Genomic DNA, 136,366 nt, shown 5'->3' on the forward strand with positions numbered 1-136,366 from the left:
TGTCTCTCTCTCTGGGCCAGAGACTTTTGCAGCCAGCACTGAGTGACCTTGCTGTTGACCTTCCTGGCGTTCCTGAGTCTTTAATTTCCAAAATGTAAGAAGGGCTTCCTCTCAGGGAGGGGTGACACATAGAGAATAGGAAGGAGACTCCCCTGCCCCCTTGGGAAAGAGCTTGCCTCCAGGTCAGGAAGGCTCACAGGGATTTCTCATGAGTAGCTGAGCCTTCTCCATCTCTGCTTAAAGCTTGGTGGGGAGGAGGAGAAACCTCTTGGGTTTATTCTTGCATTTCCTCTGCTCTTTCTGCTTTTTCCTAGCTGCTGAGTTTGTATTGTTTGACTGCTGTGCTGCAAGCTTACTTTCTTTACTTGCAAGTAAACACCTCTGTCATTGGACAGGAGCCACAATGAACAGCATCATGATATTTAAAAATTTATTTCCAGTTCATTTCCTAGTGTTCCATAGGATGGAATCTGCCATTTTTGTAGCTGCTGCCCAATGAGTCAAGATCTTAACTGGGTTATTTGGAACATCTATGTGCAACTGCAATTTTGGAGTGGTCTTAAATGTGAATCACTTGACTCTTGTTTACACACTGAATTGCATTTGCCATTTTACCTCCCATTCACTCAGTTTGGAGAGGTTCTTCTGGAGCTCTTCACAATCGCTTCTTAACTCTGAAAGTACCATCAGCAAACTCACTGCTCCCCGCTAACTCTAGGCCATTTATGAACACGTCAGCAAGTTCAGGTCCCAACGCCAATCCTAGGGGACCCCACTTTCTACATCCCTCCAAATATTCCTGCTCTCTGCTTCCTGTTTCTTTACCAGTTCCTGATCTGCACGAGGACCTCTTCTCTTCTTCTCACAGCTCCACTTATTCCAATGATTTTGGCTGAAAATCTTTGGCTCCTCCCTCCACCTCCACCTGAGCGTTTGTCTCGGGGTCTTACCTGGGCGCATGCACCGGCGTTCACAGGCGCTGCGACTGTGGAAGTTGTTGGCATTCCCTAAGCAGCCCCCATAAACAAAAACCAGGCACCTCCCGACCCTCGGGTTGTAGTACCAGCGAATGAACAGGGCCAGACAGTTGCCTCTCTGAGGAGGAAGTCTGCAGATATCTGCGGGATGAGAAGAGATGCAACAGAATTGAAAACAATGTACAGAATTTAGAGCCCAGAACTTCTGATGTTGGAGGAGCAACGCTAGCAATAGACTTGCAAAGTCCTCTGAAGGCAGCCCCAGAAGCACAGCTTGCTTTCTCCTGCTGCAGAGGGGAGGACCTGAATCCATGGATTCAGAAGACAAGAAAGGAGGGTCTGGCTAAACGTTAGGGAAAAAGTTCTGACAGTAATAACTGTTGAGCGGTGGACTGGACTTTCTAAGAAGGCTTTTTGGGGGGAGGTTTTCAAAAAGGGGTTGGATGGTCACTGGTCAGGAATTATTTAGCTGTGATTCCTGCGCTGCAGGGAGATGGACTGGAAGCATAGCTGCCAACATTTCTCTTTTTTAAAGGGAAATTCCCTTATTCTGAATAGGATTCCTCGCAAGAAAAGGGAAAAGTTGACAGCTGTGACTGGAAGCCCCTTGGGATTCCTTCCAACTCTACAATTCTATGATTCTCAGATTGGGCTGAAAGTATTTCTCCTGTCTTACCACAAAAGCCCAGCAGGTAGCACCACCCTATCTGCCATTCAAAACAGGCTTTGGTGGCATTTTGTCCCAGTGAGGATCAAGCCCCCAGATGAAGCTGCAGGGAGACACAGGCATGAGGTTCTTGGAGGAAGGTCAGAAGCACAGGAGTGTGGGTACTTTAAGTTGCGCTTTAAAGAGTTGCGCAGCCTGTGTCGCCCACTGAAGCCCCCTTTTGTCCTTCAGGGTTGGAGGTGCAGGATCAGGCCCTGCCTCCCTTTTCACTTGGCCACCTCAACAGACTCAAATGCCACCAGAATTGTAGTTGGTTTGCTGTCACCAGAGACTTCTGGATATTTCACAATGCAACAACATGTCTCAATGAAATATTGGACAATTAGCTGCCTGACACCCTAGAAAGGCACTGGCCACTCAGGGTGGTGTAGAAAGGAGATTCTGACGAAACATCAGGAAGAACTTGCTGAGAGTAAGAGCTGTTTGACAGTGGTATGGTCTCCCTTGGGAGGAGGTTATTAAGCAGAGGTTGGATGGCCATCTGTCATGGCTGTTTTAGCTGAGATTCCTGCATTGCAGGGGGTGGACTAGAGGTCCCTTGAGGTCCCTTCCAACTCTACAATTTTATGATTCCATGGACTGACAGGCAGAGCAGCTTCCTGTGCTCCTAAGGCCAGTGAACACCCAGAGTTATTTGTGTGGCTCATTTTTGACCAGGCAAAATTTGAAGCCCACCACCTTTGAGGTTGTCAGTCCCGCTGTCAAACATCTCTTACTCTCAGAAAGTTCTTCTTAATGTTTAGGAATCTCCTTTCTTGTCACCATTGGTTCGGATCCTGCCCTCTGAAGCCTGCTCCATCTTCCATCTGGCATCCCTTCAGATATTTGAAGGTTGCTCTGGGATCACCTGTCAGTCTCCTCTTCTCCAGGCTAATCATACCCAGCTCCCTCAACTTGGTTTGCAGACCCTTTATCATCTCAGTTGCACATGTTCCAGCTTGTCCACTTCCTTCTTAAATTGTGGCACCCAGAACTGGGCACAGTGCTGTAGGTGGGGGTCCAACCAAGGCAGAAAAGGGTGGTACTTTTCCTTCCCTTCATCTGGACACCAGACCTCTGGTGATGCAGACTAGCATAACATTAACCTTTCTTTTTCCCCCTGCTGCAAAAGGGGAAGGAAGGCTGGTGGCCACAATCCAAGGAAAGCTGTGCCAGATGACCAAATAGGCAGAGTAGGCACTGACCTATGAGCCCCATGCCTTTTAGGGGCACTGCAACAAAGGATAAAAATGGACTTATTAACATAGCTGGTTGGTAAAATCAAAAACGTGTCGGGAGAAAAGGCCAGGCTAATGATGAGGAGAGAGAAGGCAGTTTAACAGGGTCACCCCTGAGCATTGGGGGACACTTGGAAGGGCCGGTTTAAAGAGAAGAGAGCGCTGAAGGGAAAGGGGAGGCGCCACTCACCCACAATGAGCTTGGCAGGTGCAAGAGGGAGCTGGTGCAAGAGCAGAAGGGTCCCCGCCAGGAGGAAGAGGCTGGAAGGATGGTGCATGGTGAATCCAGGAGTGAGTTCTCTCCACGGCTCAGGCAGAAGCACCTTATTATACTCTGACCTCACCAGGACGGCAGGTGGCTTCATGCAGGAAGCCCAGCCCAGCCCTGAACAATGGAGCTTCAGGGAGGGGATCGGGAGAGAGGCTGAAATGTTCCAGAGAGGGAGAAGGGCAGGGCAGGGATTTGGCAGCAGCTGCTGCCCAGGGAAAAGTTTGGTCTGATGGGGATGGAGGAGGCTGTTTGGCAGATTTATGGTGTCCTCAGTTCCCAGGCAGGGGCACAGCCAGGAACTGGCAAAAGGCTCTGTGGAATGACTTCTTTCTCCACGAAGCCTTGGGGTGGCTGCGTAGTGGAAATCCAGTTCTGGGGCATCTCTAAAGTGGGATTGGCTGGCATATCATAGGGTTGGAAGGGATCTCGAGGGTCATCTAGTCCAACCCCCTGCAATGCAGGAATCTCAGCTAAAGCATCCATGACAGATGGTCACCCAATCTCTGCTTAAAAACCTCCAGTGAAGGAGAATCAACCAATGGGCTCAATATTTCTCAAGAGTTGCCTGGACCTCTTGTCCTTGATCACATACTGGGAGAGCCTCATGTTGTTGGTCTCAAAGGGCCCTGCGCTTTCCATGATGAGGATGTCACAAGCTCATTTTAGCTGGAGCAAGCCAGAAAAGACCCCCTCAGAGGGCAGAGTTCTGTGACCTCTGTCACTAGAGAGATCCACACTTATCTTTATTTATCTGGTGTCTGGTACATAGAAGTCCTCTTCCTCTGGAGATTTTCAAAGCAGAGGTTGGATGGTCACCTGTCAGGGATTCTTCAGCCGTGATTCCTAATTAGAGTACCCTTGGGGTCCCTTTGAACTCTACAATTCTATAATTCTAATTTCTCTGCTCGGTATCTATACACATCTATGCATGTCTAAATGTGTATGCATGTTTATGGCAAAAATAAGGAAATGAAACTGTGATATTTCAGCAGGTTGAATTTTGTGTCCATTTCAAATAGCAGGTTTTAGGGAGCCTGTGATGACTGACTCTAAAAGTGGCTTAGTGGAGAGGTTCCAGAGCAGAATTCTGCATGAGCTGGATTAAAAAAGTGAGCCGAAAATGGCCATTAAAATAATCCACCCAGAATCCACAGGCCTGCAGCATTTCTGCTCCAAGTGTAGATATCTAGGGCCTGAGGTGTCCCCCATTGTTCTAGAACTTGCATTGTTTTATGGATAAAATCACAAAGGCACTAGGATGTTACGTGCAACTGATAGGGATCTTATCATGCAGATGGAACACTTTGTCTCCATGATGCAGAGCTGGCAGTCAGAAGTGTGCATGTCCATTGTGGCACGTTTGAACTGTGATGCAGTGCAGAAGAAATATTGCATGCAATCTCCAAGGGCACTAAAGATGAGATGCATGAGCACGGGTGGAATATGTCTGTGCCGTAATACTCTGGAGCCATTTGTCAAGCACTTCCTGAGGGTGACAGCGGAGGCATTCATCTCACTTTGAATTGGCTTCCTGGCATTATCGTACTTCATCCCTGATTGGCTATGAACATGCAATGTTTGGTGCCATCTTAGACCAAATCAGATGTGCATTGAAAGAAAAATGAAACCTTGATGCAATGAACTGTATGCTTCTGTTCCAAGGGGCCAGTGTTGTTGTTGTTTTGTGTGTGTGTGTGTGTGTGTGTGTGAGAGAGAGAGAGAGAGAGAGAGAGAGAGAGAGAGAGAATGAAATGGATCAGGAGAAAGTTCATAATCTTTTCCAAAAGTTGTTTTGGGGTGGTGATTGTTTGAGACGCAATATTTCACAAGGAAATATTTCAGTACATTCTGCAGGATACTTGTGAAGTAGAGATTATTCTCAGGATCATAGAAGCAGCAGAAAACTAGCTGGCTCCATTAACTCTCCTATATTCTGTTGTAAATCCTATAATCATAGCTGAGAACAATACCCTTTGCTGGGCTTGCCTCGCCATCAGTTCTGTGTGGTTTTTCCCACCTGCATCTGCACAAAGAACTCTGGGACTAGTAGTTCTTGAACTAGCAGATTACACAGAAAAAGCACACGTACAAAGACCTCTCTGATTCTCAAATGCCAAGTCCTAGTTTGATGGCTCAAGCACATTCTCTCTCTGTTCTAGAGAAGCACCAGGACAACCTGGTTGACGTTTGCTCTGATTCACAGCTAAAGAGCAAGTTCTCCCTGGGGAAAAGCAGAAGGACAAGTTAAGTCTGCAAGAGTCCAATGTGCTTCATGAAGAAGGACTTCATTTCATCTGTCCTAAGTCTTCCAGCATTCAGCTTCATGGGATGTCCAGGAATTCTCGTTGTTTCCCCCTGGGGGCAATGGGATTGCCTAGCAGGGAGATACAATGACTTTGGGTGCATACTCTCCTTTGGTATAAAAGGCTCCTTGTTTTGTAACCTTGTGTTCCCTAACCATTATTTTTATGGCAAATATGGTTTTAGTTGCTACTTTCCATGCACTCACATAACTGTGGTTTATCCATTTTGCTTTGAAAATAGCAATAATAACAATAATAATAAGTTATATTTATACCCCGCCCATCTGCCTGGGTTTCCCCAGCCACTCTGGATGGCTTCCAACAAAGTATTAAAATACAGTGGTCTGTTAAACATTAAAAGCTTCCCTAAACAGGGCTGCCTTCAGATGTCTTCTAAAAGTCTGGTAGTTGTTCTTCTCTTTGACATCTGGTGGGAGGGCATTCCACAGGGCGGGTGCCACCACCGAGAAGGCCCTCTGCCTGGTTCCCTGTAACTTGGCTTCTCACAGCGAGGGAACCGCCAGAAGGTCGTCGGTGCTGGACCTCAGTGTCCGGGTAGATATCATGTCTGTATTTGTATAACAGTGATCTCCTCTAATCGTATGCGGACTATGTCATTAGATCCTGTTTAATGACGCTGCATTTTGCACAATTTTGCATAAGTTTTAAAATAATAGTAATAATAAAGTATTTTTCTGCCAATCAGATTTCCTCTGAGCATTGCAAAAAATTACCACATGGGTACAAAGTTAGATCAGAGAAATTCTTTTAGCTACTAAGAACAACTTTGAGCATGCACACATATTTTAGGCTAAATAAAGAGGAATCAAGGAGGAATGCATTTAGCAAACCCTGGAGGTCATAAACCTCCGGGTTTTGCTAAATGCATAAACAGACAGTAAACAGGAAAGGAAGGACGGCAAGGAAAGATAGTATTTACTATCTTCTTGTGAACTCTCTTCCTGGCCCTTAAGATCTACCTAGAAATGGAAACAAGAGGAGCTCTCTACGATAGAAGATTGGAGAGCCAAAATGATGGACTATGCGGAATTGGACAGAATGACAAGAAGGATTCGGAATCGACGAGATCAAAGATTTGCAGAAGATTGGGAGAAGTTTATTCAATATTTGCAAAAACTAAGTGATAACCAGATTACGTTTGTAAGTTTTAAGGAAGCTCTGTGATGTGAAAATCTAATAATAAGTATAAACAATGAAATTGAAGCTACCAGAATAAATAACAATAAGTAGGATTGTGTTAAAAGTTATAACATGAAGGAAGTTCAGACAAACTGAGGGAAGTCAAAAAAATGGAATTAAGAGGTAATTAAGAAGTTTGAATGTACAACTTTGTTTTCTTTTTTTGTATTTGTAAACCAATAAAAATATAATTTTTTAAAAAAAGAATGGAGACGGAACCACCATCTCTTCCTCCTCCTTCACCACACAGTGCATGGTTCCCAGGTCTGGGGCAATTAGCAAAATAAGACTCTTAGCGAAGCCTCTGATTTTTTTGGTCACCTAGCATAAATCAAAAGATCATGCCATTTGATTTTATTGGATTGAGGGTGTTGCTGTCTTGGGTTCAGTGACTGCATTTCTCCCAAGAGGGTCATGTTCAATATTACGCATGCCTTTTCTTACAAAAAAAACATGCTTTTCCTGAATAAACTCCATAGAAATAATAAAAAAAAGATCTACCTAAAGATTAACAAAAGCTACATCAAAGCTACCTCCTTATCTTATGTACTGAGGATGCCTGGTGAAGCAACTGGTCTGTGTTTTAGAATGCTTATATGTGCCTGTCAGGCAGAGAAAATGGGCAGTAGAGAAAATGGGCAGAGATGCAGAGGCTTGTGGGATTTGATCAGAAATTATTGTCAATGACTCAAGCCCAGTCAAGCAATGCTTTCATCACTGACACAACGGCTTGCTGCATTTTTCATAATTCCTCATAGCAATCCCATGTGACCCCCACACTTGACAAATATCCTCTTCCCTTCCTGGCCCACATCTCACCAGCCCAGCAGCTCAGGGACTTTGAGAAATGCTTTCCCCACATTGAGGCAGTAGCGGATGTGAGGATTCCCCTTGACACCTGATGGCATGCAACATGAGAACCAGACTCAGCAGATGCAAGAAAGCCCAGGTTTTATTTGGGGATAGATAATTCCAGCAGCCTCCCCAATGATAGAAGCAGGGGGCATGGCAACACATTGGCATCTGTTTCTGGGGTTGGGATCTTCTCAAACGATGCATTTATGCTGAGTGACTCACTTCCCCTTAGTTTCCATTCCTGTGCGAAGAAAAGAGAAAGAGTTATGGGGCAATATATCAGCAAATTTTGAACGTACCAATATCAATATCAGAATTGCAGATGGCAATAAAGAAGATGGGCAAGACATTGGGGCCAGATGGACTTACCACAATTTATTACAATAAATTTCAGGATGCACTTACAGAACCACTTAAGAATACTATGAACAATATTTTGGTGACTGGGGTGGTTCCAGCCTCTTGGAAGGACGTTTTATTACTTTGATTCCTAAACAAGCCTGTGACTTAACAAAGACAAAAAATTACAGACCTATTCCATTATTGAACTGTGACTATAAACTATTTGCTACAATTTTGGCTAATAGACTTAGGATTTTGAATGAGCCAGTCCACAGAGGCTAGGGCAGTTTTATACCAGGACAACAAATGAAAGGCAATATAAGAAATGTACGGTAATTAATCTAACTGAGTATCTAGAAGTAAGAAATGAAAAACAGGCTGCTTTAGTCTTTCTAGATGCGGAGAAAGCTTTTGATAATATCTCTTGGTCATTTATGATTAAGTTTTTTTAGAGAAAATGGAGACAAAACTCTACAAAGTTCTCATACATAGATTTATTGAAGAGAATCGAGGCACATGTAGAAATCTTCCTCACATTCCAATAGGATGAAGTTCTCTATGGAGTTATGTAAGAATGAATGAGTTCCCTCTTCTTTCTAGGTATGCAGGCACTAGACTGAAGCAAAGGAGAAAGGGAAGCTTCTTCCCTCTCTGAGAGGCAGAGCCAATAGAAACTAGAATATTGCTGTGCCTACATTTCCCAACTGCCTTGAGGTCTAAAAAGGGGGAAAGGCACTCTCTTCTCTTAAGGGGCAGCATTGTTATTCCTTCTACCTAATACTAATACATGGATTTGCTATCACTAAATAACTGAACTCTCAGTCTCCTCTTTCCCAGGCTAAACATTCCCAACTCCCCCAACTGTTTCTCATGAGGATTGATTTGCAGACCCTCGATCATCTTAGCCGCCTTCCTCTGCACATCTTCCAGCTTGTGTATATCCTTCTGAAACTGAGGTGCCCAGAACTCAACACACAACTCCAGATGAGCCTAGAGCAATACTATGACTTCCCTTGATCTGGACACTAGACTTCTGGTGAGGCAGCCTAGGATTGCATGAGCTTTCTTTGCTGTTGCATCACTCATTTGACTCATGCTAAGCTTGTGGTCTACTAGGGCCCCCGTTTCCTTTTCACATGTACTGCTTTCAAGCCAGATGACCCCCATCCTATGTGCTTCAAGCTTGGCTCCTCTTGAAGCTCCTCAGACCACCTCCTCCATTGGTGATAAGGGGGAGATCCACCATCCTTAAGTTTGCCCATGCGCAGGACAGGATGGTGCCAGCAGCCCAGCTGAGATAGACGCCTGTGGAGCCCCACAGTCTGCCCCCTGCCCACCACACATACACACACACACAGAGAGAGAAAGAGAGAATGAATCTTACCTAAGTTCCCACAGACCATCATGCACTCCAGTTTGGTGCGAAACTGAAAGCGCTCCCCCCCGCAGTGCTCATAGGGGAATATCTCACACTTCCCAGCAGTTGAGTTGTAGTAGTAAACTTGTGGGTGTCCCTCACATAGTTCACCCTTCATTGGTACCTTGCAAATCTCTGAGGCCACAGAAGGGGGAGACAGAGGAAGCAGAGAGGTCTTTCTTGTTAAGTATATTGGTATAATTGACACAGAAATGGAAAATATATATGCCATAATGAAGTTTTAAAATGGAAAATGGCTAAATGTGTATTGCTAACACTGGGTTTTCCCCACAGCATTGTTTTCTAAAGGACTAATTAACAGATTGTCATTCTCTGGTAGCTAACATGTGAGGGTTGTAAACTTAGAGATATTGGGGTGTAAAATCTCCCTCTTTTTGAAGGGAGTTGCCTTTGAGTCTTTGTTGCTCAAACTCAGTGAAGTAAAGAAGTAAATGAAGCTCTCCTGAAGGGAAAGCTGTTATGTACTGAGTTGAATAGGATCCAAAATGCAGCAGTCTGATTGGTCCTAGTAAAAGCCTTACTTTGGAATTACCCAGAGGTCCGGCGGTCCGCCAACCCCGTGGCCAGAGGGGAAAAACAATTCCAGAGACTTCTTGGTCAGAGAAAAGAGATTTATTGAGATCTGCGCAGAGGCAGCCAGTGGAGTCCTCTCCAAAGACTGGCTACGCCCAATTTTACATTTGCAAACTTTCTTATACCTTGAAAACACCCTTCCCTCCCCCAAGCTTCCCCAAAACCTTCTCCAATCAGCTGGCAAGTTTTAGCTTACTCCCTAATATGGCATATGGCTAGCTAAGCGCCCCTCCTTCCCTTGTTCGTGTGTTCTTCTCTTGCGTTACTGCATCAGAGAGCATGTGCAGAAAGCAACTGCAGTTTCTGCTTAGCTGAGAGAAAAAAGAGGAAGTGGGCTTTCCTGCTAGCCAGCAGAAAGAGGAAGCTGGCCTTTCTGCAAAGCCGCTGCTCGCTGTCTGCTAGCCGGCAGAAAGAGGAAGTGGGCCTCTTCCCAATTCAGCAAAGCAGGATAGTATGCAATTTTAACAGAGCAATTTATCAGAGCAGAGCAATTTACTTTAGAAAACAATTTATCAGAGCAATTTACTTAAATATAAAATACAGGGAATACCTTCCCTGTCCCTTCATTCCCTCCTCTTCTTTTGGGACAACCTATCTCCTAGGTTCGTCCTGGTCTCTCGGGTTTATAATCCTGGGGAAGAGCAATAAGGGCCATGATTCTTTTTGCATCACACCTTGTAAGCATTGCACGAAGCAGGGTATACAGAGGCAAAGAAGCAGAAGGATTAACAGCGGCCCTGCTAATAATACCACAATATGCCTGAGCCAACTGCCATGAGGCAGCCAAGAATATAACCAACCCCATAGATCACCTCCTGTAGTTTTCAGCGGGTTCCTGGCTATCATTGTTTCCATGTGATCAACGGTGGCTGAAATGCTGACATTATTATCTGGGACATATCTATTTTATTGCTGAAGGGCCCACTGATACTCGTGCTCTATCAGCTGCCTTGCTTCTTGGGAGGTTGTGTCCCACCTCTCTGAGGAGGAGCCTATTATCTTAACCAATTTTCCCACCTGTCCTTGTGGATGCTTAATACTCTCATGATTTCTTCCCAACATACTGTATCCGAAAGGGGCTTCTCCCTCTACATATATTAACATATACCCACAGGAATATATATATCCACCCTTGCAGAGGCCTGACATACGGAGTGACTATATTAAAGAGTTCTGGCCCCAATATCAAAAGTCCTGGCGGTGCCTCAGACTTTGCTGGGGAAAAAAAGTCTCTACGTTGGGGACGCTGCCCGCGGGCGTCCCTCCCATCCACTTGTCCAGTCGTCTGGCGGTCTTCTGGAGATGGTTAGCTTCAGAGGATCATCAGGATTTGGTGTAACTGTCCAATCTAAAATAGCCTTCTTCACTTAAGTGTGGTGGACCCAAGGGGTGAGGTCAGCAACTTTAACAGCAGTGGGCCTGGGTCCACCTGTTAGAAAAAGAGAAAATCTCGGGAGAATGACTGCACATAATTATCAAACTGCACATTTTGACTAGCATGGGGGGTTATTGCAAAACTGAGTGGACAAAGGCTGGTCCATTGTCAGATCCTATTGACCTAGGTAGCCCATAGCGGGGAATGATCTCCCTAAGCAGGCACCTGGTTACTTCAAATGCCTTTTCAGTTCTGGTAGGCCAGGCTTCAACCCATCCTGTATACGTGCAGATCGCCACGAACAGGTAGCGGTATGGTCCACAGCGGGGCAATTCAGTGAAACCCACAACAAGGTCTTCCATGGGTGCAGTTCCCCTATGCTGAATCCCCGGGGGAGCTAAGGGTCCGGTTCTGGGATTATTCTTGTGACACAGCAGGCATGTCCTGGAGATCTGGGCTGCCAGTTGATAAAGGTGGGCTATGTAGAAGCACTGCTTCAGCTGTCTGGTTGTGGCATCTGGTCCCATGTGGGTGGACTCATGGTATCTCTGAGTAATCTGCCGAGAAAGGGACTCTGGAATCCATATTCTGTCATCATGAATAAGGTACCATCCTTCTTTGGACATGGTCAGCCCCTGGGCATCTGCAGTGTCCCTCTCCTTTTGGTGTATATTGGCTTATCAGCGGTGTTCAAGATCCTTCCAGGGACCAGTGCTCCAATAACTGACGCGGGAGCTGGTTCCCGGGCTGCTTCCTTGGCCACTCTGTCTGCTAGTCGGTTTCCTCTGGCCACTTCTCCTAGTCCAGTTTTGTGTCCATAACAATGGATAACTGCCACTGCCTTGGGCTCCCATACAGCATCCAGAAGGTTCAATAAGGCTTGTGGGTGGGCCACCTGGTTTCCTCTGGAGGTAAGCAAACCTCTTTCCTTCCATAAGGCTCCATGGGCATGTAAAGTCAGAAAGGCATACTTAGAGTATAAATGTTTATCTTCTGTCCCTTTGCTAGGGTCAGGGCTCTGGTGAGCGCTGTTATTTATGCCAGCCGGGCCGACGTTCCAGGCGGGAGTGGCTGCACTTCGATCACTTGGTCTTCCAAGGCTACCACTGCATAGCCTGCCTTCCGCTGTCCAGCCTTAACAAAGCTGCTTCCATCCACAAACCACGAAGGCCAGTGGGGGTTTGCTTCATCTTTGAGGTCAGGCCTGCTAAAATATTCTTCATCCATTACTTCAATGCAATCGTGCATCTGCTCCTCACCTTCTCCTACTGTCAACAGGGTAGCTGGGTTGAGGGCGGTGGTGACCTGAAACTTCAAACGCGGATGCAGCAGTAACATCTGGCACTTTCTCATCTTCGCTTGGGAGAGAAAATAGGTACCCTTCATGTCAAGCAGAGCTGGGGCTGCATGCGGGGTCACACAAATGGTGTCTTGGCCAAAAGTAAATTTGTCTGCTTTGTTCAGTAGGGTGGCTACTGCCACAACTGCTCTCATGCACGGCGGTAAGCCTTGTTCTGTAGGCGTCTGGCGCTCAGATAGGTATGCCACTGGCTGTTGCCAGCTTCCCAATTTTTGGCACAAAACCCCTTTCGCTGTCCCTTGGTCCTCATCCACGAATAGAGTAAAGGGTTTCTCAGGGTTTGGGATGCCAAGCGCTGGGGCTTGCTGTAGTGCCCTCTTCAAATCCACGAAGGCTTGCTGTTGTTCTGTGCCTCAAACAAAGGGGTCTCTCTCAGTTCCTCTGGTTGACTCATGTAGAGGCTTGGCAATGATGCTGTATCCTACAAAATCCTGCAGACCCCAGAAAGCCACGGAGTTCTTTGGTTCTGGTATCAGGATAATAGCCTGCTTCCTTTCTTCACTGGTAACAAAAGGGTGTTCCACTGTGATTGGCATTGCCTCAAGATCCTATGTTGGAGCAGTCGCTCTAGATGCACCTACACTCCTTCAGCCGCCCTTCGTGGGATGGGATACTTATTTACTGCAACAGGATTGACAAATGGCTTGGGCTTCACGATTATTGGTGGGATATTCTTTGCCATTCCTGGGGGGTTCACTTGTTCCAGAATACTGGCGGGGATGGGTCCCTCCTCTTCTTTTACCATCATGAGGCGCCAGTACTCCCTCAGGGGTGCCTCCACAACCAGTTCCCCAAGTGACATAGTGGACAATGTGGCTTCTCCCGATGGCTTAAAAGTAATTTGGGCTTGCAACTTTACCAACAAATCTCTTCCTAATAATAGAATAGGGCATTCTCTCTTCCAGTGCCCTTCCTGTCGGCAGATGGCGCACTGATTCCGTCCGAGACGGCTTCGCCCTCCTCCCCGGGCACTTCCTCTTTCCTGAGGGGTGGGTGTGGTAGCCTGTAATGCCATCAACTTCCTTGTTTGATACTTCTCCTTTTTTCTCTGGGCCTCCTCATCTCTCTGGTTGTAAGTGGTTTGAGCTATTTCCAACATCTATTCCAGCCCATGGCCGATGAACCCCTCATGCTTCTGGATTTTTTCTTTTTTTTGGCGAATGTCGGACGCTGCCTGAGCTACAAAGGCAGCCTTTATAATGGGGCGTTGGCAATATCATCTGGGTTCTCCTCAAAGGTAGGGTTCTAATTTCTCCAATTGCACACATCAGCACTTGAAAAAGGCACATGTTGGACTGTATAAGTGCATGGTGGTGCTTCCCCACCCTGTCTTGGGGGGCCTGGTGGGTCATACACTCTGCGTAGAGGCATCATTGCAGTCCCACCCTTTTTCTGTGCCTTATGGGACTTATGGAGGGACACCCTGGTTGCTGCTTCTATCCATTCCTTCTGCCATTTCTTCCCTTGTGTTGGGGAACATCCTGCTGATACTGTGTCCACCTTTTTTTCCTTTTTTTGCTAACTCAATTAGTCCCTTCATAAACTCCTCATCATCCTCTTCCTCTTCGCTCTCTAATTCATCAACCTTGGAGGGTTCAGGCTGAGGGCCGGCTCCTCCCTGGTCCTGGGGCCCTGGGCCTCGGGGATTCGCTAGAGGGGCAGTTGGTGGAGCATAGGGTGGCGGCGGTTTAATGACTTCCCCCTCTTCTCCTTCCTCTCCTTCCGGCTCTGATATCACCGGAGGCTTTTCTGACTTCCCTGCCGGTCAGACTGCACAAATTGTATTTTGTGGGGCGTCGCCTCGGCAGGCTTTCAGCCACGGTGGATTATTTTCTACATTGATTTTCCAGGTAGAAATATAAGGGATCTGGTCTGGGTGGACGTTCAAGATATTTTGATATAGTGGGTTGATTAGTTGCAAATTAAATCTGCCCTCCGAGGGCTAATTAGTTCCTTGGGTGGGCCAATCAACCTCACATCCTCTCTCTTCTCAATTTGAACCCAATCATCATGCTTCGTAGCTGCTTTCCAGTTGGTTAAAAAGCATTTCAGAGGACTACGTTAGCTTGCCCCAGACCCCATTTTTTTTTTTCCAGACCCCATTTTTTTTTTTTCCAGATACTCCGCTCCTAACCGGGCTTAAGATCCTTTCACACACCAACCACTACAGACTGTGACTTGGCGAACTCGCGTTGCTAAGAAATGCACAGCCCTGCAATCGCTCGGCCAAGGGGACGCTAAGCCCCGGCCCACACTTGACAATTCAGCCACTGGAGTATCTGACATGCAACATACAAAACACCCAACATGCAACACACAAAACACACCAAAATAATTTTCCCTCTGTTTCCCCTTTCCCCAACCTTACTGGCAGCACTCTACTGCCACCTCTGTTTCCCCTTTTCCCTTTTCCCGTCTGGCGGGGCGGCACCTTATTGCCACGGCCAGTTCCTTTGTTCCTTTTCTGGCGGCACTCTACTGCTCACAGCCAGACCCTTTATCCCTTTTCTGGCGGCACTCTACTGCTCACAGCCAGACCCTTTATCCCTTTTCTGGCGGCACTCTACTGCTCACAGCCAGACCCTTTCCTGGCGGCACTCTACTGCTCACGGCCAGGGGAAGCTGATCAGGCTTCCTACCACGCCCTTTCCCTTGGGCTTACCTGTTCCGCTGCGGACCCCTCCTTCGGCCGTCCTCTTTTCTCTCCCGACTGGGTGTCTCGGCTCAGGCACAGCGTGGCGATCTCCCCCTACAAACTGGCAGGGTGCGCGCTGGAGATTGCGAGCGCTGGTCCCGGTTGCTCACCCGGTCGAGTCTGGCCCCTCGGTCCACCTTTCGTGGGGTGGGGACCTCTTCCCGGCCAATGCACCAAATAAAAGCCTTACTTTGGAATTACCCAGAGGTCCGGCGGTCCGCCAACCCCGTGGCCAGAGGGGAAAAACAATTCCAGAGACTTCTTGGTCAGAGAAAAGAGATTTATTGAGATCTGCACAGAGGCAGCCAGTGGAGTCCTCTCCAAAGACTGGCTACGCCCAATTTTACATTTGCAAACTTTCTTATACCTTGAAAACACCCTTCCCTCCCCCAAGCTTCCCCAAAACCTTCTCCAATCAGCTGGCAAGTTTTAGCTTACTCCCTAATATGGCATATGGCTAGCTAAGCGCCCCTCCTTCCCTTGTTCGTGTGTTCTTCTCTTGCGTTACTGCATCAGAGAGCATGTGCAGAAAGCAACTGCAGTTTCTGCTTAGCTGAGAGAAAAAAGAGGAAGTGGGCTTCCCTGCTAGCCAGCAGAAAGAGGAAGCTGGCCTTTCTGCAAAGCCGCTGCTCGCTGTCTGCTAGCCGGCAGAAAGAGGAAGTGGGCCTCTTCCCAATTCAGCAAAGCAGGATAGTATGCAATTTTAACAGAGCAATTTATCAGAGCAGAGCAATTTACTTTAGAAAACAATTTATCAGAGCAATTTACTTAAATATAAAATACAGGGAATACCTTCCCTGTCCCTTCACTAGAACAATAGGATCCAGAATGCAGCAGTCTGATTGGTCCTAGAACAATAGGATCCAGAATGCAGCAGTCTGATTGGTCCAAAACAACAGGATCCAGAATGCAGCAGTCTGATTGGTCCAAAACAATAGGATCCAGAATGCAGCAGTCTGATTGGTCCTAGAACAATAGGATTCAGAATGCAGCAGTATGACTGGTCTGCAGGAGCCACCCAATCCAACTCCAGGTGGAAGTGAATCCGCAACCTGATTGGCCTGCAGGAGAATCCCGGCATTAGCCAATCACGTGGGGCCCATTGTGTAAATTATGTATATAAAGCAGATATTTTGGGGGAACTTTCATTCCTCGCTACTATGAGCTGAATAAAGAGCATGAAATCCACACTTGACTCCGAGTAGATTTCAGTGGCGCTCTTGCACTGCTTGTCCTCTGCTACCTGCTGCCTCACCTCTGCTGAGTCTCTGGCGCCGCAGTGGGGTCTCCACTACAGGGTCTCTGTTTCCAGGGTGTGTCTGCAGCCTTGGTGGGCTTGGTGGAGGCCTTGTGGTGGAGGCCTTGGCCTGGTTGCTGTGGTGAGGGTAGGGTGGGAGAGCACCACCTCCACGGGGCCATGGGCACCCATGCTCCACCGCCCCACCCCCACCGCTGCTGCAGCCGCAGCACCATGTATGCCTCTTTGAGCTCCTTTGAGCAAAAGGTGGGATATAAACACAAGAAATGAAGCCAAGAAAATGAATGTCTGATGGGTACCTGGGCGGATTTTCCCGCAAGTTGCCTCACATGCCTCCTTTGTCTTGAAGTTGTTGCTGTTGCCCCCACATTCACCAAAGGTGAACTGGATGCACTTCTCCTGAGACGCGTCATAGTAGTAACGGGGATAGGATCCATTGCATCGTCCAACATCAAGCGGCAAGTAGCAGTTGTTGTTGCGAACTGTTAGAGGCAGAACGGATGGAGGTCCATTAGGAGATGTTCTCAGTCTCCAAGGCACTTAGGTTCACATTGCGGCTGCTGCCTCCACCACTTGCCCAGAGACAAGAGGTGGGGGGGGGGAGGGCTCAAAGGGGTCAGGGGCTTTGCCAGTACCTGAATCTATGCAGCCCAGGCCGCAGCCTGTGAAGCAGCACTTCTGGGAGAGGCGACAGTCTCGGTCATCTTGGCAGGTGTCCTTGCAGGGGGCAGAGGTGCGCTCCACTTTCCTTAGGGGGCACACGCCAGGGTGCTCTAGAAAAAAGATGGAGAGGGAGAGATTGGGGGTTGGACTACATGATCCTTTGGACACTCTTCCAATTTGGCAATTATAGGATTTTGGGAGGTCTTTCCCTTCTGCCCTGCACTGCAGAGGCAACTGTCCAGCTTTTCCTTTGCCCAGGAAAGCCAATGGGTGGACCTGCTAAGTCCCTCCATAATGGGCTCTGCTCCCTCAGCCCTCTCGGGGCAAGGCCCTCTGACTTCCCCTGCTCACCCCTCAGCTCCATAAGGACACAAGAAGAACCTGCTGCATCAAGCCAATGGCCCATCTGGTCCAGCATGCTGTTCTCATAGTGCCCCATTGGGAAACCCAGAAACAGGACCCAAGCACATGAGCCCTCTCCTCTTCTACAGTTTCCAGCAACTGGGATTCAGAAGCATTGTTTTCTCCAGCTGTGGAGGCAGAGCAGAGCCATCCTGGCTAGGAGCCCTCCATAGCCCTCTCCTCCTGCACGAATTTGTCTTTTAAACCTTCTAGGTTGCTGGACATCATCACCTCCGGTGGGAGGGAGTTCCATAATTTAACTATGTGCCGTGTGAAGAAGTTCTTTCTCCCAATGCTCTCCTGTGTTCATCGCTTCATATGCAAGGTCCACCATCTCTGAATAGAGTTTGGATTTGATATCCCGCTTTATCACTACCCGAAGGAGTCTCAAAGCGGCTCACAATCTTCTTTCCCTTCCTCCCCCACAATAAACACTCTGTGAGGTGAGTGGGGCTGAGTGACTTCAGAGAAGTGTGACTGGCCCAAGGTCACCCAGCAGCTGCATGTGGAGGAGCAGAGACGCGAACCCGGTTCACCAGATTACGAATCTACTGCTCTTAACCACTACACCACACTGGCTCCGTAGAGAGGCTCCAGACACATGGATAGGCAGGAATCAGAAGTGAGAACAGCCCTGGAATTGTGGAATAGCAGGACTCACTCCTGGAACATGTGAGGAAATCATTGAGAGGGGGCAAACATCTGAGCATGTGCAGAGTTCATTTCCCCTCCTATGCTCCTGCCACTGGCAGCCACCACCACACAGCTTGGCATTAGTTGGCTCTATCACCTCTACCTTGGCAGAATTTAACATTGGTTCTCCCCCCCACCCCCACACATGGGCACTGAGCTCACCTCCTATCAGGTCCCCAGACCTCACCCCATCCAAGAGATACCTTCTTCAGCCACCTGGCAAGTTCGCCCACATCCATTGCTGCAGCACTTTTTGAATGGCAAGAGCTGTCCAAATATGAAGCCACAGTCTTCGTCGTTGTTGCAAGTTGCCGAGCAGTTCGTAGCCTGGCCTGGCTGGGGGCTCAGCCTGGGGCAGTAGCCGGGGAGGTCTGGGGATGAAAGGAGAACATAAGAACCCAAGGCCAGAGGCCCACCTAGTCCAGCATCCTGTTCTCACAGTGGCCAACCAGACAGAGATGCAGCATGGGGAATCAGGCACCCCCCCAGCAGGCATGGAGCCCTGGCAGCTGAGGCATGGTGGCAGGTGGGGTGGTCTAGTGGGCAGGTGGATGGGAGCAGTGGAGCCTCTTGGAGGTGGGCTCTGTTCAACCTCAGTGTGGGCTCCCTGTGAGCCCCCACGCCAGCTGCCCAGCTCTCCCCATTGCTGCCTTTGACAGTGGGGGCAGAGAAGAGCCATTCTAGCTGACTGCTAGCCTCCACCAGACGTCCCCGTTACCTGGGGACAGTCCCCGGATTTACAAATCAGTACCCTGACCAAATCCATCTGTTTAGTAGGAAGTAGAAAAGTGTCCCCAGATTCATTGAAAAAAAATCTGGTAACCTTCCTCCACCATGAATTCATCCAATCTTCTTTCAAAGTGGGGAAAATAAAAGGTAGTAATAAAAGGGGTAATAAAAGGTAGGCCCCCAGAGTGAATTTTCTGGTTTTCAGCAACTTTTATTCAGAAGCATTTCTAGGGCAGTGAGCCAACATTGAGTGCATTTGCAGCATTTTCTGATATTAAGCATATTTTATTTAGCTTAAATCTTGTCTACCACCAACAACTATCTGACAGTGCAAATTAAGTAAGAAGATGAACAAATAATTTAATTTGGAAATCATGGAATTGAATGTTTTCTTCAGTCTTACACAACTGAGTTAGTTCAGCTTTGAATTTATGCCTGGTTTTGGTTCTTTGTCAATCTTTGTGAGCTGTGAATGAAGGGCGGTATAGACATTTAATAAACAAATAAGCAAACAAGCCTCTTTTCACTTTTTAAAAACACCAGCCAACAACTCACAGTAATAATTGCAGGAAAAGGAGCCAGTTCCTCTTTTCCTGAAATGAATGGGGTCCCCCTGACCTGACCTGCTTGCACACCTGAGAGCAGGTGAGTCTCTGGACTGAGGATGTGCACAGCCTGCCTCCCACCTGTTGCTTGGACCCTGCTGGCAGTGCACTAGGTGGAGGTCAGTTGCCATGTCTGGGCAAAGCCACACCATGGCGGGTGGGGTGCTGCACTGCAATGCCTCTTGCCTGACTCTGAACTGTTGTCACACACCAGCACTACAGAGATCCAGGCAGGATACGCACCAAACCCCCTGGTGTGTATGGATGGGTGGTCAACAGCACCTTTGGGGCAGAAGGGGAGGCAGATGGGAGCTTCCTGGCTTCATTCTCTTCCAGAATCTCACCAGCCCCAGGAAAGGAGCTGCTGCCCCTCTGCTTACCATCCACAGGGCGCTGGCACTCTTGCCCACAGCTGGTCTTGCAGCAGAGCTCACTCCCTGGGCAGCTGTTGTCCGTGGAGCAGAAATTGCCATCCTTAATGCAATTGTCTAGGTAGAAAGAAGGGCAAGTGCGAGATCTGGCTGTAATGGGGAGAGAGAGAGAAATGGATTACTAAACCCCTCATTACTGCTGAAAAGAGAAAGCATTTCAACCTGTCTCCATCTGGGAAACCGAAAGCTTCTGCAGCTTAAATTGAGAACATGGCAACAGCCTGCAGGATCAGACCATTGGCCCCTTTAGCCCAGTATCCTCTTAGTATCTTCATTTTTTTCTGGGGAAATGCTTGCTTCTAGGTACACAGTGTGTCCTTAAGTCTCTCCGGCAGCTTACCTGAAAGTGGGTCTGGGCTGCAGAGGCAAGTTTTCCTCCTGCCCTGCCACAGAAGCCCAGCAGGTAGTACCAAATCCGCACCCCTCCCTCAAGTCTGCTGCTCCAAAGGTGATCTGCTCTTGGCTACAACTGGGAGGGGGTGTCAGAAAAGGGCTGGCATTTCAGAGGCAATGCATTAATAGCCGTCCCCACCTCCTCTTGATGTGGATTGGGAACCCCTTGTCCCCTTATCATTAATTACTTGCTCTTCAGCAGGGTAGGTAACAACATCAAAGCACAACATTAGAAACAGTTTGAAACAACTTACAGCCACAAAAATAAGGAGACTCTTAGTAGAGCTGCTTTGGTTGCATAGGGTATCTCTTGACTGAGGGAGGAGAAAGCGCAGATCACGGGTGTTTGAAACAACTGCAATGATGTGAGTTTGTGACAGAGGAGAGATTTTTACCCTGGGATTCATAAGAACATCAGAAGAGCCTGACTGCTGGATGAGGCCAATGACCCATCTGTTCCAGCATCCTGTTCTTACGTTGGCCAAAGAGATGCCTGTGGGAACTGGGACTCCCATGTTCAAAGAGAGTCTGCTTTTGGGTGTTGGGGATGGAAACACAGAAGCCCTGCAGGGAAGCAGATGGGCAAATTAGAAAATGGTCTCTTAGTGGGTCAGACTTGTACTATCTACACTGGCTGGCAATGGCTCTACAGGTTTTCAGAAATGATCCCTCCAGCCCTTCCTTGAGCTTCAGGGGACCATCCACATGCAAAGAAAGACCTACAGCTTTCCTACTAAAAATAATATGATCATCCAGTTCTCATAGAGCTGAATTAAACAGAAACATAGGGGTTGGTTGGTTGGCATCCATAGTCTTGAGAATTTGCAGGATGTATCCAAGCATGTACCTGAGCTTGAGGTTTGCACACTTAAACTGGATTAATTGGCTCTTAGTACAATGACTCCACTATAAAGTAGAATCTGGTTGTTGTTTTTTGCCGTTTGAAAGGTAACAGGGAAATGCACTGAGAAGTGTGGGGTTGGGGACTGAAAATGGCAATATGTGCAAACACCCCACAAGCAGATCAAGATGACAACAGGACAAGGGTTCATTGACTTGTAACTGCCTTGCAAACAAGGGGTTGGAGGAGATGACCCTTGGGGTCCCTTCCAACTCCACAATCCTGTGATTCTATGAATTCACAATGAATGCTCAGTACAGGCCACATACCCTCTAACCTCTGCTTAGGCTTTCTGCAAGTAATCAGGATGAAAGCTCAATAAAGTCATCAGAAGGCGTCTCCATCTCATATTCTGCAAACTGACTGGCAGAGGCTCTTCAGAAACTTTCTCTCCCAGCCTGACTTGGAAATGCCAGTGGGGGTTAACTGGGCACCTTCTGCATGAAATTCATGTGCTGTTCCCCTGAGCTTCCCCAACTTCCTGTAGCATATGGTTGCCTGCACTTTTCTGAACAACAAAAAAATGATATCCAGAGAAATGTTTTCACGCATGGATCTGGCAGGGGAGAGGAGAAGCAATTTCTTACCTAGACGTTGCTCATCAGAGGCGGATGTTGGCTCAGTCCAGAGGGCGAGGAGCCCCACAAGGAGTACGAGGGCACCAGACTTCATGGTGGGTCAGGCTAAGTGGGGTGTCCCCTGCCCAGCCAGCCTGCTCCCTTATATTGCCAAGAATTGCAGAGTCACAGCCAGCCCAGGAAGATGGCGAAAGTGCTGGGCAGGACAGAGGGGAGCCTCTCCCCACACCCTGCGGCCCACAAGGTTTTGTAACAAACCATCCCAACAGCTGCAAAGATGTAGATAACATTTCCACAGAAGATGGGTTGCTTGAAATGACACCGCCCTCCCCAAGGAAGAAGGGGCTTCTTGGCTTAGACTGGGCAAAGTAGGGTGCCCTTCCATTGGGTTCCCAGCTGTACTATCAGCAGAGAGAAAGGGGTGGTGGAGCCCGTGGGTGGAGCCAGAATTTATGTTAGGTGTGGGCAGGATCTCAGTTAGTTATTTGTATTGATTTTTCTTTAATGGGGGGGGCAACTGTCTCCTTGCCTACACTCCAGAGCAGGAGAAAACAAGTTTGTCCCTTCTTTCATGTGACAGCCCTTGAGGTATTTGAAGATGGCTATCATATCTTCTCTCAGTCTCCTCTTTTCCAGGCTAAACATATCCTGCTCCTTCAACCATTCCTCATAAGGCTTATTTTCTAGACCCTTTATAATCTTGTCACCCTCCTCTGAGAACTTTCCAGCTTGTCAACATCCTTCTTAAATTGTGGTGTCCAGAATTGGACACAGAACTCCAGGTGTGGTCTGACCAAGGCAGAACAGAGTGGGACTATGATTTCCCTTGATCTGGACACTAGAAGTCTGTTGATGCAGCCTAGAGTAGCGTTAGTTTTTTGCTAACAGCTACCTCATTCAACCCACATTTTTCCAGTTTCCTTGTGAGAATATCATGGGGGACTCTGTCAAAAGCCTTACTGAAAACAAGATACACTATGTCCACAGAATTCCCCAGATCCTCCAAGTTTGTAACTCCATCAAAAAAAGAAATGAGATTCATCTGGCATGACTTATTTTTGTGAAACCCATGCTGCAACTTAGCAATCACAGCATCCTTTTTTAAGTGCTCACAGAATAACTGTGAATTATCTGTTTTAGGACCTTTCCAGGCATTGATGTCAAGCTCACCAGTTGGCAGTTACCTAACTATTCCTTTCCCCCCTATTTGAAGATGGGGACAACATTTGCCTGCCTCCAGTCTGCAGAAACCTCACCTGTTCTCCAAGAATTTTCAAAGATAATTGACAAAGGCTCTGTGATTACATCCTCAATCTTCTTTAGTACCCTTGGATGCAACTCATCAGGCCCTGGAGATTTGAATTCATTTAAAGCAACTAGGTGTTCCCTTACCACCTCTTTTCCTGTCTTGGACTGCAGCTCCCTCCCTCCTTAAATTATTTATTCTGTTATCACCAGGTTGAACATCACCTTCTTTTTAGGTAAAAACAGAGGCAAAGTAGGGGTTGAGCAGTTCCACCTTTTCTCTGTCACCAAATCACATTTCTCCATCTCCTGCAAGCAGAGGAGCTACCACTTGCTCTTCCTCTTCCTTCAGACTTGACCAAGGCTTCCTGTTTCCAATTGGACCAGGAATGGAGGTCTCCCTCAACACTGCAGAGGGAGACAGACAGAGATAAACAAAGAATGATGAGGGAAACTCATTCTTTGAATTCCTTTCTGGGAGGGAGGGGAATGGGCTCTCACCTACAGATTGCCCTGCAGTCTGGCACTCGCTTCCCTACGGAATGAGAGGGCAGGCAAAGGCACTGAGTGCATGCTAATTGGGCTTTAATTGGGGTAAAGTACAGGCATGCTAGAGGTGATGAGAAGACGCACTGTGGAACATCTCTGCTTCCAGGATTTAAAGGTTGGGCTTGAGATATGGTTTCATTTGGTGCCAGAGACAGTGTGGGGAGGGGAGCCTATGGTTATTTTTTCAAAGTTTTTCTTCTACATTTCTGATTTGGCAACTCTTCTTGGAATGAAAGGTTAAAACATAATATAAAAAGTGAGGGTGGGAGAAACTGGATTAATATTATGAAATTTAACACCAAACTGGAACTGTGTATGTGAAAGGAATGGAATGGAGAGAGAGAGAGAAGGAGAGGGAAGTTTCACCCTTTGAAAGGACCATGTTGGAATATAGAACCAAACCACCCCCACTCTCCGTTATTTTCAAAGGAATGTGAAAGAGACTGAGACAATCTGGAATGTAATCTATCTGGAAAGATAGCTGACTATATTTTTTCAGGTGAAAGGAGGAAAGGAGGCTGCCAGCTGCAAGGTCAGAGGTTTTCCTATTAATCATTGGCAGTTTGGAATCAGACTGCTCTTCCCAGGTTGGGGGAAAATGGTGAGTTTATTTGTTGGAACAGAGGGATCTCTAACAAGCTCTTGAATCACAGGATGAAGCAACGCAGAGGCTTCTGGGAAACTGTGAGACAACTGCTTCCCCCGAGTCATGATGGGAAAGAATGAAGGACAAACATCATGTAGCACCCTGCTTGTGGTTAACGCTTAGCTGGAATGAAATATTCAACGCAGCAATAGAGAAATTAAAATAATAATTTATTTGTCAGACAAATAAATGTGAGGCACAGTGGTATATGGTTACCAAGCTCTGGCCTGGCCTCCTGCCATTATGGCCAGCACTTATATTCCCTCAGCCCAGCCCCCTTGCTCCTCCTTTGGCTGCCTCTGTCCAATCAGCCTGGTTGAAATTCCTATTGGCTGTTTGCTAGAACCAATCATAAAAGATACACCCATTTCCTATTACCTTTTATGGGAGACAAAGAGCTATATTTCCTTCTATTTATAATTGGCAAACAAGTAGCCATTAACCTCTACAAGGCACCTTAATTACCAGATAACCTTTTGCCCTAGACTAGGCGCCTTAACTAACATTTCACCTTTTGCCCTATTGCCCTATTCACTCCAAAACAGATGGTGGCTAATTTTATCTGAACAGATCTTTTTGTTCACCTTCTCACACACACCATCTATGAAAGAGCTCCTTCTTTGGAGGTCATTAAGCAGAGGCTTGACAACCATATGTCAGGAGTGCTCTGATGGTGTTTTCCTGCTTGGCAGGGGTCTGGACTCAATGGCCCTCGTGGTCTATTCCAACTCCATGATTCTATGATTCTATGAAATAAGAATCTAACATTCATTACTTTCTAGATGCTTACTGCATTCAGGCAACAGAATATCATATTATACATAACATAAATAACCTTTTAAGAGGAAAAGAAATCTTTGCAGAGTAAAAGGATCTCAATTTAAGAGGAACAAGGAACAGCTTAAAAAACGGCTCTTTGCTCCCCCCTCTTGCCAACCAGATGCTTTGACCTTTTTGACCTTTAGGCAAATGACTCTTTGTATGATGAGAGGCCAAATGGCAAAACCTTTTACTATTTACTAATTCTTAATTTAGCCGCTTTATTACAGCTTAATTATATTCTGTAATATGTAGGGTCAGTGACCTTTTGCTCTCAGCTTTTTTTTTTATGACCGCAATAAACCAAAGGGGCCTCTGACAAAGACCTTGCCTGCTGGTTTCCTGCCTCGAAAGAAACATTTGTGAATTTAAGCTCATTTTTAGAATACAGGAATCTGATCAAAATATAAGCCTTGATTAAAATGCAGGCTATGATCAGATGCCTCAATCATACTGTATATGGTTGGGAAATATCATGGGGGGGGGAATTACCACACGCAGGAAAGGACAAGGATTACAGACTGAGTACCTCACTTGAAACTTTATGTTGCTTAACATATTAACATGAATTGAAACCATAAGATTGTAGCTGTTATACAAGGGATTGCTATTTTGAATGAATGTAATTGAAATTATTAGGATTTTGGAACTCAGAAAAAAACCACCAAAAAACCCAAAGGGGAACCCATCAAAACTAGCATGTGAGGAGGCCAGTTTAACTAAATTGTGTGTGTGTGTGTGTGTGTGTGTGTGTGTGGTTTTAATAATTGTATTAACTGGATAAAATTGGCAGTTATAATGAGGCTGCTATTGGAACAATTCTGGAAAATCAATAAAAAATATTCAGACTGGTGGCAGCTGCAAGCATTCTTGAATGATGCTGAATATTTAGACCCATTCCAACCTGGGTTCAGGCCTGATGGATGACCTCTGCAGAGAGCAGGACAGGGGGAATCATAAAAAGTAGGGTTGGAAAGGACCTGAGGGTCATCTATTCCAACCCCCTGTAGTGCAGAAATGCTACCTTGCTCCTGCTTCTAGATCTCTCTTTGGCTTTTGTTTCCATTGACCACGTGAAACAGTTTTGTTTCCATTGACCACCTGCAACAGTTCTAGGGGTCTTAATAGGTCACAAGCTTAACATGAGTTAACACTGTGATGCAGGAAGAGGAAAAGGCTAATGCTATTCTAAGCTGCATCAACAGAAGTGCACTGTCCAAAGAGTTTTGGGAAATGCTTCTTTGTTGCACAAGATAAGAATGGGAAAGCGCCAGGAGGGCTCTAACTACAGAGCTTCCTGGCACACCTGAGCACAGGTAGAGCCAGCTGATAAGAGCTGCCACGTCCTCTGTTTGAGCCAGACTTGCTGCCTCCATCCTTGAGGTGCCATGAATCAACCTTAGGGACCATTCTTCCCTGGGTAAGGCTGGAGGCTGAGGAAGGCGTGAAGGTGTGATCCTGGCTGGGGATCTGGATGGGAGGGGCTCTTGCAGGCTCACAGGTGTATCATAAGGAAACCAGGGGGAGCAGAGGAGGAACTGCTCTCCAGACAGCTCTCTAGGTGGAGAGTGTCGTAGGACCCCCCTCCAATCATTCAGTTTGTACGAACTCCACACACACACACACAAGACATACGCTATGCTTCTGTTATAAAATTATAAAAAATCAACCATACATCGGATCTGCACTGTTCCACTTTTATTTTACTCCATGAAGGAAGGACTACAAAATAGGGAAGGTTTAATACAGGCCAGCCATAATCCCTTGAGCATACCAGCACATACACAGGAGCCCTGCCCAGTTGCTATGCCAACCCTGATGGTCCTAGACAGAAGACAATCAAGATCACAAAGAACTTGCATATGGGAGTGGATTCAGCATGGACTGGAACAAAGGACAATGATAAGATCTTCCCTCAGGGGGCAGGAAACTGCGACTACCTTTTGTCACCTGGAAAGTACTCATGTGGAGGGGGAAAGGGGGAACCAGCCAGGTGACAGGATACTCAGGTTACCACCACAACTCCTCCCTCAACCCCTCCTTTTTGTGATGTATCAATGATGTAGTTGTGATGTAGTTTTAGGGGTGTAGTTTGGGGGATTAGTAACTAATAAAAGTTGGGGTCTTCTTTTGTTCTGGACTTCCATCTTGCTTCATCTTGTTGTGGGTGGGAGTCCTTTGACAACAGTTTCCAATAAAGGCCAAGCCTACTGGCTGCTGTTTTGCTCCAAATTATCCTGGTTGGTGTCTTTGTTTTTTGTCCAAGGGAGCCCTCGGATTTCTCCGTTAACAAGAGTACTAGAAAGCAGAGTTCATTGACACCTGTGCTTTTTAACTTTTTCACAAACAATCCAAAGATGAGATGAGCAGTGAGGTGGCCAAGATTGCTGAGGATACTAAATAGTTCAGGTTGCTTTAGCTGCTTTGTGATCGTTTGTTGCAAAACCTTCTTAGAAAGAAAAGAATGTCCACTCTGTCCCACTTACTGTCCTGACCTCTGTCCCTTCTTCCTTCACCACCTTCTTTGGGAATCCCCTATTGAACCTGTTTTCTGAGATATAAGTGAGTCGTGGGCTGGGCAGTAGACTTAGCTTGTCCACCATGGGGTGGGGTGGCCTCCTCCTCCTTGTGGGGCTCCCTCCTCTCTGGGCCACCTGCCTCCAGCCACCCTCTAGGTAAGCACGTTCTCCTCCTCCTCCCAGTGCCACAGAACCCTTTCCCTTTCACAGAAAGATTGTTGACCCACCTATGCATGCCTCCCCTTTTGGAAAACTGCCCATTTATTTAGCTTCCAAAATTTAACCAGTTCAAGATCCACAAGAGGACCTCTACTCTTACTCATTGACTGCTCAACCAAAGGTCTACAGTTGTGTGATTCTATTATGGTAGATGAGGGCCCTGACTTGGCATGTGTTACGAAGACCTGGGTAGATGAGCTGGGAAGGGGATTGCTCTCACTCAGTTCTGTCCACCTGGGTATCCAGGAAGCACCAACCTAGGCTGGAGCACTTAAGAAGGAGAGAGTTGGGTGTATTGGTCCTCAGATTTACCATCTTGCTCTCCAGGAAGCCTTTCCAAGTTGGGATGATCTTTGAGGGCCTGACCCAGTGTTTGGCCAAAGAGACTGATGAGGGCTGGCGTTGACCAACCTGGAAAAGGCAGCCTGGCACATGGTGCTGATTGTGCAGGACTTCAATGTTCCTTTAGTGGAGGACACTCTGTGAAGTCCAGCTCCACACGGGGCTGTTTCCAGATGTCACAGACCCAAAACACAAAGTGGGGCATCTGATTTGTTTTTCACATGAGAGTGTGGAAAAGGTGGTCTGAAAACTGGGGTTCATGTGTCATACTAGCCCCATTGTTGTGGTCTGATCATTTCCTGATGAAGTTTGGTCTCACGGTCATGATCCCCCCCTGAAGGGGTGGGAGACCCATTCAGTGTTCCAGAGACTTATGAAATCTGATGGATTCTTGGATTCTCTGGGGAAGGTTCTAGTGGTGAGAGCTGGTAATCCTGTGAAGGCCCAGCCTGTGTGGTGGAGATGCAGTGAGCCATCAGTCCTGAGCGCCCTCTCCTATGCTTTTAATGTATTTTAAATCTTTTGTTGGAAGCTGCCCAGAGTGGCTGGGGAAACAGAGCCAGATGGGCGGGGTATAAATAAATTATTATTATTATTATTATTATTATTATTATTATTATTATTATTCTGTGGTAGAAGTCTGGTAGGGGTGAAGTAAAATGCTGGACGATTCAGGGCATGGAAAAGAAAGGAATTCTTCATGCAGCACAGAGTAAAACACTGGAACTCCCTCCCACAGGAAACAGTGCTTCCACCAACCTGGGTGGCTTTAAAAAAGAGGATTGGACAAATTCAGGGGAGGAGAGGAGGGGAGGTCTGTTGATGGGTTCTGGCCAGGATGGCTCTGCTCAGCCGCCACAGCTGGAGGCAGAATACCAGTTGCTGGAAACTGCAGGAGAGGAGAGGGCTCTTGCGCCTGGGTCCTGTGCTCATGAGCTTCCCATTGGAGCACCTAGTTGGCCATTAGGAGAACAGTATGCTGCATTAGAGGGACACGGGTGGCGCTGTGGGTTAAACCACAGAGACTAGGACTTGCTGATCAGAAGGTCGGCGGTTCAAATCCCCGTGATGGAGTGAGCTCCCGTTGCTCGGTCCCTGCTCCTGCCAACCTAGCAGTTCGAAAGCACAAAGTGCAAGTAGATAAATAGGTACCCCTTTGGTGGGAAGGTAAACAGCTTTTCCGTTCACTGCTCTGGTTCGCCAGAAGCGGCTTAGTCATGCTAGCCACATGACCCGGAAACCGTACACCGGCTCCCTCGGCCAGTAAAGCGAGATGAGCGCCGCAACCCCAGATTCGGCCACGACTGGACCTAATGGTCAGGGGTCCCTTTACCCTTTACCTTATGCTGCATTAGATGCACCATTGGCCTGATCCAGCAGACTCTTCTTATGTTCTTAGGGGTGTGAGCCTTGTCAGCTCCAGCCACAGTTTAGCTCTGTTCCCACCTCACCTGGAACCTCTTCTTCTCATGAAATCAGCCTAGGTGGGCAATGAAAACCACTTTGGAGAGGGCAATACACCTGCCTCCTGCAGCCAAGGGGCCCTTTTCCCTTTGGCATGACTGATGCCCTCTTTCTGAATGCCCCAACCACAAGCCCACCCAGACTCAAGGTCTCCCTTGGTGCTTGGAAGCACCTGGAGGCAGCTCCTCATTTCTGCTATCTTTTGTATTTTAATAACAGAAGGGCCACGCCCAGGACTCAGCAGAGTCATCATTGCCTGCCTACGAATGGGGTGCTGGCTTGGAAAGGTTCCTCTCCAGTCACTCAGATACTCCAGCCTTTCCCAACCAATCCATTCCTTTCTGCTTTCTGTTCATTCTGGGTGGAGCTGAAAGATTCCCAAATGTGCAGTCAGTTCCTTCTGCATGGAATATAAAGCCTTCTGGGCGCAGGCAGGGGACTCAGACCTGCTTCGCCATGAAGTCCATCGGCCTCTGCCTGGTTGCGCTCCTTGCCCTCTGGGGTGAGCTGGGACCTGTGTCTGGTCAGATGCCTCTAGGTGAGTGTCTCCTTGGACTCCCTTGTCCCAGTCTCCATCTTTCTAAGCCCCCATGGGAAACACTCTCTAAGGCAGCCTCCCTCTGAATTGGCCGCAATTCCCACGAGCCTCTGCATCTTCTGGCTGTGCTGGCTTGGGGCTGATGGGAGGTGGAGTCTGGTGGACACCAAGTTGAGAAACCCCTCATGGGTAGCTGAAAGAGTCCTGATTTCCAGCATCCACCAACTGAGCTGGCGTTGTGTCCTCCTTTCACGACGTCCTCATGAGGGATCCTTCGGCCAGGTTTCTCCCACTCCTTTCTAGCAGGTCAGATAACAGCTTCTGTTTCTCCCTCTCCTGGGAGGAAACATCGCTCACTCCCTGCTCTTGGGTGAAGGAGTCCTGGCAGGCAGGCGTAGGATCTGGCCCTGGGACGTCATGGTTGAAGTTTGGATCTGCTTGCTAGAGAGAGGCGTCCCCACCAACCACCCAGCCTCCCTCTGCTCCTGTGAGACACATGGTGGGAAGCTGAGAGAAGGAGGGAAGACCCCACATGGTATGTTCATGTCCCTGTGGGAAGCAGAGATCACTGTCTGCTTCCTGGGACAGGTGGACACCTACGTATATTGGCAGTTACCTGGCTTGGGTTGTCCCTTTTTATTGATGCTGTTGCATTTTGATCTGTTTCTTTGTATCTGAATCTGTACTGTTTGTTTGTTTGGTTGGTTGGTTGGTTGGTTGATTGATTGATAAAACATTTCACAGTGGTTTACATGAATATAAAGACATAAAACCAGGCAATATAATAATTAAAAGTTGAAAAGTTGAAAGCAAAAAAACAAATTTGAAACAAACACCAGCAGACCATTGTGGGGGAAAAAATTCTCAATTGACTGTACAGGCCTGGAAGAATAGAAAAGTTTTCAGCAGGTGTTTAGATGTTGGCACAGAAGGCTCCTGCTGTGTCTCCAGTGGCAGGGAGTTCCACAGGAGTGGGCCAGTGACAACTTGGTTGTTGTCAAAGAAGCCTCAGCAACCCAAGAAATGACCAAAGATGCTCCTGCAGATGATCTCAGTGATCGAGCTGGAATATCAGGGTTCAGGTGATCCCTGAGGAATCCTGGACCCAAGTTGTTCAGGGCTTTGCCAGTAATACCAGGAGCTTGAACCTGGTTCCACAGCAGACAGCACCTTCATGGCTCAGCTTCCAGAGCTGGTTGAAGAAGCAACTCTTTTACCTGGCTTTTTGACACTTGAGATGTGTCTTTTTAGGACCCACCTTGTTTTTATGATTGCAAGTTGTTTTAGACTGTTTATAAGACTGTGCTTTAATTTTTCAACCTGTAATTAATCAAGAGGTCATTAACAAACAATAACTATAATTATACCTCTTCTGTGATGGCAAAGTCCGGCTCCTCTGAGATCGAACAAATTACGTTAGAGCTGCAAGGGTGGAAATGTTAGCTCTGTGCAAAGAACTGGAGAGAGCAAGTTTGAGGGTGTGTAGGATCCTCGGCTTGTCATTTCTAGCCGTCCTCCTCACTCAGGCACCTCTGTGGAAAGGTTGCCACAACCTTCCAGCCGTTGGGACCGTTTGTTACCAAACCTGTTGGGGGAGAAAGAGTTTCCTCTCTGTCCTGCCCAGCACTTTCACCATCCTCCTGAGCTTGCTGTGATTCTGCAATCCTGGGCAATATAAGGGAGCAGACCAGGTTGGGCAGTGGACTCTCTACTTAGCCTCACCCACCATGAAGTCTGGTGCTCTTGTGCTCCTTGTGGGGCTCTTCGCCCTCTGGGCTGAGCTGACACCCGCCTCTGCTCAGAGGCTTCCAGGTAAGGGATCCTGTCTCCTCTCTCCTTACAGGCACATGTGTCAAAAGCATTTCTCTAGCAATCATTTGTTGTTGACAGAAGTGCAGTCATGAAAATTCCTTCAGGAAGCTGGGGAAGCTCAGGGGAACAGCACTTGAGTTGTGTGCAGAAGGTGTGTGGTTTCATTCCCCACTGGGAATGCTGAAATTCAGTGAGAGGGGGGCATTCTGCCACTCTGCTGTGGCACTGGACACCCTCCACCAGCCAAGGTGCCACTGGATTCCCCCTCTTGCCAAGGTGTTCCTTATATAATTTGCTCCCCTTCCCAGCAATGAGACTTTGCCAGGGCTTCTATGAATCAATGGGTTGAGTGTGTGTGTGTGTGTGTGTGTGTGTGTGTGTGCCAGACTGGGTCTTTGACCCGGGTGACAGAAAGCCTAGCTTTGGCCCTTTCTTGTGGAGTGTTCCTTCAGCCTCCTCTCCTCTCCCCCCTCATTGGGAGTCCTCCAGACAGCCGCTGCCACTGCCCCGGTCTCTGAGCTGCCCCTCCTGCCCCAGAGAGAGGTGCCTCCCCACACTGCCCCACAACGGCCTCGGAAGAGGATACACCCAGCCTTAGTGGCCCAAGGGAGACTGGTCGAAGGTGAATGTGAGTCTAGCACCTTACCTTGGCAGGCAGCAGCAACAGCAGCAGTGGGCACTCATCTCCCAGGCAGGTCTTGACCACAGCAAGCACAAGAAAGACCAAAGCAGTGACGGCCAGTCGGCCGGCCAGCCTGCCACCCGTCTGTCCATTCCCAACAGCAAGGGCTGGTGGACTGCCTGGCTGGGCTCCCTCACCCACCTGCTTACTCTGAGGCCGCCTCAGTTCCTGGCAACCAGCATCCCCCGGCCAGCCCCAGACGCACCCTTTGCCTGTGGAGCTTATAGCCAGGGCTGCTGCAATAAACAGCTGTGCAAGCCTTTGGGAGGCAGAGACACAAGAGAGAGGGAAGGAAAGAGAGACAGAGGCCAGTGTTGCCCATCATTCAGCCACAACACACTGGCTGAAAACCACTGCCCTAAGCCAATGATTCAGCTCTCCTGTTCAGATTTTCAAAGAAAAGGGAATCTGATTCTCCTTACTTTTGTGGTTGTAAGTTGCTTCAAACTGCTTTCAATCTTTTGTTTTAAGGTTGTAATGTTCCCTGGGGCCTTAGGGTGAAGAGAAGCTGACTAATGATAAGGGGACAAGGAGTTCCCAATCCACATTAAGATGAGGCGAGGATGTTCAGAAATACATTGCCTCTGAAATGCCAGCCCTTTTCTGACTCCCAGCTGTGGCCAAGAGCAGCACCCCTTGGGAGCAGCAGACTTGAGGGGTGCAGATTTGGTGCCACCTGCTGGGCTTCTGTGGCAGGGCAGGAGGAAAACTTGCCTTTGCAGCCCAGACCCACTTTCAGGTAAGCTGCAGGAGAGACTTAAGGACCCACTGTGTACCTAGAAGCAAGCCCCGCCCATCTCCCGGGAAATGATGAAGATATGAACAGGATGCTGGCATAGAGAAGACAATAGCCTGATCCTGCAAGCTGTTCTTACATTCTTTCTTTAAGCGGCAGAAGCTTTCGATTTTCACAGTGGAGCGGAGTTGAAATGCCTTCATTTCCAGCACTGATGAAGGGCTTAGTAATCCATCTCTCTCTCTTTCCCTCTTTCTCTCTTTCTCCATTACAGAGAAGCCTGGCACCTGTCCTACTCTGATCCAAAACAATGACACCCAGTGCGGCCAGTTCTGCTCCTGGGACAACAGCTGCCCAGGGAGCGAGCGCTGCTGCCAGACTGGCTGTGGGCAACAGTGCATGCTCCCACTTGAGGGTAAGCAGCAGCCCCTCTTTTTGGGGGGAGAAATGAAGTCGGGAACCTCCCATCTGCCGCACCTTCTGACCCAGATATGCTCTCAACCACCCATCCATACACACAAGGGGGTTTGGTCCATATCCTGGCTGGATCCATGTAGGCTTTAATGCTGTAGTTCATAGTCAGGCAATAGGCATTGCAGTTCAGCATCCCACCCGCCATGGTGTGGCTTGCCCAGACATGGCAGCTGACCTCCACCTGGCGCACTGCCAGCAGGGTCCAAGCAACAGGTGGGAGGCAGGCTGTGCACAGCCTCAGTCCAGAGACCCACCTGCTCCCAGGTGTGCAAGCAGGTCAGGTCAGGGGGACCCCATTCATTTCAGGGGAAGAGGAACTGGCTCCTTTCCCTGCAAGTATTAATGTGGGTTTCTGGTGTGTGTTTTTTAAAAATGAAAACAGACCTATTCATTTATTAAATGTCTATACCGCCCTTCATCTGAAGATCACAGTGCAGTTCATAAGGACTGACAAAGAACCAAAAACATGCATAAATTCAAAGCTGAACTACCTCAGTTGTGTAAGATTGAAGTAAACACTTAATTCCATGATTTGCAAATTAAATAATTAGTTTGTCTTCTTACTTAATTTGTGCAGCCACATAGTTGTCGGTCCTAGACAAGATTTCAGCTGAAGAAAATATGCCTAATATCAGAAAATGTTGGGAATGCACTCAGTGTTGGCTTACAACCCCATACATGCTTCTGAATACCAGTCATGGCAAACACAGGAGGGGAGAAAGTGTTCTTCATCTGCCTGGCCACTGTGAGAACAGGATGCTGGACCAGGTGGGCCACTGGCCTGATCCAGTAGATGTTCTTCTTAGGTTCTTAGGTTCTCCTTTCATCCCCAGTCTACCCTGGATACTGCCCCAGGCTGAGCCCCCAGCCAGGCCAGGCTGCGAACTGCTCTGCGACTTGCAACAATGACCAGGACTGTGGCTCAGTCTACTTGCCACGCAAGAAGTGCTGCAGCAATGGGTGCGGGAAGACTTGCCAAGCGGCTGAAGAAGGTATCTCTTGGATGCGGGAGATATGGGGACCTGGTGGGGAGGGCAGTTGTGTGTACATGTGCATGGCTGGCAGAGGTTTCTGCCAAGGAAGAGGTGCTGGGGCTCACTCAAAGAGTCTCCTCTCCCTAATGCCAAGCTGTGTGGTGGCGGCGGCTGCCAGTGGTAGGAGCATAGGAGGGGAAATGAACTCTGTACATGCTCAGGAGTTTATTTCCTCTTGATGATATCCTCACACGTTCCAGAGTGAGTCCTGGCATTCAAAACAAAATTCCATCTCACTACTGACTGCTGTCTCCTCCTCTCCATCTCCTTTTTCCAGAGCACCCTGGCGTGTGCCCCAGAAGGGAACTGGTGTACACCTTTGTCCCTTGCAATGACACCTGCACAGACGACCGAGACTGCCCCCTCACCCAGAAGTGCTGCTTCACTATGTGCAGCCGGGGCTGCCTGGACTCAGGTACTGGCAAAACCCCTGGCCCCTTCCCCGCTCCCACCTCTCTTCTCTGGGCACCTAAGTGCCCTGGAGACTGAGAACATCCCCTCATGGACCTCCATCCATTCTGCCTCCAACAGTTCGCAGTGACAGATGCCAGCTGCCACCCAAAACTGGACGATGTTTAGCAGCCTTACGCCGTTACTACTACAACCCATCGGAGAAGAAGTGCGTCCTGTTCACCTATGGTGGCTGTGAGGGTAACAGCAACAACTTCGAGACAAAAGAGGCATGTGAGGCAGCCTGCGGGAAAATCAGCCCAGGTACCAAGTTTGGGACCCACCAGAAATTCATATTCATGGCTTCATTGATTGTGTTTATATACCCCCTTGTCCTCCAAGGAGCTGAACTTCCCCTTCCTCATTTAATCTCCACAATAACCCCGTGAGGTAGGCTAAGCTCAGAGGAAGCCACTGCCCCAAGGTGAGCTTCATGGCTGAGTGGGGATTTGAACCCGCATCTCTCTCAGGTCCTAGTTCAACACTCTGACCCCCAGGCAAGGCAGTAGAGCCCCTCTGGGAAGGCTGGCAACCCCATCCAAGAAGCTGGCCAGAAGGGGTCCAGAGTTCTGGGAAGATTGGGTACACTGCTCTGTTCTTGACTTTATGTTTCATATAACTGAGGGGATGGAGCGGTTGGGATTTCTTAGCTGTGCTCTGCCTTCATGGACAGAGGCTGGATATGGGTGTTGGAAGCCACAGGAAGAGAGAGGGCTGCTCTTGGGCTCGGATCCTGCTTGCTGATTTCCCAAAAGCATCTGGCTGGGCCTATGAGAACCGGATGCTGGACCAGATGGGCCATTGGCCTGATCCAGGAGCCTCACCTTATGTTCTTCTTAATATTATCACTTTGTGCCATAATCTTTGTAGGGACATTTGTGATTGGAGCAATTTTAAATTTCAAGATAAGAGATGGGATCTGAAATAGGACACTAAAACTTTGGATTCAAAAGCCAACGGGGGGAGCCTTGTAAGAATGAAGGTGGCCCTAGAAATTCTGACACCCCAATTTCAAAGTCCTTCTCTGGGAGGTGGAAATGACAGTTTGGCAGCTGCGGTGTATTTGACACGTTGCCATCAGGATTCATTAAAAGAGGACGACACTCCTTGCAAATCCCCAGAATAAGGAGGAGTCATGTATTAGCTCCATGTTCGGTGATAAGCAACCTTTGCCATAGGGTGACTCCTAGTCTGTGCCCAAAATCATATCTTTTTGCAGATCTTGGAAGGAGGGTTTGGGGTTGGAGCATTTGGCAAAGGGTTGAGAGGAGAGAGGGCTGCAAATGTTTGAGCCAGCAGCCACAAGCAGGTCCCCAGATTAAGTCCCTGAGCTGGGCTGGCCCAAAGAGCCCAGGTGCAATTCCTCTCTGCCTGGAAGGAGAAGAGTCTGTGATTCCTTCCCTCTGGTGGGGGGGGGGGGCTCTTATGGAGGAATGCATGCAGGGAACATGAAGTTGGAATTAAAAACTCTTGACACCTTCCTGCCCTAAGAAAACCTCTCTGCTTCCTCTTTCTCCCCCTTCTGTGGCCTCAGAGGTCTGCAAGCTGCCAAAGGACCCTGGCCCATGTGAGGGTTATTCACAATTTTACTACTACAACTCAGCCACCAGGAAGTGCGAGATATTTGCCTATGGGCTCTGCGGGGGGAATGGCAATCGGTTTCCCACCAAACTGGAGTGCATGATGGTCTGTGGGCAAACAGGTAAGATTCTTGTCTCCATGTGTGTCTGCGCTTCTTTCTCTCTCTATCTGTCTCTAAATATTTCTAAGTGTGCATGTGGAGGGCAGGGGGCAGACTGTGGAGGTCCACAGGGTTCTCTCTTGGCTGCCCTGCTGGTCTCATCCTGCCCTACCCATGTGTGATTGTACCAATGGCTTCAAGTTACAAGAAAGGAGATTCCGACTTCTGGCAGTGAGAGCTTTTTGACAGCGGAACGGTCTCCCTTGGGAGGTGGTGGAATCTCCTTCTTTAGAGGTTTATAAGCAGAGTTGGGCTGGCTGTCCATCAGGAATGTGATTCCTGCATTGCTGGGGTTGGGCTAGAGGACACTTGTGGGTCCCTTTCATCTCTACAATTGTATGATTCTGTCGGTGCTGCTGCCTGCCCTAAGGGCAAGGTGTTCAATGACTTGGCTGCCTCCCTTTGCCCCTGTGACTCTTTCTCTTTTCCACCCCCAGAAAACTCCACTACGGAGGACTGAGTCCCTCAACCTGATCACCTTGTCTGAGAAGACCCCAACCCCTGAGCAGACATCAGTGTGTTGCCATGCCCCCCTCCTTCCATCTCTGGGGAGGCTGCTGTGGGATCATCTATCCCCAAATAAAACCTGAGATTTCTGGCGTGTGCTGAGTCTGGTTCTTGCATCGCATGACATCAGGTGTCAAGAGGAGCCCCACATCCGCTGCTGCCCCAGTGGGGGGAGAGCATCTCTCAAAGCCCCTCAGCTGCTGGGCTGGTGAGATTTGGGCCTGGGGCCTGGAAGGGAAGAGGATAATCAGTGTTTCTCAAACCTTTTTGGGTCACTGCCCCCTTGGTTCCATAAACTCATCCCCAGTTCCCCCTTAGAGTATTCAGAGCAGGCTCGAGTTGGATCATCAGAGAAAAGGCTTCGGCCAAGATATTGAAAGAAAACAGCAGCCAGGAGGCCTGATCTTTATTGTTCAACCAAAACCTCAAACTACAATGTAAAGGAAGCAGAGAGAAACCCCCCAAAATGGGTGCTCCCGCTTTAAAAGGTTTCTCAAAGTTACCCACAACACCTTGTTGGAAACATCACACATATGTCATAAACATGTCATGACACAGGAGTGACGTCCGTGCAGAAACCTGATGCCCTGTCACTCAAAATATCCTGCATTCTTGTTCCGAAGTAAAACAAAAGGAAGTGTAAATACCAGTCTGAAGCTGGTTTCGGTTGCTTGTTCACACTTTTCACTGACACCTGCAGTACCTGCGTAGCCTGTTAGGGTTAGCTATGGTGCTTCTGATTGGGCGAGTAACCAGGTGGCTGAGCAAATAACGGCTCCTGATTGGTCAGCTATTTTATGAACGGGGAAAAGAATGGGAAGACAAAAGATAATAACGAAAGGAAGGGATAGTGGCAATTTTCAGGTTGCACAAGTAATTGTGCCTTTGTTCAAACTATATAGGTTAATTAAATCAGCCAAACGGATGAACCTGATCCAAGGATGCCAGCTTTTCAAGGTTTGATAGTCATTTGCACCTCCAGCGTCCCCTGCCACCCCCAGCTAATTCCCCACGAGGGGGCGCTGCCATGCATTAATAATAATAATAGTAATAATAATTTATACCCTGCCCATCTGGCTGGGTTTCCCCAGCCGCTCTTGGCAACTCCAACAGAATATTCAAAACACAATAAAACATCAAACATTAAAAACTACCCTAAACAGGGCTGCCTTCAGATGTCTTTAGATAGTTGTTTATTTCCTTGACATCTGAGGGGAGGGCGTTCCACAGGGTGGGTGCCACCACCGAGAAGGCCCTCTGCCTGGTTCCCTGTAACCTCACTTCTCACAGTGAGGGAACTGCCAGAAGGCCCTCAGAGCTGGACCTCAGTGTCCGGGCAGAACGATGGAGGTGGATACGCTCCTTCAGGTATGCTTTGGGAACCACTGCTGTTGAAAGAGCTATTGGCCACTTTTCTTATCCCCAAAGGAGCTCACCATGAAAGAGTTAAAATGCATGAATGACAAATATAGAAAGACTTGGAGCAGCCTTGGCTCTCCCATTGGCTTCTGCAAGACCACCAAGCCCAGGAAGGTGACCTTGGCCTCACAGCAGCCGCTTAAGGACTTTGGCAGCAGTTCCTGCACCATACCTTCATTATTTCTCCAGCCCTTGTGCTCCCCTCCTCCTGCATTCTTGCAGAAATTGTAAAATCAGTTCCATATTTGGAGCACACACAACACACTCCCCATCCAGCATCATATTGCTATTCAAGTATCCACCACCAGGGGGGAACCTGCTATAGCAACCCCAAGAACGTGCCCCCCCCCCCAAGAGACATACAAATAATGTGAAAGCTCAGTATATAAGGCTTAGAATAGATGCAAGGAAATTGCCTTTTGCTGCTTCAGAAAATAGAACCGGATTCCAACTAAACATTGGAAAAACTTTCTACTGGTAAGAGCTGCATGAATTTTCTCCAGATTCATTTCATTCACTCTCTCTCTCTCTCTCTCTCTCTCACACACACACGCACACACACACACACACTGGGACCTTAGAGTTAAGAGAATGTAATTAATAAACATGTATGAGAATGTAATTGATAAAGGAAAGTCTGACTCCCCTGCGATCAAATAAATCATGTTAAAGATGGACATAGGAGCCAAATATTTGAATGACCCCTTCCAGCAGTCGATGGGTATTGGCATACAGATGGTGTGAATGCACAGTGCCATGTGGTGGATTTTGCAGGGCGGAGCTCATTCCACTTGGCAGCCCTGCAGATGCCAGGGTGGAAAGGCTGCCTCTGGGCGAAGCACTGGAGAGGGCCAGGTCGGGGGTGGGCAGGATCCTTGGCTCCCTTGGCCCCCTCCTTTGGAATGGAGGAGCATCTTCCACTGGCAAGAACAACATGCCCTGGTCCAGCCAGGTCTGAGTCTCACAGACCCCAGAGAAGGAGACCCAGAAAAGGGCTTTGTGGAGGAAGGAGGGTCTCTCCAACCAGAGCACAACCATCCCTTTCTCTCTGCTGATGGTACAGCTGGGAACCTCAGGGAAAGACATCCTGGCTTGCAGAATCTAAGCCAAGAAGCCCCTTCTTCCTTGGGGAGGGGGTGGCATTTCAAGCAAGCAACTTCAATTTCCCCTGGTCCAGCCAGTTCAGAGGGACACAGGCTGAGCACTTCAGTGAGTGAGGAAGACACCAAAAAGGGGCTTTGGAGAGGAAGGAGGGTCTCTGCCACCAGAGCTCCACCATGGATGTAGCCATGGGAGGGCAGGGGGGGAATTGCCCCCCAAGAAATAAAAATCAATAAAATAACTGAGGTTCTGCCCACACCTAAGATAAATCCTGGCTCCACCCATGGGCTCCACCATCCCTTTCTCTCTGCTGATGGTACAGCTGGGAACCCAATGGAAGGGCACCCTACTTTGCCCAATCTAAGCCAAGAAGCCCCTTCTTCCTTGGGGAGGGCGGTGTCATTTCAAGCAACCCATCTTCTGTGGAGATGTTATCTACATCTTTGCAGCTGTTGGGATGGCTTGTTACAAAACTTTGTGGGCCACAGGCTGTGGGGAGAGGCTCCCCTCTGTCCTGCCCAGCACTTTCGCCATCTTCCTGAGCCTGCTGTGATTCAGCAAACCTGGACAATGCAAGACAGCAGGCAGGCTGGACAGGGGACTCACCGCTTAGCCTGACCCACCATGAAGTCTGGTGCCCTTGTGCTCCTTGTGGGGCCCCTCGCCCTCTGGGCTGAGCTGACACCCGCCTCTGGTCGGAATCATAAGACAAGGAAGATCTGTCCTGATTTGACTGTGGAGTGTTTGCACATACTCCCATTTTCCTTCACCCATCACACACTAATCAATGCCTTTCCCTGTTAGTTCACAAACTGCAAAAATCTGATTCTATTTTAAAGTGGAGTCCTTGTGCTAAGGTCACAGAGCCAATTAATCCAGTTTAAGCATGCAAACCTAAAGTTCAGGTATGTGGTTGTGCCCTTGGGACTGACCCAGAAACTCCAGCGGGTGCAGAATTCCATGGCGAGGCTCCTTACAGGGTTCTTGCCACAGGATCACATTCATCCAGTGCTTTACCAGCTACACTGGTGAAGTACAGGATCAGGTTCAAGGTGCTGGTTTTAACCTAGCCCTATACGGCCTAGGACCCTTGTACCTACGGGACCGCCTCTCCTGGTATGTTCTGCAGAGGACCTTACAGTCTTCAAACAAAAACATCTTGGAGATCTCTGTCACAAGAGACCGGGGCCCTGTGGGACTTGACAGCTTTCCGCAGGGACTGCAAAACGGAGCTTTTCCACCAGGCCTTTGGCCAACGGACAGTCTGACCCTCTCCTTCGGTAATCCTCACAGAACTCTAGCCCAATGGTTGCCATTAATTTGATTTTGAAATGATTTTTAAATGAATTGATTTTAGAATGTTGTGTTACTTTTATTGTTGTTTAGCCGCTCTGAGCCCGGCTTTGGCTGGGGAGGGCGGGATATAAATAAAATTATTATTATTATTATTATTATTATTATTATTATTATTATTATTATTCCCTTCTAGGCCCCAGGCTCAAATCTCACCAGCGCAGTAGCTCAGGGGCTTTGAGAGATGTTTTTCCCCCTCTGGGGCAGCAGCGGATGTGGGGCTCCTCTTGACACCTGATCTCATGCAACACAAAAGCCAGACTCAGCAGATGCAAGTAAACTCATGCTTTATTTAAGTGTACAGGATTCCAGCAGCTTCTCCAGAGATGGAAGGAGGGAGCATGGCCACATAGTGATGTCTGTTTCTGAGGCTGGGAATTTCTCAGTCATGGTAATCAGGTTCAGGAACTCGGTCCTCCTCAATGGGGTTTTCAGTGGGAAGTGCTGTAGGAGAGTCTTCTGGGATCACTTGGATTGTCAAACAAAGACACCAGCCGAGAATATAGCAGCAAAACAAGAAAAGAGAAAGAGTCACAAGGGGGAAAGGGAGGCAGCCAAGAGATTGAGCATTTGGCCCTTAGGGCAGGCAGAAGTATTGACAGAATCATAGAATTGTAGAGTTGAAAGGGACCCTCAGGAGTCATCTAGCTCAACCCCCTGCAATCCAGGAATCACATTACTCGCAGACAGACAGACAGCCAAACTCTGCTTTTAAACCTCCAAGGAAGGAGAGTCCACAATCTCCCAAGAGAGACGGCTCCACTGACAAACAGCTCTTAATGTCAGAAAGTTCTTCCTGTTGTTTAGTTGGAAATCCCTTTCTTGTATGTTATGTACTAAGTCTGGATCCTAGAGCAATAGGCAGGTAGGATCCTAGAACGAAATAACCTCATTGGCCTGCAGGAGCTGCCCAATCAGACCCCAGGAAGAAGTTAATCAGCCTATTAGGCTGGTAAGATACTAGGATACAACAACTGATTGGCCTGCAGCAGCAGCAGACCAATCAGGCTCCAGGAGGGAAACATAATCAACCAATCAGACGGGACTTATTGTGTAAATAATGTATATAAAGCCTGAGGTTTGGGGGAAAATTCATTCACTTTTTTTCGGGCTGCAATAAAGAGCATGAAATATTTCATTGTAAACTAAAGACTTTGGTTCAAGTCTGTAATAATAAAAATTAATCCTATCTTCTCTCAGTCTCCTCTTTTCCAGGCTAAACATACCCAGCTCCTTAATCCGCTCCTTGTAAGGCTTAGTTTTGTAAGATGCTTAACCTGTGCAAGACATTGTGCAGATATGATTCTGTTTTAAAGAAAGTTCTGCAAGTAAAGTAATATTTCTATGGGCCTAGACAATGTTCCATTTCTAAAGGAATTTGTTCTAATGCTTCCAGTCTCTTCAAACTGTGCAATATTTAATATCTGCAACATTTTTACAGCAGGAAAGGCGTTAGAGTTTTTAATTCCAACTTCATGTTCCTGCATTCCTAGGAATAATGCAGAGCCCTCCATAAAGGGGGAGGAATCACAGACCCTTCTCCTTCCGGGCAGAGAGGAATTCTGCCTGGGCTATTTGGGTCAGTCCAGCTCAGGGACTGAACTTGGGGACCTCCTTGTGGCTGCTGGTTCAAATCTCTGCAGCCCTCTCGCCTCTCAACCCTTTCCCAAATGCTCTGACTCCAAACCCTCCTTCTGAGGTCAGCAAAAACACACCAGTTGCCCTAAACCTCATCTTCAAAACAGAATGATGCAGATCAGGAAATGCATATATGAACTGACACCATTTTGGGTACAGGATAGGAGTCGGCCTATTGCAAAGGCTGTTTTTCTTATAACTAAACGTGGAGGTAATATACAAATCCTCCTTATTCTGGGGATTTGCAAGGCAATGTGTCAAATACACTGCAGCTGCCAAACTGTCATGTACTATTCTGAGAATAAATTTGAAATCGGGGTGTCAGAATTTCTAAGGCAACCTGCATTCTTACAAGGCTCCCCCACTGTTGGATTTTGAACCCAAAGTTTTAGCATCCTATTTCAGATACCATCTCTTATCCTGTGATTTCAAAACACTACATTCACAAACATCCATGCAAAGAATGTGGCACAAAGTAATAATATTAAGAAGAACAGAAGAGAAGCCTCTGGATCCGGCCAGGATCTGAGCACAAGAGCAGCCCTCTCCTGTGACCAGTGGAGCAACTGGTATTCAGGAGCATATCCAGCCTCTGACCATGAAGGTCCCAGATGCTTCAACCTTTTCTCCTAGTGGAGTTGCTCCATCTCCTCCATCATATGTCATATAAAGCCTTTAGTAAAGACGCACAGATTGTCAAGAAAAGAGCAGAATACCTAATCCTGGACCCCTTCTGGCCAGCTTCTTCCACTTCCCCTATTGACGTGGTGGAGCTGGACTTTCCAGAGGGGCTCTCGTGCATTGCCTGGTGGTCAGAGTTTTGAACTAGGACCTGGGAGAGACCTGGATTCAAATCCTGACTTGGCCATGAGGCTCACTGGATGACCTTGGGCCAGTGGCTTCCTCTCAGCTTAGCCTGCCTCACAGGGTTGTTGTGGAGATTAAATGAGAAAGGGGAAGAACCACATATGCCACCTTGAGCTCCACAGAGGAAAAGGTAGGCTATAAGCAGAATCAATGAAGCCAGAAAAATGACCGCCTGGTGGGTCCCACACTCAGTACCTGAGATGGTTTTCCTGCAGGCTTCCTCGCAGGCCTCTGTTGTCTCGAAGTTGTTGTCATTGCCCCCACAGCCACTGTAGTTGAATTGGAGGCACTGGTCCTCCAATGGGTCGTAGTAGTAATGGGAGATGGATTCGTTGCATGCTCCATATTCAGACGGCAAGAAGCACCTATAGCTCAGATCTGTTGGAGGCAGAGCAAATGGGCGTCCATGAGGGGATGTTCTCAGTCTCCAGGGCACTTAGGTTGGTATTGCGGCTGCTGCCCCCATCTGTTGCCCAGAGAGGAGAGGTGTGTGAGAGGGGAACAAAGGGGTCAAGGATTTTGACAGTACCTGAGTCTACGCAGCCCAGGCCACACCCAATGGAGCAGCACTTCTGGAGGAAGGGACAGTCTTGGTCAACTTGGCAGGTGTCCTTGCAGCGGGCAAAAGCTTCTACCTGTGGCACAGGGGGGCAATCACCAAGGTGCACTGGAAAAAAAAGAGATGGTAAGGGGGAGATTGAGGGTTGGACTACATGAGCCTTTGGGCTCTCTTCCAATTCAGCAATGATAGTATTCTGTGAGGTCTTTTCCTTCTGCCCTACCTGCAGAGGCAAGAAATTAAAAGATAAAGTGAGAGACTGGCTTCATTATTATCAAATAAGGGAGGCTTACAATATGGATAAAAAAATTGGCTTCCAGGTGGAAAAATCAAAATTGGAAATAGAACTGTTAGATCCCAAAACTAAGATACTATCAAGAATGTATAACTTGCTGTTGAAATGGAATACGCAGGATGAAACAGTTAAATCTGCTATGATTAAATGGGCACAAGATGTTGGACATGACATAATGTTTGCTGACTGGGAACAGTTGTGGACCACCGGTATGAAATTCACGGCATGTAATGCCTTAAGAGAGAATATTATGAAAATGATATATAGGTGGTACATGACACCAGTCAAGCTTGCAAAAATTTATCATTTGTCTGATAATAAATGTTGGAAATGTAAGGAGAATGAAGGCACATTCTTTCACCTTTGGTGGACGTGCCCAAGGATTAAGGCTTTCTGGGAGATGATCTATAATGAAATGAAAAGGGTATTTAAATATACCTTCCTGAAGAAACCAGAGGCCTTTCTCCTGGGCATGGTCGGCCAATTGGTGTTAAAGAAGGATAGAACTTTCTTTATGTATGCTACAACAGCAGCAAGAATACTCATTGCAAAGTATTGGAAGACACAAGATTTACCCACCCTGGAAGAATGGCAGATGAAAGTGATAGACTATAACGGATGAAAATATAAAGTTATAATACGTTGAGATATAGAATTAAGATAAAAATAAAGAGGGTAAGGGTTTGCTGAATTAACCATGTGAACAGGAATACAAAAAAGGGAGGTGTGAGGAGGTCGGTGGAGTAAGTAAATGAAATCTAAGATATGAAAAGATTGATTTGTTTTTAACTATTTTCTATTTATTTTTTCTGTATTTTACATTCCCCCCCCCATGTATTTTTGTACTTTTTGTATTTTTCCTTTTTCTTCTTTTTTACTCTGTAACTTTTTTCTTTTTGTAAAACTTTAATAAATATTTAAAAAACAAAAACAAAAAACCACTACATTCACAAACATCCATGCAAAGAATGTGGCACAAAGTAATAATATTAAGAAGAACAGAAGAGAAGCCTCTGGATCCGGCCAGGATCTGAGCACAAGAGCAGCCCTCTCCTGTGACCAGTGGAGCAACTGGTATTCAGGAGCATATCCAGCCTCTGACCATGAAGGTCCCAGATGCTTCAACCTTTTCTCCTAGTGGAGTTGCTCCATCTCCTCCATCATATGTCATATAAAGCCTTTAGTAAAGACGCACAGATTGTCAAGAAAAGAGCAGAATACCTAATCCTGGACCCCTTCTGGCCAGCTTCTTCCACTTCCCCTATTGACGTGGTGGAGCTGGACTTTCCAGAGGGGCTCTCGTGCATTGCTTGGTGGTCAGAGTGTTGAACTAGGACCTGGGAGAGACCTGGGTTCAAATCCTGACTTGGCCATGAGGCTCACTGGATGACCTTGGGCCAGTGGCTTCCTCTCAGCTTAGCCTGCCTCACAGGGTTGTTGTGGAGATTAAATGAGAAAGGGGAAGAACCACATATGCCACCTTGAGCTCCACAGAGGAAAAGGTAGGCTATAAGCAGAATCAATGAAGCCAGAAAAATGACCGCCTGGTGGGTCCCACACCCAGTACCTGAGATGGTTTTCCTGCAGGCTTCCTCGCAGGCCTCTGTTGTCTCGAAGTTGTTGTCGTTGCCCCCACAGCCACTGTAGTTGAACTGGAGGCACTGGTCCTCCAATGGGTCGTAGTAGTAATGGGAGATGGATTCGTTGCATGCTCCATATTCAGACGGCAAGAAGCACCTGTCGCTCAGATCTGTTGGAGGCAGAGCAAATGGGCGTCCATGAGGGGATGTTCTCAGTCTCCAGGGCACTTAGGTTGGTATTGCGGCTGCTGCCCCCATCTGTTGCCCAGGGAGGAGAGGTGTGGGGGGCGGGACAAAGGGGTCAGGGATTTTGCCAGTACCTGAGTCTACGCAGCCCAGGCCACACCCAATGGAGCAGCACTTCTGGAAGAAGGGACAGTCTTGGTCAACTTGGCAGGTGTCCTTGCAGCGGGCAAAAGCTTCTACCTGTGGCACAGGGGGGCAATCACCAAGGTGCACTGGAAAAAAAAGAGATGGTAAGGGGGAGATTGAGGGTTGGACTACATGAGCCTTTGGGCTCTCTTCCAATTCAGCAATGATAGTATTCTGTGAGGTCTTTTCCTTCTGCCCTACCTGCAGAGGCAAGTGTCCAGCTTTACCTTTGCCCAGGAAAGCCAATGGGTGGACCTGCTAAGTCCCTCCATAATGGGCTTTGCTCCCTCACCCTTCTCAAGACCAGGACCTCTGGCTTTTCCTGATCACCCACCCACCCCATAAGAACATCAGAAGAACCTGATGGATCAGGCCAATGGACAACCTGGCCCAGCATCCTCTTCTACCTCTTTTTCAAATCGGAACCAATGAAGGTGGTGAAGGTCCTGTGTGAGTGTCTGGAGGCAGTTGGAGGATGGATGGCGGCTAACAGATTGAGGCTGAATCTTGACAATACAGAAGTACTGTTTTGGGGGGACAGGAGGTGGGCAGGTGTGGAGGACTCTCTGGTCCTGAACGGGGTAACTGTGCCCCTGAAGGACCAGGTGTGCAGCCTGGGAGTCATTTTGGACTCACAGATGTCCATGGAGGTGCAGGTCAAATCTGTGTCCAGGGCAGCTGTTTATCAGCTCCATCTGGTATGCAGGCTGAGACCCTACCTGCCCGTGGACTGTCTTGCCAGAATGGTGCATGCTCTGGTTATCCGCTTGGACTACTGCAATGTGGTCTATGTGGGGCTACCTTTGAAGGTGAACCAGAAACTACAACTAATCCAGAATGCGGCAGCTAGACTGGTGACTGGGAGCAGCCACCAAGACCACATAACACAGGTCTTGAAAGACCTTCATTGGCTCCCAGTAGGTTTCTGAGCAAAATTCAAAGTGTTGGTGGTGACGTTTGAAGCCCTAAACGGCCTCGGTCCAGTATACCTGAAGGAGCATCTCCACCCCCATCGTTCTGCCAGGACACTGAGGTCCAGCTCCGAGGGCCTTCTGGCGGTTCCCTCCCTGCAAGAAGCCAAGTTACAGGGAAGCAGGCAGAGGGCCTTCTCGGTGGTGGCACCTGCCCTGTGGAACGCCCTCCCACCAGATGTCAAAGAGAAGAACAACTACCAGACTTTTAGAAGACATCTGAAGGCAGCCCTGTTTAGGGAAGCTTTTAATGTTTAACAGACCACTGTATTTTAATACTTTGTTGGAAGCCGCCCAGAGTGGCTGGGGAAACCAGTGGCTGGGCGGGGTATAAATAATAAATAATATATTATTATTATTCTCACAGTGGCCTCAATGAGATTCCCACAAGCAGGATTTGAGCACATGAGCGCTCTCCTCTCCTGCGGTTTCCAAAAACTGCCCTAGCTACCTGCAAGTAATCAGGATGAAAGCTCAATAAAGTCACCAGAAGGCGTCTCCATCTCATATTCTGCAAACTGACTGGCAGAGGTTCTTTGAGAACTTTCTCTCCCAGCCTGACCTGGAAATGCCAGTGGGGATTAACTGGGCATCTTCTGCATGAAATTCATGTGCTGTTCCCCTGAGCTTCCCCAGCTTCCTGTAGCATATGGTTGCCTGCACTTTTCTGAACAACAACAAAATGATATCCAGAGAAATGTTTTCACGCATGGATCTGGCAGGGGAAAGGAGAAACAATTTCTTACCTAGACGTTGCTCATCAGAGGCGGATGTTGGCTCAGTCCAGAGGGCGAGGAGCCCCACAAGGAGCACGAGGGCACCAGACTTCATGGTGGGTCAGGCTAAGTGGGGTGTCCCCTGCCCAGCCGGCCTGCTCCCTTATATTGCCAAGAATTGCAGAGTCACAGCCAGCCCAGGAAGATGGCGAAAGTGCTGGGCAGGACAGAGGGGAGCCTCTCCCCACACCCTGCGGCCCACAAAGTTTTGTAACAAACCATCCCAACAGCTGCAAAGATGTAGATAACATTTCCACAGAAGATGGGTTGCTTGAAATGACACCGCCCTCCCCAAGGAAGAAGGGGCTTCTTGGCTTAGATTGGGCAAAGTAGGGTGCCCTTCCATTGGGTTCCCAGCTGTACTATCAGCAGAGAGAAAGGGATGGTGGAGACCCTGGGCATAGCCAGGATTTATGTTAGGTGTGGGCAGAACCTCAGTTGGTTATTTTGCATTGATTTGTATTTATTTGTGGGGGGCAACTGCCCACCTACCCACCCTTGGCTACACCCATGGTGGAGCTCTGGTGGCAGAGACCCTCCTTCCTCTCCAACATCCCTTTGGGTGTCTTCCTCTCTCATTGAAGTGCTGTTTCTCTCTGAACTGGCTCAAGTTGCAAATGGAAGACGTTCCTCCATCCCAAAGTAGTGAGCCAGGTGGTGACAGCCAAGGGTCCTGCACACCCCTGACCTGACTCTCTCCCCTGCTTTGCACAGAGAAAAGATTCCCACCTTTGCACCTGTAACGTAATTTATTGGTTTCCAGAGGAGCCAGACTTTGCTTTCTCAGAAGTGATAGAATTATTTTTGTTGTTTATTAATTTTTGTTGTTGTTTAGTCGTTTAGTCGTGTCCGCCTCTTCGTGACCCCCTGGACCAGAGCACGCCAGGCACTCCTGTCTTCCACTGCCTCCCGCAGTTTGGTCAAACTCATGCTGGTAGCTTCGAGAACACTGTCCAACCATCTTGTCCTCTGTCGTCCCCTTCTCCTTGTGCCCTCCATCTTTCCCAACATCAGGGTCTTTTCCAGGGAGTCCTCTCTTCTCATGAGGTGGCCAAAGTATTTATTAATTACCTTCCATTAACCCCAAGGTCCATGTGTGTGTGTGTGTGTGCGTGTGTGTGTGTAAGAGAGAGAGAGAGAGACTTCATGGTTGGTCAAGTAATAAAAAAGGTTACTCCAGCTACTTCTGAAGCGAGAGGAAGAACAGTAGGTCCTCTGTGTGGAGAAGATGGAGAAATGCTATTGGGTGACAGATAGAAAGCGGAACGGCTCAACATTTACTTTGCCTCTGTTTTTACCCCAAAGGAAGGTGATGTTCAACCTGGTGAGAACCAAATAAATGATGTAAGGAGGGAGCTGCAGCCCAGGATAGGAAAAGAGGTGGTGAGGGAACACCTAGCTTCTCCAGGTCAGACCTCACCTGGAGTACTGTGTCCAGTTCTGGGCACCACAGTTCAAGAAGGACACGGACAAACTGGAACGTGTCCAGAGGAGGGCAACCAAAATGGTCAAAGGCCTGGAAACGATGCCTTATGAGGAACGGCTAAGGGAGCTGGGCATGTTTAGCCTGGAGAAGAGGAGGTTAAGGGGTGATATGATAGCCATGTTCAAATATATAAAAGGATGTTTGAGGACACGGAGCAATGGATCCAAACTACAAGAAAGAAGATTCCACCTAAACATTAGGAAGAACTTCCTGACAGTCAGAGCTGTTTGACAGTGGAATTTGCTGCCAAGGAGTGTGGTGGAGTCTCCTTCTTTGGAGGTCTTTAAGCAGAGGCTTGACAACCATATGTCAGGAGTGCTCTGATGGTGTTTCCTGCTTGGCAGGGGGTTGCATTTGATGGCCCTTGTGGTCTCTTCCAACTCTATGATTCTATGATTCTACTTTAAATGAATTCAAAACTCGGGGGCCTGATGAACTGCATCCAAGGGTACTAAAGGAGCTTTTGAGTGTAATCTCAGAGCCTTTGTCTATCGTCTCTGAGAATTCTTGGAGAACAGATGAGGTCCCTACAGACTGGAGGTGGGCAAATGTTCTCCCCATCCTCAAAAAGGCAAAAAAGAAAACCCAGGGAACTACCAACTGGTGAGTTGACATCAATACCATGAAAGGTCCTAGAACAACAACAAAAAGTCATGAACAGGCACATGGGCGGTGGATACAGATTCTGTCTCAAGGAACAAGGCAGTTCCTTACTTGCTTGTGAAACATGGACCACTTATAAATGCCATCTCCAACTCCTTGAAAGATTCCATCAACGGTGTCTTTGAAAGTTTTACACATCACTTGGGAAGACAGGAGAACTAATGCCAGTGTACTGGAAGAAGCAAAGATCACCAGTGTGGAAGCAATGATTCTTCAACATGAACTTCGTTGGACTGGTCATGTTGTGCGGATGCTTGATTATCACCTTCCAAAGCAACTACTCTATTCCAAACTTAAAAATGGAAAGCGTAATGCTGGTGATCAACAAAAGAGGTTTAAAGACTATCTCAAGGCAAATCTTAAAAAATGTAGTATAAACACCAACAATTGGGAAACACTGGCCTGCAAACACTCCAGTTGGAGAATGGCCTTGACCAAAGGTGTCCTGGGCTTTGAAGACACTCGAACTCAGGATGCAAGGGAGAAACGTACTAAGAGGAAGGCACGCTTGGCAAATCCACACCGTGATCAACTCCCACCCGGAAACCAATGTCCCCACTGTGGAAGGGCTTGGGGATCCAGAATTGGCCTCCACAGTCACTTATGGACTCATTGTTAGAATAGCATTTATGGAAGACAATCTTACTCAGCTACAAGTGATCACCAAAGAGAAGAAGGACTCTCCTTCTTAGGAGGTTTTCAAGTAGAGCTTGGATGGCCATCTGTCAAGGATTCTTCAGCTATGATTTCTGCATTGTAGGGGGTTGGACTAGATGACCCTTCGGGTACCATCCAACTCTAAAATTCTATGATTCTATGATTCTACGCTGTGTGGAGTCCCCTGCCCAGCCTGCCTGCTGTCTTGCATTGTCCAGGATTGCTGAATCACAGCAGGCTCAGGAAGATGGCGAAAGTGCTGGGCAGGACAGAGGGGAGCCTCTCCCCACACCCTGCGGCCCACAAGGTTTTGTAACAAACCATCCCAACAGCTGCAAAGATGTGGGTAACATGATTTCCACAGAGGTGCCCGAGTGAGTGCTTGAAATGACACCCCCAAAGAAGAAGGGGCTTCTTGGCTTAAATTCTGCCAGCCAAGAATCCTGCCCACCCCAGACCTGGTCCTCTCCAGTGCTTTGCAAAGAGGCAACATTTCCATCCTTGCATCTCTGTCATAGTTAATTTGATCCCAGAGGAACTAGGCTTTACTTTCTTGGGGGGGGGAATAAATATTGTTGTTTATTAATTACCTGCCCTGTGTGTGGGAGAGATAAAGAGAATGAAATGGTTCTGGAGAAAGTTTGTAATGTTTTCCAAAAAAATGTTTTTCTTTGAGATACAGTATTTCACATGGAACTATTTAGTGAGTTTGTAGAATACTTGAGTACAGTATGAGATATTATTTCACAGGATCATAGAATTGTTGCATTGGAAGGGAACCCAAGCATCAAGCTTCCTCAACCTTGGCCCTCCAGATGTTTTTGGCCTACAACTCCCATGATCCCTAGCTAGCAGGACCAGTGGTCAGGGATGATGGGAATTGTAGTCTCAAAACATCTAGAGGACTGAGGTTGAGGAAGCCTGATCTAGCCCAACCCCTTGGAATGCCAGAATCACAGATGACTACCCAACCGTTGAATGCCTCTTACTGGCAGAAATTCCATCTTAACATTTAGGACAAGACAAGAATCTCCCTTCTTGTCATTTGAATCCATTATCCTCTGGAGCAGCAGAAAGCAAGCTGGCTACATTTACTTGCATATATTCCGAGCTGTAAATCCTACAGGCATCATTGTGATCCATGTCCCTAATTGCTGGGCTACTTTGCCTCCCCATCCATTCTATGTTTGTTTGTTTTTTGCATCTGCACAAAGAACTCTGGGACTGGAAGTACTTCTGCAAATAGATCCCATAGAAAAAGCACACACACAAAGACCTCTCTGACTCTCCAACGACAAGTCCTAGTCAGTGGCTCAAGCACATTCTCTCTCTGTTCTAGAGAAGCACCAGGACCAGCAACTTGTTGTTCACATGGGGACTTGCTCTGCCTGAGCTGCACTTCTTGCGATTGGCACCAGCAAATCTTACCAGATCTGGACAACAGGGGTGTGTGTGTAGGGCAGAGGTTCGCAGAGAACGCAAGAGCAAAAAGAGAACATCTCCTGGATCAGGCCAATGGCTCCTCTGCCCACAATGACTAACGGGATGCCTGGGGGAACCTGGACCAGCTGGAAAAGTACTTTCCCCCAAAACCCAGAGTCCTTTCTGTTGGGGATAATTCAGACTGAAATTCCCAGGTGTCAGAAAAGGTTATTTATGTATGCTACAACTGCGGCCCGGGTTTTGTTAACCCCAAAATGGAAAACGAGTGAGGTCCCAACGAAGGAAGAATGGCAACTTAAGTTGATGGAATATGCACAGCTTACAGACTTAACATATAGAATAAGAGAACAAGAAGAACATACATTTAAAGAAGATTGGAAAATATTTATTGAATATATGGGAAATAATTGTGTGCACCTGAAAATGTTGGCAGCATTAAGATAAATCCAACAGTGTAAATAAGTTTTGATGGATGCAATAATGGAATACTGGATGGTTTAGTTTTTGTAAAATATGCGGGTATTTTTTATATGTAAAATGAACCATGGAAAGAAAAGAAGGGAAGTCATTGATATTTTAAGGATGTTAAAACGAGTATTTTAAACTGTAAAACAGAAAATTTAACAACAATTATATAAAAAAAGAAACATAGAAAGTTGCCTAATACTAAGCCAGACCATTGGTCCGCCCAGAGCTGACTCCAGGCTGTCAGAATTTGCAGGAGGGATTCCACCAAAGGACTGTTATGTTGATGATTATTTTATTATTGGACTGTTTGTCAGTTTGCTTTTTGCTACGTTTTTATTATGTTTTTCTCATTGATGTTCTGTAATGTGTTTTTAATATTGTACACTGCCCTGGGATCTTTTGATAAAGGGGGATATATAAATTGAATAAATCATAAAATAACGACGATGACAACAACAGCAACCACATACCTGAACTTTAGGTTTGCACTCTTAAACTGGATTAATTGGCTCTGTGACCTTAGCACAAGGACTCCACTTTAAAAAAAGAATCAGATTTTTGCAGTTTGAGAAGTAACAGGGAAAGGCATTGAATAGTGTGGGATGGGTGAAGGAAAATGGGAGAATGTGCAAACACTCCACAGTCAAATCAGGACAGATCTTCCTTGTCTTATGATTCCGACCAGAGGTGGGTGTCAGCTCAGCCCAGAGGGCGAGGAGCCCCAGAAGGAGCACAAGGGCACCAGACTTCATGGTGGGTCAGGCTAAGCGGTGAGCCCACTCTCCAGCCTGCCTGCTGTCTTGCATTGTCCAGGTTTGCTGAATCACAACAGGCTCAGGAAGATGGCGAAAGTGCTGGGCAGGACAGAGGGGAGCCTCTCCCCACACCCTGCGGCCCACAAGGTTTTGTAACAAACCATCCCAACAGCTGCAAAGATGTAGATAGCATTTCCACAGAAGATGGGTTGCTTGAAATGACACCGCCCTCCCCAAGGAAGAAGGGGCTTCTTGGCTTAGATTGGGCAAAGTAGGGTGCCCTTCCATTGGGTTCCCAGCTGTACCATCAGCAGAGAGAAAGGGGTGGTGGAGACCCTGGGCATAGCCAGGATTTATGTTAGGTGTGGGCAGAACCTCAGTTATTTTATTGATTTTTATTTAGGGGGGGCAATTCCCCCCCTGCCCTCCCATGGCTACATCCATGGTGGAGCTCTGGTGGCAGAGGCCCTCCTTCCTCTCCAAAGCCCCTTTTTGGTGTCTTCCTCACTCGCTGAAGTGCTCAGCCTGTGTCCCTCTGAACTGGCTGGACCAGGGGAAATTGAAGTTGCTTGAAATGACACCGCCCTCCCCAAGGAAGAAGGGGCTTCTTGGCTTAGATTGGGCAAAGTAGGATGCCTTTCCTTGAGGTTCGCAGCTGTACCATCAGCAGAGAGAAAGGGATGGTGGTGCTCTGGTTGGAGAGACCCTCCTTCCTCCACAAACCCCTTTCTGGGTCTCCTTCTCTGGGGTCTGTGAGACTCAGACCTGGCTGGACCAGGGCATGTTGTTCTTGCCAGTGGAAGATGCTCCTCCATTCCAAAGGAGGGGGCCAAGGGAGCCAAGGATCCTGCCCACCTCCGACCTGGCCCTCTCCAGTGCTTTGCCCAGAGGCAACCTTTCCACCCTGGCATCTGCAGGGGTACCAAGTGGAATGAGCTCTGCCCTGCAAAATCCACCACGTGGCACGGGGCATGCACACCATCTGAATGCCAATGCCCATTGACTGCGGAGGGGGGCATTCAAATATTTGGCTCCTATATCCATCATTAACATGATTTATTTGATCGCAGGGGAGTCAGACTTTCCTTTATCAATTACATTCTCATACATGTTTATTAATTACATTCTCTTAACTCTAAGGTCCCAGTGTGTGTGTGTGTGTGTGTGTGTGTGTGAGAGAGAGAGAGAGAGAGAGAGAGAGAGAGAGAATTAAATGAATCTGGAGAAAGTTCATGCAGCTCTTACCAGTAGAAAGTTTTTCCAGTGTTCAGTTGGAATCCGGTCCTATCTTCTGAAGCAGCAAAAAGCAATTTCCTTGCATATATTCTAAGCCTTATATTCTGAGCTTTCACATTATTTGTATGTCTCTTGGGGGGGGACACGTTCTTGGGGTTGCTATAGCAGGTTCCCCCCTGGTGGTGGATACTTGAATAGCAATATGAAGCTGCATGGGGAGCGTGTTGCGTGTGCTCCAAATATGGAACTGATTTTACAATTTCTGCAAGAATGCAGGAGGAAGGGAGCACAAGGGCTGGAGAAATAATGAAGGGATGGTGCAGGAACTGCTGCCAAAGTCCTTAAGTGGCTGCTGTGAGGCCAAGGTCACCTTCCTGGGCTTGGTAGTCTTGCAGAAGCCAATAGGATAGCCAAGGCTGCTCCAAGTCTTTCTATATTTGTCATTCATGCATTTTAACTCTTTCATGGTGAGCTCCTTTGGGGATAAGAAAAGTGGCCAATAGCTCTTTCGACAGCAGTGGTTCCCAAAGCAAACCTGAAGGAGCGTCTACACCTCCATCGTTCAGCCTGGACACTGAGGTCCAGCTCTGAGGGTCGTCTGGTGGTTCCCTCCCTGCAAGAAGTGAGGTTACAGGGAACCAGGCAGAGGGCCTTCTCGGTGGTGGCACCCACCCTGTGGAACGCCCTCCCCTCAGATGTCAAGGAAATAAACAACTATCTAAAGATATCTGAAGGCAGCCCTGTTTAGGGTAGTTTTTAATGTTTGATGTTTTATTGTGTTTTGAATATTCTGTTGGAGTTGCCAAGAGCGGCAATTATTATTAAAAATTATTATTATTATTATTATTATTATTATTATTATTATTATTATTAGTGCATGGCAGCGCCCCCTCGTGGGGAATTAGCTGGGGGTGGCAGGGGACGCTGGAGGTGCAAATGACTATCAAACCTTGAAAAGCTGGCATCCTTGGATCAGGTTCATCCGTTTGGCTGATTTAATTAACCTATATAGTTTGAACAAAGGCACAATTACTTGTGCAACCTGAAAATTGCCACTATCCCTTCCTTTCGTTATTATCTTTTGTCTTCCCATTCTTTTCCCTGTTCATAAAATAGCTGACCAATCAGGAGCTGTTATTTGCTCAGCCATCTGGTTACTCGCCCAATCAGAAGCACCATAGCTAACCCTAACAGGCTACGCGGGTACTGCAGGTGTCAGTGAAAAGTGTGAACAAGCAACCGAAACCGGCTTCAGACTGGTATTTACACTTCCTTTTGTTTTACTTCGGAACAAGAATGCAGGGTATTTTGAGTGACAGGGCATCAGGTTTCTGCACAGATGTCACTCCTGTGTCATGACATGTTTATGACATAGGTGTGATGTTTCCAGAAGGTGTTGTGGTAACTTTGAGAAACCTTTTAAAGTGGGAGCACCCATTTTGGGGGGTTTCTCTCAGCTTCCTTTACATTGTAGTTTGAGGTTTTGGTTCAACAATAAAGATCAGGCCTCCTGGCTGCTGTTTTCTTTCAATATCTTGGCCGAAGCCTTTTCTCTGATGACCCAACTCGAGGCTGCTCTGAATACTCTAAGGGGGAACTGGGGATGAGTTTATGGAACCAAGGGGGCAGTGACCCAAAAAGGTTTGAGAAACACTGATTATCCTCTTCAATTCCAGGCCCCAGGCCCAAATCTCCCCAGCCCAGCAGCTGAGGGGCTTTGAGAGATGCTCTCCCCCCACTGGGGCAGCAGCGGATGTGGGGCTCCTCTTGACACCTGATGTCATGCGATGCAAGAACCAGACTCAGCACATGCCAGAAAGCTCAGAAAGTTTTATTGGGGGATAGATGATCCCACAGCAGCCTCCCCAGAGATGGAAGGAGGGGGGCATGGCAACACACTGATGTCTGCTCAGGGGTTGGGGTCTTCTCAGACAAGGTGATCAGGCTGAGGGACTCAGTCCTCCTTAGTGGAGTTTTCTGGGGGTGGAAAAGAGAAAGAGTCACAGGGGCAAAGGGAAGCAGCCAAGTCATTGAGCACCTTGCCCTTAGGGCAAGCAGCAGCACCGACAGAATCATACAATTGTAGAGATGAAAGGGACTCACAAGGGTCCTCTAGCCCAACCTCAGCAATGCAGGAATCACATTCCTGATGGACAGCCAGCCAAACTCTGCTTATAAACCTCTAAAGAAGGAGATTCCACCACCTCCCAAGGGAGACCGTTCCGCTGTCAAAAAGCTCTCACTGCCAGAAGTCGGAATCTCCTTTCTTGTAACTTGAAGCCGTTGGTAAACTCACCCATGGGTAGGGCAGGATGAGACCAGCAGGGCTGCCGAGAGAGAACCCTGTGGACCTCCACAGTCTGCCCCCTGCCCTCCACATGGACACTTATAAATATTTAGAGACAGAGATAGATAGAGAGACAGAGAAGCACAGACACACATGGAGACAAGAATCTTACCTGTTTGCCCACAGACCATCATGCACTCCAGTTTGGTGCGAAACCGATTGCCATTCCCCCCGCAGAGCCCATAGACGAATATCTCACACTTCCTGGTGGCTGAGTTGTAGTAGTAAAATTGTGAATAACCCTCACATGGGCCAGAGTCCTTTGGCAGCTTGCAAACCTCTGAGGCCACAGAAGGGGGAGAAAGAGGAAGCAGAGAGGTTTTCTTAGGGCAGGAAGGTGTCAAGAGTTTTTAATTCCAACTTCATGTTCCCTGCATGCATTCCTCCATAAGAGCCCCCCCCCCCCCGAGGGAAGGAATCACAGACTCTTCTCCTTCCAGGCAGAGAGGAATTGCATCTGGGCTCTTTGGGCCAGCCCAGCTCAGGGACTGAATTTGGGGACCTCCTTGTGGCTGCTGGCTCAAATCTTTGCAGCCCTCTCGCCTCTCAACCCTTTGCCAAATGCTCCAACCCCAACCCCTCCTTCCAAGATCTGCAAAAACATATGATTTTGGGCACAGACTAGGAGTCACAGACTAGGAGTCACTGGCAAAGGTTGCTTATCACCGAACATGGAGCTAATACATGACTCCTTATTCTGGGGATTTGCAAGGAGTGTCGTCCTCTTTTAATGACTCCTGATGGCAACGTGTCAAATACACCGCAGCTGCCAAACTGTCATTTCCACCTCCCAGAGAAGGACTTTGCAATTGGGGTGTCTGAATTTCTAGGGCCACCTTCATTCTTACAAGGCTCCCCCCGTTGGCTTTTGAATCCAAAGTTTTAGTGTCCTATTTCAGATCCCATCTCTTATCTTGAAATTTCAAATTGCCCCAATCACAAATGTCCATAGAAAGATTATGGCACAAAGTGATAATATTAAGAAGAACATAAGGTTCTGGATCAGGCCAATGGCCCATCTGATCCAGCATCCTGTTCTCATAGGACCAGCCAGATGCTTTCGGGAAATCAGCAAGCAGGATCCGAGCCCAAGAGCAGCCCTCTCTCTTCCTGTGGCTTCCAGCCTCTGTCCAGCTAAGAAATCCCAACCGCTCCATCCCCTCAATTATATGAAACATAAAGTCAAGAACAGAGCAGTGTACCCAATCTTCCCAGAACTCTGGACCCCTTCTGGCCAGCTTCTTGGATGGGGTTGCCCGCCTTCCCAGAGGGGCTCTACTGCCTTGCCTGGGGGTCAGAGTGTTGAACTAGGACCTGAGAGAGATGCGGGTTCAAATCCCCACTCAGCCAAGCTCACTGGGTGACCTTGGGCCAGTGGCTTCCTCTGAGCTTAGCCTACCTCACGGGGTTATTGTTGGGGTTAAATGAGGAAGGGGAAGTTCAGCTCCTTGGAGGACAAGGGGGATAGAAACATAATCAATGAAGCCATGAATATGAATTTCTGGTGGGTCCCAAACTTGGTACCTGGGCTGATTTTCCCGCAGGCTGCCTCACATGCCTCTTTTGTCTCGAAGTTGTTGCTGTTACCCTCACAGCCACCATAGGTGAACAGGACGCACTTCTTCTCCGATGGGTTGTAGTAGTAACGGCGTAAGGCTGCTAAACATCGTCCAGTTTTGGGTGGCAGCTGGCATCTGTCACTGCGAACTGTTGGAGGCAGAACACATGGAGGTCCATGAGGGGATGTTCTCAGTCTCCAGGGCACTTAGGTGCCCAGAGAAGAGAGGTGGGAGCGGGGAAGGGGCCAGGGGTTTTGCCAGTACCTGAGTCCAGGCAGCCCCGGCTGCACATAGTGAAGCAGCACTTCTGGGTGAGGGGGCAGTCTCGGTCGTCTCTGCAGGTGTCATTGCAAGGGACAAAGGTATTCACCAGTTCCCTTCTGGGGCACACGCCAGGGTGCTCTGGAAAAAGGAGATGGAGAGGAGGAGACAGCAGTCAGTAGTGAGATGGAATTTTGTTTTGAATGCCAGGACTCACTCTGGAACGGGTGAGGATATCATCAAGAGGAAATAAACTCCTGAGCATGTACAGAGTTCATTTCCCCTCCTATGCTCCTACCACTGGCAGCCGCCACCACCACACAGCTTGGCATTAGGGAGAGGAGACTCTTTGAGTGAGCCCCAGCACCTCTTCCTTGGCAGAATCCTCTGCCAGCCACGCACATGTGCACACAACTGCCCTCCCCACCAGGTCCCCATATCTCCCGCATCCAAGAGATACCTTCTTCAGCCGCTTGGCAAGTCTTCCCGCACCCATTGCTGCAGCACTTCTTGCGTGGCAAGTAGACTGAGCCACAGTCCTGGTCATTGTTGCAAGTCGCTAAGCAGTTCGTAGCCTGGCCTGGCTGGGGGCTCAGCCTGGGGCAGTATCCAGGGTAGACTGGGGATGAAAGGAGAACCTAAGAACCTAAGAAGAGCATCTGCTGGATCAAGCAGGTGGCCCATCTGGTCCAGTGTCCTGTTCTCACAGTGGCCAGGCAGATGACCAAAAGGGATCTGAGCACAAGAACACTTTCTCCCCTCCTGTGTTTGCCATGACTGGTATTCAGAAGCATTTATGGGGCCGCAAGCCAACACTGAGTGCACTCCCAACATTTTCTGAATGTATTTTCTTCAGCTGAAATCTTGTCTACGACCGACAGCTATCTGGCTGCACAAATTAAGTAAGAAGACGAACTAATAATTTAATTTGCAAATCATGGAATTGAGTGTTTACTTCAATCTTTACACAACTGAGGTAATTCAGCTTTGAATTTATGCATGTTTTTGGTTCTTTGTCAGTCCTTCTGAACTGCACTGTGATCTTCGGATGAAGGGCTGTATAGACATTTAATAAATGAATAGGTCTGTTTTCTTTTTTAAAAAAAACAAAAACCATTAATACTTGAAGGAAAGGAGCCAGTTCCTCTTCCCTGAAATGAATGGGGTCCCCCTGACCTGACCTGCTTGCACACCTGGGAGCAGGTGAGTCTCTGGACTGAGGCTGTGCACAGCCTGCCTCCCACCTGTTGCTTGGACCCTGCTGGCAGTGCGCCAGGTGGAGGTCAGCTGTCCTGTCTGGGCAAGCCACACCATGGCGGGTGGGATGCTGAACTGCAACGCCTCTTGCCTGACTCTGAACTACAGCATTAAAGCCTACCGGGATCCAGGCAGGATATGCACCCAAACCCTGTTTGCATGGGTGGCTGATCAAGAGCACATTTCAGTCAGAAGGTGAGGCAGGTAGGAGGTTCCTGACTTCATTTCTCCCCCAAAAAAGAGGGGCTGATGCCCCTCTGCTTACCCTCACGTGGGAGCATGCACTGTTGCCCACAGCCGGTCTGGCAGCAGCGCTCGCTCCCTGGGCAGCTGTTGTCCCAGGAGCAGAACTGGCCGCACTGGGTGTCATTGTTTTGGATCAGAGTAGGACAGGTGCCAGGCTTCTCTGTAATGGAGAAAGAGAGAAAGAGAAAGAGAAAGAGAAAGAGAAAGAGGGAGAGGGAGAGGGGGAGGGGGAGAGAGAGAGAGAGAGGGGGAGAGAGAGAGAGAGAGAGAGAGAGAGAGAGAGAGAGAGAGAGGGAGTGAGAGATGGATTACCAAGCCCTTCATCAGTGCTGGAATGAAGGCATTTCAACTCCTCTCCACTGTGAAAATCGAAAGCTTCTGCCGCTTAAAGAAAGAATGTAAGAACAGCTTGCAGGATCAGGCTATTGTCTTCTCTATGCCAGCATCCTGTTCATATCTTCATCATTTCCCGGGAGATGGGCAGGGCTTGCTTCTAGGTACACAGTGTGTCCTTAAGTCTCTCCTGCAGCTTACCTGAAAGTGGGTCTGGGCTGCTAAGGCAAGTTTTCCTCCTGCCCTGCCTCAGAAGCCCAGCAGGTGGCACCAAATCTGCACCCCTCAAGTCTGCTGCTCCCAAGGGGTGCTGCTCTTGGCCACAGCTGGGAGTCAGAAAAGGGCTGGCATTTCAGAGGCAATGTATTTCTGAACATCCTCGCCTCATCTTAATGTGGATTGGGAACTCCTTGTTCCCTTATCATTAGTCAGCTTCTCTTCACCCTAAGGCCCCAGGGAGCATTACAACCTTAAAACAAAAGATTGAAAGCAGTTTGAAGCAACTTACAACCACAAAAGTAAGGAGAATCAGATTCCCTGTTCTTTGAAAATCTGAACAGGAGAGCTGAATCATTGGCTTAGGGCAGTGGTTTTCAGCCAGTGTGCTGTGGCTGAATGATGGGCAACACTGGCCTCTGTCTCTCTTTCCTTCCCTCCCTCCCTCTTGTGTGTCTGCCTCCCAAAGGCTTGCACAGCTGTTTATTGCAGCAGCCCTGGCTATAAGCTCCACAGGCAAAGGGTGCGTCTGGGGCTGGCCGGGGGACGCTGGTTGCCAGGAACTGAGGCGGCCTCAGAGTAAGCAGGTGGGTGAGGGAGCCCAGCCAGGCAGTCCACCAGCCCTTGCTGTTGGGAATGGACAGACGAGTGGCAGGCTGGCCGGCCGACTGGCCGTCACTGCTTTGGTCTTTCTTGTGCTTGCTGTGGTCAAGACCTGCCTGGGAGGTGAGTGCCCACTGCTGCTGTTGCTGCTGCCTGCCAAGGTAAGGTGCTGGACTCACGTTCACCTTCGACCAGTCTCCCTTGGGCCACTAAGGCTGGGTGTCTCCTCTTCCCAGGCTGTTGTGGGGCAGTGTGGGGAGGCACCTCTCTCTGGGGCAGCTCAGAGACCGGGGGCAGTGGCAGCAGCTGTCCGGAGGACTCCCAATGAGGGGGGAGAGGAGAGGAGGCTGAAGGAACACTCCACAAGAAAGGGTCTTTCTGTCACCCAGGTCAAAGACCCGGTCTGGCACACACACACATCCCAAATGTGTGTTTGCATACATACACACACACCCCTCAACCCATTTATTCATAGAAGCCCTGGCAAAGTCTCATTGCTGGGAAGGGGAGCAAATTATATAAGGAACACCTTGGCAAGAGGGGGAATCCATTGGCACCTTGGCTGGTGGAGGGTGTCCAGTGGCACAGCAGAGTGGCAGAATGCCCCCCTCTCACTGAATTTCAGCATTCCCAGTGGGGAATGAATCCACACACCTTCTGCATGCAACTCAAGTGCTGTTCCCCTGAGTTTCCCCAGCTTCCTGAAGCCTTTGCGTGCCTGCACTTCTCTCAACAATTCCCAGAGAAATGCTTTTGACACATGTGCCTGTAAGGAGAGAGGAGACAGGATCCCTTACCTGGAAGCCTCTGAGCAGAGGCAGGTGTCAGCTCAGCCCAGAGGGCGAGGAGCCCCACAAGGAGCACAAGAGCACCAGACTTCATGGTGCGGCAGGCTAAGGGGAGAGTCCACTGCCCAACCTGGTCTGCTCCCTTATATTGCCCAGGATTGCAGAATCACAGCAAGCTCAGGAGGATGGTGAAAGTGCTGGGCAGGACAGAGAGGAAACTCTTTCTCCCCCAGCAGGTTTGGTAACAAACGGTCCCAACGGCTGGAAGGTTGTGGCAACCTTTCCACAGAGGTGCCTGAGTGAGGAGGACGGCTAGAAATGACAAGCCGAGGATCCTACACACCCTCAAACTTGCTCTCTCCAGTTCTTTGCACAGAGCTAACATTTCCACCCTTGCAGCTCTAACGTAATTTGTTCGATCTCAGAGGAGCCGGACTTTGCCATCACAGAAGAGGTATAATTATTGTTGTTGTTTGTTAATGACCTCTTGATTAATTACAGGTTGAAAAATTAAAGCACAGTCTTATAAACAGTCTAAAACAACTTGCAATCATAAAAACAAGGTGGGTCCTAAAAAGACACATCTCAAGTGTCAAAAAGCCAGGTAAAAGAGTTGCTTCTTCAGCCAGCTCTGGAAGCTGAGCCATGAAGGTGCCATCTGCTGTGGAAGCAGATTCAAGCTCCTGGTATTACTGCCAAAGCCCTGAACAACTTGGGTCCAGGATCCCTCAGGGATCACCTGAACCCTGAAATTCCAGCTCGATCACTGAGATCATCTGCAGGAGCATCCTTGATCATTCCTTGGGTTGCTGAGGCTTCTTTGACAACAACCAAGTTGTCATTGGCCCACTCCTGTGGAACTCCCTGACACTGGAGACTCAGCAGGAGCCTTCTGTGCCAACATCTAAACACCTGCTGAAAACTTTTCTATTCTTCCAGGCCTGTACAGGCAATTGAGAATATTTTCCCGCACAATGGTCTGCTGGTGTTTGTTTCTAATTTGTTTTTTTGCTTTCAACTTTTCAACTTTTAATTATTATATTGCCTGGTTTTATGTCTTTATATTGATGTAAACCACTGTGAAATGTTTTACCAATCAATCTATCAACCAACCAACCAAACAAACAGTACAGATTCAGATACAAAGAAACAGATCAAAATGCAACAGCATCAATAAAAAGGGACAACCCAAGCCAGGTAACTTGACAAAATACGTAGGTGTCCCCCTGTCCCAGGAAGCAGACAGTGATCTCTGCTTCCCACAGGGACATGAACATACCATGTGGGGTCTTCCCTCCTTCTCTCAGCTTCCCACCACAGGAGCAGAGGGAGGCTGGGTGGTTGGTGGGGACGCCTCTCTCTAGCAAGCAGATCCAAACTTCAACCATGACGTCCCAGGGCCAGATCCTACGCCTGCCTGCCAGGACTCCTTCACCCAAGAGCAGGGAGTGAGCAACGGCTCCTCCCAGGAGAGGGAGAAACAGAAGCTGTTATCTGACCTGCTAGAAAGGAGTGGGAGAAACCTGGCCGAAGGATCCCTCATGAGGACATCGCGGAAGGAGGACACAACGCCAGCTCAGTTGGTGGATGCTGGAAATCAGGACTCTTCCAGCTACCCATGAGGGGTTTCTCAACTTGGTGTCCACCAGGCTCCACCTCCCATCAGCCCCAAGCCAGCACAGCCATAAGATGCAGTGGCTCATGGGAATTGTGGCCAATTCAGAGGGAGGCTGCCTTAGAGAGTGTTTCCCATGGGGGCTTAGAAAGATGGAGACTGGGACAAGGGAGTCCAAGGAGACACTCACCTAGAGGCATCTGACCAGACACAGGTCCCAGCTCACCCCAGAGGGCAAGGAGCGCAACCAGGCAGAGGCCGATGGACTTCATGGCGAAGCAGGTCTGAGTCCCCTGCCTGCGCCCAGAAGGCTTTATATTCCATGCAGAAGGAACTGACTGCACATTTGGGAATCTTTCAGCTCCACCCAGAATGAACAGAAAGCAGAAAGGAATGGATTGGTTGGGAAAGGCTGGAGTATCTGAGTGACTGGAGAGGAACCTTTCCAAGCCAGCACCCCATTCGTAGGCAGGCAATGATGACTCTGCTGAGTCCTGGGCGTGGCCCTTCTGTTATTAAAATACAAAAGATAGCAGAAATGAGGAGCTGCCTCCAGGCGCTTTGGACACCAAGGGAGACCTTGAGTCTGGGTGGGCTTGTGCCTGGGGCATTCAGAAAGAGGGCATCAGCCGTGCCAAAGGGAAAAGGGCCCCTTGGCTGCAGGAGGCAGGTGTATTGCCCTCTCCAAAGTGGTTTTCATTGCCCACCTAGGCTGATTTCATGAGAAGAAGAGGTTCCAGGTGAGGTGGGAACAGAGCTAAACTGTGGCTGGAGCTGACAAGGCTCACACCCCTAAGAACATAAGAAGAGTCTGCTGGATCAGGCCAAAGGTGCATCTAATGCAGCATAAGGTAAAGGTAAAGGGGCCCCTGACCAGTCATGGCTGACTCTGGGGTTGCGGCGCTCATCTTGCTTTACTGGCCGAGGGAGCCGGTGTACAGTTTCTGGGTCACATGGCCAGAATGACCAAGCTGCTTCTGGTGAACCAGAGCAGCGCATGGAAACGCTGTTTCCCTTCCCGCCGAAGTGGTACCTATTGATCTACTTGCACTTTGACGTGCTTTCGAACTGTTAGGTTGGCAGGAGCAGGGACCGAGCAACGGGAGCTCACTCCATCACGGGGATTTGAACCACCGACCTTCTGATCAGCAAGCCCTAGGCTCTGTGGTTTAACCCACAGCGCCACCCGCGTCCCTCTAATGCAGCATACTGTTCTCCTAATGGCCAACTAGGTGCTCCAATGGGAAGCTCATGACCACAGGACCCAGGCGCAAGAGCCTCTCCTCTCCTGCAGTTTCCAGCAACTGGTATTCTGCCTCCAGCTGTGGCGGCTGAGCAGAGCCATCCTGGCCAGGACCCATCAACAGACCTCCCCTCCTCCCCTCCCATGAATTTGGCCAATGCTCAATTTTTAAAGCCACTAAGTTCCCACAGGAGGAGTGCTTGCCTCCAGGCCAGGAGAGGTGAGTCACCTGAGGATCAGGGCCGCCCTATGCCTCGGGGCAGTTAAAAACTGGCCAGCCCCAGTCCCAAGTTGCAGGAGCAACATTGTTGGTTGCTAGTTCCTGCCTGAACCCTGTCCTGCTTTTCTGCCAGAGCTCCTGACCCGCCCTGGCTCCCTGCTTGCATGTCTGTTCCTGACTTCACCCGAATCCCTGCCCTGCACCCAGCTTCAGCTACTACGGACTGCCTCCACGTTGCACCTTTGACCACGGACCGGAATTGGACCTCGCCTCTCGGGTAACCCATTGGACCAGCACAGCAGAGTTGGAAGGGAGCCCCAAGGGGCATCTAGTCCAACTGCCTCCAATGCAGAAATCAGAACTAACGAATCCCTGAAAGATGTCTTCTGCTAAAAAGCCTCCAATTTCGATGATAAATTTTGGAAGAGTTCCCTGCACAATTTAGGGCTGGCCTACAAAAGCAAGCCCAGCTGTGGGATTGTAAAGCCACTGGTGGAGGAGAAGGCAGAGGCTGGAGAAAGCAGTTTGAGTGGAAAGTGTCCTTTCCCCAACATGGGCACCTCTTGAGGAGCTCGCCAAAGCTGCCATACCAGAAATTGGGTGTGGAGGGGTAAAAGGTAAAGGGGAAGGGGAAGCTGCCCCTGGGTCCAGTAACCCTCCAGCCTCTCCGGAGCTGCAGAGGCTCAGGGCAGAGAGGTGGAGGGAACTAAGTTCTCTCAGGAGGAGTGCTCGCCTTAAGGCCAGGAGAGGCGGGTCACCTGTGAACCGGGGCCGCCCTATGCCTCAGAGGAGATAAAGGCCAGTCAGCCTAGTCCCAGGTTGTGGGAGCAACGTCGTTGGAAACCTGTTTCTACCAGCACCCAGACTTGTTCTTCCGGAGTTCACGTCCATGCCCGGCTTCTTGCTTTGGACCCCACTTCGCCCTTGGTGGACAGTCTCCAGACCCTCGACCCAGGACAGGACATTGACCACGCCTCTCTGTAACCCCCCCGGGTCCAGCACAGGACCAATAGACCTCTCTCCTTCTTCAGTGCTCCAGCCTAACTTGGTGCTTATTGGACACCCAGGTGGACAGAACTGAGTGAGAGCAATCCCCTTCCCAGCTCATCTACCCAGGTCTTTGTAACACATGCCCAGTCAGGGCCCTCATCTACAACAATAGAACTACACAACTGTAGACCGTTGGGATCCCTTCCAGCTCTATGATCCTATGGTTCTACTTCAAAGATTCCTGAGTAAGTCGAGCAGTCAAGGAGTAAGAGGAGAGGTCCTCTTGTGGATCTTGAACTGGTTAAGTTGTAGGAAGCTAAATAAATGGGCAGTTTTCCGAATGGGGAGGCATGCATAGATGGGTCGACAATCTTTCTGTGAAAGGGAAAGGGTTCTGTGGCACTGGGAGAAGGAGGAGAAAGGGCTTACCTAGAGGGTGGCTGGAGGCAGCTGTCAGTTGACCCCAGAGAGCAAGGAGCCCCACAAGGAGGAGAAGGCCACCCCATCCCATGGTGAACAAGCTAAGTCTACTGCCCAGCCCACGACTCACTTCTATCTCAGAAAACAGGTTCTCTGGGGAATTCCCAAAGAAGGAGGTGAAGGAAGAAGGGACAGAGGTCAGGACAGGAAGTGGGACAGAGTAGACATTCTTTTCTTTCTAAGAAGGTTTTGCAACAAACAATCACAAAGCAGCTAAAGCAACCTGAACTATTTAGTATCCTCAGCAATCTTGGCCACCTCACTGCTCATCTCATCTTTGGATTGTTTGTGAAAAACTTGAAAAGCACAAGTCTCAATACCGGTTCTCGGGGAACTCTGCTTTCTAGTACTCTCCACCTAGAGAGCTGTCTGGAGAGCAGTTCCTCCTCTGCTCCCCCAGGTTTCCTTATGATACACCTGTGAGCCTGCAAGAGCCCCTCCCATCCAGATCCCCAGATGGGATACATCTTCACGCCTTCCTCAGCTTCCAGCCTTCCCCGAGGGAAGAATGGTCCCTAAGGGTGATTCATGGCACCTCAGGGATGGAGGCAGCAAGTCTGGCTCAAACAGAGGACGTGGCAGCTCTTAGCAGCTGGCTCTACCTGTGCTCAGGTGTGCCAGGAAGCTCTGTAGTTAGAGCCCTCCTGGCACTTTTCCATTCTTATCTTGTGCAACAAAGAAGCATTTCCCAAAACTCTTTGGACAGTGCACTTCTGTTGATGCAGCTTAGAATAGCATTAGCCTTTTCCTCTTCCTGCATCACAGTGTTGACTCATGTTAAGTTTGTGAGCTATTAAGACCCCTAGAACTGTTCCACGTGGTCAATGGAAACAAAAGCCAAAGAGAGATCTAGAAGCAGGAGCAAGGCAGCATTTCTGCACTACAGGGGGTTGGAATAGATGACCCTTAGGGTCCTTTCCAACCCTACTTTTTATGATTCCCCCGTCCTGCTCTCTGCAGAGGTCATCCATCAGGCCTGAACCCAGGTTGGAATGGGTCCAAATATTCGGCATCATTCAAGAATGCTTGCAGCTGCCACTAGCACATGCCTTCTCTGGGAACTTCTCCATGAAGGACTTGCACCCTGGACTTTAAGAAGGCCAATTTCAAAAAACTGAAGGAGCTACTGGGTGAGACCCCATGGTCAGAAATATTCAGTGAGAAGGGAGTCCAAGAAGGATGGGAGTTTCTAAAAGGAGAAATATTGAAGGCCCAAACGCAGACAATACTAACAAGGAAGGAAAGTGGGGGGCATCTAAGGAAACTGGTGTGGCTGCATAAGGAGCTTGCAGATGAGCTAAGAAGGGCATGTATGAGAAATGGAAGAAAGGGGAAATCACAAAGGAGGAGTAGACACAAGTAGCCAACAGTTGTAGGTTGAAGGTCAGGTGGGCTAAAATTCAGAATAAGCTCAGGCTCAGTGGTTAAAAATAATAAAAAAAGGTTTCTTCGGCTACGTCTAAAGTAATAAATATTTTTTATTTATTTTCCAATATCGTTCCAATAGCAGCCTCATTATAACAATATCAATTTTATCCAATTAATACAATTATTAAAACCAATTTGTATATGTGTGTGTGTGTGTGTGTGTGTGTATCTATCTATCTATCTATCTATCATCTATCTATCTATATAATTATACAATTTAGTTAAACTGGCCTCCTCACATGCTAGTTTTGATGGGTTCCTTTTTGTTTTTTATTTTATTTTCTGGGTTCCAAAATCTTAATAATTTCAATTACACTCCCTTCAAGATAGCAATCCCTTGTATAACAGCTACAATCTTATGGTTTCAATTCATGTTAATATGTTAAGCAACATAAAATTTCAAGTGAGGTACTCAGTCTGTAATCATTGTTCTTTCCTGCGTGTGGTAATCCCCCCCCCCGATATTGTCCCATCCATATACAGTATGCTGTTGTGTCCTTCATTCCTCTGACTTCATGGTCCCAATCCATGGGGGTGGATAACTAAAGGGACAGAAGCAGCTGGCTCTGGGGCATTCCTGCCACAATTCATAATAATTTCTTTTTTTTTTTCATAAGATTTTTATTAAGATTTTTACATTACAAAAAATAAAAGCAAACAAAAAAGAAAAAAGGAAAAATAAGATCTTTCCATCACATTAATTTCCATTTACTTGTTTCTTGGACCTCCTCATACCTCTCTTTTTTGTATTCCAATTCCCTTTGTTAACTCAGCAATTTGTTTCCCTCTTTATTACCCAAATCATTATTCTTAGATTGTTACATTCCTAATATTTTACTTTTATAATCCCCTTTTTTTTTCATATTCTTTTAACCCATTACAGCTAGAAATCTCTTTAATTTTAATCCAACATTATTCTAAAATTCATTAATTTTACAATATTTCTGTAGATACTCTTTAAATTTCTTCCAATCTTCTTCCACTAACTCTTCCCTCTGGTCTCGGATCCTGCCGGTCATTTCCGCCAATTCCATATAGTCCATCACCTTCATCTGCCATTCTTCCAAAGTGGGTAAATCTTGTGTCTTCCAATGTTTTGCAATAAGTATTCTTGCTGCTGTTGTGGCATACATAAAGAAAGTTCTATCCTTCTTTAACACCGATTGGTCAACTATGCCCAGGAGAAAGGCCTCTGGTTTCTTCAAGAAAGTATATTTAAATATTTTTTTCAATTCATTATATATCGTCTCCCAGAAGACCTTAATCCTAGGGCACGTCCACCAAAGGTGAAAGAATGTGCCTTCATTTTCTTTACATTTCCAGCATTTGTTATCGGGCAAATGATAAATTTTCGCAAGCTTGACCGGGGTCATGTACCACCTATAAATCATTTTCATAATATTCTCTCTCAAGGCACTACATGCCGTAAATTTCATACCTGTGGTCCACAACTGTTCCCAGTCAGCAAACATTATGTCATGTCCAACATCTTGTGCCCATTTAATCATTGCAGATTTAACCGTTTCATCCTGCGTATTCCATTTTAACAGCAAGTTATACATTCTTGAAAGTGTCTTAGTTTTGGGATCTAGCAATTCTGTTTCTAATTTTGATTTCTCCACCTGGAAGCCAATTTTCTTGTCCAGATTGTATGCCTCCATTATCTGATAATAATGGAGCCAATCTCGCACTTTATTCTTTAATTTCTCAAAACTCTGCAATTTTAATCTATCTCCATCTTGTTCCAAAATTTCCCAATATTTCGGCCATTTAGCCTCCATATTGAGCTTTTTCTGAGCTTTCGCTTCCATCGGTGACAGCCACCTTGGGGTTTTATTTTCCAATAAGTCTTTATACCTTATCCAAACATTAAACAGTGCTTTCCTAACAATATGGTTTTTAAATGCTTTATGCGCTTTGACCTTATCATACCACAGATATGCATGCCATCCAAATACATTATTGAACCCTTCCAAATCCAAAATGTCTGTGTTTTCAAGAAGTAGCCATTCTTTCAACCAGCAGAAAGCTGCTGATTCATAATAAAGTTTAAGGTCCGGCAGGGCAAATCCGCCTCTTTCCTTTGCATCCGTTAATATTTTAAATTTTATTCTAGGCTTCTTGCCCTGCCAGACAAATCTTGAAATGTCTCTCTGCCACTTCTTGAAACAATCCATCTTGTCCACTATTTGCAATGCCTGAAACAGAAACAGCATTCTCGGCAATACATTCATTTTTATAGCTGCGATACGGCCCAACAAAGAAAGTTTCAAATTTGACCATATGTCTAAATCTATTTTCACTTCACCCCAACATTTTTCATAGTTATCTTTAAATAAATTCCCATTTTTTGCTGTCATATTAATCCCCAGGTATTTAACTTTCTTAACCACTGTTAAACCTGTCATATTCTGGAACCTCTCCCTCTCAGTTTGTGTTAGATTTTTCTCTAAAACCTTGGTTTTTGACTTGTTCAGTTTAAACCCTGCAACCTGACCAAATTCTTGTATCAGTTCTAAAACCCTTTTACCACTAGTTTCTGGCTCCTGCAAGGTCAAAACTAGGTCATCTGCAAATGCTCTCAGTTTGTACTGTCTATTTCCGACCTGTATACCTTTAACTAACTGGTCCCTTCTAATCATATTCAACAAAACCTCCAGAACCGATATAAAAAGCAGTGGGGAAATTGGGCAACCTTGTTGTGTCCCTTTTTCTATTTTGAATTCTTCCGTCACCACATTGTTCACAATTAATTTTGCCTTTTGTTCTGAATATATTGCACTTATACCATTTTCAAAGCCCTGGCCCACCCCCATACCCTGTAAATTTTTTTTCATAAAAGTCCAAGAAATGTTGTCAAAGGCTTTCTCCGCATCTACAAATATCAAAACTGCCTTAGTGTTTATATTCTCTTGCAGTTTCTCTATAATATTAATTATATTTCTCACATTGTCAGAAAGATGTCTTCCCGGGAGAAAGCCAGCTTGGTCTTTATGTATCGCTTCCACTAACACCTTTTTTAATCTTTTTGCTAAAATATCAGCAAATATTTTATAATCCACATTAAGTAATGATATGGGACGGTAGTTCTTGAGCTGGGTCTTTTCAGTCTCTGTTTTCGGTACAAGTGTAATATATGCTTCCTTCCACGATTCTGGTGCCATTTTCCCCTGCATTATTTCATTACAGACTTCTTTCAAAGGTTGCACTAACCATTCCTTTAAAGATCTGTAATATCTAGAAGTCAGTCCATCCGGTCCTGGAGATTTACCCAATTGCATATTTTGGATGGCACCTTCTATCTCCTGTTCAGTTATTTTATCACTTAACATTAGTTTATTTTCTTGAGAGATTTTTTGTAATCCGTTTTTCACCAAAAATTGGTCCAAATCAATTTCTCTCTGTGGCCCTTGTGTATATAATTGTTTAAAGTACCTCTGGAAGCAATTTCTAATTTCAACTGGGTTCTGTATATTTCTTCCTTCCACTTCTAAGTTTATAATTGTATTTTGTTTTTGTCTTTTTTTCATTTGCCAAGCCAGGAGTTTCCCACACTTGTTGGCTGACTCAAATGTCTTTTGTCTCATTTGTCTAATTTTCCATTCAATCTCTTGATTCATCATTTTCATAAGTTCCACTTGATATAGCTTTATTTCTCTCAATATCTCCTGAGACTTGGGTTTAGCTCTCAACTTTTTTTCGCCTTCTTTTATTTTCTCCAAAGTTTTTTCCCTCTTCTCATTCTGAATTCTCTTTTTTAGAGCATTCTGTTGTATCAAGAACCCTCTCATCACCGCCTTACTAGCATCCCAGATTACTCTTTTTTCCACATCAGTATTCATATTTATCTCAAAATAATCTCTCAAGGTTTTTTGGGCCTTCTTTAAAATTTCTTCATCTCTAAACAGGGTGTCATTCATCCTCCATCTGTAGGAGCCAGTTAGTGCCCATTTCATCTCCATCTTAACAGCATTATGGTCAGAGCAGGTTTTAGGGCAGATTTCCACTTTCTTAATCTTTGGTGCCATGCCTCTAGTTACCCATATTTGGTCGATTCTAGTCCAAGTCATTTTTGCCTCAGAAAAAAAGGTTCCCTCCTTAGCCAAGGGGTTCCTTATTCTCCAAATGTCCACTAAATCCAAGTTGTCTGTCATCTCAAAAAAGGTCTTCGGTAGTCTACCATCCTTGGTGACTACCTGCTTTTGTGCCTTATCCATATATGTAGATACCACTCCATTCATGTCTCCCAACAAAACGAGATTGTAATCCATATAGTCCATCAGGGTCTCATGCAACCTTTTAAAGAAATCAGATTTCCCCTCATTTGGAGCGTAAACACCTACTATCAAAAATTTCTCTCCCTGTATTTGAATTTCAACTGCCACAATTCTTCCTTGGTCATCTTTAAATATAAATTTCGGTTGCAATCTTTCTTTTGCATAAATAACAACTCCTCTTTTTTTCACTTTATCCGATGAAATAAACTCCTGACCAAGTCTTTTGTTAACCAATAGTTTCCTGTGTAATCTTGTTATATGGGTTTCTTGTAAGCAAATCAAGTCCAATTGCTCCTTTTTTAATAAATGAAATACCGATCTCCTCTTCTGAGGGGAATTTAAACCATTGCAGTTCCAACTTAGTAGTTGCAGGGCCATGATGTAGGTATTATGCTTCTCCTCCGACTGCACCCAGTGCCTGTTCCTGTTCTGTTGGTGGTACAACCTTCTTCAGCCGCTCTTTCAACTCAAGGGGAAGATCTGGTATATCCAAGGTTTCACTTACAAGTGTTCTTAGCTCTGCTTGAGCTTTCTTCTGCAGATCTTCTCCGTGGTCTCTCCAAAATTTTGTTTTGTCGTCCTCTGATTTTATTCTTATCTTCTTGCCTTTATAGCTGAAAGACAGACCTTGAGGGAATTCCCACCTGAAGAGGATTCCGTTGCTTCTCAGAAGAGCAGTCAAGTCTTTGTAATTGGACCTGAGGTCCAGAAGGTGTTTCGGAATATCCTTAAATAATTCCACTCTTGACTGATGTATTACCAAGGTTTTCTGGAAGTGTAGGCTCAAGATTTTATCCCTCTCCTCTTTAGTTCGGAAGGTAATCAGACAGTCTCTTACTTTGTTCTTTCTCCCTCCTTTCCCCAATCTGAAAGCACTCACTATCTTGAAACTGTCCTTCTCTAAGTCGGGATTCCAAAAATCTGCAAATTCTTTTGTAAGGAATTCAATCAAATTATTCTTCTCCAATTCAGGGATCGCCCTGGCCCTTAAATTTGTCTGTTTCTCTCTCAGTTCAAACATAGAAAGAGTTGATTTATGCTCCTGTAATTGTCTATGTATTGGTGGTATCTTCTCTTCTACCACAGTAGCTGTGTATGTTGCAATTTCTTTTGCCTCATCGGCTGTCTTTCGTATTGAAGATGATTCCTGAACTAGCCTCTCAATGGTCTCAGTGTTGGTATTTACTTTCTGACCCAAATTGTTGATACTTGTGGTATTTTGATTAATACTTGTCGTATTCTGGTCGATTTTATTTGATGCTTCAGTCAGTTGTCTACTTATTTTATCCAAAGACTCATTTATTTTAGTCAAAGCTTGAGCTAAAGCATCATCAGCCGCCATACCTTTAGATTTAGGTTGTACCAATGGGATTGTTGTTGTTGGCAGACCAGAGGGGCTGGGTACCGAGCCTCTCCTTTGCAATCCAATATCTGTACGCAGAACTTTCCCAGATCTGGTAGCTTGTTGAGACTCTAATTTGTCTTTCCCATCAGCCATAACCTCCAAATAAAAGCCAAGGTCAGTTGCGCATTCAAAATCAGAGTCCGAGTCCTTCAAGGTCAGTCCCAGACTCAGAGACAAAGCTTATTTTGAAATGGAAAATTCCCTTAGTCCAGCTGCAATTGCAGCCTTCCAAGTTCCTCTAGGGGGACACAATGTTAACAACAGCCAATAATGTTTTTAAAGTCACTTACTTTCCTTTTCGTCCCCCAGTCTCCAAAGGACAACGTTTTTAGTTTTTTTGTTTCAATTTATTTATAGAAAGTTACTTTAGAGTCAGGAGAAACCCAACAATAAGAATGTATCTTAGTTATATCCTCAAATGCAGAGTTAGTTGTTGCAAAAAAAAAGATACTTTCAGTGACGACACACTTCCCCAAGCAATATTTACAGCTCACGGCAGCCGGTCTCAGAGGTTTGAGCAGTGGATTTAGCTGCTTCTTCTTTCTTTTTGCAGGGAAATACTGTTCGGGTCTTTCCCCCCTCCTCCCCCTGCATCAGAGGGGGGTTGAAACTTGTTTAATGTTCGGATTGCAAACTTTAACAACGTCCTTTTAAATTCCTGCTTGCAAGTTCATTGCTTCACTTCTTTACAAAAAAAACGGGAGGCAGACTTCCTTTTTATACCTCCCCGCCTTCGGTACCAGATCTTTTAAATCAGTTCCTTTAATAGTCGAATTAATCCTACTCACGGATCGTTGGTCTTAGTTTCAATTTTCAAGGAAGAAGGCAGCGCTCTCCGGCAACGGCTTAGCGGCTTCGCTCCACGGAACAAGCAGACGACTCACAGCACAGCGCCACTTCCCCGCTCAGCTCCGGGACCCAAAATTGAGCTCCTTTGCCGATTGGGGGGGCGCAAAAAGGTGCCCGCCGAGTCCCACGGCCACAGGCTTCACCCGCCTGTGGTTTTTACGGGTCCCCGCTCACAATTCATAATAATTTCAAGGGGTTGGACAAGATAACGCTTTGGATCCCTTCCAACTCTGCAAGTCTATGATTCTGTGAAATGAATGTGTCTTGTTCTTACATGGAGGAGGAAGGGCATAGGTGGGAAGAGCGTTCTTCTGAGAAAAGCCACCTGCCAGGAACCTCCACTTCCCAGCTGGCAAGACCCATTTCGGGGAACGGCTCCCCAGGCAGAACAAGACAGGCAGGCCTGGGATCTGCTGACTGGTGGCATGAAGTCTGCTCCCACCAAATCCTTCTGCCACCCCATCTGGCCTGCTCAGCATTCCAGGATTTCCAAGTGCAGGACAGAGGACCACAAGGGCAGGCAGTGTAGGGCTGGAATGACTGGCCACTGGATCTTCTCCCCAGCCCAAGTGCAGCTCCTGGGCAGTGCGGAGGGGCTGCCTCAGGTTGGGTCTTGTAGAAACTCTGGCAGCTCCAAGGCAGCCACTTGCTCCAGCAGCCAAACTGAGCCTTCTTGAGTCTCTGACCCCCAGCAGCTTCTTCCGAGTTCTGCCCCCTTGAACAGGCCAACCCTCTCGCCTGAAGGCGGGCCCTCCATGCCTTCCCACCTGCTGCCCCCTCTGGGCATTTGGCCACTGAGGGGCTTGGGAAGCACTTGGTTCCTAGGTTCAGTGGAAGGACCCTCCTGGCTCTGGCTTGGTAATGTGAATCTCACAGTGTTATTATTTTCTTTATGGGGTTGGTTCAAACCACTACTCTGAATGCTCCTTTTCACAGGGTAAATTCACTGGGGATGAGTTTATGGAACCAAGGGGGCAGTGACCCAAAAAGGTTTGAGAACCACTGATTATCCACTTCAATTCCCAGCCCCAGGCCCAAATCTCCCCAGCTGAGGGGCTTTGAGGGATGTTTTCCCCCCAGTGGGGCAGCAGTGGATGTGGGGCCCCTCTTCAGGCCTCATGCCATGCAATGCAAGAACCAGACTCAGCGCATGCCAGAAAGCTCAGGTTTTATTGGGGGTTAGATGATCCCACAGAAGCCTCCCCAGAGAGAGAGGGAGGGGGCATGGCAACACACTGGTGTCTGTTCTGGGGTTGGGGTCTTCTCAGACAAGGTGATCACACTGAGGGACTCAGTCCTCCTTAGTGGAGTTTTCTGGGGGAAGAAAAGAAAAAGAGTCAGCCAAGTAATAGGGCATGTGCCCCTTAGGGCAGGCAGAAGCAATGATAGAATAATAGAATTGTAGAGTTGAAATGGACCCCAAGGGTCATCTAGTCCAACCCCTGCAAGAAGGAATCTCATTTAAAGCATCCATGACAGATGGTCATCCAACCTCTGCTTATAAACCTCCAAGGAAGGAAAGTTCGCCATCTTCCACTGTTGAATGACTCTTACTTTCAGAAGGTTCTTCCTGATGTTTAGTTGTAATTTCCTTTCCTGTAAGTTGCAGACATTGGTTGGAGTCCTACCATAGCCGTCAACTTTTCCCTTTTCTTGCAAGGAATCCTATTTGGAATAAGGGAATTTCCCTTAACAAAGGGAAACGTTGACAGCTATGAGTCCCACCCTCAAGAGCAGGAGAAAACAGGCTTGCTCAATCCCCCATTTGACAACCCTTTAGGTTTTTGAAGATGTCTATCATGTTTCCTCTCAGTCTCCTCTTTCCCAGGCTAAACATTCCCAACTCCCCCAACTGTTTCTCATGAGGCTTGGTTTGCAGACCCTTGATCATCTTGGCCGCCTTCCTCTGCACACCTTCCAGCTTGTCACTATCCTTCTGAAACTGAGGTGCCCAGAACTCAACACACAACTCCAGGTGAGCCTAGAGCAATACTATGACTTCCCTTGATCTGGACAATAGACTTCTGGTGAGGCAGCCTAGGATTGCATGAGCTTTCTTTGCTGTTGCATCACTCTTTTGACTCATGCTAAGCTTGTGGTCTATTAGGGCCCCCGTTTCCTTTTCACATGTACTGCGGTCAAGCCAGATGTCCCCCATCCCATGTGCTTCAAGTCTGGCTCCTCTTGAAGCTCCTCAAGCCCCTTCCTCCATTGTGATAAGGGGGAGATCCACCATCCTTAAGTTCGTCCATGCATAGGACAGGATGGTGCCAGCAGCCCAGCTGAGATAGACGCCTGTGGAGCCCCACAGTCTGCCCCCTGCCCACCACACACACACACACACAGAGAGAGAGAGAGAGAGAGAGAGAGAGAGAGAGAGAGAGAGAGAATGAATCTTACCTAAGTTCCCGCAGACCATCATGCACTCCAGTTTGGTGCGAAACCGATTGCCATTCCCCCTGCAGAGCCCATAGACGAATATCTCGCACTTCCTGGTGGCTGAGTTGTAGTAGTAAAATTGTGAATAACCCTCACATGGGCCAGGGTCCTTTGGCAGCTTGCAGACCTCTGAGGCCACAGAAGGGGGAGAAAGAGGAAGCAGAGAGGTTTTACTTAGGGCAGGAAGGTGTCAAGAGTTTTTAATTCCAACTTCATGTTCCCTGCATGGATTCCTCTGTAGTGATCAGATGAGATTACTATGAGGAATTATAAAATATGCATCCCCCCATTGTGTCCGCGATGAAAGCACTGCGTTGACTGGGTTTGATTCATTGACAATAATTTCTGATCAAATCCCACAAGCTTCTACATCTATGCCATTTTTCCTCTACTGCCTGTTTCTCTTCTGTCTGACAGGCACGTATAAGCATTCTAAACACACAGCCCAGTTGCCAGTTGCTGCACCAGGCATCCTAGGCCATAAAAGATAGTAGGCAGTTTCTTTCATGTACCCTTCCTTGGTTTTGTTAATCTTAGGGCCAGGGAATAGTTTTTCACATGAAGGTGATAAAGGTCCCTATCTTCCGTGCCATCCTTCCTATCATGTTTACTGCTTGTTTATGACCTCCGGGGTTGCTGAATGCATTCCTTCTTTAGTCCTGTTTTATTTACCCCAGAATGTATGCATGCTTAAATTAGCTTTTGTAGTTTAATTTTGTCCCCACGTGGGGTTTTTGAAATGCTCAGAGGAAATCTGATTGGTTCTTACGAACAGTGTGTAAAGGGTTCTTCTGTTAATAAAACGGCCTGGAGAAGGGTGTGGCGTTATGCACTTCCTCCGAGAGCCTTGCTGGTCAAGCCTCGTGTATTATTTTAATCAGGGTCCAGTCCTTTCCTTTGGCCTCAGAATGCAACATTCCTCCATAGGAATAATGCAAAGCCCCTCCATAATGGGGCAAGGAGTCATGGAGCCTTCTCTTTCCAGACAGAGAGGATTGTGCCTTGGGCTATTTGGCAAGTCCAGCTCAGGGACTGAATTTGGGGGACCTGCTTGTGGCCACTGGTTCAGATCTCTGCAGCCCTCTTGCCTCTCAACCCTTTGCCAAAGCTCCCACCCAAAGCTCTCCTTCCGAGGTCTGCAAAAACACACCAATCCCGAAAAACCTCAATTTCAAAACATGATGAAGCTCATTGGGTGACTTGGGCCAGTCGCTTCCTCTCTTAGCCTCCCTCACAGTGTTGTTGTTGTGGGGATTAAATGAGGAAGGGAGAGAACGGCGCATGCAGCCGTGAGCTCCATGGAAATGAAGGTGGGCGATAAACACAATCAACGAAGCCAATAAAATGAATTTCTGGTGGGTCCCACTCTTAGTACCTGGGCTGATTTTCCCGCAGGCTTCCTCGCAGGCCTCCTTTGTCTCAAACATGTTGCGGTTGCCCGAGCAGCCACCATAGATGAACTGGTTGCACTTCTTCTGTGATGGGTTGTAGTAGTAACGTATCAAGTGTGCGTTGCATATTCCATCTTCAGGCAGCAACTGGCATCTGTCACCACGAACTGTTGGAGGCAGAATGAATGGAGGTCCATGAGAGGAGCTTCTCAGGCTCCAGGGCACTTAAGTTGGCACTGCGGCTGCTGCCTCCACCAGTTGCCCAGAGAAGAGAGGGTGGGGGGAGAAGGGGTCAGGGGCTTTGCCAGTACCTGAGTCCATGCAGCTCCGGCTGCACCCGGTGAAGCAGCACTTCTGGGTGAGGGGGCACTCTCGGTCGTCTCTGCAGGTGTCATTGCAGGGGGCAAACGTGCGCACCAGTTCCACTTTTGAGCACATGCCAGGGTGCTCTGGAAAAAAAGAGATGGGGAGATAGGGGGTGGGACTGATGATAATAATAATAATAATTTATTTATACCCCACCCATCTGGCTGAGTTTCCCCAGAAACTCTGGACAGCTCCCAATCGAGTGTTGAAAACAATACAGCATTAAATATTAAAAAGGGCTGCCTTCAGATGTCTTTTAAAGATAAGATAGCTGCTTATTTCCTTCACATCTGAAGGGAGGGTGTTCCACAGGGCAGGCGCCACTACCAAGAAGGCCCTTGTCTGGTTCCCTGTAACTTGGCTTCTCGCAGTGAGGGAACTGCCAGAAGGCCCTCGGAGCTGGACCTCAGTGTCCGGGCTTGATGATGGGGGTGGAGACGCTCCTTCAGGTATACTGGGTCGAGGCCGTTTAAGGTTTTAAAGGTCAGCACCAACACTTTGAATTGTGCTTGGAAACGTACTGGAAGCCAATGCAGATCTCTCAGGACCGGCGTTATGTGGTCTCAGCGGCCGCTCCCAGTCACCAGTCTAGCTGCCGCATTCTGGATTAGTTGCAGTTTCCGGGTCACCTTCAAAGGTAGCCCCACGTAGAGCGCGTTGCAGTTGTCCAAGCGGGAGCTAACTAGATGACCCTTTGTAGCCCTTCCTGCTTGACAGAGGCATGTGTCCAGCTTTATCTCTGGACAGGAAAGCCCATGGATGCCCCTATTAAGTCCGTCCATGCTGGGCTGTGCAACATCACCCCCCTTAAGTCCAGGTTCTCTGACTTTCCCTGCTCACCCACCCACTCCATAAAAACACAAGAAGAGCCTTCTGGATCAGGCCAATGGCCCATTTTCTCCAGGGGCCAACTGGATGCTTCAATGGGAAACCCACAAGAAGGACCCAAGCACAAGAGCCCTCTGCCCTCCTGGGGTTTCCAGCAGCTGGCCTTCAGAAGCATCGCTGCCTCCAACCGTGGAGGCAAACAGAGCCATCCTACTAGAAGTCACTGAGAACCCTCTCCTCCTCTGTGAATCTGCCTTCTAGTGTGGAATCTAGACATGTATAAGAAAGGTTGTGAAGTGCTTTTTGAAAAACATAGCTCACCATCACCACCTAGTGTTACATTTGTATACTGCACTTTACAACACACTGAAAACGTTTTATTTGCAGCTGTATAGCTGAGTCCCAGGTTGGTGTCCGCCATCGCCTCCTGTGGGAGCGAGTTCCATAGTTCAACTATGTGCTGCTGTGTGAAGACGTCCTTTCTCCTAATAACTTCTGTGTTTACAGCTTCATATGCATATCTCTGGATATTTCCGAAATGCGCTTGGTGGCCCATGCCACCAAGAAAAGCCCTGGAATTGTGTTTGCTATGCCAGGACTCACTCCTGGAACATGTGAGGAAATTGTTGAAAGGGGGAAACATCTGAGCATGTCAGAGTTCATTTCCCCCTGTGATGCTCCTACCACTGGCAGCCACCACCATACAGCTTGGCATTAGGGAATGGCAACTGCGTGAGTGGAAGCCAAGTGGGCTTGAGCCCCAGCATCTCTTCCTGCGCAGGATTTAACACTGGTTCTCCCATCTACAAGAACTCAGTTGCTCCCCTCGCCACCCCCATCAGGTCTGTGGGAATGTTCAGGGATGCAGGAGAGGATATATTGTTTGATTACAGCCTTTCCAACTTGTGTTAACAAGTTCACAATTTAGCAGAGTAACATTTCCCCTTTTAAACTCACAGCAGATGTGTTTGCTCAGGCTCACTAAAGCCTCTATAATAACTGTTCTGGTATTTCCCCCTTATTCCCTCATAAAAGATAAGACACAACACAGTCTTCTATAAAAGTATAAAAAGAGTTTACTCACATTCTGTTCACTATCAGATCCCAGAAGGCAGACTTAGCTTAGAAAAGTAACATACACCTGGAAACTATCTCATAAGAAGACAGTACCTTTGTTCTCTCTTGGCTGGACGCCGAGAGAACATCTTTGGCTAAGCAGACGTTGCTTCTTTGACAAAAGTAGTCAAAGAGAGAGAGATGGCGGCCAGTCCTATGCTTTTGTTACCTGCACAGGTGAGGCCACACCCACCTCTATTCACATGCAGAGGAAGCCTGTCCCAGCCTAGGAGGAAACAGGAAGTTTACCTGCTGGCTGGACAAACATTCCCCCCCATGTGCAAACATGTTCACTCTAGGAATGTTGTACTTGACTGCTCTTGTATTTCACATCCCACAAGGTCCCCATCTCTCTCCCCACCCAAGGGATACCTTCTTCAGCCACCTGGCAAGTCTGTCCACACCCGTTGCTGCAGCACTTCTGGATTGGCAAGTAGAGTCCTAAGCCACAGTCCTGGTCGTTGTTGCAATTCGTTGAGCAGTTCTCAGCCTGGTCTGGCTGGGGGCTCCACCTGGGGCAGAAGCCGGGCTGGTCTGGGGATGAAAGGAGAATGTAAGAAGCTAAGAAGGGCCTGCTGGATCAGGCCAATGGCCCACCTAGTCCAGCAACCTCTTCTCACAGTGGCCAACCAGGTCACCCAAAGGGGATCCCTGCCTGAGTTTTCCACCCAAATAGAGACCATGGGTATGGATGGGTGGTCAAGAGCACCTCTGGGTCAGAAGGTGAGGCAGATGGGAGGTTCCTGACTTCATTTCTCCCCCAAAAAAGAGGGGCTGCTGCTTACCCTCAAGTGGGAGCGTGCACTGATGCCCACAGGCAGTCTGGCAGCAGCGCTCACTCCCTGGGCAGCTGTTGTCCGTAGAGCAGAATTGGCCGCACTGGGTGTCATTGTTTTGGATCAGAGTAGGACAGGTGCCAGGCTTCCCTGTGATGGAGAAAGAGAGAGAGAGAGAGAGAGAGAGAGAGAGAGAGAGAGAGAGAGAGGTCAAAATGCAGTAGCCTCAATAAAAAGGGACAACCAAAGCCAGGTAGCCGAATCAATAAAGCCTGGCAATATACGTAGGTGTCCACCTGTCCCAGGAAGGAGAAAGGGCAAAAATGGGTTGTCGCCAATGGAAGCTAAGGCAGTTAAAAAGTTAAATATGGAGTCTAAATGGCCAAGATATTGGGAAATTCTGGAAAAGGAAGGGGACAGACTGAGATTGCAGAGTTTTGAGAAACTAAAAGGGAAAGTGAGAGATTGGTTGCACTATCATCAAATAAATGAAGTGTTTAAAATGGACAGTAAAGTTGGCTTCCAGGTGGAAAAATCAAAATTGGAGACTGAATTGTTAGAATCCAGCACTAGAAACTTGTCAAAAATGTATAATTTGCTGCTGAAATGGAATACACAAGATGAAACGGTTAAATCAAGTATGATTAAATGGGCTCAGGACATTGGTCATAACATTTTGTTTGCTGACTGGGAGAAGTTGTGGACCACCGGGATGAAATTTACGGCATGTAATGCCTTAAGAGAAAATATTATGAAGATGATCTATAGGTGGTACATAACCCCAGTCAAGCTTGCAAAGATTTACCATTTGCCTGATAATAAATGTTGGAAATGTAAGGAAAAGGAAGGTACATTCTTTCACCTCTGGTGGACGTGCCCGAAGATTAAGGCATTCTGGGAAATGATCTATAATGAACTGAAAAAGGTATTTAAATATACCTTCCCTAAGAAACCAGAGGCCTTTCTCTTGGGTATTGTCGGCCAAGGGGTGTTAAAGACGGATATAACTTTTTTTATGTATGCTACAACAGCAGCAAGAATACTCATTGCGAAGTACTGGAAGACACAAGATCTACCCACTCTGGAAGAATGGCAGATGAAGGTGATTGACTACATGGGCCTGGCAGAAATGACGAGCAGAATCCGAAACCAGGGAAGAGAAGCAGCGGAAGAAGAATGGAAAAAATTTAAGGACTATTTAAAGAAATATTACAAAATTAATGAAAGTTAGAATGATGTTGGACTAGAAAGTAAATGGTTACTATTAGTAACGGTTAAGACAAGGAGAATAAGGAAGATAAAATTAAATTAAAATAAGGGAAGATTTTTTGAATAATTGACTAGAAATTGGAATACAGAAAAGGGAGGCATGAGGAAGTCGGAGAAGAAAGGTATAAGAAATTAAGATCTGAAATTGTACTTGTTTTTGTTTTTGTTTTTGTTTGTTTGTGTATTTGTTGTGTTTATTGTATTGTAATGTTATGTTTTTGTGGTTATAAAAAAATTCTTTAATAAAAATATAATAAAAAAAAAAAGAAAGGGCAAAAATGTATAAAACATGTAATAAGTGTTGGAAATGTAAAGAAAAAGAGGGAACATTTTACCATATGTGGTGGGATTGCAAGAAGGTGAAGGGTTTCTGGGAATTTATATATAATGAGTTGAAAAAGATGTTGAAATATACATTTGTTAAGAAACCAGAGGCCTTTCTTTTAGGAATAGTAGGAAATGAGATAAATAGAAAGGACTGTAAACTTTTCCAATACGCAGTAACTGCAGCAAGAATACTACTGGCCCAAAAATGGAAACTGGAACAACTACCGACGTTAGAAGAATGGAGAATGAAACTGATGGACTATGCAGAACTAGATAAACTAACGGGGAAGATCAGATATCTACGAGACCAAAAGTTCATCGAAGATTGGGGAAAATTTTCAGATTATTTGAAATGTATATGTGATGAGCAAATAACGCTGGTGGGATTTCAAGAAGTTCTGTGAATGCTTGGGGAATATTGCGTTAAAGAAAAATAAGAGGGTGAAGGTATATAAAATGCAATATAAAAATTAGGAAATGTGTAATTAAAAAATGGAATAATGGATGATTGTTAGAGAGGCTGAAGGAGGTCCAAAAGAGAAAATATGTGATAAATTTAGATTGGATATTATAAATGTATGTTGGAAAATTAATAAAAATTATTAAAAAGAAAGAAAGAAAGGGAGCCCAGCTTGCCACAGGGGCATGGAGACACCATGTGGGGTCCTCCGTCCTTCTCTCAGCTTCCCACCACATCTGTCACAGGAGAAGAGGGAGACTGAGTGTTGAGTCAGCCTGTGTTTTGTGGGGACACCTCTTTCTAGCAAGCAGATCCAAACTGAGATGTTACGCATGGAGGAAAGCCCCAGGGCCAGATCTGACCCTGCCTGCCAGGACTCCTTCACGCAAGAACAGGGAGTGAGCGATGGCTCCTCCCAGGAGAGGGAGGAACAGAAGATGTTATCTGACCTGGCAGAGGCAACACTAGCTCAGGTGAAAGAGCATGAGACTCTTAACTTCAGGGTCATGGGTTTGAACCCCACATTGGGCAAAATATCCCTGCATTGCAAGGGGTCCTGGTGGTCTCTCCCAACTCTCCCAATCTGTGTTTCTATGATCCTACGAAGGCTCATGCTAGCTTCACCGTTAGGAGAGAGGCAGCGGGAAAACAGCAATAAAATAAAAGCAGAGCAGGAGGAGGAGTGAGTCAAGCAACAAGAAGGTTTCTGTGAACACATCATAGACAGCGGGGCTCTTAAATATAGGAAGCGTCAGATCATTGCTACACCTTGCCCAATATTGTCGGCACTGGCTGGCAGTAGACTTCAAGGGTGGTATTCTGCCCACTGAGCTTCAGCCCCATCACAAAGGGGGAGAGAGGGAAAGACTAGGTGGAAACTATTAGCTTCTGATCACAGAATTATTAGAGGGTAGAGTTGGAAGGGATGCAGACAGTCATCTGGTCCAACGCACGAGTGATAGCTAAACAGGACACCACAACTTTAATACAGGTTGAAAAACCCAACCAAAGTACAAAGGGGGGGGGGGAATGAATAAACACATCGTAACAATACGTAAAAGCAGCACAGCTACAAAGTGACCCGTAATATCTATGTCTGACCAACAGCACTATTCTGAAATGGTTTGGGTGAATTATTATCCGGGGTTCTTTTCAGCCAGAACTCAGTGAGTTCCTCTCAGGTAGGTGCCATTGCCATTCTTAGGGAATGAGGGAGGTGTTCATGGTGAGTTCTGACACCTCTTTTTCTAGAAAAATAACAATTCTTCTTCTTCTTCTTTGCAAACCACCCTATACCTCAAGTCTCAGGGCAGTTCACAGGATAAAGTCACAATATAAAAACACAAAATACACAATCAAACAACCCCCCAATAAACGCCAACCCAATAAACCACCCCCAAGGCATTTTAAAAGGGCATTGGGAGGACAATCAGCTAAAGGCCTGGTTAGTGAGGAATGTTTTTGCCTGGTGCCTAATGGTTTATAATGAAGGTGCCAGGCAAATCTCCCTGGGGAAATCATTGCACAAACAGGGAGCCATTGCAGAAAAGGCCTGCTCTTGCGAACATAAAGTTCTTTTTTAAATTCTGAAAACATAAGATCATCGGCCCATAAGATCATTTCACCCACCTCAAGTCTGATCCCTCTTGCCCCTGACAGCAGGATCTATAGGGAAGGGGAAGCTATGGAACAGGAGACAGTGGTTTCCTGGCGATGAGGACTCTTTCAGCTACCCATACAGGGTTTCATACAGGAGCCCCAAGCCAGCACAGCCAGAAGCTGCAGAGGCTCATGGGAATTGCGGCCAATTCAGAGGGAGGCTGCCTTAGAGAGTGTTTCCCATGGGGGCTTAGAAAGATGGAGACTGGGACAAGGGAGTCCAAGGAGACACTCACCTGGAGGCATCTGACCAATGACAGGAGCCAGGTCACCCCAGAGGGCAAGGAGCGCAACCAGGCAGAGGCCGATGGACTTCATGGCGAAGCAGGTCTGAGTCCCCTGCCTGCGCCCAGAAGGCTTTATATCCCATGCAGAAGGAACTGACAGCACATTTGGGAATCTTTCAGCTCCACCCAGAATGAACAGAAAGCATAAAGGAATGGATTGGTTGGGAAAGGCTGGAGTATCTGAGTGACTGGAGAGGAACCTTTCCAAGCCAGCACCCCATTCGTAGGCAGGCAATGATGACTCTGTCCTAGGCGTGGCCCTTCTGTTATCAAAATGCAAAGAATCGCACAGCTGAGGAGCTGCAACCAGGTGCTTCCAAGCACCAGGGGAAGTGCAGCCAAAACCCAGGAGACCCAATGCCAGCCTTGAGTCTGGGTGGGCTTGTGCCTGGGGCATTCAGAAAGAGGGCATCAGCCGTGCCAAAGGGAAAGGGCCTCTTGGCTGCAGGAGGCAGGTATATCCTCTTCTCCAAAGTGGATGTCATTGCCCACCTGAGCTGCTTTCATGAGAAGAAGAGGTTCCAGGTGAGGTGGGAACAGAGCTGAACTGGGAGAAGGAGGAGAAAGTGCTTACCTGGATTCTGGCTGGAGGCAGGTGTCAGTTGACCCCAGAGAGCAAGGAGCCCCACAAGGAGGAGACGGCCACCCCACCACATGGTGAACAAGCTAAGTCTACTGCCCAGCCCATGACTCACTTATATCTCAGAAAACAGGTTCAATGGGGGATTCCCAAAGAAGGAGGTGAAGGAAGAAGGGACAGAAGTCTGGACAGCATCAATAAAAAGGGACAACCCAAGCAAGGTAACTGCCAATCTACGTAGGTGTCCCCTGTCCCAGGAAGCAGAAAGGGAGCCCAGCTTGCCACAGGGGCATGGAGACACCATGTGGGGTCTTCCCTCCTTCTCTCAGCTTCCCACTACATGTCTCACAGGAGCAGAGGGAGACTGAGTGTTGTGTCAGCCTGTGTTTTGTGGGGACGCCTCTCTCTAGCATGCACATCCAAACAGACATGTCACTCATGGAGGAAAGCCCCAGGGCCAGATCCTACGCCTGCCTGCCAGGACTCCTTCAGCCAAGAACAGGGAGTGAGCGATGGCTCCTCCCAGGAGAGGGAGGAACAGAAGATGTTATCTGACCTGGCAGAGGCAATAGAATGAAAGCAGAGCAGGAGGAGGAGTGAGTCAAGCAACAAGAAGGTTTCTGTGAACACATCATAGACAGCAAGGCTCTTAAATATAGGAAGTCTCAGATCATTGCTACACCTTGCCCAATGTTGTCGGCACTGGCTGGCAGTAGACTTCAGGGGAGGTATTCTGCCCACTGAGCTTCAGTCCCATCCCAAAAGGGGAGAGAGGGAAAGACCAGGCGGAAACTATTAGCTTCTGATCACAGAATTATCGGAGGGTAGACTGCAAGAAGATCAAACCTATCCATTCTGAAGGAATCAGCCCTGAGTGCTCACTGGAAGGACAGATCCTGAAGCTGAGGCGCCAATACTTTGGCCACCTCATGAGAAGACTCAACTCCCTGGAAAAGACCCTGATGTTGGGAAAGATGGAGGGCACAAGGAGAAGGGGACGGCAGAGGACGAGATGGTTGGGCAGTGTTCTCAAAGCTACCAGCATGTGTTTGACCAAACTGCAGGAGGCAGTGGAAGACAGGAGTGCCTGGCGTGCTCTGGTCCAGGGGGTCACGAAGAGTCGGACATGACTAAACGACTAAACAACAACAAGAGTTGGAAGGGATGCAAAGAGTCATCTGGTCCAATGCAGGAGTCATGGCTTAACAGGATCACAACTTTAATATAGTTTGAAAAACCCAAGCAGTGTACAAAGGGGGGGAAATGAATAAACACATAGTAACAATATGTAAAAGCAGCATAAAAATACAACCACACAGCTACAAAGTGACCCGTAATATCTATGTCTGACCAATAGCGCTATTCTGAAATGGTTTGGGCGAATTATTATCAGGGCCTCTTTTCAGCCAGAACTCAGTGAGTTCCTCTCAGGTAGGTGCCATTGCCATTCTGAGAAAATGAGGGAGGTGTTCATGGTGAGTTCTGACACCTCTATTTCTAGAAAAATAGCAATTCTTCTTCTTCTTCTTCTTCTTCTTCTTCTTCTTCTTCTTCTTCTTCTTCTTCTTCTTCTTCTTCTTCTTCTCCTCCTCCTCCTCCTCCTCTTTGCAAACCACCCTGTACCTCAAGTCTCAGGACAGTTCACAGGATAAAGTCACAATATAAAAACACAAAATGAGCTTCCAGGTGAGGTGGGAACAGAGCTGAACTGTGTCTGGGGCTGACAAGCCTCACACCCCTAAGAACATAAGAAGAGTCGAGGGGCCACTAGGGGCGCATCAGAAGATGGCTGACAATAACATCTCTCTGACCCACACGAGGTGATTTGGAGGCTGTGATGGGAGTAAATAGCCTCCCTACCCCCCCAGGATTGTGGGGTGGGACTGCCCTTGCCTGCTGTGCCCTATACCACCCCCGAATTTGTGGGGATGGGGGCACTAGGCAGAATGCCCTCCTGTGGGATCTCGGCGCTCCTGGACGCCGTCTCTGATCCGTGCCACTAGCTGCAAGAACTTCAAAAGAAACAATTAGGAGGAAGCGAATGCACATATTTCAAGGAAGGAGGGGGAGTAAAGACTGCTAACAGAAGAGATCTCTGATAAACAAGATGAGTCGGAGGAACAAGAATTAACCAGATGAAGATACACCAAGACTCGGTATGGCAAAAGGACTGGATGGGGGAGGGGAAAAAAAACTTTCCTTTCTTTCCTCTATGTGATTAAACAAGAATCCCCCCCCCTCACAAGTCAGAAATGTCGTTTGAAGGACTTAAGCTGTGGATTTATGTCTGTGTGAAGATAAATTTTCTAACCAAAGCATGCTTTAAGAAGAGCGTGGAATGTATAAGGGCTTTGGAATGACGCAGTTAAAAATACCGTCGCCATATTGGGAAGTTCTGTCGGAGGACTTAAGTCTGGGAGGAGAAATAGAGAAATAGAGCTGTTTATATATTGTGGGTGAAACTCCTCAGAGGGACTTAAGAACGACAGTTCTGTGATTAATGATGGAAAGAGCGATGTTATCTATGAAGGTGCTGATATATGGAAACCATCTTGATTTGAGGATTGGACGAACGGAAAAATTCACACAGGATTATTATTGGTGTTTTTCGGCTTAAGGAGATTATCAGATGATAAAGAAAAAAGAGAAAATATACGAACAAGATGAGATGTGGAAACAGCAAGATAAGACTGGATAGAATTATGAACTTTGTTTGGACTGATTTGGACATTAACGCAGTAGCAAGAAGATGATCAGAATCCCCCTTTGGATCTTGAAATATGGGTCCCCCCAACAAAAATTTAAAATTCGGCTTTGTAATTCGGAATTTATGTGATGTGATTTAATTTGATTTGATTGGTCGGTTAATAAAAAATATTTAAAAAAAAAAGAATATAAGAAGAGTCTGCTGGATCAGGCCAATGCACCATCTCATACCCTCCAACATTCCTCAGATGAAAATAGGGACGTTTCTCACTCCACCACAACTGACCCTCCTTGACCCCTCATCCCCTCACAAAATACTTCCTACCAGAAGAAGGGCGAGTGCCGCCATCACCAGTCTAGCTTGGTGATTTACTGGATACTCACTTATAGCAGCTTCAAGGCAGCCACTTGCTCCAGGAGCCAAACTGAGCCTTCTTGAGTCTCTGCCCTCAGGCAACTTTGCCCAAGGTCTGAAGGTGGACCCTCCATGGCCTCCCACCTGCTGCCCCCTCTGGGCTCTTGGACCAGGGACTGTGGGAAGCACTCGGTTCCTCAGGTACTGCAGAAGGCACCTTTCCAGGCTAATAATAATAATAATAATAATAATAATAATAATAATAATAATAAGTCTTCTAAATAATAATAGTCATGATGATGATGGAATCTAGATAGATTGCCTCTTGCACTGGAGGTCTCACCAAGGTCAAGGCTGCCTTGATTTCTAATCGGCAGTGTATGTGTGTGCAGAAAAAGATAAAAAATCAAAGTCCGCTTTGGAAAGCAACTCCCCTGGAGGAAGGGTATTTCCCAAGGTGACCGCAGAGCAAACCAAACTGAGTAAACGGCAGGAGGAGAAAGGGTGACGCCAAGGAGGTGGGATTGATTCCTATAGGTGCCAGCTGCGAAAGGTGGAAGGGACTCCCCAGAGGTCATCTAGCTCATCCCTCTGCAAGGCAGGAATCATAGCTATTAAATCCTAGAATAACTGACAGGGAAAGGACCCCGAGGGTCATCTAGTTCATAGGGTGTTGCTTAGGGAATGCTATTCAGCCCCGTGGAACCTTCAATGTGGGGTTCCGCAGGGCTCAATCCTGTCCCCCACATTAACAACAACAACAACAACAACATAGATGCTTAACATCTATGTGAAACCTCTAAGTGGGATTATCTGGAGGTTTGGAGTCTGCTGTGAGCAATATGCTGATGACACTCAGCTCTGTTTCTCCTTTACACCTGCAGGTGAGGCAGTGGAAGTTCTGGATCAGTGTCTTGCCTCAATAACGGAGCCAACAAACTGAAGCTCAACCCAGATAGGACAGAGGCCCTGTTAGTGAGTGGTTCCCTAGAACAGATGACTGGGAGGTGCCTGTTCTTGATGGGGTTACGCTTCCCCTGAAGGAGCAGGTTCATAGCCTGGGGGTCCTCCTGGATCCTTTGCTGTCGCTTGTGGCTCAGGTGGCCTCAGTGGCCAAGAGTGCCTTCCATCAGCTTTGGCTGGTGGCCCAGCTACGCCCCTATCTGGACAGAGACAGTCTAACCCCTGTTGTCTATGCTCTGGTAATCCCAAGGTTAGATTACTGCAATGCGTTCTACGTGGGGCTGCCTCTGAAGACAGTGTGGAAACTTCAGCTAGCGCAGAATTCAGCGGCCAGGTTGCTCACCAGGGCAAGACGGTTTGAGCCTATTGCACCAATCCTGGTCCCACTGCTCTGGCTGCCAATTAGTTTTCAGGCCCAATTAAAAGTCCAATTTTGACCTATAAAGCTTTAAACAGCTTAGGACCACAATACCTCAAGGACTATTTCTATATGAACCTACCCGGACCCTGAGATCATCTTCTGAGGCCCTTCTTTGTGTGCCTCCTCTTTCAGCGGTCCAGAGGGTGGCGACACAAGAACGGGCCTTTTCTTTTCTTTTTGTGTATAATTTCTATTAAATTTTCTGTTTTACAATTTAGAATATTCATTTAAACAACCTGAAAATGTCAATGACTTCCCTTGTTCTCTTTCCACGGTTCATTTTGCATATCATAAATTCCTTCATATTTTACATAAACTAAACCATTCAGTAATCCATTATTACATTCATCAAAACTTGTTTGCACTGTTGAATTTATCTTAATGCTGCCAACATTTTCAAGTGTACACAAGGCAAGAATCACAGTTATAAGAACATGGGGTGGTACAATAGGATGGGATGCCACGGGTCATGTAGCCCAAACCGCTGCAAGGCAAGAATCTCCAATAAAAGGATGGTCTCCCTGACCCCCTAGCAGGGGTGTGGGGGTGTGGGAGGAGGTACCCCAAAGGGCTACAGCAGCTGACTCCATTCCGCAAAAGGGCAAAATAAAATCCTCGTTTACTTGGCCCATAGCTAAACCCTGGAACTCACAGCTGCAGGAGGTAGTTTTGGCCACCAGCTTGGACGGCTTTAAAGGAGAGGTCGATAAATTAAAGGAGGAGAAGAGGGATGAGGACGGCTCTCAGCCATTATAGCTCTGTTTCTTGAATATCCCATTGGAGGTTTCCAAGCAGAGGTTAGGTGGCCATCTGTCCTGGAGGCTCAGGTGGAGATGCCTGTCTCGCAGGAGGTTGGGCTGGATGGCCCTCGGGTCCCTTTCCCCCTTCCCCACCACTCGGCTCCCAGAATGAGGCCACTCTCGTCTCCACGACCCAAGCCCTCAAGCACTTTCGCAGCTGCTTGGCCGGCGACAGCAGGAGGGGCGAAAGGGGCGCCACTCTCGAATTCGAATCCTTTTCGGGCTCTGCAATTCCTGCTCAACCGAAGGCTGCTCTTGAGTTCGAATCCTGCTTGCAATGCCCAAAGAGCCTCCCGCTCTCACGTTCCCATCCTGCTTGCCTTGTGTAAAGCGCTTCCTTGACTCCGAATCCTGCAGCCCTTTGAAAGGCCCGCGCGCGCTCCTCCCGCGAAGATCCGAGTTGGAGAGCCACTCCTCTCCTATCCGACGGAACTCACCGCCACCTCTCCAGGATGGCGAAGAGCAGAAAGACCACCAGCAGCGGCAGGAAGAAGACCAACAGGCTGAGCGTCTCGGCGGCCAGCAGCCCCAGCAGCACCAACCGGTAGAGCCAGCGGCTGCGCCGCTCCAGCCGCTCCAGCGCCTGCACCATCCCGAGCGGGTAGCGCAGGCAGGGCAGGGCGCCGTGCTCGGGGCGGCTGGCGCGGAAGCGCATCTGGAAGCGGTGCTCCAGGCGGCCCCAGGCGCCGGGCCGGCGTTCGGGCAAGGGTTCGAATTCCGCGCGCCCGGCCGCCGATTCTTGCGGCGACTCGAGCAAGAGCATCTCTTCCTGCAGCTTCCGGATCTCCCACTCCATCACCGGCGTCTTCTGGCGGCACAGCGGGCAGCGCGCGCGGCCGATTTCGGCGGCGCCCGACGCCTCCAGGACTGCGCCCAGGCAGCGCGCACACAGCTCGTGGCCGCAGTTCAGGCGCGACGGGCGGTGGACGTCGCCGTCGTAAAACTCTGTGCAGATCGGGCACTCCGCATCCTCCTCTCCGTCGGGGGACGCGCTGGGCAGCGCCGAAGGAGGCTCGTTCTCGCCCGTTCCTGCCGCGCCATTCGCATCCTCTGGTCCACCGGGCGCCGGGAGAATGCAGTCGAACTCTCCTTCAGACGCAGACGCCGCCCGCTCGGGCTCAAGCGCGTCCCCGAGGAGCCCTGGGGACTTTCTGGACGCGCCATCCTCCTCGTCGCCGCTCGTCGCCGCGTCTTCGGGCACCACCCGGTCTCCTTTCCCTGTTGTCGAGGCGACAGAGGCTTCATCTTCCCCCAGCGCTCCCTCCTGGGCCTGGCAAAGGGTGCCGGTGCCCCGCGGGCCGCCCTCTCCTTCCTCCGGTGCGGCGAACCCCTCCGAACCGCTGGGGCTGGTGCTCGAAATCTCCGCGGGCGAACAAGGCCTGGGGCCCGCGACTCTGCCGCTCCAGGCCAGGCTTCGCTTCGTTTGGCGCCGCCGAGGCTCCGGGTTCGAGGGCAGAGAGCTGCGCCAGGCGGCCCCTGGCGATCCTCGGGGGCCGGTTCGGGGGTCCGCGCACCCCACCGGTGGGTGCGGCTGAGCGTCTCGGAGTTCTCCGGCGTCTTTTTGCCCGTAGAGCGGTGAGCGCTTTCGCCTGCCAAATAATACGAGGACAGATTCTCGACGGACCGGTTTGGCGACTCGCAAGGCGGCTGTTTCCGTATCTGGAGACAGGCGCGACCTGCTCCACAGAAGAGGCCTTCCAGGTGGGCGGCTGCTCAACCGAAGCCACCCACGAATCTTTCGACGGAACGACCTGGCGCCCTTGGGCTGTTGACTTGTTTTTGACGGAGGAAGAAGAGGTCGATCCGAGGACGGAGTCCCGAGGATGAAAATGTGGTTCTCTCTGCCCCCAAAGCCACTTCATGGTTCGAGGAGAAATGTCCTAAATCGTAGAAGTGGAGGAGAGGAGAGGAGAGTGGGAAAGGATCCTTCAGATATAAAAGCACAGAGTGGGACAATAGAATGGGATCCCGAAAGTCATCTAGCCAAAACCCCCAGTGGGGCAAGAATCAGAGAGATAAAAACACAGAAGGGGAGAGTTGGAAGGGGCTCCCAAGGGTCATCTAGTCCAACCTGCTGTAAAGCAGGAATCAGAGCTATAACCTCCTAGAAGGGAACCCTAATGGTCATCTAGTCCAACCCCCCTGCCCATAGGAGTTCCTCGGTTGGCTCAAACCACCAACCTTCTGCTTAACAGCCAGACACCCTTAGTCATTGTGGCACTTTCAGGCAAGGTGAAATAATAATAATGTTGTTATTGTTTTGTTGTTTAGTCATTTAGTCGTGTCCGCCTCTTCGTGACCCCCTGGACCAGAGCACGCCAGGCACTCCTGTCTTGCACTGTCTCTCGCAGTTTGGTCAAACTCATGCTGGTAGCTTCAAGAACACTGTCCCACCATCTCGTCCTCTGCTGTCCCCTTCTCCTTGTGCCCTCCACCTTTCCCAACATCAGGGTCTTTTCCAGGGAGTCTTTTCTTCTCATGAGGTGGCCAAAGTCTTGGAGCCTCAGCTTCAGGATCTGTCCTTCCAGTGAGCACTCAGGGCTGATTTCCTTCAGAATGGATTGGTTTGATCTTCTTGCAGTCCATGGGACTCTCAAGAGTCTCCTCCAGCACCAGAATTCAAAAGCATTAATTCTTTGCCAATCAGCCTTCTTTATGGTCCAGCTCTCACTTCCATACATCATTACTGGGGTTAGCTTGAACCATATGGACCTTTGTTGGCAAGGTGATGTCTCTGCTTTTTAAGATGCTGTCTAGGTTTGTCATTGCTTTTCTTCCAAGAAGCAGGCGTCCTTTAATTTTGTGACTGCTGTCACTATCTTAGAATTACAATTCTATCATTCTGGGGTCACTAGGATGTAAGTTTGAATTGTTTATTGCACAGATGGATCCCTTTACAGAGTTAACACTTGATGATCTTATTGGACATTTAATAGAATGTGTAGAGAGAGAATAGCAATCTCCAATAAGGAGTTCAAGACATTGTAACTCAAGCTATGGGTCCCAATTGAAAGAAGGTGGGGCAAGGCTCAACCCAGAAAAGTCAATTGCTTTAATTGCAACAAGGAAGGACATGTGTCAAAGTTTTGTAGAACCCCCAAAGCATGGAAATCTTCAGAGAGTAAACAACCAAACCAGAACACATGAATCTCACTGCAACCAGTAGTGATGAGAAATCAGACAGATGGTTGACAAATTTGGGGTGGCCACTTCACCGTTCATAAGCAATCTAGAGTTAGGGTTGAACTCTAGATTGCTTATGAACCAGGTAGAGGGGAAAAAAACACGTCCCAAAAGTGATCCTTGGGGGAATCCACTTTCTTCACCCCTCCATTGGGGGAACTGTCCATTTATTCCTACTCTCTGTGGAGATACATTTCCACAGCTACTAACTCTACATGTGACCTTTCACACAGGGTTGTTGTGAAGATCCTAGGGGAGAATAATATGAGTAATTTCGTAATAATATGAGTAATTAATGAGTAATTTCGTTGTCCCTGAGAGGGGGCAATGACAATAAAGATATTATTATTATTATTATTATTAAGAATGATGAACATGAACAAAGAGCTGAACTGAAGCCACTTCCTCTTCACTTAGTTCAGCCTCCAAGTGGCTTCACTCACCTACAAAGTATTCTTAACCCTGCTTAAGTACTTGCAGTCACTCTAAGCACTGAAACTTGCCATCACATTTCGTGACTAAGGAATAGGCATTGCACAGAGCCATCTAGTGGATGCCTCTGAAAACTCACAGCATTCCTTCTGCAGAATCAAACTGAACTTACTCTGCATAATTGTGGCAGCAGTTGGCTTCCGTGAGCTTTATCGGGGCAGGAAATTTTCATCTGCTTCTCAGAACTTTGCCTAATTAGACCCAGCACTAACATATCCCCCAATTGTACTTGTGGAAGACTCTGGAAGGTGGTTTTGAGGGGGTGGGGGAGATATTCAATGAATTGATTAAACAATTACAGGTATGACTTTTCCTACAAGGACAGAACGTCTTCGTCAGCTTTAACTCTCTCTCTCTCTCTCTCTCTCTCTCTCTCTCTCTCTCTCTCTCTCTCTCTCTCTCTCTCTCTGGTGGAGACCCAGGATCATTGTCCCTTCCTGCATGGTGTCTAATGATCTAGAGGTTAAGGCACATCTTCAAATCACTATGCCAAAAACAAAAAACCAAAGAGGCTCTTCTCTTCTCTCATTCCAATAAAGAATAGTCATCCCATCCCACTTGGTCTCCTTCTTTTTTCATATATAATAATATTTATTAAAATTTTAAAAATACAACAACGAAAGAAAGAAAAAAAAGCAACAACAAAACATCAAAAAAATAAAAACAATCAAACAACAAAACAGAAAATACAGAAAAATACAATAAACCTTATTATCTTAACTTAGCTTCATTAGCTTGTTTCTTTGACCTCCTCACACCTCCCTTTTTTTGTGTTCTGCTTCAATTAGCTATTTCAGCAAGTTCTTTCCATCTTTCCCCAATTTATAACCATTAATTTATCTCAACATAATATAATTTTACTTTTCCTCATTTCCTCCAACAATCTATTTAACTTAAGTCCTTTATGGTATTTATGCAAAAGTCACATAACTTCATTCCAGCCTCCTACTGCATTTCCTCAATTTTGCTATATTTCTGTAAATAAGCTTTACATTTCTTCCAGTCTTCTTCCACCCACTCTTCTCCCTGGTCACGGATTCTGCCCGTCATTTTGGCCATTTCCATAAAGTCCATCACCTTCATCTGCCATTCTTCCCGGGTGGGTAGATCTTGTGTCTTCCAATGTTTTGCAATCAGTATTCTTGCTGCTGTTGTGGCATACATAAAGAAAGTTCTGTCCTTCTTAGACACCAATTGGCCAACCATGCCCAAGAGGAAGGCCTATGGTTTCTTCAGAAAGGTATATTTAAATACCTTTTTTATTTCATTATAGATCATTTCCCAGAAGGTCTTGATCTTTGGGCATGTCCACCAAAGGTGAAAGAATGTACCTTCAGACTCTTTACATTTCCAGCATTTATTATCGGGCAAATGGTAAATTTTTGCAAGCTTGACTGGTGTCATGTACCACCTGTAAATCATTTTCATTTTATTCTCTCTTAAGGCCCACTTGGTCTCCTTCTTGAGGGTTTTCCCCTTCTCCTCTGAAACCAGCTCCTGCCTTTTGCCATACTGCTGCTCCCAGGTGGAGAGGGAAGGGTCTGAGAGTGGGGGCCACTTTCAAGAGGAAATTACTCAATGAAGTCAGGGTGTCCTTTTGGCATCGTGCAGTTAAGGCTGCAATTCTGCACACATATGATTGATCAAACATCATCATCATCATAATCACCATTTATTATTTATACCCCACCCATCTGGCTGGGTTTCCCCAGCTACTCTGAGCGGCTCCCAACCAAATATTAAAAGCACGATAAAACATCAAACATTAACAACTTCCCTAAACATCGGTTTGATCAAACCTTCCACATCCCTCAAAGTGGCTTCTGAAAATCATGATGGCACCCATTGCCACTGAAAATGGCAATTAATCAGGTTGCATGCCACCCCAACCTCCAAGCAGTGAAAGAGTCCAGGGCTACCAGTCGCTTACCCAGGCACTGGTTTCCTTGGAACAGTGGAAACTTTGGTGTCTTTATGATATATCCATTTACACTTCCCAGCTGGCAAGACCCATTTCAGGAAATGGCTCCCAGGCAGACCAAGGCAGGCAAGCCTGGGATCTTCTGACTGGTGGAATGATTTCTGCTCCCACCAAATCCTTCTGCCACCCCGTCTGGCCTGCTCAGCTTTCCAGGACTCCCAGGGGGGGCAACATAAGGCTGGGATGACAGGCCACTGGATCACTCCCCACTCCCAAATTATTCTCCAAGGCAGTGCTGGGGGCTGCCTCAGGTCAGTGTTGAGATTTCCATTCCACCTTAAGGAGCAGACGTGTGGAACTGTTGCACGTCACATGTCTGTTTACATTCCAGCACAGCCTGCTGGGAACTTCCGTTGTGTGTATAGCTTATGCTTTTCCCTGTCTCTCTGAGAAGACGGAAAGAGAGTGACGACATGTTTCTTTGTCCATAGCTGTATTGTAGTATGCTTCCACAAGCCTCACGCCTATTTTGTGTGCGTAGTTCACTTTGCTGATAGTGTGCCCTGGCTCTGAAGCCCAGGTCGCTGATTTACATCGGAGCAGAGGCCGATGGGTCTTCGCAGCGGGATGGCTGGAAGGAGACAGCCAAGCTGGGGCTAGCCAGCTGGCCTTGTGGCCCTCTGCACGTCTACAGTCAGGTCTTGTAGAAACACTTACAGCTCCAATGCAGCAGCTTGTTCCAGTGAGCCAAACTGAGCCTTCTGAAGTCTCTGCCCCCAGGCAACTTCTTCTAAACTCTGCTGCCTTGAAAGGGCCAACCCTCTCAGCTGAAGGTGGACTCTCCATGGCCTCCCAGCCATTGCAACCCCCTGTGCTGGTTGCTGGGTGATTTGGGAGCCATCCAAAGTGGGCTTTGCGCAAGCCCCGCCCTATTTCTCAAGCTCGCCAATACATGTATCACATCAGGTGCTGGACAGGTGGGTATGGCTTGCCCCAAATGGAATTGTGGACCAAACGTGGAAGGCTGGTGGGGCAAGATTGGCAGGTGGGCTGAAGTTTCCTCAAACCTGCCCCATTGGGACAACAAAGTTGGGGACAACGCTGGAGAAGGAAGCAGGAAACACACACACACACACACACACACAGTCTAGCATGCAGATGAGTCAATGCCTTTATTGTGCAAAAGAAAAAGAGGATGCCAGATGCAGCAAACTTTGCTCAACCACCAGAAACCTGACAAGCTGGTGGAAAGCCAAGGTCTCCTATCACGGTGCCTTGATTGCCATATTTGGAGAGGTCAGCAGGTCTTCAAATGATACAGGCTAAGCTCCACTCATTATTTCTGATCTTCCGGTCCAGCCAAGGTCTTCTGTGGCAGAGAAGCTGAAGGGAAGAAGACTAAGAGGGTCACAATGGACAGCTGCAGCTTCCATACACAAGCTCTATTACTAAAGTCCTTTGAGCCATTGCAAGTGCTCTCCACTTCACATGATGAGTGGGCAGGGAGAATCATCCCCTCGTCTTCTCTAAGGTGGCCAGTAGCAGAGTCAACCACTTGGGGTGTGTGGATTCTGGTGGCAGATGCATCAGGCCTGGCAGGCAAAAAACCAGAGGAGCAGGGCAGCTCCTGCAGTCTGTTGCGTACCCTTGTGGGTTGCTCATTCACCAACTCTCATCATGCCTGCATCAAGACTGCAACTCCACCTTCCTGTGGCCAAACTACAGTGTGGCAACATTTCACTATTTCATATATTAGATAGATATTGAGGGCCATCTACAACACCTCCAAATATATACATTAAACAGAAGAAATTCGGGAAAGAAGGAAAGGCCACCAAATATTCTGAGCTCTGATTCAGGCTAGGGATCCTCTCCAGGTGTATGTGTCTGAAAGGGTATGTGAAAGGTCATGCATTTAAGTTCTGAGTAGCAAAGCATAGACAGATTTACAAAGGAAAGGCTACCGGATATTGTGAGCTCTGAGACTCCAAAAGCTTCCACAAACCCCAGTCATTTTGGCTCCTGCATTAAAGAAAAAGTCTGTCCCACTGCACTCCACTCTCCACCAAATTCAAAATCATCTCACCTTAGACAGGATTAGTGCAATCTCGTGGGCAACTGCCGCAGCACTTCTGAACACCGGGGCAGGACCAGTCATCTTTACACCGTACAATGCAGATTCCCACACCTGAATTCTGGGGGCATCTCCCAGGCTTCTCTGCAAAAGAACAAAACTCCTGGTGACCCCTGGGCTCCCTTCCAACCTGAAAGTTCTAGGGTTCTGTGGCTGAGAGATGCCTTTTGGCCAGAGAGACCCTCCCTGTGGCATTGCAATGGAGTTCTCATCCCAGCAATCCTGTTGTCTTCAGAGGTCTGCCTGGAACTCCCCCCAAACAAGACATCCCAATGACACAACCACCCGCTTCTCCTTTGCTGTTATCTTGAGAAGGAGAAAGGAAGGCATTTGTCGATGGGTAGACAATGCTGGAGATCTTGCTAGAAGCCGATGTTCCTGCCAGCACCTTGGAGGAAGAACTGCCTTGGGAGGAAGAGAAGAAAGTTCTTACCTGGCTTCTGGCTGGAGGCAGGTGCCAGTTGACCACAGAGAGCGAGGAGCCCCACAAGGAGGAGAAGGCCACCACAACGCATGATGGACAGGCTTTGTCTGCTGCCCAGCTGACTTCTTGATCTCAGGAAGCAGGTTATATAGGGAACTCCTGAAGCAGGAGGGACAGAGGAGGGGACTGTAAGTGGGACAGAGGGGACATTCTTTTCTTTCCAACAAGCTTTTGCAACAAACCGTTGATAAGAAGCTAAAGTCGTTTTGTGACCTGCAGGCATTACTGGATTCTAGGAAGTGCAGCAGGAAGTGCAAGTTGCCCTTTGTCATCTCCCTGGTAAAAATCCCCCATAATTGAGATTCTTTGGCCTTAGGACATATCTCTTCTCCCAGGCCTTTTAAGACATTTGTGGTACAGATGGCAGTTAGACATGTCTATGCATTTAATTACTAGCTTCCTTTTTCATTTTCAGTTCTGTGCTGTGTATTATGCTTTGCTGGGCTAGTTTTCTTGCACTGTTATTTTATTGATTGATTGATTGATTGATTGATTGGTTTTCACATATTACATTACAATACAGATGTGCCAAAGCCAAAGCCAACACCATTTCCTCCCCATCCCCCATACATTTACGTTTATATTTCTTCAATCCATCATATTATTCTTTTCTCCTTCCTCCCACTTCCCTCCACCCCCACTCGATTTCCTCCACATTATACAATTTACAATTTACAATAATTTACAATTTAAATAATCCTTGAATTCTATAATCCTCTCAAATCATCTATATATTCTTATTATCTTTCATTACTAAATTTTCTTCCATCCAGTACTTCACATTTTAATCTAGGCATATTAGCGTATCTTTTTTTGAGCAATATTTTGCCATATATTCATCAAAACATTTCCACTCCTTTTTTAATTTTTGATTTGACTGATTTCTTATTACAGCAGTTAATTTTGCCAAATTATATATTCATTTAGTTTACAAATCCATTCCTCCTTTGTGGGTATGGTTTGTGACTTCCACGTAGCAGCAATCACTATTCTAGCAGCTGTACTTGCACATGGAAAAATCCCCCCCCCCGGTGGTATCTCTTCATCTATCAATCCAAGGAGATATGACTCTGGTTTATCTGTTATTGATATTTTCAACATCTTCTTTAGTTCTTCATGTACTACTATCCAAAATTTCTTAATTTCCTCCCACCTCCACCACATATGTATTATTGTTCCTATTTCTCCACCACGTCTCCAACAGAGGTTGGATTTCAAATTATATATCTTTGCCAACTTAACTGGTGTTAAGTACCACCTATAGAACATCTTTACAAAATTTTCTTTAATTGTATATGAGGCAGTAAATCGTATATCCTCTTGCCAGAGTTTCTCCCATTGCTCTAGATAGATAGTATGTCCAAGATCCTGAGACCTTGAACTGTTATTTATGCACGTTTTAAAAACAGGCTTTGCCTGCTGTCCAGACCACAGGCTCACTTATATCTCAGAAAACAGGTTCTATGGGGAATTCCTTGAGCAGGAGGTGAAGGAAGGAGGGACAGAGGTAAGGGCAGCAAGTGGGACAGAGTGGACATTCTTTTCTTTGAACCAGGTATAACAACCAATGATCAAGGAGTAAGCCATAGCACTTCTTGTGACCTTGCTGCAGGGATTTCCGGTCCCTAGGAAGGAAGTGAAAATTTCCCCTTGTCATCTCCCTGGTAAAGCAACAACAACCCATCACTGAGACTCTTGGGTCTTAGGACATTTCTGTGCTCCCAGACCTTTTAAGACCTTTGTTGTACGGGTGGAGATTAGACCTTTTTATAGCATTTTATTACTAGCTTTCTGAAATATACTCAGAGTCCTGTAGTGATTTCATGCTCTTTATTGCAGCTTGTAAAACAGTGATTGAATTGCCGCCCAAACCTCAGGCTTTTATATACATTATTTACACAATGAGTCCCGTCTGATTGGCTGATTCTGCGTCCCTCCTGGAGCCTGATTGGTCTTTTCCTGCAGGCCAATCAGTTGTTGCATTCTAGGATCCTACCAGCCTAATAGGTGGATTAACTTCCTCCTGGAGCCTGATTGGTCTTTTCCTGCAGGCCAATCAGTTGTTGCATTCTAGGATCCTACCTGCCTATTGTTCTAGGATCCAAGCTTAGTACGCAACACTTTCCTTTTTCATTTTCAGTTCTGTGCTGCATATTATGTTTTACTGTGACGAGGGGAGGAAGACTTTGTGCTTCTCCCACCTGCCTTGCTCCACCCTCAGCCCAAGGAGCCTTTCATGGAATCATAGAATCATAGAACTGTAGAGTTAGAAGGGAGCCAGGGGTCCTCTAGTCCACCCCTTCTTGCAATGCAGGAATCTTAGCTAAACCATCCATGACTTTCCCTGACCCTGACTTTAGGAGCAGCAGAAGCGGCTGGGAAGAGAGAAGAGGCATTCAGGGATAGAACAATAATTTTATAAGTCTTGTGTCTTTGCTTGCCAATTTGTATTGTGTTATTTTATGTGCTGTGACATGCTGTTGCTATTATTGATTATAGTTTAGAAATTATTTGCTGTAATTGTTAAGAGTGAATTCCTGCTTAATTATTATTTGCTGATATTTAATTTTATTGTGTATCATTATGTTTCAATTGATTATTGAATGTTATTTTAATTTTAATATAAGTGGTTTATTTTAAAGTTATGTTTATATTATGACATTTTTATATTGGATCAGATTGTTATAAGGTGTGTAATCATTGTTGTTTCTTCAGCTTGTAAACCCCCTTTTGCAGTGTACAGTGATATAGAAAGGCAGTATTCAAATCCATAGAACCATAGAATTTTAGACTGGGACGGGATCTAAAGGTTACCCAGTCCAACCCCCTGCAGTGCAGGAATCTCAGCTAAAGATGGCCATCCAACTTCTGCTTAGAAAAACCCACCTCCCAAAGGAGACTGTTCCACTATCAAACAACCTTAGAAAGTTCTTCCTGACATTTATTCAGAATCTCCTTTCTTGTAACTTGAAGCTGTCGGTTCAAGTCCTACCCTCCAGAGCAGGAGAAAACAAGCTTGCTCTGTCTTCCATGTGATATTTGGAGATGGCTATTATATCTTCTCTCATTCTCCTCATTTCCAGGCTAAATATACCCAGCTCCCTCAACCATTCCTCATAAGGCTTGGTTTCCAGACCCTTGCAGAGGAGGTTGCCCTCCTCTGCACATGTTACAGCTTGTCTGTATCCTTCTTGAATTGGACACAGTATTCCAGATGTTTGTCTGACCAATGCAGAATAGAGTGGAACTATTACTTCCCTTAATCTGGACACCAGATTTCTCTTGATGAAGCACAGAATAGCATTAACTTTTTTTTTTTTTTTGCTGCTGCTGGATCACGCTGTTGACTCATGTTAAGCTTGTGGTTTATTAAGACCCCCTGGATCCTTTTCACATGTACTGCTAGTAAGCCAGGTGTCCCCCATCTTATATTTGGGCATCTGGTTCTTCCTGCCTAAGTGCAGAACCTGACATTGGTCTCTATTGAAATTCAAATTAAAAGTGAAATGAAATGAAACATTTAAGCACATTTTTATATTGTTGTGACCCACCCTTCATCATAAGGTCCCTGGTAGGGTAACAACAACAACAAGTACAACAACCGTAGCAGCCCTTTCTTCATTTACCTGTTTACTCTCACTTTAAGCTAGCAGATCATGGATCTCTCTGCAATTTTGGCAAAAGCTGCTAATACTTGATTAAAACCCAAAGATCAGGGATGCGATTCTTTTCCAGCTGGTTACGCTGCCAGGGACCTTATGATGAAGGGCAGGTCGCAACAATTTTAAAATGTGCTTAAATAGCAGTTCAAGAAAACTTGCACAGGGAAGCATAATACACAGCACAGAACTGGAAAAGAAAGAGAAAAGCCAGCCATCAGATGCATAAGGTAAAGGTAAAGGGACCCCTGACCATTAGGTCCAGTCGTGGCCGACTCTGGGGTTGCGGCGCTCATCTCGCTTTATTGGCCGAGGGAGCAGACGTACAGCTTCCGGGTCATGTAGCCAGCAGGACTAAGCCACTTCTGGAGAACCAGAGCAGCGCACGGAAATGCCGTTTCCCTTCCCGCCAGAGTGGTACCTATTTATCTACTTGCACTTTGACGTGCTTTCAAACTGCTAGGTTGGCAGGAGCAGGGACCGAGCAATGGGAGCTCACACCGTCACGGGGATTCGAACCGCCGACCTTCTGGTCGGCAGGTCCTAGGCTCTGTGGTTTAACCCACAGTGCCACCCACATCCCATTATCAGATGCATAGACAGGTCTAATCAGCACCTGTACAACAAATGTCTTAAAAGGCCTGGGGGAACAGAAATGTCCTTAGGCCAAAGAATCTCAATTATGGGGATTTTTACAAGGGAGATGACAGGGGCAATTTTCACTTCTACCCTGCTGCCCTTCCTAGAGTCCAGTAATGCATGCAGGTCACAAAAAGCCTTAGCTTCTTTGTTGGAAAGAAAAGAATGTCCCCTCTGTCCCACTTACAGTCCCCTCCTCTGGCCCTCCTGCTTCAGGAGTTCCCTATATAACCTGCTTCCTGAGATCAAGAAGTCAGCTGGGCAGCAGACAAAGCCTGTCCATCATGCGTTGTGGTGGCCTTCTCCTCCTTGTGGGGCTCCTCGCTCTCTGTGGTCAACTGGCACCTGCCTCCAGCCAGAAGCCAGGTAAGAACTTTCTTCTCTTCCTCCCAAGGCAGATCTTCCTCCAAGGTGCTGGCAGGAACATCGGCTTCTAGCAAGATCTCCAGCATTGTCTACCCATCGACAAATGCCTTCCTTTCTCCTTCTCAAGATAACAGCAAAGGAGAAGTGGGTGGTTGTGTCATTGGGATGTCTTGTTTTTGGAGAGTACCAGGCAGACCTCTGAAGGCAACAGTGCCCACTTGAGGATTTCTGGGATCTTCTGAGTTCCAGACACAAGTGAACTCCACTGCAATGCCACAGGGAGGGTCTCTCTGGCCAAAAGGCATCTCTCAGCCACAGAACCCTAGAACTTTCAGGTTGGAAGGGAGCCCAGGGGTCACCAGGAGTTTTGTTCTTTTGCAGAGAAGCCTGGACGATGCCCCCGGAATCCAGGTGTGGGAATCTGCATTGCACGGTGTAGAGATGACTGGTCCTGCCCCGGTGTTCAGAAGTGCTGCGGTGGATGCCCACGAGATTGCCGTAACCCTGTTTTAAGGTGAGATGGTTTTTAATTTGGTGGAGGGTGGGGTGCTGTGGCACAGACTTTTCTTTAATTCAGGAACCAGACTGACTGGAGTTTGTGGAAGGTTTTGTAGTCTCAGAGCTCAAAATATCCAGTAACCTTTCCTCTGTAAATCTGTCTATGCTTTGCTACCCACAGTTTAAATGCATGACCTTTCACATACCCTTTCAATCACATAAGTTTGGAGAGGATCCCATAACTTGGCAGAGAGACAGAGACAGAAAAGCCAAAATAGAGGACAAACTTCGTCCTATTGAACCAATACATGATGTAACATTTTACATTGAAATAAGGTAGGATCCTTTATTATACAGGATGGGTGGGAACCCTAGCAGTGAAGGGCTCTTCCGATGGCTCAAAGAACTTTAGGACTGAGCTTGTGTGTGGAAGCTGCAGCTGTCCATTGTGACCCTTTCGGTCTTCTTCCCTTCAGCTTCTCTGCCGCAGAAGACCTTGGCTGGACCGGATGACCAGAAACAATGAGTGGAGCTTAGCCTGTATCATATGAAGACCTGCTGACCTCTCCTAAAGTGACCACCAAGGCACCACAGTCTGAGACCTTGGCTTTCCACAAGCTTGTCAGGTTTCTGCTGGTTGAGCAAACTTTGCTCCACCCGGCACCCTCTTTTCACTTTTGCACAATAAAGGCATTGACTCATCTGCATGCTAGACTGTGTGTGTGTGTGTGTGTGTGTTTTCCTTGCTTCCTTCTCCAGCGTTGTCCCCAACTTTGTTGTCCCAATAGGGGAGGGTTGAGGAACCTTCAGCCCACCTGCCAATCTTGCCCCACCAGCCTTCCACGTTTGGTCCTCAATGCCATTTGGGGCAAGCCATACCCACCTGTCCAACACCTGATGTGATACACGTATGGGCGGCCTTGAGAAATAGGGTGGGGCCATCACAGAGCCCACTTTGGACAGCTCCCAAATCACCCAGCAGCCAGTTTGCTGTCCGGAGCCACTGACACACTGCCAAGTGCAGAACAGCACCAAGCAGAATTGCACTCCCTTAACATCAGCCGATGCAAAGGGAGAGGGATCCTGCTTAGCCCTGGGTTCAAGTTCACAAGCCCAGTACTAAGCAGAATTATTCTCCTTCCCCAATCAGCTGATGGCAAGGGAAAGTGACCCTGCTGAGTGTTGGCCCATCAGAGAAATCCTTGCAGAGGAGCTCCAGAGCCCAGTGAGGACCCAGAATCTGAGTCAGGGTCTCCAGAGGCTCCTGCTATGGAGTTCAACGAGGCGCAGGGCTCTGAGCTTGTCTCTGCAGACTGGGAGATCACTGAGCCAGATCCTGACAGACAGGATCCTATGGAGCAACTTCTCATGGCAAAGCAGGATGGGTGTCTTCCCCTTAGGAACCAAGTGCTTCCCACAGTCCCTCACTGGTCCTACAGCACAGGGTGGGATGTCATGGAGGGTCCAGGTGAGAGGCGCGGCCCTTTATTAGGGGGCAGAGCTTGGGAGAAGTTGCCAGGGGGCAGAGACTTCGGAAGGCTCAAGTTTGGCTCACTGGAGGAAGCTGCTGCCTTGGAGCTGTCAGTATTTCTAACATCACCACTTATGGACTCATTGTTAAAACTGTGTTCATGTAAGACAATCTTACTCGGCCATGAGTGATCGCCAAAAAAGAAGAAGACCTGAGGGAGCCCCCAGCACTGCTTTGGAGAATCATTTGGGAATGGGGAGAGATCCAGTGACCTGTCATCCCAGCCTTATGTTGCCTCTCCCTTCTAGTCCTGGGAAGCTGAGCAGGCCAGACGGGGTGGCAGAAGGATTTGGTGGGAGCAGACATCATGCCACCAGTCAGAAGATCCCAGGCCTGCCTGCCTTGGTCTGCCTGGGGAGTCCTCATCTCCAACATCCATCTCCCCTTCTATAGCTCTGCCTCCACTACAGACCCTCCTGTCTGGGTCAAGAGGGAACACCCTCGCCCCTTGAGGATAAAAATGGCATGGGTCAATTATTTTATGTTTTCATCCTTTACAAAATAACTTTATGTTCTGCCAAACCATTTCAGATTAGTCCTTGGTCAAATATAGATATTACTGGTCACTTTTTAGCAGCAAAGCTGTATTGTTCTCTTTCCACATGTTTTTATGATGCATTTTTGTGCTATTTATGCTCATTTTCACTGCTTGGGGCTTTTAAAATATTATGAGCAGCTTGCTAACCCTTGGCTGGCACCCCTAAGCTCCTGCCACCCACTCCTTTGGGGTGGAGAAGCATCTTCAGTTTGCCCCTGAGTTTTGCCATGGTCCAAGCAGCCTTCAGGGACCCAGGCTGAGCCTTTCAGGGGGCTTTGGGAGGGCAGAAGAACCTCTCCCACTGGAGCTCCACCGTAGAATCACAGAATTGTAGAGGCAGAAGGGATCTCGAGGGTCATCCAGTCCAAGCCACTGCAATGCAGGAATCCCCTTGCCTCCCTCTCTGCTGCCAGTGCAACGGGGAATAGCATGGAAGGGCATCCTGGCTTGCAGAATAGCAGCCCCAAATCCCCTTCTCCCTTGGGAGGTGGCACCCTCCTCACTCTGGCACCGCTGTGGAAAGGCTGCCCACAGCTTTTCAGCCGTTGGGACGGTTTGTTACAAAACCTGGTGAAATAAGATCCACTCTGTCCTGCTCACCACCTTCCTGGGCGTGTTGTGGTTCTGCAATCCCCTGATGCTTCTGGGAGATATATATATATAGCAAATCCAGGCTGGGTGGTGGACTGCCCTCTTAGCCTGTCGCACCATGAGGTCTGCTGGCTTAGTGCTTCTTGTGGGTCTCCTCGCCCTCTGGACTGAGCTGACACCCACCTCTGGTCAGAGGCCAGCAGGTAAGAGATTGGGTGAAGGCAGGTGGTATGTGTTGTGAAGAGGGAGCCTAGACAGGGTTAATGGAGCCAGAGGGACTGCAGAAAACTCACTTCCTGGTCCCTGGTAAAACTGCCAGGCATGTTCTTTGTCAAGGAAGCAGCAGAATGGGTGACTGGACTAAGAAGGCCAGGAATTGTTTGGAGAAGCCAATTAGTCCAAACCAGAGATGATGACATTTAACTATGAGGAAGATGAAACAAGAAATTTTTTGAAGGAAATAAAAATAGATGTAAAAGTAAGAAATGTAATCAAGTACTTGGGAATAAATATAACAAGAAATTAAAATATTTTGAACAGGCATAGGCAAAGTCCGGCCCTTTAGATGTTTGGGACTACAATTCCCATCACCCCTGACCACTGGTCCTGTTAGCTAGGGATGATGGGAATTGTAGTTTCAAACATCTGGAGGGCCAGACTTTGCCTATGCCTGATTTAGAACAAGAAAATTTTAACAAATTAAAGAAAGAAGTTAAGGAAAAGCTAGAGGAATATGAGAAAATTAAGCTTTCATTGTTTTGAAGAATAGAGATTATTAAAATGAAAATTTTGTCTAGACTATTTTGTTATTTAGAATGTTACCAGTTAAGATATCAGAGACAGAGATAAAGGGTTGCAAAGCATGATGAATAAATTTTGTAATCGGGATAAGAAACCTTGAATTTATAAAAGAAGATTGTATAAAAGATTGGATTAAAGCTGACCGAAAGTCCAGGGGTAGCATTATTATCAATTGACGATGGGGTGGGAGGTTCACAGGCTGTGAAGGACTTGCTCACAAATGTATTGGAAGCTGCACAGATTATTATAGGTAGGAAGTGGAAGGGGCAAGCAGAATATAAAATGGAAGAATGGTACAAAGAGGTATGGGATACAGGGGTACCTCGGGTTACAGACACTTCAGGTTATAGATTCCACTAACCCAGAAATAGTCCCTCGGGTTAAGAACTTTGCTTCAGGATGAGAACAGAAATCGCGCAGTGGTAGCAGCAGGCCCAATTAGCTAAAGTGGTGCTTCAGGTTAAGAACAGTTTCAGGTTAAGAACAGATCTCCGGAACGAATTAAGTTCTTAACCCGAGGTACCACTGTATAGCTCAATGTGGTGCCTTCCATAGTTCCAGTTACAGATAGGTAGCCGTGCTGTACCTATCTAACTTAGTTGGTCTTTAAGGTGCTACTGGAAGGAAAAATTTTTTTTGTTTTGACTATGGCAGACCAACACGGCTACCTATCTGTCACTGTATAGCTATTAATGATAAATTAGCATGGGCCATTAAGGTAAGACGGGGAATATGCAGGAGAAATGATTTTGAGGAGATATGGAGGGTGTTTGTACAATTTGTGCTGTTAAAACGGAAAAGGGGTCAAACCACCGCAAGAAATCTTGGGAAATTGGATAGTTACAATGAAATGGTCTCAAGGGGGTTGGGTGCACAATGTTTATTTATGATTATTACTTGTCCTCCCAAAAAAGAAAATTTTAAAAGGGGCTCTTGCGGGGGAGGGAGGACCAAGAAGTAAAGGGTTTGGAAACAAAACGTTATGAGGAATGGTGGAGGGAGTTGGGTCTGCTTAGCCTGGAGAAGGGACAACTGAGAGGAGGTAGGAGAGCTATCTTCAAATACTTGAAGGGCCACCACATGGAAGATGGAGCAATCTTGTTTCCTGCTGCTCCAAAAGACAGGACTTGTTCTGCTCCTGAGCTGCTGAGAGTGCAGGGACCACCCTACAGCAGGGGTAGGGAGCTATTGGGAAGTCTAGTTTTGTGTGACACCTCGGACCCCTGAGCAGAACAGAGGCCACCTTAGGAATCCTGGGCTCCTCGGGCTACTGGATGCAAAGGAGCCCCATCCCACATGAAGAGAGAGAGCCTCTCTGGCCAAAGACATCTCTCAACCTTGGAATTCTGCTCTGTTGCAGGGAAGCCTGGGCAATGTCCTGGGGGTCGGCCAGGTATGGCTGGACCCTGCGTGGTGCGGTGTAAGGATGACTGGTCATGCCCTGGAGCTCAGAAGTGCTGCGGGAGTTGCCCACGAGCTTGTGCCAGTCCTGTCAGAGGTGAGACCATTTATTCTGTGGAGGGTGGGGTGGGATAGGAAGCTCCTCTTCTTCGTGAACCAAAGCCATTGTGACTTATGAAGAATTGCAGAATCTCTATACTCAGAAGTGCTTACCTGAATTCTGGCTGGAGGCAGGAGGCAGTTGAGGCAAGGAGCCCCACAAGGAGAAGAAGGCCACCATAACGCATGATGGACAAGCTTTGTCTGCTGCCTAGACCATCAGGTGACTAGAACTTTCAGGTTGGAAAGGGAGCCCAAGAGTCAGTGAGGGCTTTGCTCTTTTGCAGGGAAGCCTGGACGATGCCCCCCGAATCGAGGTGTGGGAATCTGCATTGCACGGTGTAGAGATGACTGGTCCTGCCCCGGTGTTCAGAAGTGCTGCGGTGGATGCCCACGAGATTGCCGTTTTCCTGTCTAAGGTGAGATGGTTTTGAATTTGGTGGATGGTAGGGTGTAGTGGGACAGACTTTTTCTTTAATGCAGGAGCCAGAATGACTGGGGTTTGTGGAAGATCTTAGTGCCTTAAAACCCGAAGTATCTGGTAGGCTTTCCTTCTTTCCTCAATTGCTGGATTGAATGAACTAATGCTTCTGTTTAATGTATGTATTTAGATGTATTGTGGATGACTGCCAATATCTACCTAATATATAAAATGATGAAATGTTGCCACACTGCAGTTTGTCCACAGGCAGGTGGTGTTGCAAACTACAGAAGGTTGCTGAGATGTGGCAGTTGGGCAACCCAGACAGGCCTGGCAACAGACTGAAGCAGCTGCCTTGCTCCTCTGGCTCCTCTGCCTGCCATCTTATGCAGAAATGACTTGTAGTTTTAATATTTTGTTGGAAGCAGCCCAGAGTGGCTGGGGAAACCCAGCCAGATGGGTGGGGTATAAATTATTATTATTATTATTATTATTATTATTATTATTATTATTATTAATTTCAAAGCAATCCATTGCAATCTACTGCAGCCTAACCGGACGGCCCTTCTGAATTGCTCACACAAACATGCACACACACTTGAATTTGTAAATCTGTCTATGCTTTGCTACCCACAACTTAAATGCATGACCTTTCACATACCCTTTCAAACACATACCTTTGGAGAGGATCCCTAACTTGGCAGAGAGAGAGAGAGAGAGAGAGAGAGAGAGAGAGAGAGAGAGAAGAAGAAGAAGAAGAAGAAGAAGAAGAAGAAGAAGAAGAAGAAGAAGAAGAAGAAGAAATAATACAGGGCAAAGTGTGCCCTATTGAATCAATACATGATGTAACATTTAACATCAAAATATGGAAGGATCCTTTATTATACAGGATGGGTGGAAACCCTAGCAGTGTGTGGGAATGCTGTGGATAGTAGGAGAGGATAGCTTGACTAAATATTATCACGCTACTGAGTCAGGAGCAGAATACATTCCCCGGTATATAGCAGAAAGCTAGTTGGTAGATTCATTTGAATCTCTTTACTTAAGCAATCCAACCTGGCTTGTCCAGATTGGGTTTGATCCTGGTAAAGTCCCCTTTAATCCCTCTTAAAAAGAATAAAGACACAACAGTCTTCTTTCAAAAGTAACGATAAGAAGTTTGGTTACATTCAGTTCACAGTGGGTTCCCTGAAGGAAGGCTTTAGCGTCTGGTTACAGAAAAAAGTGTGGCTTACATCCTTTGTGAGGATGACCCCATGTGCTGCTGGCTGAGAGCCCGTAGACAGCAAAATATATCAAGGGAACAGCATCAAGAGAAAGATGGCTGCATGGCCAGCCTTCTTATGGGGTCTCTCAGGGTCATGCTCATCTACCTGGTCACATGCAGGGGGAGGATGCTCCAGACCAGGTGTGACAGGAAGTCCTCCTGGCTGGACCAACATTCTCCTGCATGTCCCTTCTAGGCAAACAGGAAATGTTGTACTTGACTGCTTATGTTACATCTCACACAGTGAAGGGCTCTTGCAATGGCCAAAAGGACTTCAGTATTGAGCTTGTGTGTGGAAGCTGCAGCTGTCCATCGTGACCCTCTTGGTCTTCTTCCCTTCAGTTTCTCTGCCGCAGAAGACCTTGGACGGACCGGATGACCAGAAACAAGGAATGGAGCTTAGCCTGTATCATCTGAAGACCTGCTGACCTCTCCGAATGTGACCATCAAGGCACCACGATCTGAGACCTTGGCTTTCTACCAACTTGTCAGGTTTCTGGTGGTTGAGCAAAGTTTGCTGCATCTGGCATCCTCTTTTTCTTTTGCACAATAAAGGCATTGACTCATCTGCATGCTAGACTGTGTGTGTGTGTGTGTGTGTGTGTTTCCTGCTTCCTTCTCCAGCGTTGTCCCCAACTTTGTTGTCCCAATGGGGCAGGTTTGAGGAAACTTCAGCCCACCTGCCAATCTTGCCCCACCAGCCTTCCACGTTTGGTCCTCAATGCCATTTGGGGCAAGCCATACCCACCTGTCCAGCACCTGATGTGATACATGTATGGGCGGCCTTGAGAAATAGGGTGGGGCCATCACAGAGCCCACTTTGGACAGCTCCCAAATCACCCGGCAACCATTGTCCAGAACCATTGACACACTGCCAAGTGGAGAACAGCACCAAGCAGAATTGCACTCCCTTCCCATCAGCTGATCCTGCTTGGCACTGGGTTCAGGTTCACAAGGGAGCTTTGCAAACCCAAGCCCAGTACTAAGCAGAATTATTCTCCTTCCCCAATCAGCTGATGGAAAGGCAAAGTGACCCTGCTGAGTGTCGGCCCACCAGAGAAATCCTTGCAGAGGAGCTCCAGAGCCCAGTGAGGATCCAGAATCAGGGTCAGGGTCTCCAGAGGCTCCTGCTATGGAGTTCAATGAGGCACAGGGCTCTGAGCTGGTCTCTGCAGGGTGGGAGATCACTGAGCCAGATCCTGACAGACAGGATCCTCGGGAGCAACTTCTCATGGCAAAGCCAGAGCCAGGATGGGTTTCTTCCCCTTCCCCTTAGGAACCAAGTGCTTCCCACAGTCCCTCACTGGTCCTACAGCACAGGGGGTGCAGCAGGTGGGATGTCATGGAGGGTCCAGGTGAGAGGCTTGGCCCTTTATTAGGGGGCAAAGCTTGGGAGAAGTTGCCAGGGGGCAGAGACTTCAGAAGGCTCAGTTTGGCTCACTGGAGGAAGCTGCTGCCTTGGAGCTGTCAGTGTTTCTTCAAGACTTGGCCTGACACAGCCCCCAGCACTGCCTTGGAGAATCATTTGGGAATGGGGAGAGATCCAGTGGCCTGTCATCCCAGCCTTATGTTGCCCCCCCCCCTGGGAGTCCTGGAAAGCTGAGCAGGCCAGACGGGGTGGCAGAAGGATTTGGTGGGAGCAGACATCATGCCACCAGTCAGCAGATCCCAGGCCTGCCTGTCTTGTTCTGCCTGGGGAGCCATTTCCCAAAATAGGTCTTGCCAGCTGGGAAGTGGAGGTGCCTGGCAGGAGGCTTTTCTCAGAAGAACTCTCTGCCCATCAATGGTCTTCCTCCTCCTTGGGAAAACAAAGCACATTCATTTCACAGAATCATAGACTTGCAGAGTTGGAAGGGATCCAAAGCGTCATCTAGTCCAACTTCCTGAAATTATCACTGGGAAATAATATTGTGATGGATATACCCAGTGGCAGCTGCTTCTGTTCCTTTAGTCATCCAGCCCAATGGGGGGGGGGCAAAGTTAGAGCATTACATGTTATTTTCATTGATTTCATTCATTGTTCCCTTTACCCAAAAAGAAATTGTCTGAAAGACACTTGACATCCGACCGTGTGCCTTCTTAACTCCTGTCCCTCCTGCCCTATTAAGGGTCAATGGGTGGGCTTTTTGTTCACTGGCTTCAGCTACCTGCTAGATAGAAGAACAAGAGCCAGAAATAGTTATGTGAGCCAAACTGGAAGCAGGCTGGAGGCTGGAAACACAGAGACATGCTTGACACCACATTTCTCCACTGACCATTTCAAGGAAACCAAAGCTGGTTGGAACCCCTGGAGTCTCTCAGCACTCAGAGGATTAGGTGGCATTTAACAGGGGCAATTTAAGCTGCGATCCTGCTTGGGAGCGAGTCTCAGTAAAGTCCATGGGCCTACTTAAGGGTAGACATGCATCGGAGTGTGTTTTTAAACCCAATGGTATCAAAGCCTTTGGCTTCTTGCCTCGCTTCTTGGAAGTGGCTGGAGGATGCTTGTTCCTGCCTTGAATCTTGTTCACCTCCAGCACATGGAAAGAGGTGTGTCCCTTGTGCCCAAGGATTAAGACCCTCTGGGAGATGATCTATAATGAAATGAAAAAAGTATTTAAATATACCTTTCTGAAGAAACCAGAGGCCTTTCTCCTGGGCATGGTTGGCCAATTGGTGCCAAAGAAGGATAGAACTTTCTTTATGTATGCTACAACAGCAGCAAGAATACTTATTGCAAAGTATTGGAAGACACAAGATCTACCCACCTTGGAAGAATGGCAGATGAAGCTGATGGACTATATGGAACTGGCGGAAATGACTGGCAGAATCCGAGACCAGGGAGAAGAGTCGGTGGAAGAAGATTGGAAGAAATTTAAAGACTATTTACAGAAATACTGCAAAATTAATGAATGTTAGATTGATGTCGGAATGAAGTTAAGTGGTTTTAGCAGCAATGTTATAAAGGAGTATGTAAAGATGGATTGTTAACAGGTGAGAATGTAAAGGTATAATATATTAAGATAAAGGACCAAGATAAAAACAAAGAGGGAAAGGATTTGCTGAACTAACTAACTGAATTGGAATACAAAAAAGGGAGGTGTGAGGAGGTCCAGGAAACAAGTAAATGAAAGATAAGACATGGAAAGACTGATCTGTTTTTAATTGTTTTTTTTTCTGTATTTTGTATTCTTTCTTTTTTTGCTTCTTTCCTTTTCTTATTTTTGTAATTTTTTCTTGAAACTTTAATAAATATCATTTAAAAAAGAAAGAAAGAAAGAAAGAGGTGTGTCCCTGACCCCATGGACCCTTCTGCTTCTTCTGCATATTGGCCACACCTTCCTCCACCACCTCTGTCTTCCTGAGGCAGTTCTGTTAAAACTCCGAAGCCTGTGAGCACTTTCTGAAGTCCTTTCGCAGGCTGCTAGGACCAGTCTCTTCACTTCTGAACTGCTTCAATGATGCACAACTTAGCAGAGCAGTGCAGCTTTTCCTAGGCAACTATTGAGACTGCTCAGTCAGGGCGACGATCAGGAACAATGCTGACGACTAGTAACTTGTAATTTATTATATACGGCAGTAACAAGCTATGTACAAGTTACTATATACAGACACGAACTTCATCACTCTCCAAGCACACCAGAATACTCCTAACTAGCCAAACAATGTCATAGGTCATGCTGCCTATATGAGAGACCTCAGCCAATCACCCTGTTACTAGGTCCTCTTATCTCCAGGCAAATTTCTTCCGTGTTCTGTCTCCCTAGCCTGTAGCCAAAACACTAATTGCTCACTTGCCAAGCTGCACATAGACTGTGAACTCCAACGGGTTCTTGAGTTACTAAACTTGGTTTCTGGCAGGCTCACCAGCATTTCCCAACCTCTCCTTTCCGTACTGTTTTCATGCTCCATAAGTGGGACAAAAATGAGTGTGTATGCAAGGGGGTGTGAGTCATATGAGCAATGGAACATGCAGCACAGTGGGCAGTGATGGCCACCATCCTAGATGGAGAAGAGAGCTCACAATGATTCGACTCTGCCTCCACAGTTAGAGGCAGCAAAACTTCTGAATAAGAGCTGGTGGAAACTGAAGGAGGTGAGAGTTGCTCTTGTGCTTGGGATCTCCTTGTGGGTTTCCCACAGGCAACTGTTTGGTCCCTGTGAGAACAGGATGCTGGACTAGATGGGCCTGTTGACTTGGAGCGAAGGTCCAAAATCGTTGTCCTTCCCGGTCAATAAAAACAAAGGGGCAGTGGTTGGAAAGGTAAGAAGAGAGCTTATTCTGGCTGCAGCCCATAGTCCCGGTCTAGATCAACCCAAAGGTACCAGGCCCAAAATTTTTATACAGCTGTAGCACAAACCCCACAACATATGACCTCCAGCATCACCATTGGCTAGGAAATTGCGTGATCAAGGCATGCTTGAGTCAGGTTCTTCCACCTGGCTTCAGGACAGTTATCCACTGACCTTTATCATGCTCTCTCTCTCTCTTGTAAATAATTTTAATTAATTTTCAATTAAAAACACCCCAATTAATGAAATCACAATGCATTACATTCCAAATTACATTCCAAATTAAAAAGATGGGGGGGGCGTTTCCCATGTTCTGGATGTCCGGAGCAATCTTCTCACACATTGTTTTTTCTGCCTTCTTCACCTGTTGTTATCCTATTTCCAAATTCAGGTATTAACCTCTCAAAATTTCCAGTCACTGGTGCAAATCTCCAACCGTATTAAAATGAATCCATATGTCCAATTCACCTGCCGCAACACACTTTTCTTCTTGCTTTTATCCATCTCAAGTCTGCTCCCTCAAAGATCTGGGCTGTTGTCCAAGCCTGCTCCAATTAATGATAATGACGCTGTGAGCTACCAGTAATTTACTTAGGCTGTCAAGGTCTTTTGTAGAAAGTCAAGAGAATAGGATATTTTCACTTTTACATTCAGCTATCATTTGGCAATTGATCGGCTTTCCCCGGAATCGATACCTGCCCCCTCCCTGGCGTCTTTATCTCAAGTTTGGGCCTGCTAAGCATAACTGGCCTTGGAACTGCAACTCTGGATATGTCCTGTGACCTAAGCAATCATGGATGCACCTTGCAGTTGGGCTGTGGGAAGGTGTTTCTGCAGACTCAACACTTAGCAGCCTGAAGGCAGCTGTGTATGTGATGTGATCAATGGAGAGCCTTGGCACCTCTGAATTATAAAATTCAAGTATGGTATAACACTCAGGCATAATGCTCAGGTATGGTACTCCTGAGTTATACCTCTCAGGTATCTGAAACATGTTCTGTGTAAGCAGCATCACAGCCTAGGGATACTGCACTGTGCCTTTCTACCAGGGCATAGTTCCTCTTCCAACTAGTCAGAAGGAACTCGGCAGCTTCTCTGCATTCCTAATGGGCCTAAGCTCTCTTCAGTTTCCTTCTAGCTGCTGAAAGCAGACTGTAAGCTATTGTCCATAGAAACTGACTCAAAGCAGAAATATTAGTGTTGTGTAAGCAATGTATAAGAGTGATGTATGATCGGAAATGCCTGCCTGCTGTGTTGACCCCAGTGGATCTCAGATCATGACATTCACCTGGGACCCAGGTAATGATACCCAGGTGATCAAGCCAATGGCCTGAACCAGCAGGTCTCGTCTCATGTTTTTAACATAAAATGCGCCTGCTGAAGAACCTAAGAAGATCCTGCTGGAACAGGCCATTGTCCTTAGAATCTTAGCAGAATCCAAGCATTGCTTTCTCCCAGCTTCTGCCAGCCTCCTCTCAGCTCTCTTTTGTCTTTCTCACTATCAGGCAGGGGAGGAAGGGAGCTCCATCCATTTTTGCCTTCTGGCACAGTGAAGAAAGTGAAGTTCTCCAAGGATCTTTATGGGGACCTGTCTGTGCTTTCTAGCTGGTTCAAACACAATCTAGAGTTAGGGTTGAGTAGTGAGGTGGCCAAGTTTGCTGAAGACACTAAACTGTTCAGGATCATTCAAACAAGCTTTGATTTTGAGGAGTTCCAAAAGGACATATGCAAGCTGAGTGGACAGGGAGTAAAATGTCAAATGCAATTCAATCTAAAAAAAGTGATGCATATTGGCACACATAAAGTGCTTGCCTGCAGGGGGGCTTGAGGCAGGTGGCAGCTGAGCCCAGAGAGCAAGGAGCCCCACCAGGCTGGCATCTGTCTGTCTTGAGAGACAGTGGAGTGAGCCTCCGAGAAAGAAGCCAAAGTGCCAGAGAATCACAGCTCCTGCTATGGCTGCAGACTGCTAACTTGCAACTGCTGTCTCCTATGTCATTTTTGCTGGGTGACCTCCCTGGGACACGTGCCTGGGCAGTGTGTATGGAGGTCCTGGGCTTCCCAGACAACAAAACCTTCCTCTCAGCCTCACTGATTTAACCCAAAGGAAAGCAAAAGAAGGCATTTGGCACCAGCTTGGCTGCAGGAGTTGCTGGAGGGAGGAATACAAGGTGCCATCCAAACATCTTAGGGACTCCACTCTGGATTTGTGTGGGGTTCACTCCCTAGTCTTTTCTTCTCCCAAAGAGGTCCCACAAGGCAGTGGGTATGCGTTTTTCCTTGGGGTTTACTTCCAAAGCCTTTCTCATGAATGAGTATAGCCGCAAGGCAGCAGAAGTTTAAATTTAGCTTTAGCCAGGGCAGTGCCTCTTTTATATCTCAGAAAACAGGTCTAACAGGGAATTTCTGAAGCAGGAGGTTTAAGGAAGCTGGCAGACCCGATGAGGGCAGAGAGGACATCCTTCTCTCTCTAACGTGATTTTGCAACCAACTATTATGAAACAGCTAAGGCACTTTTTGTGACCTTTCTGAAGGTATTTCTGCCTCAGAAATGCATTGCTTTCCTCCATGGTCAAGACCACATGTAGTGGGTGACTTGGGTACTATGGCGCCCTGTGAGAGGCAAAATACCCTGGGCCCCTCCAGCCTTCTCACTTTGGGAAGGAGACAAGAGTGCTCTCGGAGGGTTCTAGAGCATTCCCACCCGCTTTCCCAAGGGGAGAAAGAGATAACTAGGTTTTGGGAAGGAAGCAAGAAGACTCTCAGACCCTCATGGCTCCTTCCAAAAGTCCAGCACCTCTCTTACCAGGCTTGGAGACAGCGCTCCCTCAGCTCAGCACCCAGTGTATGCGTACCACTCACGCAGCCCTAAATCTGCCCCTGCTATCTGGATGGATCCATTTTCCACATGAGTGGGGGTCCTAGTGGGGTCCCCTTCTGAGCTCTACCACCTTCCAGATTTTCAGGCTGTTGTTGCTGTTTAGTCATTTAGTCGTGTCCGCCTCTTCGTGACCCCCTGGACCAGAGCACGCCAGGCACTCCTGTCTTCCGCTGCCTCCCGCAGGTTGGTCAAACTCATGCTGGTAGCTTCGAGAACATTGTCCCACCATCTGGTCCTCTGTCATCCCCTTCTCCTTGTGCCCTCCATCTTTCCCAACATCAGGGTCTTTTCCAGGGAGTCTTCTCTTCTCATGAGGTGGCCAAAGTCTTGGAGCCTCAGCTTCAGGATCTGTCCTTCCAGTGAGCACTCAGGGCTGATTTCCTTCAGAATGGATAGGTTTGATCTTCTTGCAGTCCATGGGACTCTCCAGAGTCTCCTCCAGCACCAGAATTCAAAAACATCAATTCTTCGGCTATCAGCCTTCTTTATGGTCCAGCTCTCACTTCTATACATCACTACTGGGAAAACCATAGCTTTAACTATACAGACCTTTGTTGGCAAGGTGATGTCTCTGCTTTTTACGCTGTTCAGGCGGACTGCAAGTGTGCCATGGAAGGCTGAAAAGTGACTTGTCCAGGTGCATTTTCATGGGGTTGCACACTGGACCCCACATTCTCAGCCTGCGTTTTGTGCTGTTTCACCCCCTGAGTGTGCATTATTACTGCATCGCAGAGGGTTATACTGCCATGTGCAGCACAGGAACAAGTGAGGAAGGAGAATTCAGATTAAATAAAACTGCAACTGCCAACCAAGCACTTAATATGGCATTTTCTTTGAATGTTGTATCTCCAGTAAATTGATATATGAAGAGAATTTAAGAGAATACGCAAGAGAATTTTTGAGGCCACCCAGACTCAGTGCTGGCATTGAGCCTCTGGGTTTCAGCTGCACTTCTCCTGGTGCTTGGAAGTGCCTTTTTTGCATTTTGATCATGAGAAAGGCACACCCCTGCCTAGACTCAGCTGGTTCCTCTTCTGCCTACTAAGGTGTTGTTGGCTTGGAAATGCTTCACTTCCAGGCACCCAGGACCTCCAGCCTTTCCCTGCCAATTGCTTTTTGTTTCATCTGGGTGGAGCTCAAGAACTGTCCAGTCAGTTCTTTCTGGATGTGCTATAAAGCCTCCTGGGTGCAGGCTAGGGACTCAAACCTGCTTCGCCATGAACTCCATCAACCTCTACCTTGTCGTGCTCCTAGCCTTCTGGGGTGATCTGGCACCTGTCTTTGGTCAGAAACGTACAGGTGAGTGACCCATTGAATTCCCTTTTCTCCATATTGCTAAGCCCCCAGAAGAAACACTCTCTAGGTCAGCCATAGATTAGCAAACTGCCTATGGGTAGCTGAAAGAGTCCTCATCTCCAACATCTCTCCATGTCCCCTTCTATAGCTCTGCCTCCACTACAGACCCTCCTGCTTGGGTCAAGAGGGAACACCCTCACCCTTTGAGGAAAAAATGGTGGGTCAATTATTTTATGTTTTCATCATTTACAAAAAGAACTTTATGTTCTGCCAAACCATTTCAAATTAGTTGTTGGTCATATATAGATATTACTGGTCACTTTTTAGCAGTGAAGCTGTATTGTTCTCTTTCCACATGTTTTTATGATGCATTTTTGTGCTATTTATGCTCATTTACACTGCTTGGGGCTTTTAAAATATTATAGCAGTGATGAGCAGCTAGCTGATCCTTGGCTGGCACACCCCTAAGCTCCTGCCGCCCACTCTTTTGGGGCGGAGGAACATCTTCAGTTTGCCCCTGAGTTTTGCCATGGTCCAGGCAGCCTTCAGGGACCCAGGCTGAGCCTTTCAGGGGGCTTTGGGAGGGCAGAAGAACCTCTTCCACTGGAGCTCCACCTTAGAATCACAGAATTGTAGAGGCAGAAGGGATCTCGAGGGTCATCTAGTCCAAGCCACTGCAATGCAGGAATCCCCTTGCCTCCCTCTCTGCTGCCAGTGCAACGGGGAATAGCATGGAAGAGCATCCTGGCTTGCAGAATAGCAGCCCCAAATCCCCTTCTCCCTTGGGAGGTGGCAGGTGTGGTTCCAAACCACCCTCCTCACTCTGGCACCGCTGTGGAAAGGCTGCCCACAGCTTTTCAGCTGTTGGGACTGTTTGTTGCAAAACCTGGTGAGGGAGAAAAGAAGTTCCACTCTGTCCTGCTCACCACCTTCCTGGGCGGGTTGTGGTTCTGTAATAATAATCATTTATTATTTGTACCCCACCCATCTGGCTGGGTTTCCCCAGCCATTCTGGGCAGCTTCCAACAAAGATTAAAAATACATTAAAATGTCACACATTAAAAACTTCCCTGAACAGGGTTGCCTTCAGATGTCTTCTAAATGTCAGGTGACATCCGATGGGAGGGTGTTCCACAGGGCGGGTGCCACTACCGAGAAGCCCTCTGCCTGGTTCCCTTTGTAGCTTTGCTTCTCACAGTGAGGGAGCTGCCAGAAGGCCCTTGGAGCTGGACCTCAGCGTCCGGGCAGAACAATGGGGGTGGAGACGCTCCTTCAGGTGTACTCCTTCAGGTTCTGTAATCCCCCTGATGCTTTTGGGAGATATAAAGAGAGAGAAGCCAGGCTGGGAGGTGGACTCTCCACTTTGTCTGCCCCACCATGATGTCTGGTGATTTGGTGCTTCTTGTGGGGCTCCTTGCCCTTTGGATTGAGCTGACACCCACCTACAAAACAGATAGATCTAGGTAAAGCAACTGACAAACACAGAGTTGTCCATTCCATTACTGTTGCAGCAGCACACAGAGCAGATGTGTTCTGCAGGCATTCAAAGTGTGTTCTGCCCAAAGCTGCAAAGTCCCTTGGAAGCAAGTGCCAATGACCACAGGACGGGATGGTTTCTGCTTGAGGTCAAGTAGGCAGACTCACCAAGGTGACCACCCCCCTGCAAAACAATAAAGCAGCTGTGCTTCTTCAACTCAGCCACCAGGACATGTGCATGTTGTGCACCTGGCACCTGTGGAGGTAATCCAACACCCCTACCAGGGTGTGGCAAGTGAAAGACCTGCTGGGGCAAGTGCAAAAAGTGCCCAGTGAGCAAAGGTGGGTTTCTTCAAGGCAGCTGTTCTTCTGCTCCCCCTTCATCCACACACCTGCATTCCTCCTACCTGAGAGCATCCAGTGCAGGAGTCCTATTGAGACTTGACCTGGCCCCGGTGCCTCATACCTCATGAGACAGGAGCCCCTGAGAGATCAGGAAGAGCCCTTCTCCCAGTTACATCACAGATCTGGCGTCGATGGAGACACTACACTAGGCCTCCCATAGGAGATAGCCTTGGCGTGAGTCCCTGACTCACTCATGGAGGAGGAGGTCCTGCCTTAGGTAGGGGTGCTTCTGGGTGGAGAGTCTGAGGGAATCCTCAGCCCTCAAGGGGGTTGGAGGCAAATGTTACAGGCTGAGGCAGCTGGTCAGCCAAGGAGGGCACCCCTGAGAGCCCAGTGTCATTACACTAGAGTAAAGGGCTCTTGCAGTGGAGGGAGGACCAAGAGGTAAAGGGTCTGGAAACAAAACATTATGAGGAATGGTGGAGGAAATTGGGTCTGCTTAGCCTGGAGAAGAGATGGCCGAGAGGAGGTAGGAGAGCTATCTTCAAATACTTGAAGGGCCACCACATGGAAGATGGAGCAATCTTGTTTCCTGCTGCTCCGAAAGACAAGACTTGTTCTGCTCCTGAGCTGCTGAGAGTGCAGGGACCACCCTACAGCAGGGGTGGGGAGCTATTGGGAAGTCTAGTTTTGTGTGTCGTTGGACAGTGTTCTCGAAGCTACCAGCATGAGTTTGACCAAACTGTGGGAGGCAGTGGAAGACAGGAGTGCCTGGCGTGCTCTGGTCCAGGGGGTCACGAAGATTCGGACACGACTAAACAACTAAACAACAACAAAGTTTTGTGTGACACCTCAGACCCCTGAGCAGAACACAGGCCACCTTAGGAATCCTGGGCTCCTCTGAATACTGGACGCAAAGGAGCTCCATCCCACTTGAAGAGAGAGAGCCATAGCTGTCAACATTTCCCTTTTTTAAAAGGGAAATTTCCTTATTCCGAATAGGATTCCTCGCAAGAAAAGGGAAAAGTTGACAGCTATGGAGACAGCCTCTCTGGCCAAAGACATCTCTCAACCTTGGAATTCTGCTCTGCTGCAGGGAAGCCTGGGCAATGTCCTGGGGCTCAGCCAGGTATGGCCGGAATCTGCGTGGTGAACTGTGAGGATGACTGGTCATGCCCTGGAGCTCAGAAGTGCTGCGGGAGTTGCCCACGAGCTTGTGCTTATCCTGTCAGAGGTGAGACCATTTATTCTGCGGAGGGTGGGGTGGGATAGGAAGCTCCTCTTCTTCGTGAATCAAAGCCATTGTGACTTATGAAGAATTGCAGAATCTCTAAACTCTGAAGATTCATGGAGGAGGAGAGCTATCCTGGGTGGTGGCCCTCACTGCCTCCTGTTAAACTACCATACTTTTCTGTGTATAAGACGTGTTTTTTCCCATCAGCTGGCATTCAGAAGCATCGCTGTCTCCAACCATGGAGGCAAACAGTGCCATCCTGCAAGAAGTCATTGAGAACCCGATTGGTTGATTGGCTGCTGCTGTGGCAATTGGCAGCGTCAGTCAGGCGGGTGAGCGATTTATGGCAACCCTAACCCCCCCCAAAAAAAGCTCAACAACTCTGGGCAATCTCCCCCCTGCGTATAAGATGCGTTGGCATCGCCGAATCCACCAGCCATCTGCCCACTTGCTGCCAGCAGCCACCAATCACCCGCCCAATTGCCACAGCAGCAGCCAATCAACAGCAGGGCTTGCCAGAGCCACCAATCACCCACCCAATCACCTCTGGCAATCTCCTGCTTGTGGCTGCAAGCAATCGCCCATCCTCCCCTCTGCACTATCTGTGTATAAGATGACCCCCAATTTTTAACATTCTTTTGTAATTAGAAAAACACGTCTTATACCGGAGGCAGTGAGGGCCACCAACCTGGATGGCTTTAAAAGAGGATAAGAAAAATTCAAGGAACAGGTTATATTGAGGGCTCCTTCACAGTCGGAGGCAGCAGTGCTTATGAATAGCAGTTGCTGGAAACTGCAGGAGAGAAGGGTTGCTCTCGTGCTTGAATTATCCTTGCTTGTTCCCCATTGGCAACTGTTTGGCCACTGTAAGAACAGAATGCTGGACTAGAATAAAAGGTCTCCACACCAAGCATTCTCACCCCACCTCCAAAGGACATTTTGGTTCTCTGGCTGCGGGAATATGCTTGAGCTGCAGCCCACCATTTGGGGAGGGTCTGAGAGCCTTGGGGTTGTTTTGTGTTGCAGAGAGGTCTGGAAGATGCCCTATACCACCTCAAGGTACTGTGACAACCTGTGAATTAGGGTGTATGAATGACTATGAATGCCCCTGGCCCAAGAAGTGCTGCAAATATGGGTGCAAGACAGACTGCTTCTACCCCGTCTAAGGTGAGTTAATTCAAATCATCCTTGGGTTACCCTGGTGGCAGTTGTCAGAGAAATTTCCCTTGGGAGTCCCAGTACTGAGGGTCACACCAAACTCCCCGCTGGTCAACAAGAGCTTTCCATTATGACTCCCTCTGTATAGGAAAAATATACACCATCTTAGCTGTTCATCCTCTGGTCAACAACTTATGACACCCCCACTGCCCCACCATTGCTTCGTCCAACCACAGTCCTCGAAATGCAACTTTACTCAACCCATTTCCAGCAGCAGAACCCCCATTGTACCTTATATGGAGTCGGTCTTCACTTTAACGGTCAGTGTTAAGTTCCTCCTAAACTGGTTCTTACCACTTTGTGCTCAGTCTGCACTCTTGCGCATGCGACACTGGCCTTACTGATAATGCGTCAGCATGGATGCCTGTCATCACCCCAAAAAAAGCAGTGGAGGCTCCCTCTGGGGTGCTTGTCTTCCTTGCCTCATTAAAGCAAGGGAGAAGGCTTTGCACAAGGCATTGGGGACATGAATCAAGGAATACTATACAGATAAAGAATTATAAGGAAGAAGGCAGAAGTCAAGGAGCTGCCTTTTACTGTGTTGCATCATAGGGTCATCAAGCTCAGCTGACGCCTATACTGGCTGGCAGAAGCACCCCAGGATTTCCAGCAAGTCTCCTTTCCCAGTCCTACCCAGAGAGGCCAGGGAACTTGGGCCCTTCTGCATGCAAGGCAGAGTTCTGCCGCTGAGCTACAGCTCTGAAGAGGGTCCTTGAGAGTGGAACTTCATCCTATCTTTGGGTTCTTCTGCCTCCTTCTCCTCCTCTTGTCTGACTCTGTTTTCTATCCTCAGCAGAGCCCTGAAAGAAGTCCAGCACCAAGGACAGCACCCAGTCCTGACTTTTCCAGAAGGGTCTCTGAGCTGGCCCCTGGGAACTGAAGACCTCCTCCTGTAGCCAGCCGTCTCCCTGCTCCTTCTTCCTCCTGCTGGAACCCATTTCACTCAAGTTCCCCTTTGCTATTTGCAATAAATAAACCTGGATATTTGCACCTGAATCCTAGAAATGTGTCTGAGCTTGTGGGTGGGAGTTTGGCAGGGAGAGGGCTCTCTTTTTCTGACTGCGCTCTGCTTGCTGAACTTCCATGACATTATTCCTCATTGGGAAGCAGAAAGAGGCCTTCCTGGGCTTCCAGTGGTGATATCTTTTCCAGAAAAAACTATTTACAAAAAAGGCCAGAGGCTTTGGAATTTTCTGTGTGTGTGTGGATGCCTCAAATCCGACAGTAGCAGGATGCTATTTTTTTCCTGATTAAACAATATTGCAGAATCATAGAATTGTAGAGTCAGAAGGGACCCTGAGTGTCATCTAGTCCAACCCCCTGCAATGCAGAAATCTCAGCTGAAGTATCCCTGGCAGACGGCCACCCAACCTCTGCTTCAAAACCCACCAGCTTCCAAGGGAGCCCCTTCCTCTTTCAAACAGCTCTTACCACTAGAAAGTTCTTCCTGATGCTTAGTTGGAATCTCCTTTCTTGCTATTCATCTAGTCCAATGCAGGAATCACAGCTAAATCATCACTGGCAGAACAAAGTAAAGCAGAACAAAGTCAACCCTGACACGCCATTATTGTGGCAGCAACATGCTCTTTCCCCCTTCTTCCCAAAACAATTTCCGGATGATAAAAGCAAACGAGACTCAAGAACATAACACTCTGGAGTGCAATGATGTGGGTCATTTTATTGCAGCGAGGGGAGGGGGCTGGGATGAGCCCACGAGGGTCAGGAGGGAGCTGGAACAATCGTTCCCTTTGCACGCTGGGTCCTGAGTTGAAATCTCCAAAACCAAGACTGCAGAAGCTGCTGGGATTTCAGGCTTGGGGTCACTGTCATGGCCCTGATGAGAGAAGAGAGGAGTGTTGAGGCTTGTGACTAATTATTTTGTCTTTGACAATACTTGCCATCACTTTCCCTCGGACAAACATTTTATGCATTTCCCATCCTATTATCTGCTTCTCACACAAAATGGAGCAAAATTCAGGCGACGAGTTTCAGGAATTTCCATAGAACTAAACGCTTTGGCATCTTGGATCTTTTGAGATAATAATTGTAGTTATCCATTGCAAACATTTGCATACCTCTCTTCAGATACAAGCAGGCCTCTCAAAATGTAATTAAAAATAGTCATGCAGTAAAAACCAGGAACATTTGCTTGCTTGCTTGTTTGCAATTGATTCTATCATTTATTTATTAGATTTATATACCACCCTTCATCATAAAAACTCAGTGTGGTTTGCAGAACAAAATACAGAATAAAAACAAGTAAATAATGAAAAACAAAACAGCAAAACAATACCCCACCCCTTTCCACGGAGACATTTAAAAGGCTGTGGAATATTAATCAGCCAAAGGCCTGGTTGAAGAGGAAGATTTTCGCCTGGTGCCTAAAAACAGAAAATAAAATTAAATAATTTGTAATTATATAAAACTGATTTGTTTTAACTGGCTTTAATATTGCAGTTTAAATTGTAACCCAATAAACAAGAACAAATCATCCACATCCACAGAATAGTGCTGCGTCCTTCCACAAAGGGATCGGCATCTTACTTGGATATACGCAGAGCATGGAGCACATGTTTGGACAGCATTTCTTGGGGCTAGGGCAGTGAAGATCAAGCGTACATTTCTGCTGGCAAGGTTGCTTCACTCTTCTCAAGTTGAAAGGGCAGATTCCAGCCCTTGACCTCCAAGGCCCTGTGACACAGACCAACGTCCTCACTTAGAGACATCTTTTGAAAATAAGGCAACTTTGGAGCAGAACACAGTTGTGCCTCTTCTTGCATATCCCTAACCAAAATAATAATCCTTGCCTTTCTAGGATGAGCACAGCTTGGATGAAGAGGGTCCTAGTTTTGGCCTGTCTCCATCCCAGGAGAGAGATGGACATCTGGGTTGAAGCTGGATCAGTGTTGGCCGGGGCTGGCCAACTTCCCCCACAGCTGCCACCCTCTTCCCTTCACGTCCCTCCATGTTCTTTCATTTATGGGATGTGTGGCTAATATTTCCTTCCTCAGCCTGTTCTGCTCTTGGGCTGAAGCTATTAGGACCAGCTTCAGTTGGGTGGGTGTGCTGGGGAGGTGTCTCCATCATCTCCCCCTCCCTCCCCAGCTATCAGCCCACTTCTCTTCCTTCCTCCTATCCAAATTGAGCTCTCAGGTTTGCTGCAGAAGATGGCAACCCAAACAAGAGAAGGGAAGGATTCCCTTTGGAGCCCCCTAAAACAAATTAGGGGGTCCAGGGACCCCTGAGGGTTCACTGAACACACCCTGGGAGTCGGCATCCCCCATCCCTTGCCCCCCCCACAGTAAGTTTTATTTATTTGTTTGTTTGTTTATACCCCACCCATCTGGCTGGGTTTCCACAGCCACTCTAGGTGGCTCCAAACAATATATTAAAAACACGATAAAACATCAAACATTAAAAACATTAAAAACTTCCCTAAACAGGGCTGCTTTCAGATGTCTTCTAAACGTCAGATAGTTGTGTGAGTGTCTGGAAGCAGTTGGAGGATGGATAGTGGCTACCAGATTGAGGTTGAATCCTAACAAACAGAATTCCTATTTTGGGGGGACAGGGGGTGGGCAGGTGTGGAGGACTCCCTGGCCCTGAATGGGGTAACTGTGTCCCTGAAGGACCAGGTGTGCAGCCTGGGAGTCATTTTGGACTCACAGCTGTCCATGGAGGCGCAGGTCAATTCTGTGTCCAGGGCAGCTGTCTACCAGCTCCATCCGGTACGGAGGCTGAGACCCTACCTGCCCGCAGACTGTCTTGCCAGAGTGGTGCATGCTCTATTTATCTCCCGCTTGGACTACTGCAATGCGCTCTACATGGGGTTACCTTTGAAGGTGGCCCCGAAACTACAACTAATCCAGAATGCGGCAGCTAGACTGGGGACTGGGAGTGGCCGCCGAGACCACATAACACTGGTCCTGAAAGACCTTCATTGGCTCCCAGTATGTTTCCCAGCACAATTCAGAGTGTTGGTGCTGACCTTGAAAGCCCTAAACAGCCTTGGTCCAGTAGACCTGAAGGGTTCCCTCGCTGCGAGAAGCCAAGTTACAGGGAACCAGGCAGAGGGCCTTCTCAGTAGTGGCACCCACCCTGTGGAACACCCTCCCACCAGATGTCAAAGAGAAGAACAACTACCAGACTTTTAGAAGACATCTGAAGGCAGCCCTGTTTAGGGAAGCTTTTAATGTTTAACAGACTACTGTATTTTAATACTTTGTTGGAAGCTGCCCAGAGTGGCTGGGGTAACCCAGCCAGATGGGCAGGGTATAAATTATTATTATTTTTCAAAAATCATATTGTCAGAAAAGCACTATTAAATGTCTGGGTTAGATATAAGGACTTGCTGGAAAATAAGACTCCAAGATGGCTATCACCAATGGAAGCTAAGGCTGTTAAAAAGCTAAATATGGAGTCGAAATGGTCAAGATATTGGGAAATCTTGGAAAAGGAAGGGGACAAATTGAGATTGCAGAGTTTTGAAAAACTAAAAGGGAAGGTGAGAGATTGGTTACATTACCATCAAATAAACGAAGTGTTTAAATTAGACAGTAAAATAGGCTTCCAGGTGGAAAAATCAAAATTAGAGACTGAACTGTTAGAATCCAGTACTAAGAATTTGTCAAAAATGTATGATCTGCTGCTGAAATGGAATACACAAGATGAAATGGTAAAATCAAGTATGATTAAATGGGCTCAGGACATTGGTTATAACATCATGTTTGCTGATTGGGAAAAGTTGTGGACCACCGGGTTGAAGTTTACGGCGTGTAATGCCTTAAGAGAAAATATAATGAAAATGATTTATAGGTGGTACATAACCCCAGTCAAGCTTGCAAAGATCTACCATGTGCCTGACAATAAATGTTGGAAATGTAAAGAAAAGGAAGGTACATTTTTTCACCTCTGGTGGACGTGCCCGAAGATTAAGGCATTCTGGGAAATGATTTACAATGAACTGAAAAAGGTATTTAAATATACTTTCCCCAAGAAACCAGAGGCCTTTCTCTTGGGTATTGTCGGCCAGGGGGTGTTAAAGACAGATACAACTTTTTTTATGTATGCTACAACAGCAGCTAGAATACTTATTGCAAAGTACTGGAAGACACAGGATCTACCCACACTGGAAGAATGGCAGATGAAGGTGATGGACTACATGGGTTTGGCAGAAATGACGAGCAGAATCCGAAACCAGGGAAGAGAAGCGGCGGAAGAAGAATGGAAAAAGTTCAAGGACTATTTAAAGAAATATTACAAAATTAATGACAGTTAAAATGATGTTGGATTAAAATAAATGGTTACTATTAGTATTGGTTAAGACAAAGAGAATAAGGATGATTAACATAAATCTATAGTAAAATAAGGGAAGATTCGCTGAATAATTGTAAGAACTTGGAATACAGAAACGGGAAGCAAGAGGAAGTCGAGGAAGTAAGGTTTAAGAAATTAGGATATGAAATGGTATTTGTTTTTTGTTCTGTTATTGTTTGTGGTTTGTTTTTGTATGTGTTGTTTGTGTTAATATAAAAATTGTTTAATAAAAAATATTATTAAAAAAATATATAAATTATTATTATTATTATTTCTTCCTTGATATCTGATGGGAGGGCGTTCCACAGGGCGAGCGCCACTACCGAGAAGGCCCTCTGTCTGGTTGCCATTTTTCCATGGCAATACCAGAAATGTTATGGTCTGTTTATCACTCTGCGATTTTTCAATGTATTGGCACAAATCAGTTTTGAAATCACACCGCAATAATGATCTTGACCTGGCAATACACAGCAACATCTCTCTCCTTGCATGAGGGAGAGCAGGACAGCCGATTTCAAGGCATCGCTGATATCTCACAATGAGCTCAGCCAATAACACTGCTGACCTGAGCTGTCTTCTTTCATGCTGAGGGAGAACAAGGGACCTGATCGCTTCAAGGGACCCTGGCACTACCTTCCCCTGGCACTGAGGCGGAGCAGCTTTTCTCAGTCAGAAGCAAAGCAGTAGCAGCCACAGTGGATGTGCCTCTTCACTGGCTGCCACTGCTGGCTGCCCAGCTGACCGCGCTTGATGCAGCCCCCCATCCCTATCTCCCCCCACTCAAACCATGCAGTGGGGGTGACTCCGCTTCTTCTCCTCCCCCCACCCACCCCATCTCCATGGCTGTTCCTTCCCTCATCCGCATACCTAATCTCCAATTTCAGACATTGTGATATATCACAATAGTTAGCTGCTGATATAAAGGTAAAGGGACCCCTGACCATTAGGTCCAGTCCTATCCATACTAACAGTGTAATCCTAACCAAATCTATTCAGAAGTAAATCTCACCGAGTTCAGTGGGACTTACTCCCAAGTAAGTGGAGTTAGGATTGCAGCCTAACCTGGGAATAAAAAAGGTAACGGGTAAAGGGACCCCTGACCATTAGGTCCAGTCGTAGCTGACTCTGGGGTTGCGGCGCTCATCTCTCTTTACTAGCCGAGGGAGCCGGTGTACAGCTTCCGGGTCATGTGGCCAGCATGACTAAGCCGCTTCTGGCGAACCAGAGCAGCACACGGAAACGCCGTTTACTTCCCGCCAGAGTGGTACCTATTGATCTACTTGCACTTTGGCGTGCTTTCGAACTGCTAGGTTGGCAGGAGCAGGGACTGAGCAATGGAAGCTCACCCCGTCGCGGGGATTTGAACCGCCGACCTTCTGATCGGCAAGCCCTAGGCTCTGTGGTTTAACCCACAGCACCACCCTCGTCCCTTAGCTGATATATCATGCTGTTAAAAACCAGATATTGCTTAGCCCAAGTCTGTTTTTTTCCCAGTATGCCTTTGCTTATTAGAGGCTACCCCCTGTTTTTAAAAAAAATACTTTGCAGAGGTAACTACCATAGAGTTAACAAAATTCTCAAAATTGGGGGTCCATGGCCTGGCTTTTGAAAAATAGAGGGTCCTCAGTAATTAGCTAATTGGGAACCACCGCCCTAAAACATTCCCAGGCAGACCACTTGACAACCTTCTGTGGCACAGAAATATCTGTGTTCCTCTGAAGGGTCTTGGGGGTGAGGGGCAAAGGGGGTCCCACTCAGAGCTGCCCACAGAGTAGCACCAGCGCTAGAAGAATAGACCTGTCCAGAGAGCTTTGCCCAGGCAGAAAAGGGTCCGTCTTTGAGTCAGGATCCAAAAGGCGTCACGTACAATTGCCGGAGGCAGGAGGCATCATGGCACAGAAAGCAAGGAGTCCCACAAGGAGGAAGACGAGGCTGTCAGACTTCATGGCCGGGTCGGATGGGGTGCCCTCCAGCTGCCAGCCAGGTGGCTTTATAATGCCCCATCCCACCAAGAGCCCCACCCAGACTAAACATGGAAACAATGGGAAGAGGAGGGGTTGGCAAATACCCCATCAATGTGCAAAGAACCGCAAGGAGAATGTAAAGGGGAAGGTCCCTCTGCAGGGCATGATCCAGGAGAGCCCTTCAGGTTCTGTTGCACCTCCCTAGGGAATCCCACCCTGCCAGGGACTGGTACCACCCACTCTGAGAACCACTGGTTTGCACAAAAACAACCGTGGTCAGGTGGGGGCCATCATTGTATCTTGGGGAAGAGACCCCCACCCCAGGATTGATGTCTCTGATAGCAATGACACCCCCAACACCAGGCTCTGAGTTACTAAGTTCTCTACTGACTTTCTTTGACAGCCGACACTCAAAAGATCAGCCTCACAATTAACTTTATACCTGGTTGGTGTGCGAGTTGAAGGCACCGCACATGCTTTATTCTTCTTTCCCATGGGAAAATTGCTTTGGTTTTGTTTTTTGTCAGTTTTAAAGTCCATCTGTGTCCACAAAGCTTATGAAAGCAAACAGTGGCGATGCCAAATTGTCTAAGAGAATGAGTACGAAGGCTTTTTTTTCAGGAGGGGTAAATTTGTCCAGGGAAATACGGTGTACAAATTGGTTATGCTTCAGATTACATTGTTGTAAATACTATCCAGAAAATAATCTGTTCTAATCTCTCCACTCTCAATAATGTCACGAGGAGAGAATGTTTCCTGGTGGTTCTCATTGTTGTGACACGTACAGCAGGCTAGCCCAGCCCGGAGGCAGGAGAGGAACCCCCTCCTCTCTTAATCTTAAGGAACCGAGGGATTCTTTAGCTGCGATTCCTGCACTGCAGTGGGTTGGACTAGATGGCCTCTGGGGTTCCTGCCAACTCTGCATTTCTATGAATCTGTGAACCCTTCTTTCTTTCCTTCCATCCTTCCCTCCTTTTTCACATGCTTGCAAGCACTGAACCTGGGGGAAAATATATTCAATTCTGCTTTTGAAAATGAGTGTCCACTACCTCCATTTAACTTATCTCACAGGGTCACTGTGGGGTTTAAATGAGGAAAGGGAGAACCATTGTATGCCCCCTTGATTTCCTTGGAGCAGAAGGTGGGATATAAATGCAATGAATACACAATAGATAGGAACAGGGAGGGTAATTATCACAGCGTCTACAATGGCCTTGGGAGGCAGGGCAGCTGTGCTTCCTTTGTATATGTCCAAGCCACCAACTCCCCTTTTCCTCTAACACTTGGTCAAGGAGGAGACCAGAGCTTTGAGCTGGAAGAGGAACTGGCTGGCTGGCCAGCTCCCTCCTGCCTCCACGGGGCTTCCCTCAGACCCCCTTTTAGGCAGAAATAGAGTCACCCCTTTAGAGTCACCTTTATGGACCATAAAGAAGGCTTGAAGAATTGATACTTTTGAATTCTGGTGCTGGAGGAGACTCTTGAGAGTCCCATGGACTGCAAGAAGATCCAACCTCTCCATTCTTAAGGAAATCAGCCCTGAGTGCTCAATGGAAGGACTGATCCTGAAGCTGAGGCTCCAATACTTTGGCCACCTCATGAGAAGACCCCCTGGAAAAGACCCTGATGTTGGGAAAGATGGAGGGCACAAGGAGAAGGGGACGACAGAGGACGAGATGGTTGGATAGTGTTCTTGAAGCTACAAACATGAGTCTGACCAAACTGTGGGAGGCAGTGGAAGACAGGAGTGCCTGGCGTGCTCTGGTCCAGGGGGTCACAAAGAGTCGGACACGACTAAATGACTAAACAACAACAAAGAGTCACCCCAAGCACTTAGCAGGTGGGGTCTGGAGGCGTGCAAATGATAAATGGTCCCTCAAAATTCTAATGCTAAATTAAAGAAAGATTGTTGCTATAAGTGCAAGCAGGATGTAAGAGACAAGAAGAAAGCAGGCAGGGACTCTGAGAAGGTAAACAATGGCTTAAAGGCTAGCTTTTGGAAGGAGTCCCAGGATTTGGGCCTATCAGACCCACACAGTGTGCACTGAACATGCAGCAGAAGGAGCAAGTAACTTGAATCCATTAGATCTATCCCCAAGAACAGGAGGAGACAAACTTCATCCAAGCTTGTGACAGCCCTTTAGAGATTTGAAGATGGCTCTCATATCTCCTCTCAATCTCCTCTTTCCCAAGGTAAACATCTCCAGCTCCCTCAATCATTCTTCTTAAGGCTTGGTTTCCAGACCCTGGAATGTCTTGGTCAGCCTCCTCTGCACACACCCCAACTTGTCAATATCTTCCATAAATTGTGGTGCCCAGAATTAGACACAGTACTGAGCAGATCCATCCTCTAAGGAATGCATTGCCTACCACCGCCACTGACTGTGAGATGTGCTAATTCCTCAAAGTAAACAAGGTTCAATTGACACCAGTCAATCAGCAGACTCTGGGAGTTCTATCAAGACTGCTTGGAGTGCAATTCCTTCTGTGGTGTGCAGTGACCTCCAGATTGAACGTCCTTATTCTAAAAAGTGCACTTCTGTTAGAAACCAGGCATCATGAGAGTCTGAATGGATGACCATATTCTCCCCTCCCCATCTGGCAGGTGGCTTGCTGGTGCCATCCCGCTTTCACAGCAGTGCTCAGTTTTGTTCATTCACACACCTATGTGCTGGTGGATGGGTCCTTCACAAGGCAGCCTCGCCTATGGGCTCAATCTGGGTCCTGTTTGACTCCACTTTCAACGTGTCCTGCTCACCTTCCTCTCTGCCAGGCACTTCTGACTCAGTAAGGGGCTGGGATGTTTCTCCATCAATGTTATGGCTAACATCATAATGATACATAAAGCTGCCACTTTTTGGACTCTTGTAGCCTTTCAGACCTTTCCCTTGGTCGGGTCTGCGTTGCTTTCAGGAGGGAGGGAGGGAGTCAAGAGACACCGAGGTTGGTTCAGAGAGAGTTTATTCCTGCTCTCCGGAGCAGCAGAAAGGCACTGCGTGGTCAGCCACAGCGAGAGCACTTAAAGAGCGGTTACACACAGCTTATATCCCTTTGCTGGTCTCCTTGCCCCCTCCCCAGGAATCCAACCTCATGAGTTTGTACACGTAAGTTAACATCCTTGACCATATATAGATGTTCCTGTTCCTCCTTGACCATATACAGATGTTCCTGTTCTGGTACTCTTATCTTGGGGTAAGAAGGTCACCCGGTCACCCAGTTATAGGAGTTTCTCCTGGTGCCATCTCTGGCTGTGGGGGCTGACAGGCCTGTGTTGCAAGGTCTGTGCGTCAGTGTGAGATGATAAGTCCCAGCTCTGCCATCCTGTCTCCACTCGGAACTGACAAGGTCATCCATTAAGCCTTCACGGACTGATAAAGGAGAGGGCTTTGTTTATACAGCTGCGTTTGGCTAAACAGCTCAGGCTAATGCATTTTAGCTAATGGATCTTGGAAGAAGGAATTTGGGAGGCTTGGGGCCCGGTTCAGGTGATTGCACAGTCAGGTTTGGGTAACCTGTTCCTTCACTCTGTTTGGAACAGGGTTGCCATATTTCAAACAGTGAAAATCCAGGTTTTTGGGGGTGAGCAAAGTTGTTAAACATTTTTGAGCAAGATTGCATTTTTTAAAAAATATATATATAAATAATGCACGGACAGCTATGTGCCAGATTTTCATGGGTATTTGGTCTATTTCCGCCCAGACGCTGCTGACAAATGAGGAAGTATGGCAACCATGAGATCAGTTGCTGGCACCACACTGATCTGAGCCAGAGTCTCTCTTCAGGCTGTTAGGCAGGACTGAGGGAGCAGAAGCCAGCTCAGCATCACCCACCCCACAACCATCTGTGGGGAAGGGGGAGGCCCCAGGAGTTCTGGTCACCCTTTCTGTCCATCATTGCAGGGCGGTTCTGCGCACCCAGATGGTGCCACCTTCTGCCCTGTTCCTTTCAAAAGAGGAAGGTGGGCAAGTAAACAGGCAGTGCAGGGTTTGGTGGGCAAAATGTGTGTGTCTCATGTGTTACTTCTCGGATCCAGGTCCAAGAGAGAGACTACAAAGGACCTGGATCCGAGAAGTAACACATGAG

The 136,366-nt window shown here is 47.5% G+C and overlaps 6 protein-coding genes and 1 long non-coding RNA gene across 9 annotated transcripts; 3 read left to right on the top strand and 4 right to left on the bottom strand.

Moving 5' to 3' along the window:
- The first annotated feature begins 30,045 nt into the window (after positions 1–30,045).
- LOC128416699 (whey acidic protein-like) lies at positions 30,046–37,856 on the top strand. Of its 2 annotated transcripts, none has more exons than XM_053394755.1 (7): positions 30,046–30,327; positions 33,832–33,972; positions 34,865–35,023; positions 35,343–35,480; positions 35,597–35,779; positions 37,050–37,217; positions 37,694–37,856. In XM_053394755.1, exons 1-7 carry the CDS (start codon positions 30,246–30,248, stop codon positions 37,714–37,716), a joined length of 894 nt encoding a protein of 297 aa, XP_053250730.1. In that variant the 5' UTR covers positions 30,046–30,245; the 3' UTR covers positions 37,717–37,856. The 2 variants fall into 2 exon arrangements, with proteins under 2 accessions (XP_053250730.1, XP_053250729.1); XM_053394754.1 differs by lacking the exon at positions 30,046–30,327 and adding an exon at positions 32,006–32,139.
- A 19,380-nt stretch (positions 37,857–57,236) lies between these two features.
- Positions 57,237–65,096, bottom strand: LOC128416698 (whey acidic protein-like). Of its 2 annotated transcripts, none has more exons than XM_053394753.1 (7): positions 64,818–65,096; positions 61,092–61,232; positions 60,030–60,188; positions 59,573–59,710; positions 59,274–59,456; positions 57,862–58,029; positions 57,237–57,379 (listed from the first exon to the last, which is right to left on the bottom strand). In XM_053394753.1, exons 1-7 carry the CDS (start codon positions 64,897–64,899, stop codon positions 57,357–57,359), a joined length of 894 nt encoding a protein of 297 aa, XP_053250728.1. In that variant the 5' UTR covers positions 64,900–65,096; the 3' UTR covers positions 57,237–57,356. The 2 variants fall into 2 exon arrangements, with proteins under 2 accessions (XP_053250728.1, XP_053250727.1); XM_053394752.1 differs by lacking the exon at positions 64,818–65,096 and adding an exon at positions 63,022–63,133.
- An 11,598-nt stretch (positions 65,097–76,694) lies between these two features.
- On the bottom strand, positions 76,695–87,875 carry LOC128415494 (WAP four-disulfide core domain protein 3-like). Its single transcript, XM_053391734.1, has 8 exons — positions 86,944–87,875; positions 86,387–86,507; positions 82,445–82,585; positions 82,032–82,193; positions 79,661–79,798; positions 79,334–79,516; positions 77,920–78,087; positions 76,695–76,833 (listed from the first exon to the last, which is right to left on the bottom strand). The coding sequence occupies exons 1-8, from the start codon at positions 87,091–87,093 to the stop codon at positions 76,811–76,813; spliced, it is 1,086 nt and encodes a 361-aa protein (XP_053247709.1). The 5' UTR covers positions 87,094–87,875; the 3' UTR covers positions 76,695–76,810.
- A 2,005-nt stretch (positions 87,876–89,880) lies between these two features.
- Positions 89,881–100,016, bottom strand: LOC128415495 (uncharacterized). The gene is made up of 3 exons (XM_053391735.1): positions 99,945–100,016; positions 97,388–97,494; positions 89,881–94,034 (listed from the first exon to the last, which is right to left on the bottom strand). The coding sequence occupies exons 1-3, from the start codon at positions 100,014–100,016 to the stop codon at positions 92,696–92,698; spliced, it is 1,518 nt and encodes a 505-aa protein (XP_053247710.1). The 3' UTR covers positions 89,881–92,695.
- An 8,390-nt stretch (positions 100,017–108,406) lies between these two features.
- On the top strand, positions 108,407–112,618 carry LOC128416708 (omwaprin-c-like). Its single transcript, XM_053394766.1, has 4 exons — positions 108,407–108,501; positions 110,460–110,597; positions 110,887–111,018; positions 112,532–112,618. Exons 1-3 carry the CDS (start codon positions 108,417–108,419, stop codon positions 111,015–111,017), a joined length of 354 nt encoding a protein of 117 aa, XP_053250741.1. The 5' UTR covers positions 108,407–108,416; the 3' UTR covers position 111,018; positions 112,532–112,618.
- Positions 112,619–120,511: 7,893 nt separating this feature from the next.
- Positions 120,512–126,002, top strand: LOC128416706 (omwaprin-c-like). Its single transcript, XM_053394763.1, has 4 exons — positions 120,512–120,736; positions 123,651–123,788; positions 124,815–124,955; positions 125,803–126,002. The coding sequence occupies exons 1-3, from the start codon at positions 120,655–120,657 to the stop codon at positions 124,952–124,954; spliced, it is 360 nt and encodes a 119-aa protein (XP_053250738.1). The 5' UTR covers positions 120,512–120,654; the 3' UTR covers position 124,955; positions 125,803–126,002.
- A 670-nt stretch (positions 126,003–126,672) lies between these two features.
- LOC128416712 (uncharacterized) lies at positions 126,673–132,275 on the bottom strand. Its single transcript, XR_008331277.1, has 3 exons — positions 132,190–132,275; positions 127,551–127,697; positions 126,673–126,840 (listed from the first exon to the last, which is right to left on the bottom strand). It is a non-coding gene; the product is annotated as an uncharacterized LOC128416712 (long non-coding RNA).
- Between the last annotated feature and the right edge of the window lie 4,091 nt (positions 132,276–136,366).

Source organism: Podarcis raffonei, chromosome 6, assembly GCF_027172205.1.
Source record: "Podarcis raffonei isolate rPodRaf1 chromosome 6, rPodRaf1.pri, whole genome shotgun sequence".
NCBI classification, from domain to species: Eukaryota; Metazoa; Chordata; class Lepidosauria; order Squamata; family Lacertidae; genus Podarcis; species Podarcis raffonei.

Bases quoted from the DNA above. Each gene is read 5' to 3' on its own strand.
- LOC128416699 (XM_053394754.1), top strand. From the start codon at position 32,055: ATGAAGTCTGGTGCTCTTGTGCTCCTTGTGGGGCTCTTCGCCCTCTGG. The intron at 35,780-37,049 runs GTACCAAGTTTG...CTGTGGCCTCAG, and splicing joins CTGCGGGAAAATCAGCCCAG to AGGTCTGCAAGCTGCCAAAG. The intron at 37,218-37,693 runs GTAAGATTCTTG...TTCCACCCCCAG, and splicing joins GATGGTCTGTGGGCAAACAG to AAAACTCCACTACGGAGGAC.
- LOC128416706 (XM_053394763.1), top strand. From the start codon at position 120,655: ATGAACTCCATCAACCTCTACCTTGTCGTGCTCCTAGCCTTCTGGGGT. The intron at 120,737-123,650 runs GTGAGTGACCCA...GCTCTGCTGCAG, and splicing joins CTTTGGTCAGAAACGTACAG to GGAAGCCTGGGCAATGTCCT. The intron at 123,789-124,814 runs GTGAGACCATTT...TTTGTGTTGCAG, and splicing joins TTGTGCTTATCCTGTCAGAG to AGAGGTCTGGAAGATGCCCT.
- LOC128415495 (XM_053391735.1), bottom strand. From the start codon at position 100,016: ATGACTGGTCCTGCCCCGGTGTTCAGAAGTGCTGCGGCAGTTGCCCAC. The intron at 97,495-99,944 runs GTGAGATGATTT...TCCTCTTGAAAG, and splicing joins TTGCACTAATCCTGTCTAAG to TGGCCCCCACTCTCAGACCC. The intron at 94,035-97,387 runs GTGGGCCTTAAG...GTCAAAAACAAG, and splicing joins ACCCTCAAGAAGGAGACCAA to TCAACAGCCCAAGGGCGCCA.
- LOC128415494 (XM_053391734.1), bottom strand. From the start codon at position 87,093: ATGTGGTGGGGTGGCCGTCTCCTCCTTGTGGGGCTCCTTGCTCTCTGG. The intron at 82,194-82,444 runs GTAAGCAGCAGC...TTTCATCCCCAG, and splicing joins GTGCACGCTCCCACTTGAGG to ACCAGCCCGGCTTCTGCCCC. The intron at 76,834-77,919 runs GTAAGATTCATT...TTCTTCCCCCAG, and splicing joins GATGGTCTGCGGGAACTTAG to AAAACTCCACTAAGGAGGAC.
- LOC128416698 (XM_053394752.1), bottom strand. From the start codon at position 63,106: ATGAAGTCTGGTGCTCTTGTGCTCCTTGTGGGGCTCCTCGCCCTCTGG. The intron at 59,711-60,029 runs GTATCTCTTGGA...TCCTTTTTCCAG, and splicing joins TTGCCAAGCGGCTGAAGAAG to AGCACCCTGGCGTGTGCCCC. The intron at 58,030-59,273 runs GTACCAAGTTTG...CTGTGGCCTCAG, and splicing joins CTGCGGGAAAATCAGCCCAG to AGGTTTGCAAGCTGCCAAAG.
- LOC128416708 (XM_053394766.1), top strand. From the start codon at position 108,417: ATGAGGTCTGCTGGCTTAGTGCTTCTTGTGGGTCTCCTCGCCCTCTGG. The intron at 108,502-110,459 runs GTAAGAGATTGG...GCTCTGTTGCAG, and splicing joins CTCTGGTCAGAGGCCAGCAG to GGAAGCCTGGGCAATGTCCT. The intron at 110,598-110,886 runs GTGAGACCATTT...GCTCTTTTGCAG, and splicing joins TTGTGCCAGTCCTGTCAGAG to GGAAGCCTGGACGATGCCCC.